This window comes from Heloderma suspectum, chromosome 7, assembly GCF_057233095.1.
Source record: "Heloderma suspectum isolate Gila_16-S chromosome 7, 16-S_ref, whole genome shotgun sequence".
In the NCBI taxonomy this organism is placed as follows: Eukaryota; Metazoa; Chordata; class Lepidosauria; order Squamata; family Helodermatidae; genus Heloderma; species Heloderma suspectum.
Window position 1 is genome coordinate 10,152,409 of NC_139464.1, and position 144,179 is coordinate 10,296,587.

General features: G+C 45.3%; 1 protein-coding gene across 3 annotated transcripts; it reads right to left on the reverse strand.

Moving 5' to 3' along the window:
- Positions 1 to 5,001: 5,001 nt before the first annotated feature.
- Positions 5,002 to 66,713, reverse strand: PRKCQ (protein kinase C theta). 3 transcript variants are annotated; one of them, XM_084809071.1, is made up of 19 exons: positions 66,372 to 66,713; positions 52,274 to 52,302; positions 50,745 to 50,870; positions 44,760 to 44,959; positions 42,428 to 42,488; positions 40,232 to 40,394; positions 30,303 to 30,334; positions 29,270 to 29,355; positions 26,794 to 26,923; positions 24,819 to 24,928; positions 23,286 to 23,403; positions 22,829 to 22,989; positions 20,577 to 20,750; positions 18,447 to 18,538; positions 13,096 to 13,158; positions 11,461 to 11,599; positions 7,710 to 7,898; positions 7,010 to 7,138; positions 5,002 to 5,749 (listed from the first exon to the last, which is right to left on the reverse strand). In XM_084809071.1, the coding sequence occupies exons 1-19, from the start codon at positions 66,650 to 66,652 to the stop codon at positions 5,594 to 5,596; spliced, it is 2,439 nt and encodes an 812-aa protein (XP_084665197.1). In that variant the 5' UTR covers positions 66,653 to 66,713; the 3' UTR covers positions 5,002 to 5,593. The 3 variants fall into 3 exon arrangements, with proteins under 3 accessions (XP_084665197.1, XP_084665199.1, XP_084665198.1); XM_084809073.1 differs by lacking the exon at positions 52,274 to 52,302 and having other exon boundaries at positions 66,372 to 66,476; XM_084809072.1 differs by lacking the exons at positions 52,274 to 52,302; positions 66,372 to 66,713 and adding an exon at positions 52,090 to 52,181.
- Positions 66,714 to 144,179: the final 77,466 nt, after the last annotated feature.

Genomic DNA, 144,179 nt, shown 5'->3' on the forward strand with positions numbered 1-144,179 from the left:
CTGGGATAGTGTGGGAGGGCTAAGGGGGAAGAAACAAGCCATGGCAAGGTGCAGAGTGCCTGATCATCTGTTGGGAGTAACATGGGTTAGCCTTCATGAGTTTGTCCAATACCGTTTTAAAGACATCCAAACCGGTGGCCATCACTGCATCTTGTGGAGGTGAATTCCATAGTTTAACTATGCGTTGTGTGAAGGAATCCTTCATTTTATTCATCCTGAATCTCCTGCCAATCAGCTTCATGGGATGACCCCTTTGGGTCCTAGTATTAGGAGAGAGGGAGAAAAATGTCTCCCTATCCACATTCTGCATACCCTGCATAATTTTGTACACCTCCATCATGTATCCTACTGCTCACCTGTGTTTAGACCTCAGCTACATCTCAGTCCTTTCTTCTGGAAACCACCCACTTGCTTGGTAATACTGCGCCTTTGACCATTGCCTGTTTCCTGACTACTCCTATCTTGAGTTGCTCTCTTGCGGGATCGATAGCTCTTATGCTTGACCTTTACCCATTTATTGGCTTGCCTTTGGCTTGTCCCTTAATTTGCCCTAATGCTGAGTAAGACCCAGGCAAAGCAAAACATCACTGCTGGTCTAGATGAACTAAAACAGACTCCACCCCTCTGAGCCAAATACGTGCCTCCATCTCTGTGCAGTTTGAAAAATGCATGGGGGAAATGTTGGGGGTGCCTCCCCTGGATCCCTGCTTTCAGAAGCAAACATGCCGAAAGCTAATGCTGAACCTAAGAACACACAACCCTGCATCATGGGTACTATGAGCATTCCCCCGAAACTCATTGGCACACATCTTCATAGGCAGCATTTTTATTAATCTGTACAAACCTCACAAAGATTTTTTTTAAAAAAATCCATATTAACAATTCTAATTAAACACTGCAACCCGGTGCAAGGAATGTGCACACACAGCTCTTTTATTGACCGAAGCAAAAACGACAGAACCAGGAGACCTGTTCAATTAGCATCACTGGGAATCCTTTATATATAGACAAGTAAAATGTCCATCATTATGATGGAGAAGGCCATTAGGACAGTGCGCCCATATGTTGCAAAGACCGGGGGGGCGGGGGGAGAATCTGTGCAATATGAATTTGAGTGCTGTGTCTGGGGCCCTTCGCAATGGAGACTGGGCAGGAGGGCCACCCAACGTTGACCACAGTAGAATAAGTTGGGTCAATATTGTCAGCCCCGTTGTGCGGAATGGGGTGAATGGGCTGAGAACTCATGTTTGCCTTAGGGCCGCTCGTGATATTTATGGATAAGGAAACACGGAACCAATTCCCTAGGGAGGTGGTGGGCTCTCCCACACTGGAGGCATTCAAGATGAAGCTGGACAGCCATCTGTCAGGCATGCTTTGACTTAGATTCCTGCATTGAGCAGGGGGTTGGACTCGATGGCCTTGTAGGCCCCTTCCAGCCCTAGTATTCTCTGATTCTATGAACATTTGAAGCAGGGATGAGCTCACATCTGGAGGACACCAGTTTGGGGAAGGCTGTATAAAACCGATCTGTAGATGTGCTCTGCCCATCTGCCTGGGACTTTGTGACCCACAGGTGGTGGGATTCCTTTGGGTTCCTGCAAATCCAAAGAGCAATGGATTTCTCCGTGCAGTGGGTTCACCCAGGCAGCTACATGCACAGCACAGCTATTTCACAAATATCCCATTGCACCGGTTTACCAGGCCCCAGTACTGTCAACTGGTGAATTCTGTTTTCAGTTGTACGGGATAAAGAGCTTATCCAACCAACAAGTGTAGATTATATCAGTTTCATACCACTTTAACCAGGCCTGGTGTCAGCACCCAACATGCTCTCACAAGGCCACCTGGCCTGATACCTGCCCTTGGCCTGCTGTACCTCTGAGTTGCCATTTTAAATTTCCCATAAGACCCATGATTTAACCACTTTCGGGGCATTCTGGGAAATCTGAAGTGGCCCCCCCTGTAGCTGCGGCTCCACTGTTGTAGAAGGGTGTCTATGGACTGAGAAGAGGGCCTTCTTGGAGGGCAATTTGACAAGGGCACCCTCAAATCTGGAGCTGGGCCTCAGTTTAACTGGCATGGCTCCTCCTGAAAGGAGCCCTGAAATGGTGTTTGGTGATGGGTACTGAGAATTCTCCGTTAGGCTGGAGACAAACAAAAGTCTTCAGAAGAGTCAGTCACTGGATAGAGCCAACAAGGCGGTAAGCATCAAGGATTAGATCCAGACTTAGATCAGAGCTGTTGAAATCTATGGGAGTTCAATTAGTCCTGACTAAAGCTCCACTGATTTCAGTAGCTCTACTCTGAGTATGACTAAATCTGGATCCAACGGCCAGATTGCATGTTACAGATCTGGCAAAAAGCCTTGCTGTTCTCTCCCCTCCCCCCAAAAGTGTGGTTAGTTGTACACTCCTGCACTGGAGAATGGAAGTGCACAGCCTACAGACATCTAAACAACATACATAGGCAAAAGATTCACAAAACAGCAGGGGAGTCATTTTGCTCCTTGTCACCATTCACAGCACAGACAATATCCAATAAGGGAACAACTGCATTCCATCTGCCAGCAGCAATCACAGTCTGGGGCATGAAGTGGATTTTCCCCTTGTACAAAATTATAGTGGTCTGAGTACCTGGGAAATGTGATATTTCTTGGAACTGAAGTGCAATGTCAGAAGATGGTTGGATATAGGAACATAAGAAGCTGCCTCCTACCCAGGTTAGAGTATTTGTCCATCTACAGCTGTGTTGTCTACTCTGAGGGCTTCAGCTACACAAGGCTGTTAATCTGCTGCATCTACTTTCAGTTTCATCTCAGAATTGAGAACTGAGCACTACACAAGGAGCGTTTCCTTTCCTGCTTGTCCCCTACATAACCTCTAGGTGGCAGCGTGGTGTAGCAGAATAGAGCAAATACACAAGAGGACATCATGCTTTCTTTTGCTGTCAGAAATAATACCCTATTTCCCCTGCTCTAAAAAAAAACTTGCAGAAAGTGCTGTTTACAAACAGAAGCAAAACTGGAGGGTCGTGATGTTGTATGAAGAACCCATAAACAACCATGAGTAGGGAATGATGAGTGCCTTGTGTAAAAAAGCTTTAACTGGTAGCGTCTTTACCAAGTCTTAAGCAGAGATCTTCATCATCACCTTAACAGGAGATGCCAGGGATTGAACCATGTGTGTGTGTATGTGTGCACACTCATGCGCCCATAAGAAATGAGAAACACTTTTAGGGCAATTAAAAACTGGTTGTCTGGAAAGGACAATTGCAAGGCAGGGCCAATGAGTCTCTTGTTTTGCAGTTGTGGCCTACCACAGGTCTCAGAAGATGGACTTTGGGCAGTCTTCCCCCACTACAATGCCTATCATTCACAATCATGCTGTCTGGAGATGGTGGGAGTTGTAGTCTAACACATCTGGAGGTCCCTGGCTTAGGGGCAACTGGGTTCGGGATTGAGATCTTATGCACAGGTCAGAAATCGCACAGGATCTTGTGTGACAGGCAAGATCTTGGGAGGGCAAGGAAGGTACACTGGGACTAATGGAAACATCAAGGATCTGCTAGAGGATGAGACCGGGTAACAGCCCCCCTGACTTTTGAGTGTTTCTCTTGGGACAGCCATGATTAAGTTAACTACAGTGGCTCGGATCCAACGAACAATGAGGGGAAGGATAAATCTTAATTGGCTTGCCCTTCTGCGACCTCTCGCACAAGTGCCAGTGGAAGACTTTTCACAGTGTGGCACCGCACTGCAATGTACCAGGGGTTGTGTTACAGGCTGAGAAACATGGTGAATAAGGAGCATTCGGGCTGTAGCATGTAAAAAAACCCCTCTAGTGGTCTTGAGAGGAGCTTGTGCAGTGTCAGTTCCAGGTTCTGGAGGTCCTTGGGGAAGATGCTCAAGATGTGATCTGGTTCACATTCTCCTTCTCAGCACTGCTGCTGGTGTCCAGTTACTGGGGCCCAGGGGGAGAGGAGATCACCGTCTCCCAAAGACAGAGACAAGACAAGGTCTGTCAAGGATCTTTGCTCCTGTTTGCTCTCTCACTACTTGCTCATTCAGAGAGGGAAGTTGAATAGGCAGCAAGAGCGAAGAGGAGATGCAGCTGGTCAAAGAGGGTCCAGGGATTGGCAGTGGCCCCTTACCAGAGGCAGCCCGTCCATATACGTGAACTAGGCTGCCGAGTTAAGTGAGGCACCAAATTCGAGAGGAAAAAATACAAATAATAATAATAAAAAACCAAATAAAATAACAAAGGGGCTTCTCCACACGGGGCTTATATTGTGTAATCAAGATTGGTTACTCACGGAAGTTTGCAGGTCCTTTACATGACATCATCAACCTCCAGGGCCCCTCCCATAGTTTATGACCTTTATCCCGCCACTGTAAAGTGCGGGGAAAGTCCAGTTCTTCTCTAGGAAGCGCTCATGAAGCATTTTACTTGCTGTGTATTTCCGTAATGGTGTTATAACAGCAGTGCCATCTAGTGGCTGTAAAATAAAACATGTAGAACTCACCAAGAAAGACAAACAGCCCATGTAAGGAGCCTAGCTTAATCCTGCAAAGAATCCGGAAGCAGAAGCCCTGGTAAGCTGTGGGATAAAAGGCCTGATGTGGTGAAGCCTGAAGATGTCATTATTTTAATTCCCATGCATGTACAGAGGGAGTATGACTGAGGCTGTGGAGGTGAGCGAGGGACCAACTGGGGATGGTGGGGCTAAATGAGCCCCCTCACCCGCTTTTTGGACCCGGTCCTCCTTCAGGCAACATGGGATATCCTTCTGCTCTGCTGCTGCTCCCAGTTGGAGGCAGGGAGTGGTATAGCCCCTTTCCCCTGAACAGCAGCTGCTTCCTTTGCCCTCCAAGGGCTGAGCCTAGGGACTGGGGGCAACTTGTTGGCCATGTCACCCCAAGAATGCAACCAGGACCCTTCTTCCAGGACTGTGCTCATCTCCTTTGTTGCTTTTATCAGACCCTCTGTGCTGATACAGTGTTTAGTTTAAAAAAAACATAACCCAACATTTTGGGCATTTTTTATTACAAATGATAATATTTTGGCTTCCGAAGATGCCAGGGGCCGGTGGGGTGGGGGAACTGCCTCTTCATTAAACAGAAAATAGGGGCAAAATGTTTCCCAGTTTGCCAAAAACCTCAGCCTAGATCTGCTCTTGGGGCTTAGGGGTGGGGGCATCTGTTACATGGTTCACCTAGGGTGCTTGTTGCTGGCAGGTAGTCTAGGGCCACCCCTGCCCCTTACTGGAGTGTGAGGTCCCAGCAAGGGCCCGACGATGCTGACCCAAGATAGCAGCCCTTAGTTTGTGTAAAGTCTTGCACAAAAATTTGTGCAAAAGGAAGAACTTCTCCAGATTTGTGTGCGTGCGTGCGTGCGTCACTATTCTCATGCAGTGTTCCTCCAGTAGGTTGGAAACAGCCCTTTGGGGAGTGGAAGAGGCTTTCCACTAGCAGAAGGACACCTTTGGATGCAAGCCACTGCCTCCAGCGGAAGAGGGGTGTGACTTCAATGGACTTGGGGACTGGCGGCACGGTTTTTGTAGCCCTCTCCGGATCTTCAAGTTCCTTCGGCGTTTCTCAGGATAGCAACTTGTCCATGATGGGGCTGGTAAAAGAGAAATTGCTGAACATGTTTTGGTCCATGCTGTTGATGAGGGTTCGGTCTCCAAGCGACAACCGGGGTTTCTCGTTCAGAAATTCCTTGTCGAAGTTGCTGCAGTCGCCTGGCGATTTCTTTCGGAGGGAGAGAGAAATTGGAGTAAGGAACAGGTAGGGAGCTCTACCAACAAGATCCTGGGTCCACAGGCTAGCCCAGCCTTCCCCAACTTGGTGCCCTCCAGATATGTTGGACTACAACTCCCATCATCTCCAGCCAGGATTTCTTTACCTCTAAACCAGGGGTGGGCAACGGGAGGCCCCCACCAGGCCCCCTGCCTCCACAGCACGGCCTCCGCTGTGGCTGCACTGCTGGATTTCCAGCAATTCTGAAGAGAAACAGGGTGTGTGAGGATCACACACCCTCTTTCCCTGCAGAATTGTGCTCCTCCTGGCGGGCTGGAAAGAGCATATGTCTGCTGGGAAATCATGTGCCCACTTCTACCTGCTTTGTTTCCCAGCAGGATTTTTGCCATCACTACCATTGGAGCACAGATGCTTGAAAGGGCAGACTTCTTTTTCTGACCATGGATCTCCCTCTCTGTGGGCGGAGAGGAAATTTGCTACATCCAATGGCCTCCTGGGACCTCCTCTCAGGAACCATTGGATTGCAGTCTAAACAGCAACAAGGGAGAGGGTCTTCTGGGTGGTGGCCTCCCAGTTATGGAATGATCTCCCTGATGAGGCCTGCCTGGTGCCAACATTGCTATCCTTTCAGTGCCAGGCCAAGACTTTTCTCTCTTCCTAGGCATTTGGCAGCATGTGATGAGTTTTAATCGATCCTGGATTCATTTTATGGCTTGGCTGATTGCTCAAAGTCATTTTCAGATATATGTTTTCTCTGTGTATGCTGTCTGTTGTATGTTTTTAAATTTTGCATATTGTGTTTTTAATGTTTTTAATCTTTGTAAACTGCCCAAAGAGCTTCAGCTATGGGGCGGTATAAAAATGTAAATAATAATACAACAACAACATTAATAATAATAATTGTTACATTTTCTTTTGCATTGTTTACTGCCCTGGGAACCCCAGTGGTTGAAGGTATGGTACATAAATGTAATAATTAATAAAAACAAACAAATTCATAAATATTCCCCTTCCTTGTGAAGGTGCTCCCAAACAGACGGAGTTCTATCTAACCCTGTTTTGAAGCATTTTGTGTTTTTAAGTCGTTCGAAGCATGGCTAAATATCAGTCAGCCTCGTCCTCAAGAAAGCTCAACACTCAGTGAAGGATTGTGTGGCAACATCGTCCTGATGTCCTGCCATTTGCTCTGTTAGCTTTGCAGAGGAGCAAAGAACGTGGAAAGGGAACAAAGTCAGGGTTAGTTCTTCTCACCACTCTGGGTTTGAAAGGCGGCTCTACGGCTCTTTCTTCCACTGCTTCCCAGTTGATTTCTTGGAAGAAGGCATGGTGGCGGATGCTCCCTTTGGCTCCCAGCCTCCTCTCTGGTTCTCTTACAAAAAGCTGGAAATCGACAGAAGGCTACATGAAACAGCATGCAGAGGTTCACAGCAGTGGTCCAATTCAATAAGGTATCTCATGCAGGGATCCCCAAGTTTTTGGGACCCGTGGGCACATTTGGGGATTTGAGGAACTGCTGTGAGCACTAGCACAAAGTGGCTCCCAGGGAAGATGTGGCTAGTCACATACTGGCTGTTGTGTGGGCCTGGCTAGCCAAAAGAGAGCTAAAGAGGAGGTGGAACTAGCAAGGCAAAGGGGAGAGGGGAGAGAAAAAGCAAGGCTAGAAGCTAGAAAAGGAGAGAAAGAAGACTGCCCTAACCTTTCCCATGGGTTTTCTTAAAACAATTTTTCTGAAGGGGACAGGGAGGGGAGAGTTTTATGGATGTCACTGGAGGTCCCCGTGGCTGCCACGTTGAGGACCCCTGATCTAACGTGTTCCCCCAACCTGGTGCCCTCCAGATGTTTTGGACTACAATTCCCACTAGCCCCCATGAATGTCGCCAATGGTCAGCTGTGGAGAAATAATCAGAAAGCGATGCTGCTCGAACCAATCCATCCCTGCCCTTGACCTCACCTTCACTAAGAGGTCCCTTGCATCCTTGTCCAGGCAGCGAGGATAGAACGGGCTGTCCATGCGGATCGACTGGAAGAGCTCCTCTTCGTTCTGGCCGTGGAAGGGAGACTGGCCAATCAACATCTCGTACAGAAGGACACCAAAGGACCACCAGTCAACAGACGTGTTGTATTTTTGCCCCAGCAGAATCTGTCGAGGAAAGAGGGTAGAGACATGAAGGAACGGGGAAGCTGAAACAGGAGAACCTGCCTTCTTATGCTGAGCCAGCCCATTGGTCCACCTAGCCCAGTATTTCCAGTTCTGATTGGAAGCAGTTTTCTATACAGAGGGCAGAGCTTAGTCCTGGGACCCTCTGCATGTGCTCTATGACTGCACTACAGCGTATCCTCGCGTTAAGTATAGCATGTAGCCCCTGCATGGTTGGCAAAAGGATCATGACCACCACTCACAACCTGTCCCTTGGTCCACACACAAGTTCACAGGCTGAGCGTGATGGTGACACATTCTTCCCTGCTCCTTTTTTTGAGTTCCCTGCAGGACAGAAACTACATGAAGGTTGTGCTTAAGGAGATTGCAGCTTGTAGCCACCAATATATGACTCATTCAGCAAATCCCTTTTCAAAGTCAGTAATGTGGCAAAGAGTTCCACAGGTGAATCATCTGGTTGCCTTTACTGATTGATTTATTTAGGAAAATGCCTGTCATGTTTTTTTAAAATGACTCAGATGTTTATACAGTTCTTAAAAAGAAAAGGTACTAAAAAAATAACAATAAAGCCAACATCTTATAAAAGTTTAATTAAAATAAATGCCCATTAATTAAATTAATCCATGAGAAGCTTTTTGGAATAAGGATGTCTGTTTCTGGCAACAACTAGAAAGGAAAGAATGGCCACTTCAAAGCCATCTCTTGAACCTCATTGAACATATTAACAGAATGCATTGATTTATAGCACCATTCCCCAACCTGGTGCCCTCCAGATGGGTTGGATTACAACTTCCACAATTGGCCATGTTGGTCATGGGGATGATGGGAGTTGTAGTCCAACCCATCTGGAAGGCACCAGGTAGGGGAAGATTATTTATACAGCTGCTGAGAGGTCCACAGATATGTCTGGACCCATATCACCCAACAATCTTGGCTCCGAAATGCCAAGGGAAGGCAGATAGATATTGGTCCAAGAAGGATTTCTCATCCATGAACCTGAAAAATGAATTTGGGAAAAGAACAAAATGTGCAAAATCCTGTGACTTAAACTGGCCCTGTTTTCATAACATACTACGAGTGCAGAATATTCCATTCCGCTGGGCTGCCTTAGAGGGAGAGGTGATTCTTGAGGCCCTCTGCCTCAGCTGGGCTGAGACAAACTGCCATTTAACCCTTCCCCAAATGGTCTTGGCTGCCTGAGAAGGAGAGGTAAGACAGTGAGGCCCGCTCCCACCAGCCCGGGTGGGTCAACTGTCATGTGACTCCTTCCCACAGCTGCCTCCATCAACGCTTGTTGCATTAGAGAGAGAGGTGAGAACTCCTCCGTTGGCCTGGCTGGGACCAAGGCCCCATCTACACAAGCCTTTTAATCCAGGGAGGCTGCGAGTTGAGGACATCCAGGACAGACGACACAGGTTGCCACTTTGCAGCCATCTGTGGTTTTCTCCTGGAAAATGCGGATTTCCAAGGAGGCGTTTTGCTGCGATATTTTTAGTTTGCTGCGGGTTTCCCTGCAGTTGCGAACCATCTGTCCCTTCCTCAAACTGACTTCGCATTTTGTAGTGGACATGTTGTAGGCAATGCATAGTGCTTGCGTCACTCTGTGATGTCCCTTTACTTCCCGTCCCTTTGCAGCTGTGCAGTTACAGAGGCACAGAGAGGTGTTTTTATCACAATTTTTCACATTTTTGCAGCTTTGTATCTTCGCAATGGTTGCTTTTGGACTCAGTGCCCAAGGGCCAGGGGGGAGGGTGTTCAGGGAGGACCAACATCGCTCCTGCCACCATTTTGGAGTGATGGGTAGGCACGTACCACTCACGCTTGTGAGTGCGAAGCATCACGAGAGTCTCAGGCTAGGGAACTGACAAACAGTTGGCGTGGAAATGAAGGAGCACAGAACACCCACTTTTTACCTAACGAGGGACGGACAGACACAACAGAGCCCCTAAAGTACAAAACAGCCACTGAAGCGTCGCGCTCCCATGCTTACAGGGCTGCGCGTTTAAGTATAATGGCAAAAAAAGGGCACGGCGGAGTCTGTTAGGGAAGCCTGCAGTAAATCGCGAGTGTATCCCAGCAGAAGCTAATTCGAAGCTGAAATGCTGCGCAGTTGCGACAGAGTGAAGGGTGAAAGTGGGGCCAAGTAGACGGGGCCCCAATGTCACTTGGCTCCTTCCCTCCCAGAACAGCCTCCATCAACACCCATTGCACTTGGCTGCATTACAGAGAGGGGAGACAGCGAGAACTCCGCCATCATCTTGGCTGGGGCCAACTGTCACATGATTCCTCCCTTCCCACAGCTGCCTCTATCAGTGAACATTCCACCTGGTCATTCTGTAGCCGTAAGAAAGGTTTGGTACCTGAAATTGCTTATGATCTTCTTCCTTCCCCATTCTCCCCCTGTACTCCTTTTGTATCATGTCCCTTAGATTGTAAACCACTATTATAAAATGTTAATCACCTGCAGTGCTTTGGCAGAAAGGCAGCATATAAAATGTAGTCAATAAATAATACTGAGTTTCCTTAAGTATACAGGAAAAGCGCCTCCAGTAACAGGCATCCATTTAAGGACATAAGGAGAATCCTTAAATCAAGTATTCTGTTTTGAAAACTTAAAGGAAATTTATTGTTCAGCAGTGCTGACAAAGAAATGAAAGAAACATATTACTTCCATATCATAGCTGGGATGTTTGGTAAAGATAATAGTTCATTGTTAAAGACCGATGAGCTTAAATTCCTTTCTTTATTAAGCATTACACGTACCTGCTCAAAAGGATGCATGTAAACATTAGGGACAAGAGCAGAGATTTCAGGATGAGAACATGTGTCCTCTTCTTCTCCTGTTGGGTCAGCTCAGAAAAGTCATATGGGGAAGCCATTTTACCCTTTTGTTTTTAAGCAAGGTGTGCTCCCAAAACAATTTTTAGGAAGTTTTCAAAATGCGTTTTCCTTGTTACAAACACATGGTATTTTTTGTATATGTTCTATGTTCTCATTCCATATCTTGTTAGCGTGTACAGATTGTTAAATATTTTGAAGTAAAAGGTGGAAAGAAAAGCCTGATCTCAGAGTAGTTCCTCTTAAAGAATTGTTGAGTGTTTATACTGCAGAATTTCTGAGAGTCTATATTGCAAGACAGAACACACAAATCCTTAGATGACACTTTGCACTGGGGAAATCAGTTAATTTAGGTCAGGGGTGGGCAACTTGTGGTCCTCTAGATGTTTTGGCCTACAACTCTGATCAGCCCTGGCCAGCATAGCTGATGGTTAAGGATTCTGATAAACAATGCCCTACAATTGTAGATCAAAATTATCCGGAGGGCCACAAATTGCCCACCAGGGCCAGCTACATACAGAAATCTAGGGCCAGCAACATACAGAAATCACATCTCAGAGAATCCCCAGGCAAAGCCAAGTTCATCACACTTCCAGCATCTGATATTGAAGGTGGGAATTCCTCTAGCTTCCTCTAGCTGTGGAGTTTCCATTGGCTATCATGACTAATAGCCAAGAGACATCGTGAGCAATAATGTCACACCTACCTCAGGTGCAATATAGTCGGGGGTTCCACAGAACGTGCTTGTCTTGGCATCCCCATACATGTTTTCTTTGCACATCCCAAAATCGGCAATCTTGATATGCCCTTCCTTGTCTAAGAGAACATTATCAAGCTTGAGGTCTCTGCAAGATAGGAGCAGGTTAGGTATCTTCTTTGAAAACGCTCTTCTCTTCAAACACAACATGTTACATAATCTATGGCAGCCTTTCCCCAATCTGGTGTCCTCCAGATGTCTTGGATGACAACTCCCGTGGCCAATGGCCATGCTGGCTGAGGGATGATGGGAGGTTTAGTCCAACACATCTGAAGGACACCAGGTTGGGGAAGTTTCATCTATGGGATATTGCCACATGTACTAGGTAGGGCCAATTCTCACATCATATTTGTGTAAATAACACTGCACTTCATAAAATCTGTGAATTTTGTCATTATTCTTTACAGCCCCGGCCGGGTTTTGAAGGGTCCTTGGGCAAGACACCCTCAATGGGCCCCCTTCCTTAGTGAATCTACCTTCTTACGCCATTGTCACGAGTTGCTATTGCTCCTCACTCTCTTTCTCATCATCGCTACCACTTGCTTGTTTGACAGGCAGAGAGCCAGGGAGCAAGGAGGCCCTGGCATCTCCTGCTCCTCTTTCTTACCACCACCTTTGTCTGGGCCAGAGTGAGAGGCAGGTGAAGAAGCACGTTGCAATGCAACTCCAGGGGGCTCACGTCACCAGGCACTGCGAAGAGCACACGCTTTCTCATAAGAGTCCGCTCCATTGCCGTCTTCTCCCTTGCCCTGGGCCAGCTACCTCACTGCTGTGTGTCGGCGTGCACCATTTTGATATCGCCCATGTGCTTCAAGCTGGAGGAAAGGGCTCAGAGGCTTATGGTCATCCAATGCAGAGTGGGAGGAGCAGCGGAGGTGATCTTCTCCTCCCTGATCTTCCTGCTCTGCATTTTTGCTGGATGGGCTTTTTTGCCCATCTAGCTGGGGCGCTTTGGAGAGGAAGGGAAGGAGGCTGGAGATGCCTGGGGATAGCTTGTATCCTGGCCTCTCCAGTCCCCTCCCCTCTCCGCCCACAGCAACGCCCGCTTTACCCCCTCTGAGTTTGCATTCCCGACCTTGGAGACGCAGCCGGCATGGTTCTTTCTGCACTGGCTGTGAGGGGGAGGGGGAGGTGGGTTGGAGCACGGATTCCTGGATCCATGGTCAGAGCACTGTCTCCGACTTCAGATCCAGGAATCTGAAATATCCTATGGCCCCTCAGATGCTCCTTTAATAAGTAAAGATGAAACAGACTTCATTGGTCTGGCTTCCCAAATGGACTGACAATTCTGCAATTATAATTCTGCAACTGCAGTGCTTTTCTGTAACTTTTGTACAGTCTGCTTATGAATATTAATGTGGATGTCCTAACCGTAATACATTGGATACATCCAGCATCTCAATGTTTATTTTGTTGTATGCATCTAGGTTATTCTCCACCCTTTTCTTTTGGGACAGACAGTCATTCCACCTTATAATTCTCAGAGAATTTCTGGCACTCTGATCCTATGCACATCTATTTGAAAATAAACCCCAGAAATTGGAATACACACACAAACTTTCTGGTTTAGAATGAAAGTCCTACCTGTATACAATTCCTTTGGAATGAAGGAATTGCAAGCCACAAATGATTTCAGCAGCATAGAACCTGAAAAAAAACAACCCAGAGACATTTATTTTCCACATTAAGAACATAAGAAGAGCCCTGTTGGATCAGAACACAGGTCTATCTAGTCCAGTATCCCACTCTTCTAGAAGCCCAGCCAGCATAGCCAATGGTCAGGATTGCTGGGAACTGTCATCCAAAATATCTGGAGGACCACAAGTTGCCCACCTCTGCTCTAACTGCTGCACCATACTGGAACAAGCCAAACGCAACTTGACAGTTGTCTATGGTGGGCCACTTGGAGCTCAATAATTATCCCAGTTTCGTAGCCTGCAAGCTTCAGGCAGAAAGAAGTCAATACACAGGTGGTGGGTTGCATTTGGCTTGCCAGGTCAGAAGGGTGTGCAAGCCAGTTTCTAATGATTATCACCCCTGGCCACCACTGTGAAGAAAACCCAAGAATAAAAATGCCAGTCTCTTAAAAAAATATTCCCTTTCTCTGGCTCAATAGAATTGAAAATAAGTTTTCCCTTTCTGGCTACTTATGCATCACCAAAAATAAGAGGACAAATGAGGTCACATCTACAAAATTATGCATGGTGTGGAGAATGTGGATAGGGAGACATCTTTCTCCCTTTCTCAAAATAGTAGAACCCAAGGTCATCCTATGAAGATGATTGGTGGGAGATTCAGGACAGATAAAAGGGAGGACTTCTCCATACAGTGCAGAGTTAAACTATGGAATTCGCTACCACAGGATGTAGTGATGGCCACCCATTTGGATGGCTTTGAAAGGGGGTTAGACAAATTCCTGGAGGAAAAGGCTATCAGTGGCTACTAGTCTTGAGGGCTATGTGCTACCTCCAGTACCAGAGGCAGTGAGCCTATGTACACCAGTTGCTGGCGAACATGGGTGGGAGGGTGCTGTTGTACTCCTGTCCTGCTTGTGGGCTCCTGGTCGACAGCTGGTTGGCCACTGTGCGAACAGAATGCTGGACTAGATGGACCCTTGGTCTGATGCAGCAGGGCTCTCCTGATGTACTTATGTTTGCATAAAACTCCTTCCAGCTCCAGTTGGGAGGAGTTTTATGCAAACTGCATTCCAGTGGTTGGTGGGGCTGAAAGCAAAGAGGGTGTGCCCAAAATATCCCCAGTGCAAGCATATTTCAGCTTAAAGCTACTAACTAAGCATTAGGAGAGGTATGCCAAATTTTAGGAATGCAAAAAAAACCCTGCAAAAGCCTGGAAACCAGCAAAGTGTTAGTGGTCAGGAGAAAGAAGTGTGGCCATCTGAGGAACTTTAGGGAGTATGGATTCAGACCCTAAGTGGGCCACATTTTGCCCATGGGGCAGGAGTTCGACAGCAGATTCAGTCCTAGTCAGCTGGGCTCTGGAAACTGTTTGCAATCACAAAGGCCAAGTCAAAGAACAATTGGGATGAAAATGAAGAAAATGCATGCCTCTGAGGATGTGCAGAGTTCCCTCACCAGTGAGAAACCATTGCCCATGTTGGGAATATTGCAACATCATCTGCAATTTACTGGAAGGGGGCAGTGTTGCAGTTAGTTAATTCATGAGAATTTTGACCACAGCTAGCCTCAGGATCCCTATAGCCTACAGGGTGGTTTTCTGCGATTTCTTCCTTTTGCTCCTCCCGTTCCCCCACCCCCCACCCCCTGCCCCAACCTCCACCATTGCTGGGAGCACATGTATTTGCTCTCTGACTCTTGCTGGTGTAATGGAACACAAACTGGACAGACCAAACTGTTTTGAAACTCTACGCTGTACCTGCATTGTACATTGTGCATGAGTAAAACTGTTTTCTTTCCTTCACTAAAAAAAGGTGTGGTCTCCTTTATTGTTCTAAAATACCCTGTGTGCGTGTGGGACTGGTGAGCGCTCAGTCTGTTTTGCCTTTTTGTTTTTTTCTCTGCTAGTTGCCTTTCTAGCAGGAGGCATCATTGCTAAATAATCTCATCAACCCCCACATCTGGAAGCCCCTTTTGCAGGTCAGCGGGGCATCGTTTCAGGAAGGCTGGAGTCCCATCAGATCTCTTTTTCGGAAGTCCAACTCCGGAATCACCAAACATGTGAGTCTCGACATCCAAAAGTCACCTTCGCTCACACTTCCCTCTCCCGGCAAGAATGAATAATTTATTTCAAGTAGCTCTTCAATCCAAACAAGTTTCTAAAGTGGTTTCAATATTGATTTTTTAAAAATCTCCGTGGTGGCACAAATATGTTTTTTATTTGCTCAGGTTTTCTATTTGTTTGAATTGTGGCTTGATAATTTTTCTTTTAATTCTCAGTTGGTGTTTGCTTTTTATTAGTCCCCCCCCTTTTAATTTTAAACATTCATGTGATTCATTCAGGTGAAGGGTTTGTGGTGGTGTTGGTGGGAGAGGGGTGTTGTTGTTTCCATCTTGTATTCCTGATAGTGACTCAGTGCTCTTGAAAGCAGTTCAACAGATATAATCATATTAATATTTATTTTCATTATGTAATATTAATATTTAATATTAATAATATTTTATATTTAACAATATTTAATATTAATATTAATAATATTTAATGTATGGATTTCCTCTCTGTGGAACTCCCTGCCTGTTGATATCAGGCAGGCACCAATGTTGTTTTGTTTTTGATGTCCACTGAAGACATTTCTTTTTAAACAAGTCTTCGCTGACCTACGAGCCACAGCATTATTGGCATACTCTGACTTTAAATATTTTAATTCTATATCCCCCTTTCTTTCTTTTATTGTCCACTGCTCTTTTTAGATATAGAGTGGCGTATACATCCTACAAATAAATAATAAATAAATAACTACAGAATATATAAAAAATGCCCTTCAAACAAACAAACAAACAAACAAAGGGCATGTATGTTTGAAACACAATAGTTCTAATATGGGATAGTCTTCTCATGGGACCACACTACCACTGAGTGGACTTGCAGGTTTCTTTGAAAACACCCCCAGGTCAAAAGACAACCTGTAAATGGAAAGTTAAAACACCAGGGAGAACGTGCTGGCTCCATACATGTGATCCTCTACATGAATTCTGAGGAGACTGACTGTACCATATCCTTAACTGTATATTTGAACAATCTTTTCAAACATTCCTGTATGGACAGTACCATACATGTTTGGTATGTTTGGCATGTTTGAACAATCTCTCTAGCTCTGTTCAGGGATTTGCTTGAATGCTTGAGGGCTTAAAGTGGGTAAAACATACCAGCCCCACCTCCCTTCCCTTGAATCTGCAAGGTCCGAACAGCAATCCCATAGAATCATATCATAGAATAGTAGGGTTGGAAGGGGCCTACAAGGCCATCGAGTCCAACCCCCGGCTCAATGCAGGAATCCAAGTCAGAGCATCCCTGACAGATGGCTGTCCAGCCTCGTCTTGAACGCCTCCAGTGTGGGAGAGCCCACCACCTCCCCAGGTAATTGGTTCCGTTGTCGTATTGCTCTAACAGTCAGGACGTTTTTCCTGATGTTCAGCCGGAATCTGGCTTGAACCCATTATTCCATATCCTGCACTCTGGGATGATCAAGAAGAGATGCTGATCTTCTCTCTGGGACAACCTTTCAAGTCCTTGAAGAGCGCTATCCTATCCCCCCTCAGTCTTCTCTTCTCAAGGCTAAACATGCCCAGTTCTTTCAGTCTCTCCTCATAGGGCTTTGTTTCCAGTCCCCTGATCATCTTTGTTGCCCTCCTCTGAACCCTCTCCAGTTTGTCTGCATCCTTCTTAAAATGTGGTGCCCAGAACTGGACACAAGACTCCAGATGAGGCCCAACCAGTGCTGAGTAGAGGGGAACTAGTACTTCCCGGGATTTGGAAGCTATGCTTCTATCATCAATGCAGCCCTCTTTGCAGTCACTTGAGCGCATGTAGAATTCTCCCTGGTCTGTGGTCACGTGGAGGGTCCTGTTCGTTGTTGTTGCTGTTGTTCAGTCGTGTCCGACTCTTCGTGACCCCATGGACCATAGCACGCCAGGCCTTCCTGTCCTGTGCTCTCTCCCGGAGTGTGCTCAAGTTCATATTCATTGCATTGGTGATGCTATCTAGCCATCTCATCCTCTGCCCTCCCCTTCTCCTTTTGCCTTCAGTTTTTCCCAGCATCAGGGTCTTTTCCAGAGAGTTTTCTCTTCACATTAGGTGGCCAAAATATTTCAGCTTCAGCTTCAGTATCTGTCCTCCCAATGAGCACTCAGGGTTGATTTCCTTTAGGATGGACTGATTTGACCTCCTTGCAGTCCAGGAGACTCGTAAGAGTCTTCTCCAGCACCACAGTTTGAAAGCATCAATTCTTCAGCGCTCAGCCTTCCTTATAGTCCAGCTCTCACAGCCATACATTACTACTGGGAAAACCATAGCTTTGATTAGATGGACCTTTGTCGGCAAGATGATGTCTTTGCTTCTTACTATGCTGTCTAGGTTTGCCATAGCTTTCTTCCCCAGGAGCAAGCATCTTTTAATTTCATGGCTACAGTCACCGTCTGCGGTGATCTTGGAGCCCAAGAAAATAAAATTTGTCACAGCTTCCATTTCTTCCCCTTCTATATGCCAGGAAGTGATGGGGCCAGATGCCATGATCTTTGTTTTTTGAATGTTGAGTTTCAAACCAGCTTTTGCACTCTCCACTTTCACCCTCAACAAGAGGCTCTTGAGATCCTCTTCGCTTTCTGCCATTAGGGTGGTATCGTCTGCGTATCTGAGGTTGTTGATCATTCTTCCGGCAATCTTAATTCCGACCTGTGATTCATCCAACCCAGTGTTTCTCATGATGTACTCTGCATATAAGTTAAATAAGCAGGGTGACAATATGCAGCCTTGTCGTACTCCTTTCCCAATTTTGAACCAATCGGTTGTTCCATGTCTGGTTCTTACTGTTGCTTCTTGACCCTCGTACAGGTTTCTCAGGAGACAGGTAAGGTGGTCTGGTACTCCCATCACTTTAAGAATTTGCCACAGTTTATTGTGATCCACACAATCAAAGGCTTTAGCGTAGTCAATGAAGCAGAAATAGACGTTTTTCTGGAATTCTCTTGCTTTCTCCATGATGCAGCGAATGTTGGCTATTTGATCTCTAGTTCCTCTGCCTCTTCGAAACCCAGCTTGTACTTCCAGTGGGTCCTGCTCAGGTTCAAGCAAATGTGAACAGAGCTCTCTTTCAGACCTTGCTGATTGAACACGGCAAGGTCTGAACTGGGGGTGGGGGCGGAGCCAGGGCGCATGGCCCAGTCGCTCCCACGCATTCAGGCAAATGCCTGAACCAGGTTTCTGTGTCCCCAGGAATGTGCAACAAAAAGACACCACCTTACCTTGCTCTGCCAATGTCAAACTTGTGACAGATCTGGATATGAAACATTAGGTCTCCACCGTTGAGATACTCCATTACAAAAAACAGGTTTTCCTAGTAAATGAAAAAAGGATGTTATATGCGATATTAAGTAATGAAACATCCTCTAGGCCTGTAGATAGTAGAAGACTAGAAATGGAATGTTGTCTCACCAGCTGCTTTCTTGCAAGGAAGCATAACGGATGAACATTGCTTCATGCTCAGAGTATTTATTGTACCCATTCTACAGATGGTGAACTGAGGCAGCCTCAATCATCCCTTTGACCCTCCCTCCATGCTTCAGGTGAGCAGCCTTTTAATTTTTTTTTTAAGTGTTGCTTGAACTTGTCATATACAATACTTTTGACATCTTTTTTTTAAGAGAACTATTTTGTGCGTGTGTGCAGACTTAACATAGCTACATTTATTTATTCATTCATTCATTCACTCACTCACTTCACTTCACTTCACTTCACTTCACTTCACTTCACTTCTATACCGCCCAATAGCCGAAGCTGTCTAAGGCCCTATCATTGCAAAATGTCTGGCTATACAGGGCCTTGACAGAGCTATTGTCAGGGTGGCTGTTATAATGCATGTGAACCACTTAGAACACAATGGACTTTGTATAAATGCTAAGGATAATTAGTAAGAAAATAAGAACATCAAGAGAGCCCTGCTGGATCAGACCAAGGGTCCATCTGGTCCAGCATTCTGTTCACACGGTGGCTAACCAGCTTCCCACAGGAAACCCACAGCCAGAACATGAGTTCAGCGGCACCCTTCTGCCCATGTTCCCCAGCAACTGGTCTACATAGGCATATTGCCTCTGATACTGGAGGTAGCACATAGCCTTCAGGACCAGTAACCATTGATAGTCTTCTCCTCCAGGAATTTGTCTAACCCCTTTTTAAAGCCATCCGAATTGGTGGCCAACACCAAATTGTTCGAGTAGACAAGAGATATGCATACTTGTATTGAACTAGCTCTTCGGTTAGACAGTAGGATATGGGGCTACCTTTAAAAACAATCCAGAAACTTCAGGTGGTATAAACTATGGCTGCTAGAGTAATAACTGCGATTGGACATTATCCTCTTCACCGGCACCCATTGTGGGCCCAATTCAAAGTCATGGTTTTAATTTTTTAAGGCTCTTCGTAGTTTGGCCGGCCTCTTCCCACATATAACTGGGAAACCTTGAGATATGTGAACTTTGAGATCGCCTTTGGAGGCCCTTCCCAAGCCCTTCACTTTCTGCATTCATTCTGCTTTCTCTGGCCACTTCTGCTTACAGGGGGCACTCAGTAGGGCTTTTTCTGTCTAAACATGTATAAGATTGGCCCCGAATCATAAACAGATAAACTTCTGGGTGAGCAGGCAAAAGTATATGACAACAGAGCAAAGAAGGCCAGGCTTCTAACACAATGAAACCACCACTACTACAAAACATACTGATCCTGCTATTCTTTTTATACACAGCAAACACAAGATAAAAGGAAACTCCTTTGGCTCCACCTGGCTGCTAGGCAACATTCCACCTGCTTGTCACCCTTGTTTGGAGCCAAGCCTCGCTGATGCATCCAGAAGTATTACTTCTGTACCCTTAATGACCCTTACTATTGTTCCTACTAATTGCATTTAAAACTCCAAGAACAAACGGACTCTTCTCTTGCATTTTTATTTGGGGTGATCTCCTGTTATCGCTATTCCAACACCCCCACCACTTGAGTAATGGCAGGAGGCCATGAAGGAAAGAGCCTTTAAACATTTTTTTAAAAGTGGCTGGGTGGGAAGATTTAAACCTCCCCTACCTGCACATGGTAGTCCCAGTCTGGATCTGCCCCCTCATGCACTTACAAAGAAGCAAATAAAAGGGCAAGGACCAGCTGCATGATACATATTTAACATAGCTTAGTGTGTACCATGTAGCATATAAAAATATCATCTCTTCCCACCCAGAGTTGTCAAAAGCCACTAAAATCTTCAAAATCCCACCTTCCATGGCATGAATCCCACTCTCAGAGTAAATAGGGTTGACATTTGCCAAAACCCGAAAGCAAGCATTCTCTCTCCTCCTAGGTGAACAACTGTGCGTGTGTGTGTGTGTGTTTACCTTGGTTTGGAATGTACAGAAGACGTGAGTGAGAAACGGGTGCTCCCAAGCCAGTGAGAGGACACGCTTTTCCACCATGGTACATTCGACGTCATCGTCCATCAGCACCACCTCCTTCTTCAATGCTTTCATGGCAAAAAACTGGTTGGTAGCCTTCAGCTCAGCAAGGAAGACCTGGAGCAAAAATGGTCACTGATAAGCAGGGCGTTGCAAAAACAGGTGATTCTTGCCAAGGTTAGCAAAGCCACATAGCAGAGTGCAGAACTTTGCATCCTAAGGATTTTAGATTGAAATCAAGGCTGGCCCTGTCATGAGGCAGAGTAAGGCAACTGCCTCAGGCGGCAGGTGCAGCAGTGGCAGCCTTCTGGCCATTTCTCCTAAGATTCTTGACCATTCCTCTCTTTTCGGGGACAGAGGTATGTGTTCCACAGCCTGTCCTGTACTCGCTAAACTAGCCTGCTGCCCTCAGGTGCAGGAGTGGGCATTGCCCTGTCACCAGAGTTGAAGGAAAATTAATTTGCCAGTCCAGTTTGCTTCTGTAGGTGGAATGTGGGGGACAGACGGGAACACCTTATATTTTGCCTCAGGCAGCAAAATGTTTTGGGATGGCCCTGACTGAAATATGTATGTGTGTGTGTGATTGTGTTATATGTATGCACATTTTAAACATCACATTTCTATTTCATCATCATCATCATTTTGCAAAGACAGATTTTAAAGTGAGTGAAATCTGCAAAGCCAGAGGAAGGTTCAGGAGAATGTTCAGTAGCTATGGGGGGTGGAACGTTAGTCCCTGCCATAGCCCAATGCCCCTCCCCATAACTAGAAAAATAGCAGAGGGGAAGCATAGTAAATTTTGCTAAGGTATATTTGCAGATTTGCAACTCAGCTTTTCTTAGTGCAGAATCTGAGACTGCTACAGGTTTAGGTTTTAGCCCAGAATACATCCAGCCTTCATGACCAGTTTTCTTTCAGGTTATGTTCAGAGCCATTTAACTCAGGGGTGTTGAACCGCTTTCAGCCCGAGGGCTGAATTCCGTTTCGGAGAAGCTGCTGGAGGGCTGCATTGCAATGGTGAGTGGCGCTAAAGGCAAAAGAGGTGGGGCTAAAATAAAACAAATCCCAGCACATTCTAGCTTAAAGCTCTTCCTGCCAGTAGCTAGGCCTTAGGAGAGGCATTTCAACCTTTTAGAATGGGGGAACAGTGCACAAAAGCTGAGAAACCACCAAACAATTGGTGGTTCCAGACCCCACCCCGACCTGAAAGGGGTGGGGCCAGGGGAATGGGGTGGGGCCATCTGGGAAACCTTGGAGGGCCAGATTTAGCCCCTAGGACTGAGATCTGCTGCCCTGATTTAACTGAAAGAGAGAAAACCTTCAATGCGCTCAAGTTCAATGCCAGCTGGAAAGAACCGTAGCTGAAAAACCCACCTCAATACTTTTAAATTTTCTGTTCTCCAACAGACATCCTGTGTGAAGTTGGGTTGATCACCAGCCATGATGCTTTTGCAGAACAGAAAATATATGGTTGCCAAATATTCTAAGGTGGGGCCTCTGATGATTAGTCTGGTAGTATGCAAAAACAGTGTCCATGTGTCTGTTCTGGAGGGTGAGCAGAGTTCTGCATTTGAACTCTTAAGCAGGAAAGGGCTGAAGAAGCTCAATGCTAAAACACATGATTTGCATGGTGGAAATCCCAGGTTCAATTCCTGGCATCTCCAGATAGGGCTAGGAAGGAATCTTGCCTGAAATCCTGGAGAGCTGCTACCAGTCAGTGCAGAAAATACTGAGCTAGATGGACCAATGGTCTGAGTTGGTGTAAGGCAGCTTCTTATGTTCCTATGAAGCCATGGAAATATTATCTGGCAATCTTCTTTGCTTCATGAAAAATGTATTAGAGGTAATTGGTCAGCCCCAAAGTGTACTGAAATGCATTAGATGTTATTTCTCTATCTGCTGCATGTGGAGCCACAGCTTTACTCTGATGTTCTGTAAGGAATATTCTGGCTAAAGGCAACGGAAAACCAACCTTGGTGACAGCCCTTAGAATAGCAGGGAAAGGGGGGAATACTGACAGCTGCCTTTTTATATTCTATGGTTAACACAAACCTGGTTTGCTGTTCTACTCTAGTAGTGGCTGCCAGGTTGTGTCGAATTCACACGTTGCTTGCATTATTTTATGTTCAATTTAAGTTGAGCTTTTTAAAAAGCACCAATATAATTTGCCTCCTGTTTCCCCTTTTACTACTTACCTTGCCAAAGCTTCCTTTCCCCAACATTTTGTGCAAGACAAAATCATCTATGGTTAATTTCGGCAGCTCTGGTTGGACGTCTTTCCTTGGTTCCAGTTCCACTGGAGATTCAGGACGTGTTATGTCTTCTGCCGGGGATTCCCAGGAAACTCCTTGAGGCTCTGAAGGGATTCCAGAGCATTATGTTAAAACATCCTCAGATCAAAACTGAAATAACTTCCCAGTACACTAAGAGGTCTCATCTTCTTGGTGCACCACATCTGAAATTGTAACCACGGGATAACGCAGTTTGGCTTGCTTATAGTCTAGGTACAATGTTCATCTCCTTTTGGAGGGATTTTCAGCATTTGGGAAGTAAATATTTAAAAAACAGTGACAAATATATAGTCCAGATGTGGCTTTCTGTTTGGAGAAGGCTGTTAAATAGGAAGGCTACTCCAATGATAAAACCTAGTACCTTTTTTCCCTGTTGGAGGCACTGGCACAGAAGGGGTAGATGATACATCTTTGTCAGGGAAGACTATTTCAACCGGTCCTTCTCTTAAGATCTGCTCTGTATCATGTAGGCTTCGAGCCTGGATCACAGTGAAAAATAAATAAATCAAATGGCATGTCGCCATAACATGCTTGTGGACTTCACACCTGTGTAGAATTTGGTACCAGGAACCAAATTTGAAAGATGGAGACTGGGTTCACACAACATGCTAACCCACTCAGTGGCTGAGTGTGGGTTGTTGTTGAACCATGGGTTGTTTGTTGAACCGTGGGTTAGCGTGTTGTCTGAACCCAGGACATTTTCCACAGGGTGGTTTGTTAACCATGCAGTTTGCCTTATTTTTCTTATTTTGCCTTATATTTACAAGCCACCTTGAGAACCCATGCGTAGTTGTTGGGTAGTTCAGTGTGGTTAACAAGCCATACTCCATGGTTAACAAGCCACCCTGAGGAAAGTGTCCTGGGTTCAGACAACATGGTAACTCACAGTTCAATAATCAACCCATGGTTCAACAACAATCCACAATCAAACACTGAGTTTGGGTTAGCGTGTTATGTGAACAGCCCCAAAGATTCTAAAAAAACACAAACCAACCAACAAACCAAGAATCAGCAGAGTAAGTTTCTCTGCTCCTTAAAACTGGGATTGTGTGGGGCTGAGCTAAAAAGAAACAGTTTTGTATTTGCCTTTGGAAAGATAACCTGAGTTTTGAAAGGTGGCTGGCAAAAGGCAGCTTCAGGGAGCTGTAGAGTGCTGCTGCTGTTTTTGTGGGACTGATACTATCCTAAAGACCAGCTTTGGGGAGCTGCAAAGATCTGTTCTTGCTTTCAGGGATCCATGCCATTTTTGCATTTATTTATATTGTTTACTGGACAGTTTTTTGTTTTTTAATTCAGTAACGAAATGCAAAACAATAATAGTAAAACAACAAAATAAAAGCAGTTAGCGGGTTGAGAGATGAGCTGGGGAAGAAGGAAGAAAAGATAAAATGGCAAAGCTGTGTTGGGGGGGTGTCAGAATACATTTGTCAGGAGATGAACGATACATGAAAAATAACATTTACACAAGACTTTGAAGTTCTCAAGTAAAAGTTTCTGTATGTGCTGTCCAAATCGTTCAACATGTATCCATACACTGGAGTCTGCAATAAGCAATACTTTCAAACAAAGAAAAGTGCTATCAAATCTTCAGTCCATTGATGCATGGAATGGGGTGACAATCTTTCCAGTGCTGTGGGATGCATCTTTTGGCCACCAAAAGGGCCTGAAGGAGCCAGCTTTGGTGGCCATGGGGGATTCATGCCATCTTAAACCTTATGTTGCCTGCTCCCACCCATGAGTCTCCAGTACTCTTTCTTTACAAGGAAACTGCCCTAGAAAACTCTCCCTGGAACGTCCTATCTCTTGTGGAAATGGCAATCACAAATCAATATATACACCTAGGTCTCTCTGCTGTTCGCCACAGAGGACCCATAGAATGATATTGCTCACCTACCTGCTGCCTGCTCTCGATCAGTGCCAGCGCCTCAGCCATGAGCTTCTGGTTTACGCCACAGAGGTTTGCCACTTTAGTTTGGCACTTGTGGTGAACGTTCATGGTGCAGGCTGCAAGGAAGACATTTCGTCAGGAGAGGAAATCCTATGCTCTGAATCTGCTTGCTTTGTGATGTCTCCGCATCATGCTACAGAGTTGTTCCAATATCTTTGTTCTAATATCTTTGTTTTAGATATTGTGGCACATAAATGCTTAAATCAGTAAAATAAACTGTCATTGGTTCTCAGGCAAACGACTTCCAGATGAAGAACACAGGAAAAAAACTAAAGGAGCCACCAAAGGATTTGTAGCTTCAGCTGCCAATCCAAATAGAGATGGGTGAATGTGTACATTTTGGTTCTTTTCCGTTTCTCCTTTTTCTGACCTTAAGTTCGGTTCAGCCAGATTCCACACCAGTGCACGAATTTTCTTTTTAAAAGTCTGTATGCATTTTTTTGTGCACACGTGTCCTAATATACATGTTCTTATGCACACTTTCCCCAAATGTATGCATTTCTATGTGTACTTGGTTAATGTATACATTTTTGCAAGATATTCTCCCAATATTAATGTGCTTCCCTGTTATTTTCACTATTTTGCACATTTTTGTGTGTGTGCTTTTCCATAGCATATGGATTTTTGTGCATCCTTCTCTCTGATGTGAGCATTTGTTGTGCATATTTTTTGTGAAGTGGGTGGGTGGGAGGGAGTGGAGAACCATGTGCTACATGCAGGAAAGTGCAAATTTTGGTACACATCTCTGTTCCGGTTCACTCATTGATTTGGCAGGTGAGAGAATCTGGTAAATCCATATACAAATTTCGACCCATCTCTAAATCCAGACTTCCCCATTTCCTCCATCACTTGATGGAAGCAGACATTTCAGACAGCAGGTGGAGCTGGGAGAGGTGTATACATGAGGGAGAAAAGGGACTTCAGTGTGCAGTTTATGGGTACTACTCACCACTCTCCAAAAGGGAAGAGGATGGAGATGGCTTGTCACACTAGCGCCAAACTAGACATGATGTTAGATGCGTCTCTGCATCTAAGATGCCAGTTTCTTTAAATGCACACATTAGCATCATTAGGGGTGAGTGGATGTGATAAAGGAGGGTAAGGGGAGGCATGATAGAGGTGCACAAAATGATGCATGGTGTGGAGAATGTGGACAGGGAGGCATTTTTCTCCCTCTCTCAAAATACTAGAACCCCAGTGACCACATCAGGGTCATCTCATGAAGCTAATTGGTGGGAGATTCAAGATGGATAAAAGAAAATACTTCTTCACACAGGGCATAGTCAAACTACAGAATTCACTTCCTCAAAACCTAGTGGTGGCCACCAATTTGGATGGCTTTAAAAAGGGGATAGATAAATACCTGGAGAAGAAGGCTATCGATGGCTACCAGCCCTGATGGCTATGTGCTGCCTCCTGTATCAGAGGCAGTAAGCCTATGTCCACCAGTTGCTGGGGAACATGAGCGGGAGGGTGCTGTTGCACTCATGCCCTGCTTGTGCGTTTCCCATGGCCACTGTGTGTCTGGACTAGATGGACCCTTAGTCTGATCCAGTATGGCTCTTCTTATGTTGTTATAATTGGATCGCAGCACAAGAGGTAGAATTTGACCCTTTCCTCCCCTGCTGTGGACTTGAAGGAAATCCCTCTTCTGAAACTAATAGTTGCCTGTGTTGGCGGTGGGGGGAATCTCCCATTGACATTAATGGGGGATTTCCTCTGAATGCAAGTAGTAGCTGTAAAGGGAGGAGTTTTGTGAAGGTTGCAGCAGCAGCCTTGGGGTTAAATTCCCCCTCCATGCCTGCTGTGAGCCTGATAATTATCATCCCCAGCCAGTAATGCTATTTGCATAAAAACAGAAGAAAATTTATCTGCATTTAACATTGTATGTGGTTTGGTCCTGTGAACATCAACAACTCACCGTCGCATTTCAAGCCCTGCCGGGCCAAGCCCCAGAGCAGCGTGCCGCAGTGATCACAGAACGTGGGGCTTTTATAATTGTAGACCTTAAACCGGTGGGGCATATCGATGTTAAACCTCTCCTTGTGGAACTGCAAGAAAGAGGAAAGGGTGTGCCATGTGTCTATTGCTGCGATGATGGTAGAAAACAAAGATACTCAAAACCTGAAGCTGTTATCAAAATCTTGTCCCATCTCTCTCTTCCCTTGTGCAAATCTAAACAATTCCACTGCAAATTACAGAAGGCATTTTATATTTTGCAGTCGCTGTAATCAAAAGTTGTGACTCATTTTTACAATCTACTGTCTTTACCTGGCTCACCTTTGCAACAAGCTTGGGAAGCATGTCACTACTGCATGGGCTGGCCTTGGCCAGGATTCCCGAGTTCACGTCCTTGCATTCCTCCCCCTTGCCATGAAGGTTCTTGGGTGACTGTGATCTCATCCCTCTCAGTGCAACCTACCTCACAAGGGGTTGTGAATATAAAAGGGGATAATGCCATGGAGGAAGTTTGAGATACTAATGAAGTAATCCAGGGGTGTTGAGGTTCAGGTCCATGAGCCAAATTCGGCCCACCTGAAGGCCTGATCCACTCCCGAGTTTCCTCGGATGTTCACTCCCCCTCCTTTCCCCAAACACCATCCATTTGGTGGTTTCCTGGCTTTTGTGCCTGCAGTTTTCCCCCATTCTAAAAGATTGAAATGCCACTCCTCAGGCCTAGTTACCACCTGTGAGAGCTTTAAGCTAAAATATGTTGGTAATTTTGGCATTTTGGCCTCACCTGTTTTGCCTGTGGCCCTGCCCCCACTGGAAGGTGGCCCCTGAGAGCTTCTCTAAAATTCAGTTGGACACCCCTGAGGTAAACAAATAGCAGAAGCCAAGGAATACAAATCCAACTATCCCATAAGTCTAGAGCTGTATGCAAATAGCCTCTCAACATTCTCCAGCCTATTTTTGGGCAGAGAAACTGGGGGGGGGGGGGACACGACAATTTCACTGAATTTCTCCTAGGGGTAGGGATGGCGGAGAATTCCACCACGGATCTTGGTCAGGCTGAATGCCAGTGTATTCAGCCCCCCGAAACCCGTGGCGGAACGAACCCCCCCACACGAAAGGTGTGTGAAACGGAGCACTCACCTGCTGCTGTTCACACTACTCTGCAAATGTACTCTGCATTCACTTCACCATTTTAGCCGTGATAGGCTATGTAAATACTTACATAGCTTATCACGGCTAACGCATTGATGCCATTTGCGCCCCTGCGGAGGCGGTGATAGGCTACGTAAATATTTACGTAGCCTATCACAGCAAAAAAAAAAAAGGAATGCAAATGGCGGTGGCTATGGCGGCCGCCATTTGCGTTCCCCCCCCCTTTTTTTTTTGCCATGATAGGCTACGTAAATATTTACGTAGTCTATCACGGCAAAAAAAAGGGACGCAAATGGCGGTGGCTACGGTGGCCGCCATTTGTGTCCCTGCACAGCCCAGCAGCAGCTGGATGTCACTGTGGGCTGCCCCAGCCGGCGGCTCCGCAGAGTCACCATGGAGTGGAGCTGGCTGTCAAGAATTTTGGGGGGAGGGACGGAGTGCCTCCCCCCCTCCCGCGGATGTACAAAATGAAACAGGTAAGTCGTTTCGTACATTCTACCTAGGGGAGGAGAAATTCTCCAACAGTTTCTCACAGATAGGGCTCACTATTGGCAGAGACTGTTGCACAGGTTCTTACTTTTTTCCTAACGGGTTTTGGTTTATTTCATTGCTCCTGCAAGTGGCAACAGCATCAACTATGTTGAGGCTTCCGCTTTTCTGGGGCAGAATTTTGAATTTCTTTTGGTGTTTGAGTTTACCTAATCACTGTGAGTTGGCTGAGGGTGCTGTGTGTGTTTTCTCTCTCTATTACACATCTTTCCATTGCTCTGCAGCCTCCCAGACACCTGCCATTCCTGAACTGAAAAAGCCCCAGGGGAGGAATTACCTCATGATGACTTCCTCATGATGGCTTTAACTGATGTGCGGGAAGCTGAGGAGGCTACAGGCTGCCACAGAGATCATTGTACAATGAATCTCTGTATACTCCATGGCCACCTAGTAAGTAAATTAAGCTCCATGGCCACCTCATAAGTAAAGTAAGCACAAGAACCCCAAACCCAGCTCATGAGAATTTCTCAGAAATTTCTTCTTCTTTGAATTTCTTTTTGAAAGTAATTTCTTTTCTATCAAACTGAATGAGAATGGTTGAAAAACATGTGGGAGAAAATTTCAGCACAGCACTAAATAAGCCACGCTACAATCCACTTCATACACCAGTGAACATGACTGCATACAAATGTTTTGTGCAGATTCCCTGGTTTTAATGTGGGAAGATGCTTTGAAATTCTTGCCCAACTGAGTGCGTAGCCATCTTGAACTGATTCACCACATTTCATTTAGATACATACCATGGTTTCTCTGCTGTTGACGGCTGAGCCTGTACACTTTGCTATTACTTTGTCAATGCACTTCTTGTGAATGGCAGCATTGCATTCTGGGAGGGGAGGGAGGAAGAGATGCGATTTAATCAAGTGTTGGAATATGACACCGAAATACCACAAAAAATAAGAGAAATATCATTATGCATCCTGAGTGGGCACAACTCTGAACAGGGGAGAAATCAGTGTAGGGCTCAACGGAGTCCTTTTCCTATCCTCAGTGGGGCTCTAATTGCAGGAACCACTGCACACAGGTCATTGCATATAACGGGAATCCACATATATTCATTCAGTGCTTTCATTTTGCCCCAGCACCAAGCTCAGAAAATATTTGTCCGAGCTAAAGCTCCTGAGGCTCAGACCTGGAGGTTCCGGAAGCTAAAGGGGAGTCTCCAACTGATCAGGAGGTCAAGCCTGAGAAGGTGAGGGAGGAGTCTATTGGAGTAGAGAATGACATCTGATGGGTCAGGGGTGTGGCTCGTAATTCAGGGGCGGAGCCTGATGGACATGGAAGGTGGCGCAAATAGTGAAACCTCTCATGCCAAGCAGGAAACATCTTGTCCCTTTGATTCTGGTATCTCACCCTGAGATTTTACAGTTTCTCTTAGAGATCCTGAGGAAAAGGCAAAATCCCTAAAATGACAGATCAAACTGTACCTCGTGCGGTATCCGCACAGCGAATTAACATGCTTACAACTTTTATTTTCCATTTTTTAGTAATGATTTTCACAAAACATATGCATAATCCAGCCAAGGATCAGCATTTTTAATTCCTACTGATGTCAGTGAGAGATAATTTGAGATGATGAGACTCTTGTAAGATCATAACTGAGAGCAGGATTATATTAAGTTTTTATACATGCTTCATTTCTATGGCCGGGTTTTGTTGCCGTTCTTTTTTCATTCTCACAATTTTCAGCATTACGTGCCAAAAATACTGCAATATCTATTACGTTAATAATCAAGAACACTATCATTAGTATAACATAATAAAGTCTCTTACGCCTGCACTGGTATCCTTGCTTGTTAAGACCCCTGGAGTAAAGATGGAGAAAGAAAAGTTAGTATAAAATAGAGTACAAATAATGCCCACCATGCCCTTGAGACACATGATTTTTAAAGACAAGAAAAACAAAGCAAAAATGAAGGTAGGATGCTGCATTCAGGCCCAGAGAGGTGATTTATTATTTAAGGCACAATCGTATACATATTTAGACAGAAGAAAAAGCTGGCTGGGGCATGCTGGGAGTTGTAGGGCTTTTTTTTCCTGAGATGATGTTAATGGGTGGTTCTTCTGACCAGATGGGAGGGCGCTCAACCTGTTCTGGAGGAGGTTGCACTCCCCTTGAAGGAGCAGGTTCATAGCTTGAGGGTTCTCCTTGAGCCATCTCTGTCACTTGAGGCTCAGGTGGCTTCACTGGCATGGAGTACCTTCTACCAGCTTCTGCTGGTGGCCTAACTGTGCCCCTATCTGGACAGGGACAATGTGGTTTCACTAATCTATGCAGCTGAATGCACACTTGGAAGAAGCCAATTATCTAGATCCATTTCAGTCAGGCTTCAGGCCTGGGCATGGGACAGAAATGGCCTTGGTCGCCTTGGTGGATGATATGAGGAGGGTTCTGGATAGGGGCAAATGCTCCTTCCTTGTTCTCCTCGACCTCTCAGCAGCTTTTGATACCGTTGACCACGGTATCCTCCTGGAGGGGTTGGGTATTGGAGACACCGTGTTACGGTAGTTCTGGTCCTTCCTCTCCGGCAGGTACCAGAGGGTAGTACTGGAAGAGGAGGTTTCGGATCCGTGGCCACTCACTTGTGGGGTGCCACAGGGTTCCATCCTCTCCTCGATGCTATTTAACATCTATGTGAAGCCACTGGGGGCTATCATCAGGAGGTTTGGGGTGCGGTGTCATGACACGCAGCTCTACCTCTCGTTCAAATCTTCACCAAGGTTGGCTGTAGAATCCCTGTCCAAGTGTCTGGAGATGGTGAGTGGCTGGATGGGGAGGAATAAGCTGAAGCTGAACTCTGACAAGACCAAGGTACTTTGGTGGGAGACAAGAGGAGGTTGGGGGATGTTGACCTGGTGTTGAATGGAGTATGGCTACCCTTGAAAGACCAGGTCTGCAGCTTGGGGGTCATCTTAGACTCCCAGCTGTCCATGGAGGCTCAGGTATCAGCTATGAGCCAGACAGTGCTGTACCAACTCCATCTGATACGGCAGCTGCGCCCCTTCCTTCCCAACCATCTGCTCCCATTGGTAGTACATGCCCTGGTCTCCTTTATTTAGACTCTTGTAATGCGCTGTATGTGGGGTTACCCTTGAAGATGGTTTGGAAGCTGCAGCTGGTACAGAACGCGGCGGCTCACCTGATTAAAGGCAGCCGCCGGCGAGATCTCATCACTCCAGTGCTGAAGGAACTGCACTGGTTACCCGTTGTTTTCCAGGCCAAATTCAAGGTGTTGGTTTTGACCTTTTAAACCCTTTATGGTTCCGGCCCAGCCTATCTCAAGGAGTGCCTCCAGCAACACCAGATAGGCTGCTCAACAAGATCAGCCTCGGGTGGCCTTCTCTCTGTCCCATCAGCCAGGACAGCTAGGCTGGTGAGGACGAGGGGTAGGGCCTTCTCTGTGGTGGCCCCCACTCTGTGGAACTCCCTCCCTAGGGAACTCCACCATGCCCCCTCTTTAATGAGCTTCCACCACACATTAAAAACGTGGTTGTTCAGGCAGACATGGATCACTGCCTTGTTCTGGCGAAGGGGCTTGCGTAACTCAGTGAAGCCATAAGCTATGCCGTGCAGGGCCACCCAAGACGGACAGGTCGTGGCAGAGAGTTCTGACAAACTGTGGTCCACTGGAGAAGGAAATGGCAACCCACTCCAGTATTCTTGCCAAGAAAACCCCATGGAACGTATCACAAGGCTAAAAGAGATGACGCCGGAAGATGAGCCCCTCAGGTCGGAAGGTGTCCAATATACTACTGGGGAAGAGCAGAGGGTATTTCCAAGTAGCGCCAGAAAGAGTGAAGCAGCTGGGCCAAAGCCAAAAGGACACTCAGCTGTGGATGTGTCTGGTGGTAAAAAGAAAGTCCGATGCTGTAAAGAACAATATTGTTTAGGAACCTGGAATGTCAGATCAATGAATCAAGGTAAGCTGGAGGTGGTCAAACATGAGATGGCAAGATTGAACATCGACATCTTGGGAATCAGCAAACTAAAATGGACAAGCATGGGCGAATTTAATCCAGGTGACCATCATATCTACTACTGTGGGCAAGAATCCCTTAGAAGAAATGGAGTAGCACTCATAGTCAATAAAAGGGTGGGAAAAGCAGTACTGCGGTACAATCTCAAAAATGATAGAATCTCAGTACGAATCCAAGGCAAACCATTCAACATCACAGTAATTTAAGTCTATGCCCCAACCACTGAGGCCAAAGAAGCTGAGGTTGATCGGTTCTATGAAGACCTACAACACCTTCTAGAACTAACACCAAAAAAAATGTCAATTTCATCATAGGGGATTGGAATGCTAAAGTAGGAAGTCAAGAAATCACCGGGATAACAGGCAGGCATGGCCTTGGTGTACAAAATGAAGCAGGACAAAGGCTAATAGAGTTTTGCCAAGAGAACACGCTGATCATAGCAAACACTCTTTTCCAACAGCACAAGAGGCGACTCTACACGTGGACATCACCAGATGGTCAATATGGAAATCAGATTGATTATGTCCTTTGCAGCCAAAGATGGAGAAGCTCCATACAGTCAGTCAAAACAAGACGTGGAGCTGACTGTGGCTCAGATCATGAGCTTCTTGTTGCAAAATTTCGGATTAAATTGAAGAACGTAGGGAAAACCACTAAACCATTCAGGTATGACCTAAATGGAGGTGAGGAATAGATTTCAGGGATTAGACCTGATAGACAGAGTGCCTGAGGAACTATGGACGGAGGTCCGTAACATCGTTCAGGAGGCAGCAACTAAATCCATTCCAAAGAAAAAGAAATGCAAGAAAGCCAAGTGGCTGTCTGATGAGGCTTTACAAGTCGCTGAGGAAAGAAGGGAAGCGAAAAGCAAGGGAGAAAGGGGAAGATATATCCAACTGAATGCAGAGTTCCAGAGAATAGCAAGGAGAGACAAGAAGGCCTTCTTAAATGAACAATGCAAAGAAATCGAGGAAAACAACAGAATGGGAAAGACTGGAGATCTTTTCAAGAAAATCGGAGATCTCAAGGGAACGTTTTGTGCAAAGACAGGCATGATAAAGGACAAAGAAGGCAGGGACCTAACAGAAGCAGATAAGATTAAGAAGAGGTGGAAAGAATACACAGAAGAACTATACAGGAAAGATCTGAATGTCCCGATAGCCATGCGGTCACTGAACTTGAGCTGGACATCCTTGAGAGTGAAGTCAAGTGGGCCTTAGGAAGCATTACTAACAACAAAGCTAGCGGAGATGACAGTATTCCAGCTGAGCTATTTAAAATACTAAAAGATGATGCTGTTAAAGTGCTGCACTCAATATGACAACAAATTTGGAACACTCAACAGTGGCCACAAGACTGGAAAAGGTCAGTTTACATTCCAGTTCCAAAGAAGGGCAACGCCAAAGAGTGTTCAAACTACCGCACAATTGCGCTCATTTCACATGCCAGCAAGGTGATGCTCAAAATCCTACAAGCTAGATTTCAGCAGTATGCGAACCGAGAACTACCAGAAGTACAAGCTGGGTTCCGAAGAGGCGGAGGAACTAGAGATCAAATCGCCAACATTCGTTGGATCATGGAGAAAGCAGGAGAATTCCAGAAAAACGTCTATTTCTGCTTCATTGACTACGCTAAAGCCTTTGATTGTGTGGATCACAACAAACTGTGGCAAATTCTTAAAGAGATGGGAGTACCAGACCACCTTACCTGTCTCCTGAGAAACCTGTATGAGGGTCAAGAAGCAACAGTAAGAACCAGACATGGAACAACCGATTGGTTCAAAATTGGGAAAGGAGTACGACAAGGCTGCATATTGTCGCCCTGCTTATTTAACTTATATGCAGAGTACATCATGAGAAACGCGGGGTTGGATGAATCACAGGTCGGAATTAAGATTGCCGGGAGAATTATCAACAACCTCAGATACGCAGATGATACTACCCTAATGGCAGAAAACGAAGAGGATCTCAAGAGCCTCTTGTTGAGGGTGAAAGAGGAGAGTGCAAAAGCTGGTTTGAAACTCAACATTAAAAAAATGAAGATCATGGCCTCTGTCCCTATCACAACCTGGCATATAGAAGGGGAAGAAATGGAAGCAGTGACAGATTTTATTTTCTTGGGCTCCAAGATCACCGCAGACGGTGACTGTAGCCATGAAATTAAAAGACGCTTGCTCCTGGGGAGGAAAGCTATGGCACACCTAGACAGCATAGTAAGAAGCAGAGACATTACCTTGCCGACAAAGGTCCGTCTAATCAAAGCTATGGTTTTCCCAGTAGTAATGTATGGCTGTGAGAGCTGGACTATAAGGAAGGCTGAGCGCCGAAGAATTGATGCTTTCCAACTGTGGTGCTGGAGAAGACTCTTACGAGTCCCCTGGACTGCAAGGAGGTCAAATCAGTCCATCCTAAAGGAAATCAACCCTGAGTGCTCATTGGAAGGACAGATACTGAAGCTGAAGCTGAAATATTTTGGCCACCTAATGAGAAGAGAAAAGTCTCTGGAAAAGACCCTGATGCTGGGAAAGACTGAAGGCAAAAGGAGAAGGGGAGGGCAGAGGATGAGATGGCTGGATAGCATCACCGATGCAATGAATATGGACTTGAGCACGTTCCGGGAGAGAGCGGAGGACAGGAAGGCCTGGCGTGCTATGGTCCATGGGGTCACGAAGAGTCGGACACAACTGAACGACTGAACAACAACAACAAGGGTAATTTTAGAAATATGATGTTTTTAATGTGAATTTTATTGTTTTAAACTGTTTTTATTGTTGTACATCGCCCAGAGTGGCTGGGTGACCAGCCATATGGGTGATTAATAAATTAAATAAATAAATAAATAAATAAATAAATAAATAAATAAATATGCTCTGGTAACCTCCAAGTTAGATTACTGCAATGCATGCTATGTGGGGCTGCCCTTGAAGTCTGTTCATAAGTGGCAGCTTGTGCAAAATGCAGCAGCCAGATTAATAACTGGGATCAGAAAGTCTGAGCATATAACATCAATTCTGATCCACTTGCATTGGCTGCCTGTATGTTTCCAAGCCCGATTCAAGGTGGTGGTTTTTAACCTATACAGCCTTACCTGGCTCGGGACTGCAATACCTGATGGGGTGCCTTCCCCGACCTGAACCTACCTGGATACTATGATCAACATCATCTGAGGCCTTCCTATGAGTTGTAGGACTTTTTTTATGTCTAAACATGCATAGGATTGTATAGTATTTATAGGCCACCCTGTAATAGCCATTCTCCAGTCAAGGGTGACAATTACAAGATTAAAATAAAATAAAGTAACAGGTTAAATGAATCACAATTACGCTAAAAGTACAATCAAATGCAACAAATAAACCACAACTATAGGGTCAAAAATGCCACTTTAAAAAGAACAAATGGTGCAGCATTAAATACATTAAAAAATAGAAAACAGAAGAATAAAAATGTCACAGTCAGCTGGCATTGCATGGTCACTGAGCATGCTCGGTCCACTGGCATGTTTAGGGGTTCCCTCCACAAAGATTTCTTCTACTTTTGCAAACCTTGGGATTTGGTCAAGCTCAGTGATGCCTTGCTCTTGTACGTGGGTAGTGCTGATTTGGCTACATAAGCAAAGGCACTTGCAGCCTGAGGGAAGGATGCTGGGAGCAGAAGTGCCATAGCTCAGCCATATAGCACGTGCTTTGCACAGAGAAGGTCTGAGATGCAGTATGCCTATGTACATCAGTTGCTGGGGAACATGGGCGGGAGGATGCTGTTGCACTCATGTCCTGCTTGCAGTTTCCTGGTCCACAGCTGGTTGGCCACGGTGTAAACAGAATGCTGGACTAGATGGACCTTTGGTCTGATCCAGGACGGCTCTTCTGTTGTTCTGATGTTCTCTGGCACATCCAGCTGAAAGGGTCAGGTCAGTGGAGGCTGGTAGCTCTGATGCCAGTGGGGAAGTAAATCCACTCCGGGTTTCAGTCAGAACCAGTCAGAACTCTAAAAGAGCTAACCAATGATCTTAAGGATGATCTTAAGGTCTGGGCAGGCACATATGGGAGGAGGTGATCCTTCAGATAACCTTCAGATAACCTGGCCCCAAGCTGTTCAGGGCTTTGAATGTTAATACCAGCCCTTTGAATTGGGCCCGGAAATGGACTGGCAGCCAGTGCAGCTTGAAAAGTACTGGCATACAATGAGCTCATTGGCCAGTCCCTGTTAACAATCTTGCTGCCCTATTTTGGACCAGCTGCAGTTTCCGGACTGTTTTCAAAGGTAGCCCCATGTAAAACGCATTGCAGTAATCCAGATAAGTTATCAGAGCATCTGTAGCTAGGCTATCTCTGTCCAGATAAGGGCGTAGTTGGTATACCAGCCTAAGCTGATAAAAAGTGCTCTGTGCCACTGAGTTCCCCTGTGCCTCAAGTGACAGTTCTGGGTCCAAGAGCACCCCAGAACTATGAACCTGATCCTTCAGAGGGGACTGCAACCCCCTCCAGAACAGGTTGAATATCCCCTAGCCAGGCAGACAAACCACCCACTAACAGTACCTCCATCTTGTCTGGATTGAGTTTCAGTAAATTGGCTCTCATCCAGTCCATTACTGTGCCCAGGAACTGATTCAGAGCAGCCACTGCCTCACCTGGGTTTGATGAGAAAGAGAGGTAGAGCTGGGTCCACATATTGATAGCACCTCAGCCCACACCTCTGGATAACTTCCCTCAGCGGTTTCAGGTAGATGTTGGACAGCATAGGGGATAAAATAGAGCCCCGTGGAACGACATGGCATAATTACTAAAGCACAGAGCAATAATCCCCCAGCACCACTTTCTGGAATTGGCCATCTAAGTAGGAGCAGAACCACTACAGTGCAGTGCCTCCAACTCCCAACCCAGACAACCTATCCAGAAGGATACCATGGTCAACGGTATCGAAAGCCACTGAGAGGTCCAGGAGAATCAACAGGGTCGCACTCCCCCTGTCCCTCTCCTGGCTGAGGTCATCCCACAGGGTGGCCAAGGCAGTTTCCATTCCAAAACCAGGCCTGAAGCCCGATTGAAATTGATATAGATAATCCATTTCATTCAAGAGTGCCTGGAGCTGTCCTGGAACCACCCGCTCAAGCACCTTGCCCAGGAAAGGGATGTTGGCCACTGGCCTATAATTGTTAACGTCCTCCGGGTCCAGGTTAGGCTTTTTCAGGAGTGGTCTGATTACTGCCTCTTTTAAAGAGGCCGGCACCACTCCCTCTCTCAAGGAGGAACTTACAACCTCTTGGACCCAGCCGGACATCCCCTCCTTGTTTGATGTAATAAGCCATGAAGGGCAAGGGTCAAGCACACAAGTAGTCGATCAGACTTGGCCAAGCACCTTGTCCGCATCTTCAGGCCTCAATAACTGAAACTCATCCAATAATATTGGACCAGGCTGTGCTCTGAATGCCTCTACCAATGGAACTGCATTAATTGTAGTGTCCAATTCATGATGAATCTGAGCGACTTTATCTTCAAAGTGCCGTGCAAACTCGTCACAGCGTGCAACCGAGGGCTCCACAGTCTCTCTCCCTGGCCCAGAATGTAACAGGCCGCACACCATTTGGAAAAGCTCTGCTGGACGACACTGAAGATGCAATGCTGGTGGAAAAGAACTCTCTTTTCCACCCTCACCGCCACAGAGTAGGCTCAATAATGAGCTCTAACCTGTGTTCTGTCTAGGGATGTCAGAGAATTCCGCCACGGATCTCGGTGAGGCCGAATGCCAGTGCATTTGGCCCCCCGAAATCCATGGCGGAACGAAGCCCCCAGCCCCCCCACCCCGCGAAAGGTGTGCGAAACAGAGCACTTACCTGCTGCCATTCGCTTCTTCATTATAGCCGTGATAGGCTACGTAAATAATTATGTAGCCTATCACGGCTAATGCAGGGATGCCATTTGCATCCCTGTGGAGGCCGTGATAGGCTACGTAAATATTTACATAGCCTATCACGGCAAAAAAAGGGAACGCAAATGGCGGCCGCCGTAGCCGCCGCCATTTGCGTTCCCTTTTTTTGCCGCGATAGGCTACATAAATATTTACGTAGCCTATCACGGCAAAAGATAGGGGCGCAAATGGCGTAGTGGCCGCCCTTTGTGCCCCTGTCTTTTGCCGTAATAGGCTACATAAATATTTACGTAGCCTATCACGGCAAAAAACAGGAACGCAAATGGTGGCCGCTGTAGCCGCCGCCAAGCCTGTGTCTGTTTACATGTGTTGGGCCAATGACATGTTGGGACAGCCCCATGGTTGTCATGGTGGCCATGAAGTCCTGAGCCGCCCCGGATATAGTGGCCTCGGCATGGAAGTTGAGATCCCCCAGGACCATCACCCTAGGGGTCCTCAACACCAAGGCCGAGGCCACCTCTGTCAGCTCAGGCAGGGAGTCTGATGGGTGGTGGGGTGGGTGGTACACCAGCAGAATCCCTAATCTGTCCCGGGTACCCAACGCAAGGTACAAACACTCAAGATCTGCACTCGAATGAGCAGGAAGCCTAGAGAGAGAGATTGAATTCCTATAGACCACGGCAACCCCCCGCCCTCCAACCCTCAAGTCGGTGTTAGTGCTGCACTGAGTACCCAGGAGGGCACAGCTGGGAGAGCGTGACCCCTCTCAGTTCCCCCACCCAGGTCTCAGTAATACATACCAGGTCAGCTCCCTCATCCACAATCAGATCACGGATGAAGACTAGATGGACCAATGGTCTGGCTCAGTATGAGGCTGTTTTATACGTTCACCAAACCTAACCTGTTTATGTAGGCTAGATCAAACTGTCACCAAAGGAAAGGAGAGGGTCTGTCGAAAGGAACCTTCATGTTCTCAGGCAGCATCACTCCCTCTATTTCTGGTGTTTGGAGGCAAGTGCCAATGCTTATTTAGCAAAACAGTACCATCCATGCAAAACAGGGTGGTATTGACAGGCTCAGCGAAACCCCATGGTTTGAAGAAGTACAAAAACCATATATTGGGAGGGGGGAGTTCTAAGTGGAGAGGGGGGAAATCCCCTCAGACAGGTTGACTGAGCATGCTCAGTGGTCAAGGAATGCTGACCAAATGTTGGGGGAGTGGGGAAATGGAAAAATAGATTGGAGGGGGAACGCAATGGAGTGACTGGAATCCCGAACATGGAACATTCCACACTGCAACATTTTGAGGTGCAGGTCTTCATCTTGACAATTCCCGTAGCCATGCCCCCAAAGAGAGTCCCAAAATATAGGCAGTTGTGTCAATCCATATCAACAAAACACTTCTAGCAGTTTTCATCTCCCCCAGGAGCAGGTTTTTAGTAAAGTTAGTAAGACTCAGGGCACAGGGAAAAAAAGTCCTGGAACTCCCAGCAGGGAGTTCTGCTGGGAGTTGTAGGATTTTTTTCTGTCTAAACATGCATAGGATCGCACCCTTAACTGCCCATTCAAGACCAAGCCATCCCCAAATGGCATGACAACAGGGAACAATGTATTGTTGCTGGGAAAATCTGTATTTCCCCAAATTACTATGAGGATTGCAGCGAAACGCAGAGGGAACAGGGAAGGCTGACGGGGGTGGTAGATGATGCCATGGTCCCAGCTAATCAAAATGTCCCAGGGCTTCGACCCTGTGGGCCCCAGCTTCACTACACCACTGAGGTTCATCTCAGCAAAGAAGGAACAGGATGCCTCTTCCTCCTACCAGGAGACTGCAGGCCAAGCAAAAAGTATATGTCATACCAGACAAACTCGTGGCAAACAGAACAGAACGTGGGCTGGGGGAAGAAAGTGGCAGTGAACTCGTGACATTTGACATTATGGATCTTGGCTTGCTTGATGGCTCCCCTGCGCTGATGCAGAGTGAAAAACCCTTCCTTTTCACAGTCGACAAACTCTGGATCATCTGGGTGTAGAGCAAAGAGAAAGGTTGTTTTTTAATGACGAAATCCTGTGGTCAGGCTAACAACTAAAATAACATGTTGCTACATCAGTGTGAACAGTTGTCAGCTTAAAAACACCCCCCCCCAAAAAAAAAAGAATAAAAATAGCAAGGCACACTTCCCAAAATGTCTCAGCACTACATTATACAAGCAGGGGAATCGTGGGGTGGTGCAGCTTTTTCTGGACTGTACCAGTACTGCCTGGTGGGGGCGGGAGTGGGGGATCATATATTTCAATGTCCTCCACATAGCAAAAGCTCCCTGGGGAAAAACTAACATGTCAGGAAGAACAAATCTTGCCTATATTTCTCCTTGAAGTGCAAGATTTCAATGTATAGGGCGCATTAAACATGAGACCACCACCTCCCCCAGTGTCTGACAGCTGCAGAATGCAATTCTTCCCATAGGGATTTTGGCTCCCAGTGAACTTCCATAGTTTCCCATGAAGACCCTCTCCAATGAAATAACCTTCTAGACCAGGGGTGGGGAATCTGGGACCCCCCAGATGTTGCTCGATTGTGACTTTATAGGTACAAAACACACACTTTGTGGTTAAAAAACCCTGGCCCCTGGGACACTAGAACATGGGTGCAGGGGAGGAACTCTTTGTGACACCATGACGGTGGCTGTGTCTGATCTGGAACTGGCGTGCAGTGCTTAAAGGGAGTCAGACATGCCGATTAGGGATGTCGGAGGATTCTGGCAGGGGGTCAGGCCCACTGAGCTTTGGGCAGCTCGGCCCCCCATACTCTAGCTCACTTGTACCTGGGCTGGCCCAGCAAGACTGGGTCAGGCCAACTCATGGACTTCCACCTCTGGCCAACCCCCTTGCACTCTCCTTGCTGATGCTGCTGACACCAGCAAGGAGAGAGAGAGGCGCGGTTCCTTGGCAGTGGCAGAGCTTCCATCCTGGCTCCCACCCTGCCACTGCCACTGCCACTGCCACTGCCACTGACCAACTGCCTCTCTCTGCCGGGGCTGGGGCTCTCCCCTCCTGGCTCCCACTCTGCCACTGCTGAGCACCCACTCCTCTCTCTGCTGGGCAACCAGCAATTGCTTGGTGGCAGTGGCGGGAACGTTTTTTGTTTCCATAGATAAATTTGTGCAAATTACCGCTGAAATTTGTGCAAATTTGCCCACAGAAACAAACAAACAAACGACCCCCCCAGATAAATTCCCAGATCTCTGGGAAGGCCCCCGGCTTGGCTCGCAAATGCAAGCCAACCTGGGGGTGGTGGGGAAATCTGGCAAGCCCCCAAAGGGCCGGATTTCCCCACAACGGCCATCCCTATATTAATTAGGGATGAGCAAACGCCTCCTGTTCTGTTCTGTTGTTTCTCCACAGACTGCTTCTATAAACTGTCTGCATTCTGGCTTAACTTGCAGAATTTCTAAAATGAATTTTAGAAGAGGGGTGCACAATCCATGGGCAATGGGCTCCATCTGGCTCTCGGCTGCTCCCGGTGCGGCCTGCAGAGCCATGGAGACTCCGCCCAGTTGCCCCTACAATCCAGCTGATTAAGTGGACTGTGGGGGGCAAAAACACTGTTCCAACGGTGCTAGTAGCAGTGCAGGGACAGCGATATTCCTGGAGATTGCTGGGTGATGGATGATGGGAATTGTAGGCTAAAACATCTGGAGGGCCACAAATTGCCCACCCCTGCGCTAGAGACAGTAAGAGATGTTCATGCACGTCTGAATTAGCTTGTCGGCCCTTCGGGTACTACAAAGCCCCATTAAAAAACGAAGAACATTACCTTTTATATAAATACCAATTGAAATTTCACCACTCCTTAATCCCAGTCAACAGGCTGCTCTTAGGGAACTTTAAGCTGCCATTTTAATCCTTTGAGACTCTGCTGTCTTTTTATTTGGTTGGTCTGGTTTTATTTCATGCGTTTTTAATATTGTCATGGTCTAACCTGAGCTTCCAGGGTGGGGTTGGGGAAGAGACGCTAAAAATAATTGAAAATAAAATAGCAATATTGCCACTTGCCAGTGGTTTCCAGGAAGTATTTTGCATTCATTAGCATTCTGCCTTGGGGCTTCAGTTCTAGCTAAAAAGAAAGAAAGAAAGAATTGACAAAGTTTTTTTTTTTTTAAATAAAGGAAGATTGGGTTATAATGTGACCAGACAGTGACCCTTTCTGAAAAGTCTTAATGGGGGAGTAAGCAACCTGATGCGCACCATATGACTGCAACTCCCATGATCCTTGATCATTGGCCATGCTGCCTGGGGATGATGACATTTGTAGTCCAAAACATAGGGAGGGCATTAGGTTGCCTAACCCTCCCTTAATGGAAGGATCTCACAAATCTTACTGACAATGCAAAGTAAAAATGAACGTTTTGGGGAGGAGTATTAATAGCATTCTAAGTTACCAGAAATGGCCTCCCTGACATGTTCTTTTGCATGCAATAATGTGCCTCAGGGAAGTTTAAAATGCAGGTGTAGGAATGCGAGATTTCACCCCTAGATCTGTGGCTGTAGATAAGTTTCCAAAATTCGATTTGGTGAGTGCAAAAGTAAGAAAAACCATACAGAGTCTTGCGATATCTTAAAGAGTAAGAAATGCATGATGGCAGACACTTTCACTGACTACAGCCTACTTAATCAGTTGCATCTGATGAAATGGACTCTACTCCACAAAAACGTATACCATAATAAATATGCCAGTCGTTACGCTGCCACAGGTGTTTTGTTGTTTTTCATGCAGCAGACTAACACGGTTACCCCTCTGGAAATTGTTACAAATGTAAAAAATTCAGGACATTACTGATCCCCAGAACATGTTCTTGCAACACGAACAACAGGATTTTTACACAAGTGTTTTTCAATAGCACCCTATGCAATTGCAATTGATCTGCACGGTTCACTATATTTCTTTCTTCATTAGGTTTTTGATTAAATTTTGGTGGGAAATTCCCCAGCGAGGCATCAAAGAATTCAAGCTCTCGTCACTTTTATTACTGCCAATTATTATGTCCTCCCAAAGGGAGTTTCTGTCGAAGTGAAGGCTCTTACAACAGAATCCTTCAGACTGGGCAAATGCACTATTCATTTATTGAAACCGGGTTTTTTCAATCTTGCAGGAGAAGGCATTGTAAATGTGCCGCATTGTGTGCTCTGATGATTGTGGACAGAGAGTCTCCACGTATTCCTTGCCCCAAAGCCTGCTTTTGCCACTTTGTGTACCTCATAATCTCAGTTGGATTTATTCCATGGCATCTATTACTATTACTGCTATTTATTTATTTATATTTATATACTTAATAAAATAAATAAATATTTAAAGCATTTATTTACATACCACCCTTCATAATATTTATGCCAGAGTGGCTTACTATCAAATTAAACCAAAACAACTATGGTTAGATATACAATAAAACAGTTAACATCAATAAGCAATTACCACAATTAAATATCCATTCAAACACAGCCCACACTTAAGCTATGGAATTCGCTAACACAAGGTGTAGTGATGGCCACCAACTTGGATGGCTTTCAAAGGTGATTAGGCATATTAATGGAGGAGAAAGCTACCAATGGCTACTAGTCCTGATGTCTATGTATTGCTTACCTCCAGCGTTAGAGGCAGTATGTCTATGTACATCAGTAACTGGTGAATACAAGCAGGACGGTGCTATTGTACTCATGTTCTGCTTGTGGATTTCCCACAGGCAGCTGATTGGCCACTGTACAAACAGAATGCTGGAGTAGATGGGTCCTTGGTCTGATCCAGCATGGTCCTTCTTATGTTCTTAGCAAAAGCTTCATTTCTAGCACTTACAGTACAGTATCCTTCCACTACTTAAAATACAACCCATTAGAATGCCCAAGAGACTCTTAGGGAGAGAGTTCTATAACTGGCTGCCACAGATGAGAAACCTGTTAAGAACAGAACAAGAACAATGCTGAATCAGACCAAAGGCAGATCTAGTCCAGCATTCTGTTCTTGTCATGACCAACCAGCTGCCTGTAGAAAGCCCACAAGAAGGACATGAGTGCAATAGCACCCTCCCACTCATGTTCCCTGCAATTGGTACTGAGAGCCATAGTGCCTCCAGAACTGGAGGCAATATATAGCCATCATGACTAGTAGCCACTGATAGTCTTCTCCTCCATGAAGAGCCACCTGCTTGATCTCCGATGGTGGTGGTGGCATTCAGAGACAGGCCTTGGTGGAAGACCCTAGAGTTCAAGCAGTTGAATATGAGAAGGCAGAACTTAAGGTGTCAGGGTCCCAAGTTGTGAGGGGCTTTGAAGGTCAAAACCTAATCAGCACCATGAAAAATGCAAGCAGGGGTTCAAAGGTTCTGGCACTAACCCAAATTTCTGTTTTCCCATTGTTCTTCTTGCACTTCTCTGCAACTGAGTTGAGTTCAATGGTCATTTCTGAGACCATCTCCGCACTCTTATCCTTCACGACGATGTGCATGACACGGCCCTTGCGGATGTGGGCATCAAATGTGCTGTTCCAGGGTGGGTACATAGTAGGCTTCTTCTGGATGTAAGCCTCACCATTATCTAGGATCAAAAGTATCTTTGTCTTTATTCATATAGCACCGCAAGGGAACATGGCACAGTGCAGAGTAACAACAGAAGGGGAATTCCCTGTCCCAAGGAGCATACAGTCTCTCTCTCTCTCTCTCTCTCTCATTAAAAGTAATTTTATCCATTTAAAATACTTTTAATATTTTTACCCTGCCTTTTCACAGTTTGTGGTCAGGGCAACTTATGAAACAAAATTTAAAACAGACTTCTTTTTTTTAAAGAAAAAAATAATGCATAGAAATCAGCACAATTAGACAACCCAACAGCCAAAAGCAGCAGCAGCAAAATAGGGAAAAGAAAATGGATCTTCACTGGGGACCTAAACTATAAAACTAGGGGCTCCACATGCACATTTCTGAGAAGTGTGCTCCAGAGATGGGGGGCCACCACAAACCCATATCAGACATTTTCAGCAAGCAAATGACACAAAGGCAGGCAGGTGCTCAAAGGGCACCGGTATTCCGGCGGCCTGTTTGGTCCCGGGCAGTCTTGAAAGGGCAAAGGGTTTATGTACTCCAGAGGGCTCATCAGCAACCAGAAGCCTTTCTTCTTATGTAGGAGCAGTCCTACCGGCTCCTGTTCTAGGGATAGTTGCAACGAGAGCAGGAGGCTTTAATAAAATATTAGAATCGCTCCCAAATAGTCTTCCTTCCAGTGGTGGCTGGCAGCTCCAATGTCAGTGGGGTAGTGAATCTGCTCCGGATTTCAGTCAGAACCAGTCACAACTCTAAAGGAGCTATCCAAGGTGCAACCTGGAGTGGATTCATAGCCCCACTGACATCCGAGCCACCAGCCTCCACTGCTTCCTCCTAAGCATGCTACAAAGAATGAAAAGTAGCCATGTGCTACTGCAAAACAGCCATAAAGCTGGTGTGCTGAACCTCAGATCTGCGGGCCAAATTTGGCCCAGTCTGGCCCTCTGGCGTTCCCCGAACGGCCATGCCCCATTCCTCCAACTGCCCATTGATTGCTGGTTTCCCAGCTTTTTTTTTTTTATTATTATTTAAAACATTTGTATCCCACCCTAGATCATTAAGATCTCAGGGTGGCGTACAGATAAAATCGATTTAAACAGTGCAAAACAATAAATAAACAGCTAAAAACATATTAAACCATTAAACAAGTGAATACCAATTAAAATCTAAAACAATAAAGCAGTTAAAACAGTGTGCTACTTTAGGGAATGCATTTAGCCTTTAAAGGCTTTGGTAAAAAGCCATGTTTTGACCGGGCACAAAAATGAAACCAGCGTACGTGCCAATCGGGCCTCCAAGCGGAGGGCATTCCACAACCGGAGTGCCACAGCAGAGAAGGCCCTCGCCTATGTCCCGCCACAGTGTATGTCTCACACTTTTGTGTGCTTCTTCCTCACTCGAAGAGGTTGCAATCGCCCTCCTAAGACTTACTTACCGGCAGTAAGAGCTTCAAACTAGAAATATGCAGGTATTCTTGCTCCCCCCCCCCCCCGCTTTGCCTTCAGCCTCTCCCATCACTGGAATGTGGCCCCTGAGAGCTGCTCAGAATCACTGTCATCCTGACCAGGCTTCAGCCTAAATAGAGTCCTCTCTCCGTATATGCTCTGTTGACTCTCCAAACACAACACTTTCCAGTGGTACCAGTTGCACACATCGGGCCTGTGGGCCAACAAGGGCCGAGAAATCAAACACACATCATCTGAAGGTGGATCAGGTCTCAGTGCAAAAGGAAAAAGAAGAAGGCCTCCACCTGGGATGGCTTTAAAAGGGGCTTGGGCAAATTCCTGGAGGAAAAGGCTATCAATGGCTACTAGGCTTGATGGCTCTGTGCTACCTCCAGTACCAGAGGCAGTGAGCCTAGGTGCACCAGTTGCTGGGGAGCATGGGTGGGAGGGTGCTGTTGTGCTCTTGTCCTGCTTGTGGGTTCCTGGTCGACAGCTGGTTGGCCACTGCGTGAACAGAATGCTGGACTAGATGGACCCTTGGCCTGATCCAGCAGGGCTCTTCTGATGTTCTGAAGATCTATCCCGGGGAAAGAGTGGGAAAGTCAGAGGCGCATGTTGAGATCAAATATAGGACCATGAAAACTGTTTCATGGGAGGCGCGGTAATGGGAAGGGGTGTACCTCAGCAACATGTTTTGCATGCAGAAGTTCCCAGTATCTCCAGGTAGGGTTCGCATAGAATCCTGCCTGAAACCCTGGAGAGCCACTGCTGCCAGTCAGTGTTGACAGATATCAGGCTAGATGACGCAATGGTCTGACCCAGTATGAGGCAGCTTCTTATGTTCCTTTGGTCATGACTATTCAAACGTGGATAGAATCTATGCACAAATGCAGATGAATGTGCCAAGATCAGGGCTGAAACTAATGTGCATGATCCTGACCCTGCCACCTCCACCTGGAATTCATCCTGGATAGTTTGCCATGTGAAGAGTGCTAAGAATATAAGAGGAGCCCGGCTGGATCAGTCCAAAGGGCCATCTAGTTCCACTGTCCTCTTTCCCACAGCCCTCTCCTCCTTGCTCCCCAGCTCACTGTCCCTGAGTCTGGAGGGCCCACTGAGTTATCCATTGCTAATTGCCATCGGTTGACTTTTTCTCCTCTCCATGAATGTGTCTAGTCCTCTTCCAAAGGTAGCAGCTTCCACCACATGTTGTGGACATGCATTCTGTACATTAAATGATGTGATGTGTGAGAAGAGCTCGAGGCAGTGTTTGGCCTGCTCAGGAGTGGGCTAAAAGTGGGGAGGGGACATGGACATGCACGCAAGCCATGCCCCCAGAATTCCTGCTCCTGCCTGCTCAGTTCCTGCCCTTTCCATGTTGAGGGGGATGATCTGAAGGGGACTTCTACTTGCGTTTGCTTGAATGTGAGTAGAAACCTCCCTGCAATCGGGAATGCTGTGCAGGGACATTAGGGAACATAGGAAGATGCCTTATACAGTGAGCCTTTCTACATGAGGCATTTATTGTGCTCTCCTGATTCCTCGCTCATTGTAGTTTATGGGTCCTTTACATGATGTCGTCATCCTCCAAGGCGTCTCTCATGCTTTGCAACCATTTTAGCAGGATTTTTTTTCACACGAGGAAAGGCTGGTATTATTTGTGAATGGCAAGATAAAGCCTAGTGTATCTGCGCAATTCCTCTGTACCACAGTGCCACCTAGTGCTTGTGTAATGGTACATAAGGAAAGGAAGAGAAAGAAAACCCCTGGGGAAAAACACATGTAAAGGAGTTGATCGTAATCCTGCAGAGAATCCGGAAACAGAAGCCTCGGTGAAGTGGCGGGTTAAAAGCCTTGTGCAGAAAAGTCCTGAGTCAGATCATGCATCCATCTAGCCCAGTATTGTCGACGCTGACTGGTAGGAATGGCTCTCCAGGGTTTCAGGCAGAATTCCTTTCTAGTCTTACCTGGAGAGGCTGGAGACTGAACCTAGGACCTTCTGCATACAAAGCGGGTGCTCTGCCACTGAGCTATGGGGGCAAGGCTTGCATGCGCACCCACTTCCTCTCCCCACTTTTAGCCCAGGCTAAACATCTGCAACGGGCTAAGAAGTATCTGTTTTCGAGAGCATTCCTTTTCACTGCTTCACTCTCCACAACAGCAAGATGATTCCCTAAAGGTTCTTAAATGGCTGGCGCTTTGCCCAACAAGACATTATGGAACGCGCGCGCGCGTGTATGTGTGTGTGTGTGTGTGTGTGAAGTGTATTAAATTCCCTGACCTTTCTCTGCATGATCAAATGTTTCTCTGCATTAACAGGGCTTATTTTTTTAGTTGGCCAGCACTCTTGGGTTGCATCCTTATTATCTGTGCTTTTAACATAACAATAGCACTTAAAAACGCGCATAACAAATGTACTTTCTTGAGCCTAGAACCATTGCTTAAGTCACCCTCCCTGACCCTGGTATCCTCCAGATGTGTTGAACTACACCTCCCATTACCCCCAGCCAGCATGGCCAGTGGGAGGTGTAGTCCAACACATCTGGAGGATGCCAGGTTGGGCAAGGATGATTCAAGTGAAAAGGTGCACTTTGGAAAGTAAGAATGCCTAGCAGTCCAGTTCAACAGAATTTATTTCTGCGGTTTACAAAAATGAAATACAAACATTAGAAAACATAATGCAAACAAGGCAACTTCTTTATGTTTTGAAGAGTGTGCCAGTGTGTAGCAGTGGTTAGAGTGTTGGACTGCAACTTGGGAGATCTGAGTTCCAGTCTCCACTTCGGCCATGAAGCTCACTAGGTGACTTTGGGCCAGTCACTGACTCTCAGCCTAACCGACCTCAGAGGGTTGTTGTGAGGATAATGTGGAGAGGAGGAAGGTCATGTACACCACCTTGGGTTCTTTGGAGGAAAGGCGGGATATACATGCAACAAATAAATAACATGTACATTTGTTGTGATGAGCTCTGGAGTGGACAAGCCCTAAGTGATCTTCCCAACCCTAAAATTGTAAGACTCCCTAATGCAGCCATATGTGAAAACAAGAACAACAATTTTGCCCAAACTAGGCACTTAAAACCTAGCTGATTTTATCTGCATTATTTTTAAAAAGTGAAAATCCGCATGGGCAGGCAGACTGTGAGCTGGTAAGGAAGAAGGGTGGATGGAGGGAAGCTGCCTGGTCCCTTTCTTTGGGTCATTTTCCAGCTCAAAAACAAATCATCCACCTCCAGCTGATGTTTCACCTTCAGGAGGAAAGATAAAGGAATCCTGAATTGTTCCCCCATGGGTGAAAAAGCTGTTTGGGGAGGATGATTTTCAGCTGAAAAATGACCAGAGCGAAAAGGGTTAAATAACCTCTCTTTTTCTGACCTTCCTCTGCCCTGACTCAGAGACCAGACTGATCTTGGCGTAAAAATCAAACTGCTTGGGGAAAAACTCAGAAGGGAGATTGGGATCGACTGGTAGAACTCTGGGTGATTTGCAGTAGATCTGCAGGGATTCCTGATCACAAACACCAAAATGATTCTCTCTGCTGAAATGAGGAAAGCAGGGGGCAGGGGAGACCAGGGGTGCTTCCAGATAAGGCTTTTATCGTGCCCTCACCCTGACTCATTCATGGACTGTTTGGAAGGGGAGTCCAGATGCCATCATCTACTCATACCCTATCCATGTTTTCCCACCACTTTTTCTGTCTTTCTTCTTACCCCAGAAAACCCGTTAAGGAAGAAAAGATAGAATAGCTGCACAATGCTTTCTAATTGGTGGTGCTAGGAGCCCTCTGTCTGGAAGGACCCTATATTATAGCTGCTTGGATCAGATCAGTGGTCCATCTGTCTGAACTTGGAAGCTAAGCAGGGTCAGCCCTGGTTAGAACTTGGATGGGGGACCGCCTGGGAATCAGGCTTCCTGCACTGAGCAGCGGGTTGGACTTGATGGTCTTGTAGGCCCCTTCCAACCCTATGATTCTATCCCTATATTGTTCTATCCCTAATGCTGGGAGAGAAAAAAAAAGCTTGCGAAGGACTGTGAGCTCCATTCAGTTCTAGTGCTTGAAACAAATTCTTGGGCTCCGAATTCTTTCATTCTGCACGTATCTCTTTTGCACCATGTTTCCAGATGGTGAATCTTGGGGTTGTAGTAAAAACAATAAAGTAAATCGCGCAAGTCCGAGGTCTGCCCACCCTGGGTGTAACGTGTTGTTTGAAACTCACTCGGCATAAAATTGGGACTGCTGCTGGCAAAATCAGTGGGACCTAAAGCTCATAACTTTGACTGGTTTGCAACCCGAGACACAGAAGCGCATGCATGCCTCAACACAACAGCACATGCTCACCTGACTCCACAGCTTCCTTGACCATCACAGCGCAATACGGATCAATCACGTCTCCTTGGGAAGGCAGGTAGGGGCCGCTGTCATAGTTGGACAATCCAATCCGAAGGAAGGGAGACATGGCGGGATCTGCATTGACCAGAGAGGAGAGGTTTATTGCATAGCTGCTAAAAATGGCCTTGGACTTTTTGACGTTATTATCACCCGCAGTAAGTGCAAGCATTTAATGCAGAAGGCACTTATCCATCTGAACAGCACTTCCCCTTCTCTGTTCCCCAACCAGCGGAGTTAGCGAAAGTTTGCCACGCAGCTGTATGCTGCGTAGCAGCATGGCTTGATCTGTCAGCTCAGCTGCATCGCCGGAGGCTCCTGCAATAGCCTGACGACAGCTGGGAATAACGTCTGATTGGCTTTGCTCAACGAAAGCACCGTCCTGCTGCAAAAAAGCTAGAGATGAGACATTGGATGCCGCTTCTGCAGGAGGGGAAAGCATTTGCTTGGTGAACCCTAAAAATGGGTTCACACAAAGTCCTGAGCTGCCCCTGCCCTCAAACGGGAATGACGAGAAAAGGAGAGCCACATGCCGTTTACAAAACGACACTGGGAGCCTGCATGGTTCAACATGATGCTGTCAAGTGTTAAATGTGGTATTTATATGCTGGATGAAAATGAAACCAGCCAGCTAGTTGAATCTTAGGCAAATGACCCTCAGCAGAAGAAAACACCACCACCACCCAGTAAGAAAAGATCAGCTAACCTTTTCATCTTTTGCAGCTAAACTGATAAGGGTGAAGGCCAATGCAAGATTTTTAGAGCGGTCGGGCTGATCTGGAATCACCTGCATTTAACCTGAATGTACCTTTCCTGTCCAGTCTGGGGAGAAAAAAAAGTTCTGCAAATTTGAAGCAGGTTGGGGAAAGCTATTCTATCCTATCCCCGGAATAGTTTTGCACTTAAAACAAAAATATTCCCCTTTCTTTTAAAGGGATGAACAAATGAATAGATCCCATCTGAATGGATGGATATTTTTTTTTTTGAGCGTCTTCTCTTCCTTCATTTTCTTCTGCTGCCTCTTTCCTGCTTAAAAAAAAAAAAAAGCCTCTAGGCAGGGTTCTGCTGTTTTTACTGATGGAACCATTTCATGTGGTATCTTGACATATTTTCTTTTAAGCGCTTAAAATAGAACAAAGAATATTCTCCATCATTATTGTTTATACGGTGCCATCTGTAAACATGATGCACAATGAATGCGATGCCACAGAGGAGGCAACAGAGGAAGGGAAGAAGGTAAATGGAGACAGGAGGGATAAACTGGGGAAAGATATGCATATATTTCAGTTTTGCATACCCAGCCAACACGCACTGAATAGTTTGTGACCGCTTTAGTTTGTGGGCTGGGGTTGGTGCCAGCCTCTTGATGCTTACACCCCAAAAAACCCCTGGGCCTTTATGCAAATGTGCTTTTGCTAGTGTTGCCAACTTTTCAACCAGTCCTTGTTCCTGTGTCTTTCACAGATGCTCGCTTCGCAAACCTGAGTAAGTGATGACATTTCTCGGCGAGCTGTAAAAAAAGAGAAAAGCTTCACCTCCTGATTTCTACAAATCAAGTTTGTGGTTAAAAGCACATGAGCAGACCAAGCAGTGCCTTTTCTGGTCATTTGGCAATCACACCCCTAATGCCCCCACTCCTCAGCAACCTCTATATCCTTCTTACCCCGCCCCCCCCAGACCCTTCTACCTTACTTATTTTTAAAAAAACTTTTTTTATTTTTAAAGGTTTCTTTTTTTAACTTTTGGTAAAACAGGAAAGAACATCTCTATTACAAAATCAAGACAATCCTAGCAGTGACCCCCCATTTAACACTTGCTTCATATACTGTAGTATATGAAGTAGTATTTATTTACTTGTAGTAAATTATTTATTTACCTTATTTACCTGTAGTATTTATTTACTTACTTCTGTTCTGCAAGGAAACACAACTGAAGTTCCTATAGCCACAAAATCTAACCACCAAGGGAGTGCAGTACCATTTCGCAAGCACTTCCTGCCCTAATCTATCCAAGAGTCAAAAGCTCTAAGCCAGTTAAGTTAAAACATTTGAAAGCTGATGTTTTAGTTCAAGTGAAAACATGTGAAAGTTAAACATTTTATAAACGACAATAGGATTGGCCAGGGATAGCAAACTAGAAGGATAGAGAACACCAATCATACTGGACGAATCTGTCAGTTTCACTTTCTCCGATATTTGATTTTTTTAAAAAAACACACACATCTCAATGTCTTTTCTTTCTGTTTATGAAGAAATGGGTGAATTTTGGTAAGTTCTTATCAAAAGATGAACTAAACAAAATGATCACCTGTTGGCACCAGCCAAATCAATAGGTATGCTATTCCCAGCATGGAGAGGTGCATGTTGTACTTGCCTGCCAGGGCCAGGTAGCTGTTAAAGATTAGGCGCCTATCAGAAAAAAAAGAAGTGGCAGGAATCCTATTCAGCACTAACATGGCTGAATACACAGGGATTCAACCTCAGACCTTTAGGAGTTCAGCACTCAACACCCTTTACCTGGATGGACAAATCTGTCCATTTTGTTTTCTCCCAAATTCACTTAAAAAAATATCTCAGGCGCTTTCCATCCTGTTTATGAAGACAATTTTGGAAAGTTCTCACATACCCCCCCCCCCCCCGAATGAAATTCTGACCCATCCTTAGCTGGAACAGGACAAAATAAGGCTGCCAACTTTAATTTAAATTTAATTTTTTTGAAGTTATTTTTTTTCTGTGCATAAATCATTGACAACAGTGCCAGTTACGTAGACAAAGAACAACCATATTTAATTCCCCTGTGCATTTCGAGCACCAGTGATCACTTTCTGGCAACTGTCATTTCATTTTCCCACAGTGTATCAGACATTGTGTAGTTCTGCAACATTGTAAGGGAAAATGGTGACTGCCAGCAGCTCTGGGATTCCCCCCTAGAAAGCCCTGGAATGGTGGAGAGATCTATACCATCCATTACTTTTCTCAACAAGAAAATTCACATGAGCAAATGTGGATCAGATCCATCCTTGCAAGTTTATCATTATATATGATGGGGATAAATCATGATGGGGATAATCCTTGCAAGTTTATAATTATATATGATGGGGATAAATCAGGCGTGTCAGTCGCACATTGAAGTGGAGAAATAGGCTAAGAATGCAAGTAATAAAGGAGGAATTCAAATACTGAGGAAATACCTGGCAGCGCTTTTTGGTCCAGGGTTGGCTCTGGGCTCAACCCTGGAGCACAAAACTGCCCCTGATCAGGTGCAGAGTGCATTTTACCTATGCCGCTGATTAACTACAGAGAGTTCTCCCACCTACTATGAGAGATTAGCGGAAAGGTCTTCTGGATCAGGTGGATGGCATTTCCAAATAGACTTCTGAGCCGTGATGCCACTTTTTGGAGAAATTAAGAGCTGTTCGTGCCAGCATTTTCCACCTGTGAATTCAGCTAGTCCTGAAAAAAAGCTGTCCATCTGCTAATTAAAAGACAGCATTCGTGAGGGCCAAAAGTATCTGATAGCGCACAGGAGTCTCCTGTTCCCTCATTAGCATTCTATGTTGCTTACTTAGCATCTGCCGAAAGACCCTGTGGGCAGGCCTCACCTTCAGAAACGCTGCCTTCACAAAAAGGCCATCGTTTCAACGTGCCCAGTTCTCTAATCATAACATGTTTTCCCAGAGCCTATTACAGCATCATTTCTCATGTGAAGGTGAAGTATGGGGGACTTCTGTCCTTTTTAGCATCTCTGTTTATTGATAATGTTACAGGTGAGGATTTGTTTTGGGACAAATGAATTCTTGCATTGAAGGAGGCCCATTCACTTTGCTTTTCTTTCATTCCAAAACAAAGACTGAAATGAACAAATGGAGGTAAATGGGGCCCAGACAGGCCTCCCATTAATGACAGTTGGGGGTTGGGTGCTGGTGGTTGTCTTATTCTGGTGTTTGCAGCCACCATTTTTTTCCTTTCCCTTTCCTCTTCTCTCTCCCCCCCCCCTTTTTGCAGAATCTTCCAGAATGATCAATGGCTGGGGCATTCTAGGAAAGAAAACCACGTAGAGGGGCCAATTATGAATTGACAAAAAGAAAAAAAGAGAAAGAAAAATGGAGATGCATCATTGAAAAAAAGAGGACAAAAGAGGGAATTGGTTTGCATAAAATTATGTATTTGCTAATTTGTATGTATTCATCCAAATTTAGAAATAATTATTGTAATTTGAATGGAAATGTAGTAATCTCAATACAGTTTGGAAGATGGTCACCAGGGGACCTCTGTGCCTGCCTGCTTGGTCTGTTGTTTTGTGGTTCTTTATCTTTAAACTGGACTCAAACTGGACAGCCCTTCAAATAGAGGACACCTTCAAATACAGGATAGTCCTTTGGCAGCCCTCCAAATAGAAGGCTGTCCTTTTAAAAAGAGGACACATGGCCACCCTAAAACCATGGCCACCAGGACCAGCTGCTGAGCTCAGTGCTGCTGTCCAGACTGCCTAAATTTGTCAAAGAAAAAGAAAGAAAGACAATGAATGGGCCAAATGTAACCTCATCAAAGGAAGAAGGTGTGGTGTGTCCAGTTCTGGGAGCCCCACTTCAAAGAGGATGCAGACAAATCAGAGTGTATTCAGGGGAGGGCAATGAATGCGGTCAGCGCTATGGAGAGCAAGTCCTATGAGGAAAGGGTGAAGGGACCGGGTGCGCTTAGGCTGCAGAAGGGAAGATTGAGGTGGGACATGATAGCACTCATCAAATTTCTAAAGGATTGTCACAAAGAAGAGGGCAAAGACTTGGGTTGCCTTTACACTAAAGAAAACCCCAGCAGTCCTTCCATTTTGGAGCCTTTCTGCATTTATCACTGTCCCAGACAGCGACCACGTGATTGCTGAGAGGGGAAGCTTTTAATTTTCGGTGATCCACAGACCTCAGTCAAACAGCGCCATCTCATGGCTCTTTCAATCACATTACAATATGAGTTTAAAAAATGGCTCATTAGTTCCGGATCTATTTGAGATGGAAAAACCCAGGAAATACCTCTGGATGTGCCCTGGAGGTTAACGGCATCATGAAAAGGACCCACAAACATTCGTGAGTGAGCAATCTCAATGGCAGGATAAAAGCTCTGTGTGAAAGAGCCCTCTTTCTCTGCTGCCTGGGAGGGCAGGACCTAAGACCTAACGGGTTTAAGTTACAGGAGGGTAGACTTCAGCTGAACATTAGGAGAAATGTCTTGATGGTATGAGCAGTTCAACTATGGAACCAGTTATCTAGGGAGTAGGGTGGGGGTCCCTTCCTAACTGGAGTTCATCAAGCAGTGGCTGGACAGCCATCCACTGGAGATGCTTCAACTCTGGATTTCCTGCATCGAGCAGGGTGTGTGTGGACTAGATGGCCTCCAACAGCCCCTTCCGACCCTATGTGTGTGTGTTTTTACTGAACTGACAATGAAACAAACCAGTCCTTTAATGCCAAAATAGATGGTGTTATACAAGAACGACATCAGCATCAGCACAGAGATAATTCTTGCATGATCCTAGTTATAAATATACAGGTTAAGCAGGCGGTGCTCCTTGAGACTGCATCATGGCAGCCAGCTCCAGATACTCAGACTCTGTTTCTCTTTCTCAGTACAGATTCAAACTGCAAGGCTTTCTGTCCTCCTCGACACACTGTTGTTGTTTTTTTTTAGCACCACCCCTTACAGGAAGATATGACCTACATTTAGTTTCTAGGAGGAGAATCAAGTGACAGTCAATGCCCATGAAACACCTTTTGTTATCTAGATATACAAAAGTGCAGAGAGAGCAGTTCCTAGCGCTCTGAAAATAGGAGCCTACATATGAGTATGACCACAGGAAACTGCCATATACTGAGGCATACCGTTGGTCCATCTAGCCCAGTATTCTCGATATTGACTGGAAGTGGCTCTCCAGGGTTTCAGACAAGAGTCTTTGGCAGCCCCCCCCCCCCGAGATGTCAGGGGTTGAATTTGGGGCCTTCTGCATTACTGCAAAGCATGTGCCCTACCACCGAGTTCAGCACATGGCAAAGTTGGATATTAAATTCCTGCTGATAAATAATCAGCCAGCATTTTCGAACTGGTTTCTCTCTGTTATTGCTGAATGAGGTTTACAGAATTTAGTTTGCCCATCTGCCTGATCAGACACGCATACCGCTACTTGAAAAGTTGCTAGACAGAAGGACTTTTTTTAAAAAAGACAAAGAATCCGAACAAAGGAATGCCGCTTTTTGCTGTTTCCAGAGGGGTAGCCGGCCTGTTGCAGCAAAACCCATCTCTCGTGGCTTGTTGAAGACTAACAAAATTATTCTGGCATAGGCTTTCATGGATATGGAATGAAGTGGATGAAATGAACAGTGTCCGTGGCCCTGTTTCCATGACAATGGAAGGAGAAGGGAGGAGTGGCTCACCCGCATTTTTGGAGGAGCTGCTTCTGGTCCGGGCAGGGCTCCACGAAGGTGTACATCGCACCAGTGGCTCCACATAACTTACTTCCACGTAGGGTGGGGGTTGGAGAGAACGTCATCTGAGTGGCAGGGGCTGCTCAGTCAATAAGAGAGGCTTCCCCCCTCCCCAGGCTCCATAAGGAAGGTGCGAAGTAGTTACTTCCCCTTGTGCAACTTTGTAAGACAAGCCTTCCAACAAGCCCCAAGCCTCACTGAACACAGTGGGTGTTACTTCTGAGTAAACACACCTATGCTTGTACTGGGAAAGGGCAGGGGGAGAACACAGGGATGGGAAACCAGCCCCCTTTCTAACTAAACCGATAATGCGCAGGATCTCTGTAACGAAGCTGTGAATTAGTTACTTCCTAAGGCAATAAAGCAAACAACGGAGGATCGGAGCCTCGAGATCGCACTTAACCGCACTTAGGGAATTGGGCTTTAAACTGTGCCATTTCAATTGAGGGGGATTGCTGTAAGTACTGATGTGGGCACTCAGAGGGCAAGCCTCATTCAGCACAATGGGAGTTACTTCTGAGAAGACATTAATGGGCTTGTTGTGGGAAAGAGAACAGTAAACACAAAGACAGAAACCAGCCCCCATTTTAACCCGTAGGATCTCTGTTCAGGGGAGAAGCCTCATTCACCACAATGGGAATTACTTCTGAGTAGACACTAATTGGTTTGTGCAGGGGTGGGAAACACAACAGAAACCCCCCTTGACTGGGGTCAGGGTGAAAGGCCCACACCCCTGGGCAGGGCTAGCATACCCGAAGTCAATGCGGGGGTTGGGGCACACAGCAACTATACCAGGGAGAACCCGACTTGAGGAAAAGTATCGGGCTTTAAACAGTCTCAGGAAATCTGGTTCTTCTCTGATAAGCTCTGGGGTGGCTACTGGATGGCTACAACATCGTGTATCCCCAACGACCTCCATATGTAGCCAGCTCAGAGTAAATGGCTTGTGGAAACTGGAAATATATTAGGCTTGAAGGGTGTAATCCTATGCATGTTTAGGCAGAACAAATGACCCGCAACCCCCAGCATTCCCCAGCCAGCCATGCTTTTTCTGTCTTTCTGTGTTCATTTTGTTCATCATTTAGAAGGTTTCCCATTCCCCTGTAATATTTTGGCTCCTTAGTATGGGAGAATATAACCATTTTTTCCACTGATCCTTGAATGGGTATTTTTTTCATAGTAAAAGGGGGAGTGAGAAACATGTTTAAACACAGAGGAGGGAGATTGGGAAATTATGATTGCAGGGTCACAGAAAAGTTTCAGAAGCACCACATTGTAAGAACATAAAGCAATTTCTCAACTGCTTAGCCAGAAGTTACATCCATGGTAGCCATAGGCACTGCAAGCCCAGGCACTCAATGGAACTTACTTCGGAGTAGACACATACAGGATTGTACTGTTAAGATGCAATCCTATACACATTCACCTGGGAGTAAGTCCCACTGAACCCAATGGGACTTACGTCTGAGTAGACATGCGTAGGAATGCACTGCTGGTGCATTTTCAGGTTTTAAAACAAATCCAGTTAAAGGATGGTCTTTTAAAAAAAAATAAAAATTGCAGTCTGACATGCAGAAATCGAATAGCTGAAGCTTTTCTGAGCAGGGGAATAAAGCGATAGGAAAAGCTTCACCTGCCTGATTTATTTATGGCAGGCCATTGTTAAAAGCACAAGAACAGGGCTAGTAGAAGAAAGTGGCACCTTATTCAGTTGCCATTCAGAATTTATTTTAAAACTAAAAAAATAAAAATAAAAATCCAGTCTGAGCTTGTAGAGTGGCCATGTGTCCTCTTTTACAAAGGACCATCCTCTATTTGAAAGCATCTTCTATTTGAAAGGCTCTCTTGTCCAATTCCTGGTCACAGTTTTCCACGCTATGGTGAGATGCGGTGCATTTTTTAAAAAATTATAGTAATGATTTCTAATTTTGAACCTATACATATAAATCAGCACACGCACATTTTATGCAAATCATGCCCCTCTTTTGTCCACTTTTTTGAGGTGATGCATTTCCTCTCTTCTGGCGATTCCTAAGAGGGCACCCTTGCAAGGGCATTTCCAAGCAAATTGAAAACAACATCACACAAGGAAAAATCCAGCGAAATTGAATTGCAACCAAAGCCCCCTTCAAGAGCGAAAGGGGCAGATGGGCTGGAGTGCTGGCCGCAAATCTGATATTGTGTGCTCCCCAGCGGTCTTTTCTGGGTGTCTCTGGACAGAGGGCTCGTACCACTACCAATTAGAGGTCCTAGTGCAGCTATTCATTCTTTTTCTCCTTAATGGATTTTCTATGCTAAGAAAAAGGATGGAAGAAGCAGTGGGGAAACACTGGAGAGTTATGAGTAGAAGAAGATGAGTTTTAATTGATCCTGGATTTGTTTTACGCTTTGGCTGATTCTTCAGAGTTGTTTTTAGATATATGTTGTCTCTGTGTATACTGTATCTATGTTTTTTATGTTTTTAAATGTTGCACACTGTATTTTTAAAAAAATGTTTTTAACCTTTGTAAAGTGCCCAGAGACCTTCGGCTATGGGGCGGTATAGAAATGTAATGATAAATAAGTAATGACGAAAAGGAGGACTTCTTCACACAGAGTATAATTAAACTATGGAATCCGTTTCCACAAGATGTCGTGATGGCCACCCATTTGGATGACTTTAAAAGGGGATAGCACAAATCCCCCCCCCACCTTCTCATAGAATAGGAGGGTTGGAAGGGGCCTACAAGGCCATCAAGTCCAACCCCCTGCTCAATGCAGGAATCCAAGTCAGAGCATCCCTAACAGATGGCTGTCCAGCCTCGTCTTGATGCCTCCAGTGTGGGAGAGCCCACCACCTCCCTACGTAATTGGTTCCATTGTCATATTGCTCTAACAGTCAGGAGGTTTTTCCTGATGTTCAGCCGGAATCTGGCTTCCTGTAACTTGAGCCCATTATTCCGTGTCCTGCACTCTGGGATGATGGAGAAGAGATCCTGGCCTTCCTCTCTGTGACAACCTTTCAAGTACTTGAAGAGTGCTATCCTATCTCCCCTCAGTCTTCTCTTCTCAAGGCTAAACATGCCCAGTTCTTTCAGTCTCTCTTCATAGGGCTTTGTTTCCAGTCTCCTGATCATCTTTGTTGCCCTCCTCTGAACCCTCTCCAGTTTGTCTGCATCCTTCTTAAAAGTGTGGTGCCCAGAACTGGACACAGTACTCCAGATGAGGCCTAACCAGTGCTGAGTTGAGGGGAACTAGTACCTCCCAGGATTTGGAAGCTATGCTTCTATTAATGCAGCCCAGAATGGCATTTGCCTTTTTTGCAGCCACATCACATTGTTGGCTCATATTCAGCTTGTGATCGACAACAATTCCAAGATCCTTCTCGCTTGTAGTGTTGTTGAGCCAACAACAATGGTGTTCTCACCACCATTATTACTGGCTGCTATTGCTCCTCACCCTTCTTCTCATCACTGCCACCGCTTGCTTGCTTGAGAGCCAGAGAGCCAGGGAGCAAGTAGGCCATGGCATCTCCTGCTCCTCCTTCTCATCACCACCGTTGTCTGAGCCAGAGTGAGGAGCAACTGCAGAGGGCTGTTGCCAGTGGGCCCCTGCTGGGGTGTGTGTCCTTGGCAAGATCCGAGCCATATCTACCCTTGATGCCAGCCCTGGCACCCTCCTGCCCATGTTCCCCAGCAACTGGTGTACAGAGGCATACTGCCTCTGATACTGGAGGTAGCATATAGCTCTCAGGACTAGTAGCCATTGACAGCCCTCTCCTCCGTGAAAAAGGTAAGTATGGGGAGACATGATAGAGGTGGACAAAATTATGCATAGTGTAGAGAAAGTGCATAGAGGGACCTCTCCCATAATACTAGAACCCAAAGGGGTCATCCCATGAAGCTGAATGGTGGGAGATTCAGGACAGATAAAAGAAAGGACTTCTTCACGCAGTGCATACGTAAACTGTGGAATTCGCTACCCCTAGATGTAATGATGGCCACCACCTTGGATGGCTTTAAAAGGGGATTGGACAAATTCGTTCACTGTGAGCGTTAAGAAACCCGAACTGTTGGGACAGAGTTTTGTTCCTTTAAGGCTGCAATCCTATACCCACACAGCTACTCCTATACCCATTGAACTCCATGCGACTTACGTCCCAGTAGACATGCATAGGATAGTGCCGTAAGAGAAGTTACTGCCTGTTGCAGTGAGAGTCAAAGTGGGAGTTCCACCTCCAGAAAAGAAAAGAAAAAATCCGAGGAAATTTAAGTGAAGCAAAAATAATTTCAGCAAGACTATCAACATTTCTTGGAGCTTGGTTCTGCAATTACCCAGTCATGCCCATGAAGAAGAAACAGGGTCATTTTACCCATAGCTCCATTGTATTCCTACACTTTTCAGGAACAAGAGTCTGAAATATTGAGAGTCTATTTGTCTGTTCTTGTTGTTTCATTCAAACAGATCTATTTCCTGGAACGTCTGACCCTGGCACGTTATGTTTCCTGCCCCAACCACACGCTCGGCATGTCACTACACTGTCACACTTACAACTAAAGGGGAAAGGCAGGCGGTAGGCCTAAGAGGAAGAGGTGCTTTTATACCCATGCTGGTATTATCTCCCCTCAAAATTTGAAACAGAAGCCCCCCCCTCCGCCCCAATTACCTTAACACCTGGCCCTGCTGAATCAGCACTATGCCCAACAAATATTTATTATTTATTTACAAGATCTATCTACTGCTCTACATCCAATAAAATACCTGAGCAGTGAACAATAAACAGGCGGGAATCATTATCATCCTCATCAAAATACAGAATTAAAACTTTTAAAATGAGTCTGTGCCAATAAAACTGTGGCTGGTTAGTCAGGGAAGGCTTGCTGAAATAAAAATGGTTTTAGCAGGCGCCAAAAACAAAACAGTGTTTGTGCCTGCCTTGACATCAACTGGCAAGGAGTTCCATAGAGAGAGAGGTGATACACTGAGGGTACAATCCTATGCTTGTTTAGGCAGAAAGAAGTCCTACAACTCAATGCTGGGTGTTGTAGGACTTCTTTCTGTCTAAACATGCATAGGATTGCACCTTAGAAGCTCTACTCTGAATGACTGCAAAAGGACTGCAGGTCCATGTGGAACTACCAGGAGTGCCTCATCTGATGACCAGGCAGGCCGGGAAGGGAGAAGGCACTCTCTCAGTTATGTTCTTTATTGGAAGGGTTAACACGTCATCTTTCCACTCGGAAACTGAACATTCAAGGTGTCATACAGCAATATTTAAATGGATTTTAAGCACGTTTTTTTTAAAAAAAACAAGACAGCACAATGATAAAACAACAACCCCCAAACACAATGGAAAACAGACGTATAATCAGGTTGCACTCACAAATGCCTTTTGAAATAAACAGACAAATGAACAATTTTCAGCTGGCAGCAAAAAGCATAAAGCAAGGGGCAGGGCGCGGAACGGATCTCATGAGGGAAGGCGTTCTGCAACATTTGTGCTGCAAGGCCCTGGCCCACACCCAAAGATGATAGGAAGTCAAAAATTATTTTTGATACCCATCAATCTTATATTGTTCCTTTTGAAGGGGAATGTGGGACGTATTATTCAGGGACTCTGAAATTCAGTTTGTGCACCCAGCATATGCTCTGTGATTGGGAGAACTGTGCAGGTGGTAAGGAACATAGAGAAAGTCAGAAAGGTGGCTGCAAAATCCTGTCTCTTGCATGTCCCAAACCTATAATTTATGCAGTTTGCAACATCCAAGCTTTCTTCAGGCCCTCCCACATTAGTGAATGCATGAGGGGGTAGGGGGAGGTGCCCACTTGCCACACCCCTGCTGCCACACCTTATGGCCACACTGACAGTAATAGTGTGAAGGGAGCCCTATACATGGATCCACACTCTATGTTAGTCATGCTTTAGTCCCATTGGAATCAATGGGACGTAGCTTGGTCATGACTAACTTCTCCCATTGATTTCAGTGGGACTAAAGCATGACTAGCTTATTCTAGATCTAACCCCATAGGCCTCTTCCACGGCAGTGGGAGTCCTAGCCAATCAGGGAGTCCTAGCCAATCAGGGTTCCACAGGCAGCCTGTACACATATATTTGTATGCATGTAGGCCTCTTCAAACTATCACTGAGTATGTGGCTGCCAGGATATGTGACTAGCAAACATTATTCTGCCACATCATTCATGCATTCACTAACACATAAGCAATCACATCATTGGGGCCACATCTAGTTTGCCTCTCAGGTTTAACAAGAAAGAAAGAAGAGCAGGACATCCTTCAATGCCTTCAGTGAGCAGAGAGGAAGAAGGACATCCCAAACTTTGAGGTACCCCTCTACAATGTGGCCTCTGGTGGGTCCCCGGCCAGAGACTTACCAGGCCACAGGAGTGAGCAGCTGTGAGCCACCATTTTAAATTTCCCACAATGTTCTAGAGCAATACTACATCAAGAGCACTGTGGGAAATGTTTGAATGGCATCTCACAGACCCAGGGCAGGTGTCAGTTCCAGTGGGCCCTTGACATCTACCCAACAATGCCAGGTACTGACGCTGAGCTTGGCGAGGAGTATATGCTTGGGAGTTAGGTCTTCCGCATGCAGGCTCTGCTCTCCAAGAAATGCTCAGAGTATTTTTTTTTATGCTTTCAATAGGATGGGCTCCATATATCACACAATCAGCTCAATTCCACATCTCACAGAAACCCTTTCCCTGCATGCTTCTTAGAGTTATATATCCCAAACTTTGAAACAAACTCAGAAGTTTGCTACACAACTTCTCACAATAGTGAACACACACACACACTCACACAGAAGCATCACTCACAATGATGTTCCCAGAGACCGATGCAAAGCTTGCCAGCCATGCCACATGGCGCATGTCTGCATCGTCATTCTCTCACATGTCGCAACAATGCCATTCCCTCATACACATTCCTCTCCCACAGCCGACTTCCTCCTGCAGATGTCTGTTCCAGAATATAATGCTTCCCCAATTACCTTTCTGTGATAGCTTCCCTCTGATGTTTACACATCTGCATCTTTCTGCCTGTTGAGCAGCCAGCACCCTTGCACAGACACAACAAGTTACACAATGCTATCTCTGATATCAAGCTTTCCCTGCTCCCCGCCATGAATACAGAGAACCGTAGGCCATCTACTCCACTGCCCTGCTCAATGCAGGAAAGCTAGAGTTGAAGCATCTCCCACAGAGGGCTGTACAGGCTCCGCTTGAAGACCTGTAGTGAGGGAGAGCTCCCCCCGCCCCTTTCCTAACGGGTCCCATCAGCAAACTCTTCCTGGTATCTGAAGAGTGCTGTTGAGCCTTCTTCACCCTTCAGTCTTCTCTTCTCCAGGCTAAACATACCCAGTTGCTTCAACTTTTCCTCAGAGAATTTGCCCTGACCATTTTTCTTGACCTCCTCTGAACCCGTTCCAATTTGCCTCTCTCTTTCTTAAAGTGTGGTGAGGTGGTTAGAATGTGCTAGTCCCCACTCAGGCCATGAAGCTCACTGGGTGACTTCTGGCCAGTCACTGAGTCTCAGCCTAACCTACCTCACAGCTTTGTTGTGAGGATAAAAGGGAGAAGGAGGAGGAGGACAATGTGAGCCACCCTGTGTTCCTCGCAAGAGGAAAAAGGGTGGGATGTAAACATCATCATCATCAAGTACGGCACAGTTCTGAAGCCACTAGGCAGGCCAGTTACTTGACATATGATGAGGGGAATTTCACTGCGCTCACCACTGAAGGCTGGACCAAGACACTTTGTTGCCTGAGGCAGAGCAGCAAATGGCTCCTTTGCTTGCTCGCCGCCCTCCGCCGGTCAAGCTTCATATTCCCCCAAACCAGCCAAAGCCAGACTTTTTGCAACCTGGGGCAAAAAGTCCCACAAGCGCCCTTCCCTGGTAGTAAAAATACAGCAATAATAAGTGACTAGAAATGTGTTCCCCTTGTATACCACCCCAAAGCAGTTGCTTGAAATGTGTTCCCCTTGTATACCACCCCAAAGCAGTTGCTTGAGGCAGCTGCCTCACTCTGCCTAACAGAAGGGCTGGCCATGCCACCGACCCCGATCGGAAAACTGGGAAGGAGAAAAGTCGTTAAATACTCCTCACTGTTTGACAGGCTATAAGACACTAGCTGGCTTACTGATGGTTACATGAGCATCATAGTAAATTACACCTTTGGTAAATGTTAATCTGTACCCAACCACATTTTCTCCTTCTAACCCACACACTCATTGCTTCCTCACAGCATTGGCACCAACTGAAGGTCCCCAGATTTCATGTCAGGTATGGCTTCTGAGTAGGGTTGCCAACTTACCAAACCAAAAGCGACACCCCAGTCTGATCTGCTCCTGTATCTTTTGTTTGATGGAGGTTTGCTCCCTAGAAATCAGCAGGAAAAGCTTTTCATGGCGAGGAGCTGAATGTGATCACTTGCTCCTCGTGGTGGATGAAACTGCTGTTAAAGGGACAGCAGTGGGGGCCAGTTCAAAAGTTGGCCACCCTGCTTCTGAGCCTTTAAGCAAGAGGGAATGTTTGACAAGATGCAGAAGCTCTCTGGGCAGTTCACAACAGCTTGCGTTGACATTGAGGCCCTGGGATAGGAGGAGCTCCTGTAGAAACAGGAGCTCCATGCCATAGCAGAGCTGACCCCAGGAACAGTGGACAAAAAACAAGCTGTCAACAAAACTGGTTGGTCAACTGATGAGGAAAATACTGGCTTCTGTGCCCTTCACAGAGCTGTACGCTCTGCAGAAGTCACACTTTTCCTGGTGAAGAGCTCAGCCCTTTCTCGTTGCTGCAGATCCAACGGCTGTTACAGAAAGAGGTACAAGAGCTGTTCAGCAGTTGGCAACCCTGGTGCAGATTACCGGCAAAAGTAGTCTCCAAAAAAGAAGTTCTTTCCCCATATCTACTGCTAAGTTTAGAGTACCAGCAAAACATTACAAGAGTTCCAAAGCTGGGAGGGAAAATGTGCAGTCCATTTTCACAGATCAGGAGTCCCAGCGGCAATGAGCTGGGCTCAGCCAGTTGTCTGCGATTGTCACTTCGGATCCCTCCAGGTGAAGCTGCCATGCCCCCCAACCCCCTGCCCAATTTGCCCCCCTTACCTGCTCTCCAGGCTGAGGCCTCCCTCTGCCTCTTGCCCCGTCTGTTTCAACCCGAGCGCTCTCAAGGCACCCGAGCTCAGATTGTGGCTGCTGCAGCTGCTGCTCTCAGTCAGCCAGCCAGCCAGCCAGCCAGCCAACCACCCACACACCCACCAACACCGCCTCCTGCCTCCGCCGGGGACAGCGATGGAACTTAAGATGTTGCAAAGAGCTGGCTTGCTCCCTGCTGGCAGAGCGCCAGCGTGGACAGGGCTCCCCTCTCCAGCCATTGCAGAGCTCATTGGCAGTAGGGGAAATGAGCCCCCTTCCTCTCCCTGGACCACAACCGCTGCCCCCAACTTCCCCATAGTTCCACTCTCAAGATCACTTGAGGATGTGTAGACACAGGCTGAGAACAGAAATAGACCTTTTGAGGCAGTTGTAAAAGTAGAATGATGGGAGAATTGTTGCCCATAGTGTATTATCAACTTTACCCCTGGGCAGACTTCCTGTTTTACACACATACTTCAACGCTACCACAATTCAAAAGTAAAAGAAGCAGAACGTAAGTCTCTCTCTCTCTCTCTCTCTCTCTCTCTCTCTCTCTCCCCCTTCCTTCCTTCCTTCCTTCCTTCCTTCCTTCCTTCTTTCTTTCTTTCTTTCTTTCTTTCTTTCTTTCTTTCTTTCTTTCTTTCTTTGCTTCCTCCACCTTTCCAAGAATCTGCAGCCCCCTCTAAGGCATCTCCAAGGCACTGAAGAGTAATTAAAACACACACACACCAATACTAGAAAAAAAGGCAAACCACAGAGAGAAAGGCAGTACAACAGCTTCAAAGAGAGAACATTCTCAGCAGATAGCAGCAGGTTCAAAACTGGATGATTATTTATTTATTTATTTGTCTCATTTATATCCCGCCTTTTTTCCTCTTGCAAGGAACCCAAGGCGGCTTACATTATCCTCCTCCTCTCCATTTTATCCTCACAACAGCCCTGTGAGGTAGGTTGGGCTGAGAGTCTGTGACTGGCCCAAAGTCACCCAGTGAGCTTCCATGGCTGAGTGGGGACTAGAACCCGGATCTCCCGGCTCCCAGTCCAACACTCTAGCCACTACACCACACTGGCTCTCATTAGTGGCACAATCCTCTGCATCTTTACTCAGAGGTAAACCCCACTGAATTCAGTGGCACTTACTTCCAGGGAAGTGTGTATAGAATTGCTGCCTAAAGAAGTTAAAATGTTAAAAGATCTGGGCAATCTTTTTTTAAGTAGTCATCCTACTGTTCCTATAGGTCATGGCCGGGGAACCTCAGGCTTGGGCTCCCAATCTGGCCCCGTGCAGGTCCCCAGTGTGCAGCTGCTGTAAAAAAAGTAGGGATGTCAGAGAATTTCTCCACGAATCTCGGGGAGGCCGAATGCCAGCGCATTCGGCCCCCCGAAATCGGTGGCGAAATGGTCTGCCCCCCCGCCCCCCCCCCCCCCGTACGGGACTTACCTGGGGCGAATCTCCCTGGGGGCGGCAGCTCCGGCGGCGGTTCGGTGGCAGCGGCGGCCGGTCTTCTGACCGGCTGCCGCCGCTGCCATTTCCAGTAAAAAAACCAAACAAACCAAAAAACCGTGATAGGCTACGTAAAGATTTACGTAGCCTATCGCGGCTAGGTTTTAAAAAAATACCGTGATAGGCTACGTAAATGTTTACGTAGCCTATCATGGCTGAGTAAAAAAACAAACAAACAACCGTGTGTACGCAAATGGCGGCGCCCATGGGCGCCGCCATTTGCATTCCTTATTTTGGCACGTGTAGTCTACGTATAAACATTTACGTAGACTATGGCGAAAATAAGGGGAACGCAAACAGCGTAGACGCTACGCTATTTGCGTTCCCCTTATTTTCGCCGTAGTCTACGTAAATGTTTATACGTAGACTACACGTGCCAAAATAAGGAACGCAAATGGCGGCGCCCATGGGCACCGCCATTTGCGTACGCGTGTTTGTTTGTTTTTTTAAACTTAGCCGTGATAGGCTATGTAAACATTTACATAGCCTATCACGGCTGACTGCAGGGACGCAAACGGTGGCGGCTATGGCCGCTGCCATCTGCATTCCCGGCCGGCCGGGATTCGTGGTGGGAGGGACGGGGCGCCTCCCACCCAGCCAGAATTTCGGGGGGGAGGGATGGGGCACCTCCCCCCCCAGCCAGAATTTCGGGGGGGAGGGACGGGGCGCCTCCCCCCCAGCCAGAATTTCGGGGGGAGGGATGGGGCGCCTCCCCCCCACCTCGAATCAGCTTTCGGGAACAGTTAAGTGACTTTCGTACATCCCTAAAAAAAAGGCAAACTCCATGTTAGGCATAATTAGAAAAGGAACTGAGAATAAAGCTGCCAACATCATACTGCCTTTATACAGGTCTATGGTGTGACCACACTTGGAATACTGTGTACAGTTCTGGTCACTACACCTAAAGATATTGTAGAGCTGGAAAAAGTGCAGAAAAGTGCAACTAAAATGATCAAGGGGCTGGAGCATCTCCCCTATGAGAGAAGGTTATGACAGCTGGGATTGTTTAGCTTGGAAAAAAGGGGGGCAAGGGGAGACATGATAGAGGTGTACAAAATTATGCATGATGTGGAGAATGTGGATAGGGAGACATTTTTTCCCTCTCTCATAATACTAGAACCCAATGGGGTCATCCCATGAAGCTGATTGGTGGAAGAGTCAGGACAGATAAAAGGAAGGACTTCTTCACACAGCACATAGTTAGGCTATGGAACTCACTTCCACAAGATGTAGTGATGGGCACCCATTTGGATGGCTTTAAAAGGGGGTTAGACAAATTCCTAGAGGGAAAGGCTATCAGTGGCTATTAGTTCTGATGGCTGCGTGCTGCCTTCAGTGCCAGAGGCACCAGTACACCAGTTGCTGGGGAACATGGGTGGGAGGGTGCTGTTGCGCTCATGTCCTGCTTGTTGGTTCTTGGTCGACAGCTGGTTGGTCACTGTGTGAACAGAATGCTGGACTAGATGGACCCTTGGTCTGATCCAGCAGGGCTCTTCTTGTGTTCTTATGTTCTTGGTTTGGCAGCTTTCCCCCCAGTCTAAAAGGCTGCAGTGCCTCCCCTAAGGCTTAGTGCCTGGCTGTAAAAACTTTAAGCTACAGCAGGCTGGTATTCTTTGTATTTTTGGCTCCGCCCCTTTTGTCTTTGGCCCTGCCCACCACTGGAATGCAGCCCCTGAGAGCTTATCCGAAATGGAATTTGGCCCTTGGGCTGAAAGAAGTTCCCCACCCAGGCTGTAGGTAATCCTATATAGCACCAGTGAAGAGCTTTCCAGGCATGGGCCACCACAACTGAAGAAGCTGGTTCTGTACCTTCCCATCACCCTAATCTCTGATATCAGGGGTACCTGGAAAAAGGCTTAAGGTAATGATCCTAATCAGGGGTGGGGAACCTGCCGCCCTACAGATGTTGTTCGACCCCAACTCCCATCTTTCCTGAACTTTGGCCATGCCGGCTGGGACTCATGGGTGTTCAAGTCCAACAAGATATGGAAGGTGGCAGGTTCCCCTCCCTTGAAAAAGGGATGTACAAATTTTGTTAAATCCTTTCCACCTGTGTTCTGTGGGTTGTCAGGCGTCTTTCGTTCTGGCATCCACTCATTGACAGAATTGTGTGGGTTTTTTTTACCAGAATGTCGTTCTACGCTAATTCATATTTTGCACTAATTCGTATTTATGCTAATGCACACAATGTGAATTAGTGCCAATGTGTATTGATTTGCGCATTTGTGCATTTGCACAAGTGCACATTAGCGCTAATGCACACGTGTGCTAATGCGCATTGGCTCTCATGAGAATTAGCACAAATCCTCCCCCAAAGTGAAAAACTGGTGCGGAAGACCATGGAATCCATGTGACTCAGAAAAAGACAGTCTGGTGTGAAATCCACAGCTCGGATTAATAGAAATCTGAACTGATTGGATTCTGTTGTGAATTTCCCCAACTTCCCTATCTTGAATCATAACAATTTGAAAGGTTCATGTGTCCTTTGGGTACCCAGGTCCCTAGCCTTGGGGGGCTTTAAAGAATGATGGAATCACTGAGTTGGAGGGGGTCTTGTAGGCCACGTTCCCCCCCACACACTCCACTCCTGCTTGCTACGAAAACAATCTTTTTGCAGTAGAACAGACTTGAGTTGGTTGTACCTAAAGAAGGTTTGAAACGTGATGGGTTCAATAAACACATTTCTGTGCTCCCAGAGGCTTCATTGCCTTCTTTCCCAGTCCTTCAGGTGAATGCATGGAGGTCAGGAATAGTGGGCATGATCTTGTTTCCATCCCCCTTTGTTTCCAGGCACACTGAGGTCATCAGAGGGCATGCTCCTGGTGGTTCTGTATGGACCTATGGCTCAATTGGAGTCCACCTGGAGAAGAGCCTTCAGTGTGGTGGCTCCTGTCCTATGGAACTCCCTGCCTCTTGAGGTCAGGCAGGCACCAACACTGTGTTGTTTTCACCACCTCCTGGAAGCATCTTTATTTCCAAGGTGCCTTCCTTGACTGACCAGCCACCGTTTCTAATGGTATTCGGTTTTTAAAAATAACAAGTTCTCAATATGGTGTTTTATTCTTTTATCTTTCTATCTTTTATTGTTCACTGCTCTGGAGACTGTTTAGATGTGGAAAAGTATATCAGTGCTATAAATAAGTAAGTAAATAAATAAAAACGATGAGCACTCCAACTGCGGATTGCATCATAAATATCTAGGTCAGATTGTTTCCATTACTTTAATTATTCACATGCAGGATTCATTAATTCCTAATGATGATCATATTGCCCTGTTATCTTATGCAGCAATTTCAGCATTCAGATTGGACCACAGCACTACCGCTCTCTCTGACGCGCAAGCTGCGAGTGCCATTGCTTATGTAGCTAAAATGGCACAACCCACACGTGAGAGAGGTATCAGCAGGCTTGGGGGAACCTCAAGATCTGCAGAAGTAGAACTCATTTTTAGGGGGAAACCCCAAAGGGAGGTGAAACATCCCAATGAGGACTGAACATACTCAGTGGCTATAGGATGCTGACTGGAATCCTGAACAGCAGCACTTCACGCTGTAACGTTATGTTGCAGTTCCCACTTGCGTGTTATATTTCTAGAAAACAGTTGAACCTTATTAGTTGTTTATTTTATTTTGCTACATTTATATCCTGCCTTTCCCCCAAGGAGCCCAAGGCAGCGTACACGACCCTCCTCTTCCTCTCCATTTTATCCTCGCAACAACCCTGTGAGGTGGGTTAGGCTGAGAGTCAGTGACTGTCCCAAAGTCACCCAGTGAGCTTCATGGCCGAGTGGGGACTTGAACCCGGATCTCCCAAGTCCCAGTCATCCAACACTCTAACCACTGCACCACATTGGCTCTGTTAATTAGTAAATAACTTCAAGAGATCAAAGGAAGAAGGCTGGGCCAAGTCATGTCATGACTTGGTGGTCCCTCAAAATCTACCCCTTGATATTTTCACTGCTCCTGGAGGCAAATTAAGTTGAGAGACTGGATATATATGGGCTGGATAATAATTAGGACATAGAGCTGATCAAACTATCAGTTCTTTCCTCAATGGTACCGTTTGTTTAAAATAGATCATGAAAGTGCCCAATATCTGCACACTCTCACTTTTGCTTCATTGAGAAGTTCATTTGCAGAAGTATATTTTCAGACCATGCCTACAACATTCCTGGATGGAAGATATAGGCAGGTTCTAAGAAATCTGTCTCTGTATCTGGGGTCTGGGAGAGGTAGAGGACATCTCACATTATTTATTGCACTGCTCTTTGTATCAAAATCCTAGGGAGAGGTTCTTGGGGCAGATTTTGGCATCTTTGCAGAATAAGAGCATCCATATGATTTACTGGTTACTGTCAGATTGTGAATCTCATGTTACATATAAAACATATTTGTTTGCTAAGGGTGCGAAACATTTGTGCAGTCACTTTCAGCAATATTGCAGTTGATAGTGCAGGCAATATGTTAATTTGGGTCATGTTTGATATTCTCTTATTGCATGAAGTTTTAAGTTATATTGTTTGGAATGGCTATTAGTCAATATACAATTCAATGTTTGACTGGGTATTATTATTGCTCTCCCTTCTTGCTTTCTCCATAACCCTTTCCCCTAGGGATGACTGAATCTTGTCTGTTTTGCTTCCTGTGTAACATTTGCATTTTTTAATGACAAGTTTATTCCGTCCCATTTCCACATCCGTTTGCAAAAGGTTTTCCTCCCAAAAGTCCTCACAAAAATTTGCATGCATTTTTGTACACAATTACCCCAACATACACTTTTTTTTTTTTGCAAGCACTTTCCCATAATATATGCCTTTTTGTACACAGTTTTCCCCAACATACACATTTTTGTATGCGTGTTTGGATCAGAGAACCCGTAGCAGAAGATAATGGCATTCTGGCTGGCGTGTTAGTTCAGGAAGTGCAAGTTAGGTCAATTTGTTTTAAAATGAGAACCAAATTAATTTTGCCCCCATCCTTACTTTTCTGCCCCAAATATATTTGTGACAACAAAAGCAGGACTGATCAATCCATTCTACTTTCACAACACTAAGAGCAATCTCTGTCCATAAAAAAAAACTTTTCTAAGTATTATGGACAGCACTCCTATGAAATGAACAATTCCAAAAAGGAAGGAAGGAAGGAAGGAAGGAAGGAAGGAAGGAAGGAAGGAAGGATGAACTGGGAGTTCCTTGTAATACTTTAAAAAAACAAAAAACAAAAAAAACAGATCAGCAGCACTAGTGGTTCCAGAGGAAACCTTTTCTAGTGATCCTAGTATGATTTTGGTCTATGCACCCTAAAGCAGATTCTTTTGAAACACACAGTGCTGCTCTGGGTGCAGGATATGGGAAACAGGTGGAGGTGGGGATCGCTACGCATTGAGGTATACAGAAAAGAACAGGGCTCCTGTCTGTTGAATCATAGTAAAGGAAAGTAGCATGAGATCCTTGCCCAGTTCACACGTTTTCCCTTCACTGTGTCTTGTGACTCTCAGGATTGCCATGCTGATCTTTGCACTTGGGGTTTTACTAGAAGTGTAGTAGCAAATTCAGAAGTGCAGGGTCCCTTTGTGACAGTCACAGCAACTCCTCCTCATAGCCACACCCTCTCGTAAGACTACACAACCTTGTAAGATATACAGCCTTCAACTGGGATCCAAAAACAGTGCAGCTAAGAGTAAGGCAGGGGGATTTCAGTTGGACGACTGAGAAAAAATGCAGGGGTGTTAAAATCTTTTTCACTCACTCACTCACTCACTCAAACACAAACATTTTAGGTTTTCAAAATATGATACTCTATGGAAGCTTCACCCTCTCAACTCAGCCCTCATGGACAGATCCCTTCTAATTTAAACAGCCCCTTTGCACACTCCCTTAGCACCCCAATACTACCCATTAGCCTTCTCTAAGCCCCTTCATTATATCTCCCCCCTCTCCCTCCAACGGAAACATTCACACACCCAGCTGGTTTGAATTACACCCCCCCCCCCAGTGGTGTAGTGGTAAATTTGGAAATGCAGGAGCTCATTGTGACAGTCTCCAAGGGCAGTCCAAAAATTTCAGGCAGCTGTGTCAATCCATATCAACAAACCAGTTCTAGGAGTTTTCATCACCACCAGGAGCACATGTTTGATAAAGCGAAGAGGTCTTAATGGCCCATTCCAGACCAAGTCATCCCAAAGACTTTGCATTCCAACATGGAACAATATATTGTTGCTTGGAAAATTCATTCCCGCCAAAGCTACAGTGAGGATCGCAGCCAAGCTCAAAGGGAACAGGGAATTCTGAGGGGGGTGACAGATGACATCAGTGTCCCTGCTCATGAAAAAGTGCCTGGGCTGCGTCCCTGCGAGCCCTGCCTCCACGACACCACTAGGTCTTACAAATTAGGGATAATGAGAGACAAACCAAAAGTCACAAAAAAGAAATGCAGAGCAACAGAGGAGTGCTGGTCGAGGTAATATCCTAAAATAGGAAATCCGAGCCACAACAACAATATGACATTTTTTAGTGTGGACTGAGACAAGAACGATTATGCAATCAGAATGATGGGAAGAGAATAAGAAGCAGAGGGTAAGGATGGGGGAGAATTTTTTTTAGTTTGCATTTTAATGTGAACTTACCTAATGTTGCACTTTTGAATCACTCTGTGAACTGAAACTCAGTTATCCTTTGAAACTGAGCCTTCTACAAATTTTGCAATGGAGTTCTCCAATCAAAAATGCATACAAAAATGCATATATTAGGGAAAACAATGTTAAAAATGCATTATGTTAGAAACATTGCTTGCCAAAAAATGTGTATGTTAGGCAAAAATGCATGCATTAGAAGAAATGTACACAAAAATGCATATGAATTTTCATGTGAACTTTAAAAAAAATCTCAAAGTTCAGGATGAACCGAATTTAAGACTGGAGAAATTCTCAAAGGTTGAGATAAACTGAATTTAAGACTGGAAAAACAAGGGTGATCAAAACTGACAGATTTAGCCATCCCTAGCAGAGGGCTGCATTTGGCGATGGGTCAGGGGAACAGTGAGACCAGGGATGCTGCTAGGTTCTTAAAAGGACCAGGGAACAGGCCGATAACACAACTTTGAGCACACACACACACACATCCAAGACTAAGTGCACCTCATATATGCATGTGTGTGCGCGTGCGGGCGCGCACGTGTGGTGTGTGCGTGTGGTATGCTTGCGTAAATGTATAGATTATATACATACACACATAAGAAGTGTGCACTGACCTCCCCTCCCTTCAACTCAGACCCGATTCAGCATTTTGGAAAACATCCCACTTCTGCTCTGGCCAATTTCTAGTCAGACCATTTCAGCTCAGCACCAAACCTGAGTCAAGGTTTGGAAAAAATGAGTCTTTATGCTTCCTATTGACGACCATGGGAAATTAGAAAAAAACTGTACCCTCTTGGTCAGAACTGGATGATAATTTCAGGCATATTAGCCTCCTAGAAGGGGATTACACCTGCCCAATGCCAGAAAAATAGATGCAGGCTTTATATTTTGATTTTCTTTTAAAGGGAACTGCCAATAACATTTTTATTACTTGGAAGAATTGGATAAAAATTTTGGGATTCATTGCCCCATTAGAGGAGATCATGTCTGCCAAATTTCAGAATGATAGCCACACAGGTTTCTGTGCATTTTCCTTGTGGACCATTGTTCTGAAAATTACAGACAGCCTAGAGGTGTCCCTAAGTAAGAAACCAGCAAAGTTTCAGAAGGATAGGTACAACAGTTCATGTGGAAGGGGAGTTCTCCAATTTTGAGGAGGAAGGGACTTCCCTTCCCCCCTTCCCCAGTAGTGTTTGGATAAATGTGTATGAAAATGCACAGGTCATTAGAAGTATCCCCCAGGCAAGAAACCTGCAAAGTTTCTGAAGGATATATACAAGCATGCAAATTTAGAATGACTAGAATTTATTTACATTTTAACAATGTTAGCAGGGGAACATGGGTGGGAAGGTGCTATTGCACTCCTGTCCTGCTTGTGGGTTTCCTATGGGCATCTGGTTGGCCACTGTGTGAACAGAATGCTGGACTAGATGGACCTTGGTCTGATGCAGCACGGCTCTTCTTATGTTCTTAGATACACAGTGCCTCTGAGCATATGCAGAATGCTTTTCTTTTACCACTGAGCACTTACATTCTTCCCCTACCAATTCTATTCTCCTCCATGCAACCATCCCTCCTCATCCTACCATCTTCCAGCAACTGTTCATAAAAACAGATGTCTTGTTTTGTGCAACTCTCCTCTACCTCCTCCTTGTTATGCACAAGCTCTCATTGTATCTTCCTCCCCATAACTTCATTTGTGCCAAGACTTCATTGGGATTCAGCCAATGAGTCTGTTTTCAAAACTAGGGCTAAGTTATGGAGAAACTCCGAGCATGTACTAAGTGCCTTTCCCTCACCACTGAAGCTAGAGTTCATGCAAAATTAAAACACACACACAAATGACAAAACATGCACAGGACTGAGCTGAAAGGGTAGTCAGTTCATTAGATGGAAGTGGGTAGGCACTGTATTAAGCCCGCAGTACCATGCTCTCAACTCAGGACTCATTTCTGAATAAAAACGCAGAGCATCAAGGTGCAAACCTCTCTGCAAAAGTAACTTGTGCTGGAATCCTATGCACAGTTTCCAAACCTCATTAAACATAATGGGGCTTCTGAGTAGGCATAATAGGCTTATATAAATGAGCAGTATTTATCTCCCCTCCACTTAAAAAAACAAACCAAAACCTCCTATTTTTATTAAAGTTTTTTGTTCATAGGAACATAGGAAGCTGCCTTATACTGAGTCAGACCCTGGGTCCATCTAGAGCAGAATTGTTGACACTGACTGGCAGCAGCGGCTCTCCAGATTTTCAGGCAGGATTCTTTCCTAGCCCTACCTGGAGATGCTGGGGATTGAACTTGGGACCTTTTTCATCCCAAGCATGTGCTCTGCCACTGAGCTGCAGCCCTTCCTATTGCTGGATAATGGCAACTGACAAAGAAAACAGCCCCAGATTTGTTTCTCTGCAACCACTTTTCTCAAAGACTTGAGTGAGAAGGAGAAAAATCAACCCTCTTGTCTGTTTGTATAAAGTCAAATACAGTTCAGAACTTCTCTTGCCCACTGAAGAGAATTCTCTTTAAGAATTTCCCAAGATATGCTCTGGGTGGAATAAAGAAGAGAAAGAAAGAAAAGGATAGGGGAGGGGAGGGGAGGGAAGGGAAGGAGAAGACTGGTGATCCGAAATGTGGGGTGGAGGTGGGTAGAGAGAATTCCCTAAGCCAAGTGGCTCCTTTCAGAGAGGTAGTACTTCGGAGGAATTTAGGAGTCTGTGGAGGGTTTGTAAGGATTGCATGCACTTAAATTAACTTTATGAGGAGAGGTAGCTGAGGGCTTTTTCTAGCTTTCTTTTAAGACTGTAGAATCTGTTTAAAAGCCTCAGCAGTTCCATAGTCCTAACCCTCCTTTTGGAATAATTTGAGTCCTACAGCTGTTTAGGAGAAATTAAAGTGGAGGGGGAGAAAGAAGTTTGTGGAGGCTGATTGGATCCTTTGCTGTACTGAAGCTACTAAACTTCTGCAGAAGCCAAAGGTTCCAGTTTGGGGAACAAAAATCAGATGCTGTGTGAAATACCAGTATTTCATATGGAGCTCTTTCTTCCCTTCCTTCTCTCTCTTCAAAATTTCATTGCAAGCAAGCTTCCAACAGTGGGCATGTAAGAGCAGAAAAGTAGGGGGAGAGAGGTTTTTGCACCTCAGAACAAACAAACGAACAAACAAAACAAACAAACAAAACACCCTACACCAGAGACTAGGGATAGTGACCTCCTAATAGCCATCTTAAACACCTTCTGATTAAAATCTCTAATCCCCTGTGTGGCTTGACAGTTTTTACTTTTTGTTTTAGTCTTTGAGAAAAGGAAATTTACTCAGGGCTAGCACAAAAGCCACTAGACCTAACTGTCTGGAATTTGGCAGGTTCAGTCAGCTCCATAGGGGCTGCCAGATCACCAAATTCCATGCATGTATGTGGAAGCACACAAAAAATATAGCTCTTTGCTTCGACAGATTTTCTTGAAAATAGTACATTTTACCTGTAACTAGCACAAACACCACAGGACCGAACTTCCTGAAATTCGGCAGATTTCCTCCATGGGGGCTACCAGGCCTCCAAAGTTCATGTATTTATCTTACAAACTTAAAAAGTTATGGCAGTTTCTGTTTTTCAATGCAAGTCAATGGGAAAATGTAAAAAAAAAAAAGGCTATTAGGACAGCTCAAAAGATCCAGGGCACAGCTCAAAAAAAATCCAGGGCCCATGCCCAGGTGGCCTATAACTAACAACGCCCCTGGCTGAGACCCAGACAGACACATACACACAGCATTTGCCCCCACTCAAACAGCCACTCACACTCTTCTCCTCACATCTCTGTATGTGGGGATGGTGCTCCCCGGACCACAGGCTGAGATCCCATTACACCTCCCCCTTTGCTGCTGCCCAGCTGATTGGCACTTTTTCCAGTACCAATCAGCTGGGCAACGGGGTGGGTAAGTACATGGTTTAGCTGGGGAAGGAGAAATATGTGGACAGTCAACCCCTTCTACCTCCCTTCCTGCTTGATTTGCACTCCCATCAGCCCTCCAATCAGCTATTTGCTAGGCTGTCCAGAGAGCAACTTAGCTGGGAACAAGATATCATCCCCACACACCTCTGTCCCCATCCCAATAGTGCTTTGGTCAGCTCACAAGACATCTGGAGAGAGCGAGAGAGCATGATTTTGCTGGGGAAGAAGACACATGGAAAGGGTCATTCTTGTACAACTCCTCCACCTCACAATCCTGCTCCCCCCAGCCCACTCAACAGCTGAACTATGGGCTTCTGGGGGAGAATTCAGGAGTTTGGGCACCCACAGTGGGCTTCAGTCAAGGCCTCCAAGGGCCTTGCACACCTGTGATGTATGGCAGTTTATACTATGCTGGTTTTGTGGCTTTAATGTTTATTTATTATTATATTGATTGGTGAGCTGGTTGCAGGGTGGGGAATGGAATGTTCAGTTTCTCAGGGAACTAATCAGTTTGCACTCCAGTTTCTGTGGGGGAAAGGACAGTTGTCAGTTTGGCTTATATTAAAACCTCACATACAGACTGCCTGAGGACTGGGAAGAGGTTCAAAGACATATTTTAAGGCGCAAGGAGCCCAGAGATAGGGGGGCTGAAGGAAGCATACAAGGCAGGCAATGGAGCACCTTTATCTTCTCCTATACTTCCTCTTCTGCACACACACCCAGCATGTAGGCAAAAACAGCATGTCAGGGAGCCACCTAGGCTGAATACTTCTTCCTGACATGCTAGATTTCTACATTCAGGGAATATTTGTTCTTTTTAATTTCTTGGGGGAGCATTTGAGTATAGGAGAGCCTTTCCACTTGATTCCCCTGAATTGTATAAACCGGCCCAGAGCATCTTGCCAATTAGCAGTTTAATGTGACTAATTATTCATTAGTCTCAAGCTATTAAATAATGGCCAGGTGCTCAGTTATGCCATCCAAGTGCTGAGTGTGCGTGTGCGAAGGGAACTTTCACGGAACGTTGTTGTTTAATGAGGAGATAATTGATAACAGTGCCCTTAGAGATAAGAGGACGTCCTTCTCTGTAAGCTGATGTGGCTTCCCTTGGCAGGCTGTTCAAACATCATGTTGTCACTGTAGATTTAAGAAAGGGCAATTTGTCACCACATTTCAGTGACTGCTAATTTTATTTTAGCAATTATTTAACTGCTGCCATTTAAAGTGGATTCAGTGATCCCAGACATGTAAAAGAGCAGTGTATGGAAACATTCGGTCGGAATGGGAGAATGTCTCCTCTCTTCTGTTCCTATATTGTTCCTCTGGTTGGCTCTGCTCTGCATCCCACTTCTCCGGAATGCCAGGGAAAATGTCTCAAAACAATTCTGGAATTGTCACATGTGCAGTTAGCCTTAGCGGTCAGTTCCTTCTGGGCATGTTGCACATGTTTGCATTGCAACTGAGAAGCTCAGCCATGTTGGCTTTCTGCATGTACTTGTTATGTGGGGATGGTCCATTTTAGCACCTTGGCTAAAGTATCCATGTTGTTCCAGAAGGCTGTTTGAGCAAAAGACTCATTGCAGTCAGGAACAATGAGATCTAGATTTGTTTATTTTTATTTATTTACAATATTTGTATACTGCTCCACATCCAAAGATCTTGGAGCGGTGAACAGCAGACAGGATAAAATAATAAAAACACCATGTTAAAATAATTAATATCTTAAAAAAAGAAACAAAGTTCTGACAAACCAAGTTTGGCAGCATGTGAGCTATTGTCACCTAATGATCCCAATGTAATCAAAGTTTAAAGCATCAGTTTCCTTCACTGCTTTTACAGTGTTTTCAACCCCCTCTCATCCTCTTGAATGTGCTCAAAACAGCTGGACCAAATGCTTTGGCCCAGGACTAGATAAAAATCTTAAATAAACAACCTTGATGTGACTATAGGTACAATCGCATCAAGATTCTTTTGGTGCAGAGTTGAACTCGATGCACATGTTCAAATGTGTACATGTTGATAAAACGTTGCCAAAAGGGGGGCAGGGAGAAAGAAGAAGCAAATTGGATGCGACTGTACATGCCATTGTAAAAATATTCTTTTGGTGTGAAGTTTTGTCACTATGCAGAAATAAAAGTGCGCATCAATAAAACACTACACAAAAGGAATCTGGGTGCAATCATATCAAGAGTACCTTCTTGCACATTGATGAAGCAGGGAGTGGGGAATGACATGAATTAGATCCTTTTCACTGGAGATTGAATCTGAGGCCTTTTGCATGTACAACAGATGCTCTACCAAATATTATGTTGTTAAACAAGGAAAAATTTACTTGTTTCATAACACTAGACTTATGTCCTCAGAGCTCAAAACACAGCCTTCCATAACTTGGTGCCCTTCAGCTGTTTTGGACTACAACTTTGGACTACTGTTTTAAATTGTTTTGTAAATTTTTTAAAAATTATGTTGTATAATTTATTTTTTCAGGTTTGAATCTGTTATAAACTGCCCAGACAGCTTTGGCTATTGGGTGGTACAGAAATGTTAATCATCATCATCATCATCTCCCAGCATTCCTGACCATTGGTCATGCTGGCTGAGGCTGATGGGAGTTGAAGTACAAAACATCTGGGGGGCACCAGGTTGGGGAGGGCTGTCATGACATACGTTAGTTCAGGACTACTTACAACAACCCTGTAAGGTAAACCACGATCCCTATATTGCAGAAGGGTGATGGAGGTGGCTGAGGCTGAGAGATAATAGCATTCCTCAGACTATCTTGCATGTTCATGGCTGAAATGTGTGATTTGCACTAGGGACGTCTTGACTCTTAGCCACTATATTGCAGCTCACACAAAAGATGGCTCCCACAAAAAGCTCAGGATGGTTCACTTAAATCGCTCCATCAGGAAGCTTTCCTACTCAAATGTCACTGAAATGAATGGGAGCTGCACAGGATTGCTAGGCATTGAAAAGAATTGGGCCCTTGGCCCATAGGCCATATAGTTTGCATATGTTGATTTATACCTATGTGTGCAAATACAGAAATAATTGCTAGGATTTAAATTTCACAGGAGGCAAGGCCAGCTAAGTAATTTCTTGTCTGAATAATCTCAAATTAAATATATTATTCAATTAATTTGCACCCTGCCCCACCTCATTCTAAACCAATGGAAAACATTTTTTTCTAAGCTAATTGCCATGCAGGGAGAGTTTGTGTGTGTATGTGTGTGTCTTGCAGCATACGGGGAAGGGGATTTAACTCTTCCTTCCCCAGCTGCAATCTTCCTTGAACCCCCCCCCCCCCCCGGCAAGGCAATTAAGCTAAGCAACAGCATTAAAAACGCCTCTTCAATTGGGCATGTATAGACACCCAGAGCTCTGGGAAATAGGCCTGGGCCCCTAAGAAATTGATTCAGGGCTGGAGCCCCATGCGGTCCTGGTCTGACAACACTCCTGGAGCTGTGAAACATAAAAACATAAGAAAAATCCTGCTGGATTAGACCGAAGTGAGCGGCCATCACCACACCTCGAAGCAGTGAAGCTGTGCTCCTGAGCAGCTTCTGTTCATTTGGAATGGGCCTTTTGAACCAGGGGGTTATGTTCTTAGCCACAGTTTGAACTGTGATATTCATGTGTGGGTGTGCTGTTGTTGCTTCAGCTATCCATTTCAGCTATGTCCTAGCGAAAAATGCCAAGCTCCAAGCAACTTGAATGGGATCCCCTCTAAGTAGATGGCTGACCGGTAAAGTTCAAGTACATTATCATTATTCGGTTGTTGTGCTTCTTTCCCCCGTTGCACTCGATGTTTTCAAAGGGTTTCACTACAGATGAAGGAGATCCTTTGTGAAATGTGCATAAATGAAAGGAAGGGCCCTTTACGCTACAAATGGCACGAGCAGCTTCTATGTTCTAACAAGTGTCTTTTGCTGCGGAAGGAGGGTTTGGACGGCTTCTGTAATCAAGGAGTGGGTGGAATACAATGATAAGAAATAGATGTACGAATGTGTGTGTTTTCTAAAGAAAAAGAATAATCAAGCTGATCTAAGGCATTTTCAGCCCTCAATGCCTTTCTTGCTCTTCTTTTCCATAATTTCCATCAGGGGGTTGTGCATTTCCTACAACCTAGCCACAGTTAAAAATAAAAGTGGGCTTAGCGCCATGCTATTTTTGTTTCTGAGCCCAATCCCAGTGGGTAAGTGTGGGTCGTGCTGCCAACCAAATTGCTCTTGACAGTTTAGGAATGGCATAGTCTCATTAAGGAAAGATGTGAGCTGGATGCCAAGGGTTCGATGTATTACTGGCTAAAGGCCCATCACATTTGACTGGTGGGGAATGGGTTAAGGATAGAAAGTTCAGATCCTTCCTACAAGCTTCTGACACACACTTGTCACCCACACTCCCCATAATACCATCCCTCGCTGAGGTCATTGCACTAAGGAAGAGCAATGTCTGTGGTTTTCCTCCCCCACCCCACAGTTTGTCTTGTTTCCCAAGGTATGTTTTTTCTCAGCTGAACTTGAGCTGGGGGAGGGCGGGGGGAAGAGCTTGTGGGGAGAAGACACAGGGAAGGTTGAGTTTCTCTCATATGCATGTCTCTTTTGTTCTAAAATTGGTCTCCCTGTCTTCTTTCTTTCTTTCTTTCTTTCTTTCTTTTTCTAGCTCATCTTTCTTCCATCCTGGAACTCTGGAGGACCATAGGCAGGGCTGGCCCTAAGATGAATAGCTCCCTGGGCAAAGAGTGCCTTGGATGCCAATCCCCACCCCCGGTCAGTTTTGCAGGGCCACCCAGAGGGTTTATGGGGCCTGGTGCAGGTGTGATGTTGGGGGCCCTGCTGCTGTCCCCTACAAGGACCCATGCATACGTCTACACATGCAAGAATTATTGCATGCACAGTATGAGAATTTTCACCGGCAGCTGCTCCTTGCCCCGGGATCGAGCAGAATGATAGATGTGCTTCATCTTTTCTTACATGAGGATAAGGGATCAGGTTGTGCTTCTCCTGAGTACCTCTTCCAAATTCCAAACCCCTTTTGGCAGAGCTTCTTTCTGCTTCTGGGGCTCAGTCTCACAGGTCTTGCCTGTGGCTGGTCTTCACTACTCACTCAGGAAGGATTCTTCCCTTACAGCCTGGCCTCACACCACTCCTACACCTTTCCCTGTGGTAACTGCCACAGAAAATTACTCTGCAGTAGCACCTTGCCTGGAAATCGTCAGTGGCATTCACTCCCTCCCTCCTTGAACTCTTTCCCTGACGGGCCTGGAGTTCTTTCTGTGACAAGAACAGGCCACCAGCTCTGCCACAGGATCCCTCCTGAAAGCCTTCCCTGTTCTTTCTCTCTGTACAATAGACTCTGTATCCAGGGCCACTGGGCCTGGGCCAATCATAAGCCTGCCTGACCAATGTTATATCTATTGCCACCTAGACGTAAAGATTTTACCTTACCGTGATGTTTTAGACTCCCTTCCAGCCTCCCAACGATACATTTACAGCCTGCTTAAGCCTCAAATTAGCAACTATTCTGTTTCATACACAACTGTGGTAAAATAGGATGACGATGAGGGCCAATAAACTGAAGCTAAATCCTGACAAGATGGAAGCTCTATGGATTGGTGCTTCCCGAGTCCGGGAATTGGGTAAGCGACCTGTCCTAGACAGGTGCGTAGCTTAGGAGTACACCTAGACTCATCCCTGTCATTGGAGCTCCAGATGGACTCTGGCCTGGAGTACTTGGGGCTAGCTTCGGCTGATCCACCAGCTACGGTCTTTCCTGGACAGGGATAACTTAGCCCCAGTAGTACATACACTGGTAACTTCCCGATTAGACTACTGCAATGCACTTTACGTGGGGCTGCCCTTGAAGACGACTCGGAAGTTGCAGCTAGTGCAAAGCAGCTAGACTGCTGACTGGAACATCTTATAAAAAACATACAACACCAGTATTAAAGGGATTGCACTGGCTGCCAATATGCTTCCGGTCGGAATTCAAGGTTTTGGTGATGACATTTAAAGCCCTAAGCGGCTTGGGACTTTGATATTTGAGGGAGTGCCTCTCCCTATATATGCCTACCCAAGGACTGAGATCTGTTGGAGGGGCCCTCCTCTGCGTCTCACCAGTGAGAGGCATACACTATGGTAGGGTGTGGGAGAGGGCCTTCTCTGCTGTGGCACTCTGGTTGTGGGATCGATTGAGGCCTTAGAGTCCCGATTGGCGCAGACATTGGTCTCATTTCGGCATCAAGTAAAAACAAAGCTTTTTACCAAAGTGTTTGAGGGCTAAAAGCATTCCCTAAAGCAGCACACTATTTTAACTGTTTTGTTTTAGATTTTAATTGGTATTAGCTTGTTCATGGTTTGATATGTTTTTAGCTGTTTAATTATGTATTCTATTATACTGTTTAAATTGATTTTATCCATACGCCGTCCTGAGATCTTAATGATATAAGGCAGGATACAAATATTATAAATAAATAAATAAATAAATAAATAACTTCATCATGGCCAGGGAGAAGTCCCATTATGTCACAATTATATGTTGAGATTCAGTTCCATTTTACACTCTGATTTCCTCTTTTTATGAAAACTTTAAACGAAATGCCAAGAATTCTGGTGAGTAATGTGGCAGGGGCAGGCCGGGGCCCAATGGAATACACAGAAACTGAGTTGGAGGGGTGCGGGTGGCCTTGCTTTGTGGGGGTGTGGGCCAAATCGAAAAAAAAAAGGTTACAGACATTGCTGTTTGCCACCCTAGCCCACTGCAGGCAGAACTTTAAAAACACACACACAACCACTCAGCTCAGCTTGGTGCCCCCTTCAGCTTGGCGTCTTCAGCGACCACCCAGGTCACCCACCCCTAAGGCCGGCTCTGACCATAGGAAGCTGCCTAATTCCAAGTCACTCCACTGGTCCAACTATCTCACTATTGTCTACACAAGGGGAGGGGAACCAACTCGGCTCCTTTACCCTGGGGAGCAGAAACACCCACAGTAGGAACCACGGGTAGTGCAGATTTGAAATACTTCAGTGCTGAACTAGGAAGCTGCCTTATACTGAATCAGACCATTTGTCCATCTAGTCCAGTGTTGTCTACACTGATTGGCAGCAGCTCTCCAGAGCTTCAGGCTGGGGCCTTTCCCAGCTGTACCCAGAAAAGTCCATGATTAAACCTGGGACTTTTTTTTTGCCTGCAAAACATGTGCATTGCCATAGCTGAGCTAGGCCCATCCTAAACTCAAGGTGACATACATAAGATACCCAGAAGGCCACCTGTCCTGGCACTGGGCAGGCCCAGAGATGCTTAGCTTCAGCAAGGTCAATACATCATGAGCCTCCGGACCATGCTCTGGAGCCATGATTAGGGCAGAAATGCACTGACCTGCCACCAGTGCATTTACTTTGGCCCACAAACCTAGGGCAAAATCTTCCTAGGCAAGGAATCAGAGCAGACAGACTGGAGTAGAAATGTTGGCCTCTATTTGATGTGTTTTTGTGTGGGTCTTCTGAGGCAGGGGAGAAGCGATGCTCTCCTCCCACCCTCGCACCAAACCCAAGGCATGTGTGGGTGTGTGGTTAGAAGATCTTGCTCGCAGTGCTTTTGCTCAGGTTCCTAAGAACTCTCTCACGTGAGTTATAGTCTTCATTTGTCACAAGGCGATAGCAATCCAGTGAGGTTTTAGAAAGAAAGGAAACTCACAGCACCTATGCTGCTGAACAACACTCAGTTACACCAGAAGCCAAGGGACTTCATAGAATCACAGCTGTTTAGAGATGGAAGGGACCTTCAGTTGGTGTGGGTAGTTGACTGTGTTCTATATTCTCAGAGTGTGGAGACTGTGGAAAAGAAGGGCCAATCTACATTGCGTCTGCTATCGCATTGAATTCGGTAGACTGGTGAGGTAAATGCCATCGCATTAAAACGTGATTATCCACACTCACCCTGTTTCCCCGTTGCAGCACTTCATCGAATGCGCAAGCATGATTCACACTCAAGCGCTGTGCTGTTTTCCTGCTCTTAAAGACGGCAGCTCTCATTGGAGGAGCAGAAACTCTTCATGTTTCTGCTGATTCCCTGCCCACCATCCCACTCTTCCTCTATCCATGTGTGTGTGTAGGGATTGCATGAGCATCCTGTTGGGACTCAAAGCCCTGTGATAATTTACCACCCTGCTCCCCCCACACACACACACCAGTTCCCTCAGCAAGAAGAGGGGAAGAAGGCAGCGCTTCTTGTCCTCCCCCGATCATTGCTACAGCGGCAGTGACACAGGAGAGGCTGGTAGTTTTCGGCATGTTTTCTTGGCCTTAGGGAAAACAACCAGCTTGTCCCTTCCCACCGCTGCTGTAGCAGGTGGGGGTGGAGGGAAGAAGGAGGCACCTATCTTCTTCTCCCCCCCCCACCTGCTAGAGGCCAGGGCGAGAGGCTGGGGGCTGTCTGCTGATGCTTTTTCCCCTGTGCCAGCCCTTGACAGCCGGCATGAGAAAGAGGTACAGTGGTGGCAGCACCCAGCACTCGTGTCTTGGGGGGGACTGCTAGCTTCTTTGAAGCTTTGAAGCTTTGCATCTTCGAAGACTGCCCTGTGTTTGTCCCCTGCTCCTGAGATGACGTTAAAATTGTCCACGGACATTTTTATCGATGTTAGTCCATGGACACTGAGGACTGTCTGCCTGGATATGTGTGTGTTTTCCATGCAGCGAGCATGGATGGGACTGTGAAAACATTTACGCTTGCCTGGGCTTGCTTGGGCAAGTCTGCGGAGCAATTGGGCTGGAGAAGCTATGATTCTTTGAAGATTCACTTCTTTGAAGATTTGAAGATCTGAAGCTTTGAAGATAACACCTTAATTTAAAAAAATAAGTCGAAGTGGGGGATTGAGGGGGGTAAAACTTAGTCTCATTTGAAGGGATAGAACAACCCCCTGCTCAATGCAGGAAGCCTGATTCCCAGGTGGTCTCCCATCCACACACTGATCGGGACCGACCCTGCTGAGCTTCCAAGATCAGACAAGTACGTGCACATCCAGCCCTTTGCTTGTTGCTGAGGAAACGGGGAGTGCTGAGAAACGTATGCAAACAGTAGCTGGAAGACGAGATGGGGCCATCGAGAGCTGTGATTGGACAAGAGGGAAATACAAACACCGCCGTATATCGACAGACGTGGGAGGGGACTACAACCAGATACGATAATGAACATGGAAAATCAGAGCACATTAAGGGGAAATACTGGGATATCAGGGTACTGAAAGTGGTAGCACAGAAGTGGGAAATTCTGTTTCCAATTCGAGGCGGGTACTGCGTAGTGTGAAAACAGGCGGTGAAACCTCATTGAAAGTGAAAAAAAAATGTAAATGTAGATTGGCCTGAAGTAGCAACACACAAGGCATTTTTGTTGTTTGTACTCTATTCACGTTCATTGTTGAAAGACTCATTTGGTTTGGTATTCATTCATTCATTCATTCATTCAAATTTCATTCGTTTTTGGTACTGTTTCATTTTACCTCCATTTATGAATTTTTGGCTATGTATTTTTGTCTATTAAAGTAATTTGTAATCCACTTTATGTCCTGGAAAAGTGGACTATAACTAAATAAAAACAGCTCCATGGGACAGGCATGAGAAGTAACCGTAATATGTTGGCCTCCTCCGTGTGATCTTCTGGGTTAAGAACATGGTGCTATAGGAGTGTGGGTGGCGTGGCAACAGTCTCCTGTAATGTAAGAACCAGTGCTGTACCAGTGCTCACTGGTCTGTCTGTTTATAGTAGGGATGTACGAGCAATTAATTTCAGTTCGTTTTTGATCAGGATTTACCCAGTTCACACCTTCTGCACCAAATATGGACCAGGATACAATGTACGTCTGAAGTCCGTACACATTTGAAAAAGGTGCAGGGAATTTCCATCTAAAGTAAAGTTCCATTTTACTTTAGAAAAATGTACAAAAATACATTTTAATCAGTGGGAGAAGAATGCATACATGGAATGTATACAATGGGAGAAGAATGCAGAAGGTTGATCCATCTTCATCTATAAACTACGTATGTGTGAATAGGAATGTACGGACTGTGTGAAATACGCTCCGTCTGTGTTTTGCAAATTGTTTTGCAATTCTTTTTGCAATTCCTTACCTTTTGTTCCATCGTCGGCTCACAGACGGATGCAATTTCCCCCCCACCTGTCATGTGGAAAAATACGCAAACAATTACGTAAGCGGTTTCATAAGAATTTACATAATTTAGGGCACAATTCTATCTAGATAGGCAGCTGCCTCCGAACTCGGAGGCAACCGCCTATCCAAAGCAGGGCAGGAGAAGCATGGAGGGGATTGTTCCCTCCGCACGTGTTCTGCCCTGCTTTTTCTGCTAGACAGCCAATTGTGGCTGTCTAGCCGCAGGAGCATGGAGAGGGGAAAGAGGCTGCTGTACGTTGGTTATATCATACAGGCAGCCACAAACTCCCTGCCCGGGAATGCCCCCAGCCACGCCCCGTTCTGGCCCCTCCACGCTCCTCTTGCGAGCGTGGAAGATGGGGCTGTTCTGCGCTGCCTCGGAGGCAGCGTGGAAGTGGGGAGAGGTCAGTTTTCCAGGAACTGACCTTGGGGCACAGGCTCTGAGGTTGGTTGCCAGAAAACAGCATAACCTAGTCTAACCACTGTCTAGCCACAGTGGCCGTAGGATTGCTCCCTTACCTTAGTACATAAAATTTGGCATATTGTCCCCCATTCCATTCCATTTTTCCTCAGCAGAAACTTGCATATTTTCCTATGAATAAATATGCATAAATTTTGGGAAAGTAAAAAAAAAATAAATCTGAAAGTCCATGGACTCTGCGTGGCCTGAGGGGGTCGCTCCGCAACGGATTCTGCAGGTCAGATTCTTGGAATTCCAAGCTCATTTTGGTCCATCTCAAATTTCTCCAGCATCTCTATGTGTGAATCAGCAAAACTCGAGCTAGCCAATGTTCTCCAAATTCCAACTTGAAGCTCATTCCAACTCTGGTCTGATTCAGATTGCGAGCTTTGTATTTTCCCCTTTTCCATGTGTATTTTCGTGTGCATTTTTCCAAATGTATAGGAAATACACATAGAGAAGAAAAACCCCCAAAACTTTCAATCTGATAGACAGTCGAGTTGGAATGAGCTTTAAGATGGAATTCGGAGAACTTCAACAAGCTCAGGTTTTGCTGATTCGCACCAAATTTATAGCTGAAGATCAATCAAGCTTCTGTTAAATTATATTTCATATTTTATTTTCAAATGTAGGCTAGGCACTTCTGTAGTTAATAATCCAAATCTTTGCCATGCAAGAGGTCAAAGCCTCAATAGAAGAATGCCAAGAGTAGCTGTCTCTCTCCATTAGTAATTTCCTCCATGAATTGCTATCAGAAGAACATTTTTCTTCTTGATCAAAAACCCAAAAAACAAAACCCAGGTAGCCTTCAGAGGCTTCTTGTGAAGTTTGCTGTTAGTTTCTGTAAATGTCTAAATCCCCAGACTTTTGAGGCTTAGCTGTGGTGAATCCACATGAGAGTGTGAATACGGTCAGTTCAAAGTGGGAGTTTACGTCTGGATCAGCCAGTTTTTATATGAATTGTACTTGGAAATGACAAGAATGGCTGTTTCCAATATAGGCAGTGTTCTCACTCCTTTCTTTTTTATGGAGTAATATTTTGTGCCTTTAACAGCTGCACAAGATGTGGAAAGGTGAAGCTTAAACCACGCTGCTATGCTCAGGTGTGGTGGAAGATGCTATCCCATGGGCAGAATTGAAGTAGAATTAATCTGGCACAGGGCTGGCCCAAGACATTTTGCTGCCAGAGGCAAAGAACAAGATGGCATCCCCTCCATTCCTCATACAGAAGTTGACTGGCAGCCGAATATTACTTTAGCACTGGTAGTGGAATAGCATCTTCCACCACACCTGAGGACGCAGGCTATTTTACGGGGTGCAGGGCAGGCCTTATGCCACACACAGCTCTGTCCTCCAAGAAAGGGGAATGGGTAGGGTGGGGCTCTGGAGGAACGGTGGGGGGGCTACCACCACCGCTTTTCAGCATCTGCTGTCTGAGGCAGTGGCCTCACTATGCTTAATGGTAGATCGGCAGTCCAGTCACCGCCATGGAATGGGGGAGAGAACACCTCTTGTCCTTCACGTGAGGCAGCAAAAAGTCCTGCAATAACATATGGAAGGGAATGGTGGACCATGGACAGTCTGTTGTCCCTCATAACCCAGAGAAAGGTGGGGTGGGGTACCTTTACATATTTACCTGAAAGTAAACCCAATTGAACTCAGCGGGGCTTATTTCTGAGTAGACATGGATAGGTTTGTGCTGTTAACCTTGCTTCAAAAAGCCAAAATATCTCATAAATGTTTTTTTCAGATTACTACCCTGGCTTTCTTCCACATTAAACATTGAAGTTCATGCCTGACCAGTGGCCCCTAATGAGATCCCAGAGGTTAAAAAAAACACCCCATTATTTTAAAATACACCCAAATTGGCAAAGAAATGTTATTCTGTCTCATGACTTTACTGGCCTGAGCCAAGGTGGCAAGTGACCAACGTTGTTCTTGTGGCTGTTAAAAGAAGGTGGATTGACTCAGCAAATACAGTCCAGGGTGACAGGAGATGATTAAGGTTGTGGCTGTGGCAAAATCCATTCACTGTAATCACAGTGAAGTATATGGAGGCTTTCCTAAGTCAAAGCAACAGATAAATAAAACAAATTGTGTATTTTCTTCCCTTCAACTAGAATTGCCAGCTCTAGGAATGGAAAAACTCATTGCAAGCACATTGTGTACACACTATACTGCTGTTTGACAGAAGAGGGCAGCAGAACCGAGTGTCTCTTCCTCATGCTCTTTCAAACACAACAGTTGTCTGACTCAATTTCTTTTACTATAAGAAACTAAGAACCATTTTGCCAAATTGTGTCAAAAAACGTCCATATAGCCAAGCACTCTTTCCCCGAGATGCTTCTGGGAAGTTCACAAAGGGCATGGGAAAACTCCTATTCTTTGGCCCTAAATCTGGTATTAGAATGGTACACCACTTCTGAACTTAGACGTCTGACAGTCTACCAGTGTGTTGATTTCATCTGCTGTGTGTTGTCTTCATTTACTCAGAAACAGCCTGTCCTGCCTTGTTTTAAAAGCCAAGAAGATGTTTGCATGTTCTTTATGAAAGGCGCAATCCTATGCAAGTTTCGACAGAAAAAAGGCCTACAGCCCCCAGCATGCCCCAGCCAGCTATCCTACTTTTCTTTCTTTTTTATGAAGGCTGAAGGCAGCTCACAACAAATTTAAAACGTTTTTAAATCTCTTTTTTATTATTTCCTTTCATTTGCAGCATACATTATTTAACACAAAAACTATAATCAAGTTGGATATAAAGGGAAGCAATCAATCTGTTAAAAGTAAACTAAAGAAAGGGAGGGAAATTTTATAACATCTGAAAGCAATGATTTAGCAAAAGATTAAGCTTGAGAAATTCAGTGAACCATCACCAATTTTTCTGAGCAGTATCCCATTTCTGCCTTTTCTTCTTTACTGTAATATGGTTGGTAAGTTTTGCCATAGCAACAAACTCCCACAATGTATTCTTTTAAATTAGGTATCTCTGAACATTTCCAGTACTTAGCATAACAACATCAATTTACATTCTCTCCCTCCCTCTCCCTCTCCCTCTCTCACACACACACACACATGTGCACGCGACTGTCTATAACTGGCCCAAAGTCACCCAGTGAGCTTTTATGGCCACGTGGGGACTAGAACCCAGATCTCCAGGCTCCCAGTCCAACACTCCCACCACTACAGCACACTGGCTCTCCAGTTTTAGCATGGCTTCTCCAAAAGGCAAAAGGCGGGACAAAATGAAGTCAGTGGTTTACTAGGGTTGGGTACCAGAAGATGGGGGACTGATAAATAGGGACTTTTGGAGTGTGCAACAACCTGTCCATTCCTGATGGATATACTGAGATTCCTGCCTTTTAGCCACCGTTTCCCAGTTCTGGTCTAGTAACGGGAAGCAGCTTGATGCATGCTCTGCATTCCTCTTTGGAGATGGCTTGTAATTAAATTCTATTGTTTCATTCAAATCGAACATGACGCTTCCCATTTGTAAGCAGAACCACTGCAGCTGCCAGGAACAATATTGGATAAACATGCCCTTAGGAGATCAAAAAATGTCAGGCTTTGCAATTAATGGGGAGGGGAAGGGGAGAGATGGGCACTTCTCAGCCACCCTTTCTTGGCAGCTACGGGCAGATTTCAGGTCCAAGGCAGCATCAATTGCTTGGCTCCTATTTCTTGGTCTTATGGGGCACCATTTCGACCTGGGGCATGCATGGCAAAACTCCGCATGCTTTGCTGGGGAGTGGGGTGGGCAGGGATGTGGAAAAATGTTCCCAGTTCTTAATGAAAAGTTGAAAAGTTTAATTTGGGATGGCCAGATGCAGGCAGAGCATCTGTACCTTTCACGGCAGAAATTCTTGGAATTCTTGCCCATTCATGATAATTTTCCTCCTCTGCACCAGGGGTGATCAGAAGATTTACTGTAGACAGGCAAGGATTTCTGACTCCCAGTTGTTTAACAATAGCTCTCATTTGCTTAACAATAGCAGAAGCAAAAGGACTTCCTTCCCCCCCTATCCTGCCCTTAATTATCCTGCCGAAATTAAGAAAACTTGGGGTAACCAGGAGTGGGATTTTGTGCGTGGAAAGACTTGTGAGCTCAGTTCAGTTCTGATTCTTAGCACACGATTCCTGGGCTCAGAATGCTTAGCTCTAAATGTTAAGTCTTTTCCACCCAGTACATTTGCACCCAGTACATTTAACTCTAAAATATACTTTTACATTTTTTTTTTGCACCCAGCTGTGGCTGGTGGATCTTGAGGTTCTTGTATAAAAACCAACAAGATCCTCCAAGCCTGAAGTCTGCCCTCCTTGGCTCTACACAACCATTAAAGGTGCCTGCAAAGTCCGGTCCTCCATTGCATGTGGTCACTCTCACTAAATTGGCTGCTCAGTGTGAGAGGTGTGGTGTATATTCATGCATGTGGCTCTTAATGAGGCATCCTGTGGAAAGAAACCTCCCTGTCCCAGTAGTGGTCACAGCTCCCCCAAAGCATCTTCAAAGAGCTGTAATTTATTGTACTATGTTGTGGCATATTTGGGGTTTCATGGCTCCTGTACCCCCTTCATGGATCACTGCCTTGTTGTGGCGAAGGGGCTTGCGTAACTCAGTGAAGCCATAAGCTATGCCGTGCAGGGCCACCCAAGACGGACAGGTCATGGCAGAGAGTTCTGACAAAATGTACACCATCCTGTACACCATCCTGATAACCCAGGAGGAAGGACAGGTTAAAAATACTTTTAATCAATAATAAATAGCCATTTGGGGGCATAAATAGGTTGCTCGTAAGGTCAGAGGTGGTTTGGCATGATAAAGGGTGCATGCATTCACATCTACCAGCTCAAACAACAACAGCTTACATTAGGGATATACGGATTTTGTAAAATCTGTTCCGTCTGCCTTTCGTGGATTCTCAGCTGCCTTTTGTTCCATCGTCCACTCATTGGAGGAATTGGATTTTCCCCAGTTTCCTGAATTTGCACAAATCTGCACTTGGGCAAATTCACACTTGTGCAAATCCTCCCCTGGCGTTTTCATGCTTTAGCTTATGGGGGAAATGCACTTTTTTGGCGGGTGTTTTTATTTTATGCATTTTTCTGTGGCTAAATTTGTGTAAGATTCTGGAAAGTTAAAAAAAAAAAACAGTCCTCAAGTCTACAAAATCTGTGCAACTTGGGAAAAGCTGGTCTGCTGTTGAATCTGTGGGTCAGATCCATAGAAATCTTAACTTTCATCCTGTTGCAGATTTCTCCAACATCCCTGGCATACATCAGCAGCAATAACGGCTGCAATCCTATACCCACTTACCTGGGAGTAAGCCCTGTTGAACACAATGGGACTTGCATGTACAGGATTACACTGAAAGTCCTTCATTTGGGAAGTGTAAACCAGAGTTGTTTATTCCCCATTACGTTGTTCCAAAACAGAAGTACTTTAATGTTGGAGTAAACTACTGCTATTTGTGAGGCTAGGTGTGAATGTATCAGCTGCCTGGGCACTAAAGTCATCTGCAAAGGCTGTCCTCCGTTACCTCCACCATTTGAGGTGAAGCTGGTGGCACTGGCAACCAGGAAGAGGGTCTTTTCATTTGGGGCATCCTGTTTGTGGAACTCTCCCCCCCGCCCCGTCCTGCCACTGAGGTGGCTCGCCTGGTGTTCATGCTGTTCTTGTTTTGGCACCAGGAGAAGACATTAAAAAAAATATTTAAAATAGTTTTATCTGATGCTGCTTCTGATGGTATTTGACCTTTTGATATGTTTCACTGTAACATTGTAAACTGCCCTGGACACTTTTTTGTAAAAGGGAGATTATAAACATCTGTTGATTAATTGGTTAATTAATGCACCCACCGTGGTAGAGCGTGTACTTTGGAAGGAAAAGGTCCTTGAAAGCTATGGTAATAACATCAATACAACAGTCAATACAATAAAACAAAAACCACCACCACCAAAACCAAAACCCCAACAGCTGCAGCTGTTAAAAACAACATCATTTCCAACAGCAAAGATTACGATATCAGCTCTACAAAAAAACCCAAAAACAAAACCCCACCATTCACTCAGAAACGAAACTGGAAATGTTAATTGCGCATTTTGAAATCTTGCTAAATGTGTGTGCAGCATTTCATTTAGTCCTATTGAGGAACCTTGTTGAAGATTTATGATGCCATTGGTCTCTCAGCTCTTACTAGTACTAGTACTGGGGTTGGACTCGATGGTCTCATAGGCCCCTTCCAACCCTACTATTCTATGATTCTATGATAGTACTGGTACTAGTTTACTACAGCAGTAACATCAGTAGTAGAAGACATCCGTGATCTTTGAACTGCCAGACCGGTGGAGACAGTAAACTACGCATTATCTGCATCTTCTGTGTTAAAGTACTTTACTGCTGCTCTGCGTGTGTGTGGAGAAAGGGATGGCGAGGAGAGGAATGCATTTTTGCACGTGGCAGCCATTCACTTCTCTGGGAAAAATAAAAGGGTGTACACAAGGCATGGCAGCTAAACTCAGCCTTTCTCCTTGGGATTCCTGTGTCTGGAATGCGAAGGAGGTCTCTCCACTTCCCTCTTAAAATGTTTCTCAGATTGCAGTCCATTAACCTTGACCCATAGAACTGAATGGGAACTGCGATCAAGCCAGCTTCTCTTTGCACAACTTTGCCCTGAACACCTATCTTGCCTTCATCATGTTCATGTGATGGAACCTTTGTTAATCAGAGTTGGAACTTGCTTTTTAATCATCATCTATATACATGGCACTTTACAAAGAACAGATGTGACAGGTCCCTGCCCTGAGGGGCTTACAATCGAGAATAGACATTCGGAAACAACGGAGGAATGTGGAGGAAGGAGTATGCATTTATTTCAATTACATGTACTTACAACAGGGAATAGTGTGATGTGTATTAAGTTTCCATGAGGGCAAGTAGCTTGAAGGACCAACAAAGAAAAGATCATGGACTGTGGCTGCTATCTGGATGAGGGAGCAGCAATTCCAGAGGAAACAGGAGCAGGAAGTAGGGGTGGGATAATGAAAATAAATGAGATTTGGAGAGAAAGGACTGGGGAGGGGGGTGGCACAATATTTGAAACAATATAGAGAAAGAACCTCTGTGTGTGTCCCATGGCGGCTTTAGCTGTTGTTAAACCCCATCTAACTGGGATCAGAATCCACCTTGCTTGATGGTGCTGTCCTTAAAAATTAAACTGCATCCACCAGTGTTGCACTGAAACAGACCTCCTCGTCAAATGTTCCCCAGCTCCAAAATATTCCCCCTGGGGAAGGCATTATTAAGTGCACCGAAGCTTTTTGTACCTTCCATGCCCATATTATGTGACTCAGGGTTATACGTGTGTTTTAATGCCCTCTTCTTCAAGCTTGCTGCAGTTCATCTGGACGTCCTTGTCAGGGCCGCCATAAATATAACTCTCTCAGTTGTACTTTAGAAGCCGAATGAGCTGAGTGATCTTGGCTGTAACATTCAAGAAAACAGGAGTCGACAAAATTAAACCTGGAGAGGACTTTAGCATCAGACAGAGATACACTGTTACAGTCAGCTGGAAAGATACGTGAGGAAAACTGAGAAGTGCTGTTGGGACATAAGATGTTTTATGGATGCTGAAAGGTTGACCTTAGATATTATAGGACACAGGATCATTGTTCTCTTGTTTCCCCCTCCGTTGCGCCCCCCCCCCCCATACACACACATTAAAGGAAAAGCATCCCACCTGGAAACTAACCTAAACAAGGAGAAACCTGGGAAGCATAAATTTAAATTCCAGATGAAAAACAGAGAGATAATATCTGTCCTTTCTACTTGAAACCCCTTCATCCTCAAGCATTTTTGATGCTCAAGGTCTCTTTGTGCTCAAGCAACTCACCTTCATGCTCAAGCATTTTTGGTAGAAAGAAACTTTTAAGCAGAGGTTGAAAATGTTGCCCAGTGGAATCTTAAGCCAGATGCATACAGAATATGAGACAAGTGGCTTACAGCAGGAAAGGAACCAGGAATTGGAACATCCAATTTTGCTTAACCAATGGACTGCCGTTTTGGAGTCTGTATCGGACATGTCAATGGATCTTTGGTTACACCTTATTCAGCAAAAGCTCTTGTTTCAGGTCCATTGGACACCACAACATCTTTTTAGTAAAGGCTTGTCAAATTCTGCTAATTGTTGGAAGTGTAATGCAGTCAATGCTTCTTTTATTCATATGTTTTGGAAATGGCTGCCTGCTTTTGGGAGGAAGTTACTGTACAGATACATTTTGTATTGGAAAGCTCTTTAATATTTACTGATGTAAATGTTCTTTTAAACTACTTACCTGCTTCTTGGAATGTAACACATGGTCAGCATGAATGGATTTTTCGTGCCCTTTTGGTTGCTAAAAGACTGATACTACGATATTGGAAGGATAAAAGCTCACTGCCTATAACACAATGGACTGAAGATTTCACAACACTAGCGACATTTGAAAGAGTGGTATATAGGCGTAACTTGCAAATTGACTTATACACGGATATTTGGTCTGCTTTTTCTGAAGTTTATGTGTAAACTTTTTTCTCCCTGTTTCCCCCCTCGGATATTGTAACATTAGAAACTGAGGATTTTGAACATGTTATTGTATTTTTATTTTTTTTTTATTTATTTTTTTTAGGTTTTGTAACATTTTCCGTTTGTTTTGTTTTGTAAAAATTCATAATAAAAGTTAATTAAAAAAAATAAAGCCAGATGCATACAGTTTAAAGTACTGTTCAGATGACTGAGCATGTCAGGGCTGGCCCTAGACATTTTGCCACCTGAGATGAGGAACAAGATGGCTCCCCCTCCCCTCCCATGTTGTATTGACCTGGCTGTGGGCTGCTAAGGTTTGGAGGTGCCGAGATAATGATAAGCCAGATCCAGGTTTGCTTACAAGGAGACTTTATTGAGTACTTACAGCACCCAGGCATACCCAATGGTTGGATCAGACAGCTTCTCTGAACCCAGAGCCATGGGGTAAAATGGGTTTTCAGCAGTGAGGCAGCATGACAGAAGCAAGCATTAATTAGCGTTCATTTGCTACTTTCCCAGCATAGGCTAACAGTACTTGTTCAGAGGGAAAACAATCAGAACTTTCCCAGCATAGACACCTGTAGCTTAGCATAAACATAGCCTCACTTCTCAGGCACATCCTAGGCCCTGATAAGATACTAGCCTTCATTAGCAGGGAATGTGCTGAGGTCACGCTATTGACCTTTGACTCATCTTACATGCTCAGAGGCCCACTAGCAAGGAAATTGCACTTATAATGAACCTAAAGAGAGCACTATGGATCTCTAGGCCCCTCTAAAATTACAGGTGACTTGGTTACACTCCTGGGGCCATTACACATGTACAAAACCCAACTAGACTGGCAGATGAATCTGTCTTTGACACTGACTGATGATGGGACAACGTCTTCCACTGCTCCTGAAGGCAGCAGGTTAGCTTAGAAGGCACAGGGCAGCCTGCTTGGCACTCAGTTCTCTCCTCCAGCACTTTGCTGCTGCCTCCCAGCATAGCACTGAACATTTATCCATAAACATGGCCGTAAAGGAGAAACTTCACAAATCCTCTCAAAATTCTTTTAATATTCCTTGAAATTCTCACAGTGTTTATATTGTTTGTACAATCTCCTCTCTTTCAGGCAGAGAGATAAACGGCTTCACGATGCTGCTGCCATTCCTGCTGTACCTCTCTGCATGTTTCCTAATGCGAGTAACTGGTGAGGTGGGACAGAATTTTGACTGTTGCCTTGAGTTCTTCTTGGGCAATGGGCTCCCTGACGAGGCCCTGACCCCACAGAACCATGCAGCCCTGAACAGACAAGGCTAAGCAGGATGGCTCAGTGGTCTGAGTCAGTATAAGGCAGATTCCGATGGCCCTAATCAGGGCTGGCCCAAGTCATTTTGCTGCCTGAGGCAAAGATCAAGGTGGCGCCCTGTCCCGTTCCATGTACCAAAGCCGACTGGACTGTTTCTTCGACACTGACAATGGAACAGCATCCTTCGCTGCACCTAAAGGCAGCAGGTTAGCTTAGAGGGCACAGGGCAGGCTGCTTGGCTCTTAGCTCTGTCCTCCAGCATCTTGCTGCCGCCTCCCAGCATCTGCCGCCTGAGGCGACTGCCTCACTCTGCCTAATGGCAGGGCATTAGCTGACATTTGGTTGCGGCTGTAGGAGTTGCAACCTTTTAATGGATGCAAGCGCTGTGCCTCGCTGAGTTGCATGGCCAGCAGAAAGCCAACAAATCAAACTTCACCCAACATGCAGTTGCTGTGATGGGGAAACCTGTTGTTTGTCCACCTCTCTGGCGCCTGTTAAAAGCACTGAACATTTATCCATAAACATGGCCTCAAAGGAGAAACTTCACAAATCCTCTCAAAATTCTTTTAATATTCCTTGAAATTCTCACATGACCAGGAATCTCTTAAATTTCACTTCAGGCAAATTTCAGCAGGAATTTGTTTAACAAGTGTAATTTCCGCTCTCCTTCCATAGGTGGTCAACGTATCATTGCATGAACGGGGATAGATTTTTATTGATTTTAAAATTTAAACCAGCCCATGCTCTCTCTGCAAGATTATCATTGGAAGCACTTTCTCTATTATTTGTTTTGATGAAAAGGCGCTTACAACAATGCGACAAGCCTCTTCTTTTCTTTTTCTTCATCCTGTCTGGAAAAACGACGACAGCAGCAGCATTTTAATCCGTTACAGCTCTTCTATTCATTTTTCTCCTCACCATGGAAATGGGGTTATTTATTTAAAGCAACACATAACACGATCCTTTTAAATACAGCATTGTACGCTCACCATTCCCACCCCCCTTCGGCCTTTTGCTAAAAGGGCACACATTACTTCTTGGTTTGGTTTTCCAATTCGTTAGTCTGCCTCCTGCCTCTCAGGGGGAAAACTATTAAAACTCACATACAAATGGTTGCCTTGGAAACCAGCGATCTAATCCTGTAAGATCTTCAGCACCCTGAACTTCTAGTGATTTTGGTGTTGCACAGGTAAAGCTGCTCACCTTCATCCTCCTCCTCATGAGTGTGTGCGTGTGTGTGTGTGTGTGTGTGTGTGTGAGAGAGAGAGAGAGAGAGAGAAAGAGAGAGAAAGAGAGAGAAAGAGAAAGAGAAAGAGAAGAGAGAATTCTGTAACAAGGATTTCTGGTTCTTCTAACAAGGATTTCTGGTTCAAAATTAATTATACAATAGCAAGATATAAATAGGTGTTTTTTTAAAGTGGTGGCTTTTAATTTCTTGTCACCTGCCTCACATCGCATATATATGAAATAATCAGTGTTGCTTCTCAATGGCCACTTACTTGGTTACCTGAAAAAAACAACAACATTCAGCTGACCATTAAAGAACACCGAACCTTTTTTCATTGACAGGGAGATATTCTAGACATGTGGCCTTCCAGATATTTTGGCCTGCAACTCCCATCAGCCCTAGCTGATGATAGGAGTTGTAGGCCAATACATCTGGAGGGACACAAGTTGCCCACCCCTACTGTAGATGGCACTGGAACACTCTGAGATGGGAGTGTCCGGGACATCCAACCCTCTGGTAGGCTCCTGCCAGCTGGGTGAAAGGGAGGGGGCGTGGCGTTCACCATTCTTCCTCCCGTGTTTTTGTTCTTAAAAGCAATTTCACTCTCATTGTGAGAAATGGGAGGGAATGAATTCAGACCAGCTCCAGGGGTGGTCTAAATGTCCAACTTGGTTGGGGCGTGGCCAAAAGTTGGGCAGGCTTTGGATCCTGGAGATCCAGAGGTTCACTGACGCCACGCCCCCAATCCTCTCCCGCTTCCCCATCTCTGATCTCGGAGAGGTGAGGGGTATGGATCTTTCACGAGGGGCTGGAAAGGAGGATGTCTGGAGGTAATATTTTATTTGATTAAGGGCACAATCCAATGCAGTTCAGTTCTCATCCTCCAGGATTGGAGCGCTATCTCTGATCTCAGGGGGAGATTTTCAGTCTATCCTGCGTCCCTGGGGATGGTGTCCCGAGGACCATAAGATTGCAGCTATTAAGGCATCCATTGCTAACTTAGGCAATGTGCAGGCCTGTGGGTTTCTCAGCACTTTTATATGCATGTTTGTGGACTTTTTCAATATGCATTTTATATGCATATAAAATTTATATAAATTATATTGATATTTTTACATTTATAATTAATGTTTATATTTATATAAATATTTATTTATATATTTATATTAGATTTATAATTTATTTTTATATCTATAATTTCTATAAATTATATTTATATTTTATATGCATATCTAAAATTTATATGCATTTTTATATGCATGTGGACTTGTTTGTGGAATTATTTGCAAGACATTAAATGTGTAAGTACTTATATTAATTAACTTTTATTGTAAAATTTCAACAAAGGAAAGCAAAGAAGAAAGAAAGAAAAAACAGTTCAAATGAGACTGCATTTGCGGGTGGTGTCTATACACCACCCGTTCAAATGTTGAAAGCGTTTTAAGGTCTTCAGTCCATTTGCATTATAGGAGGTGAGCGTTTATCCTTCCAAAGTTGTAATAGCAGTCTTGTAGCTGTCAGATGTGTAAATAAGCACAATGGTCTACAGGAGCTATGGAGATCAGAAGAAATGGAACCGATTGTTTCCTGCTGTCAAGTTCCTTGGTCTTCTCCGTTCGCAATCACACACTCCAAGGCATCAGGCTTCAGGCTCACTACTTTATTAGTTAGCTACCAGGTTCTTTACAAATGCAAATCCTTAGAGACTCTCAGGCTACAAAGGAAAATAGCTACTCCACACAATTATAAATATTAATAGAGGAGCTAAATGGGAATCAGAGACATTGCTGGCAGTTTGAATAAGAACTTGCTGGCCAGAATGATTTAGGGGGGATGTCCCTCCCTTACAGTTGTGCCCTCCTACATAGGCTATCATGCATACTGGGTGGAACATCTGAGCTCTGCCTCTAACTTTTCCCGCTTCGCTCTGCACAGGACTCTAGCATCCTTCAGGTCACACCCCGCATTCTCCTCCTCCCCGAGATCTGGGTTCCCATGGGGGAGGGGGGGGGGCTTCAGGTCAAGACATCTTTGAATCTGTGAGCCAAGTTCCTGCGAAGAACGCCTATCCATATCTGAGCTCACTAGGGAGGAAACCTCCTCCAGTTCTGGTTGTTCCCATTCCGAGTCTGAGCTGCTAACTATCTCCACATGCTCAGAATAATTCCTGACACCTATATTAAAATGAGTTGGGATTTCTTCATTTGGAGATTTCTTTGACCATTCCACATCTTCTCCTGTACAAGCCTGCTCACATTCTGATATCATCAAGAGAGGCCCTTCTCACTTGCCTGTCACCAAGTGTGCTTTGGCTGGTGTGTACAAAGGGGAGGGCCCTCTCAGTGGTGGCCCCACACCTCTGGAATCACCTTCTACTGGGAGTTCATTAGGCCCCTTCTTTCCAGGTCTTCAGGAATGCTCTGAAGACCACCTGTTTTTACTGGCCTTCCTATAATGTCTTGGCTGCTGGCTTTATTGGTAAGTTCTGTTTGTTTATTTATTTATTTACTTCATTTCTATGCCGCCTAATAGCTGAAGCTCTCTGGGCAGTTCACAAAAATTAAAACCACAAAGTGCAACATAAAACAATATAAAATATGAAACTTTAAAACTACAGTATAAAAGCGCAACCAGAATAAAACCTAGCAGCATTTTATTGATTTTTATTGGCAATCTCTGTTTCTTTATGGATTTTTACTGATTATATTCTTACTGAAAATCACACTTTGTATGGTTTTGTATCTTGTACATTACCTTGAGAAGGTTCTACCCTTAAAGGCAGCCTAAACATAATTTTAAATATATGAAATAAATAAAGTTCTAGCCCTTTCTCCAGGCACAGAATCAAGTGTTGGCTGAAGTGAGACAAGAGCTGTCTCATTTTTTAACATCAGGGTGCCCCATTACAAAAGAGAGAGCATATTTTATCAGTTTCACGAGAATTGTGAGCTTCATATTGTTCCAAGGCCTTCTTCTAGAATCCCAAATCTTTCCCCTTAATCATTAGCAATGAGGAATCATTCTACATTGCAGCATGGAAAACAAATCACCCGTCCCACAAAAGCTCTGTATGTACGAAGATGCTCTTCTTTGAGCCAAGCGGCACCCAGTTCCTTTACCTTTCATTTTAATTGTTTCCAAGGTAACCGCAACATTACACTGGTGGGTTCATTACTGCAAAGTCACACAATCTACAGGGTGCTCCAGAATTTTCCTGCAGAGCAAATCCGGTTGCTTTAGTTTGTGTTCTGCGAGGCTTTCATTAAACCAAGAAGCAGGATAAAAACGGAAGAAGAGCCCAGCTGGATTAGACCAAAGCACCATCTAATCTGGTATCCTGCATTTTTAATAGAGCTGTGTGCAAATGGTGAATTTCTCCACCTGACTTGTGGGCAGAGAAATTTAGGAGACAATTTCACCAAATTTCTCCAGGGGGAGGAGAAATTCTCAACAGTTTCTCCCAGGCGGGGCTCCCCATTGGCAAGGCTTGTAGCACAGCGTCTTTCTTTTTGGGTAAGGGTTTTGGGGGTTTTCATGCTGCAACAGCATCAACTGTCTTGGCAGGCTGGCCCCCAGTTTGCATCCGCCACAATGCAAGTATGAGGGGAGAGGAGTGTGAGTCTAGCTCCAGGGATGAGGTGAAGCTAGTGCTCTGCCAAAAACTGTCCTCCAATTTCCTGAAAGTTTTCTCCCCCCATGAAAGAGGCTTGCTCTTGCTCTGCTTCATTCAGGATGTTTTATCATGTATTTTTGTGGTGTTTTTGAGCTTCCCTAATCACAGCCAGCCTCCCAGGCGGCCTGCACTTCCTGATCTGAAAAAGTCCTGTGGGAGGAATTACCTCATGGTGCCTTAAACTGGGCTTTAATTGAAGTGTAGGAAGCTGGGGAGGCTACAGGCTGCCAGAGAGATGACTGCACAATGAAAAGCAGGACACCTGTGCTCACTCCCCAGCCACCTCCTAAGTAAGGGAAGCCCAAGAAACCCAAACCCCACCCATGAGAATTTCTCTGAAATTTCTTCACCACTGAATTCCTTTTCTAAAGCAATTTCTCTTCTATCAAATTGAATGAGAATGGTCGAAAAACACGAGGGAGAAATTTTCGGCACAGCACTAATTTTTAATCATGGCCAGCCAAATACCTCTGGAAAGCCCACCAGTGGGCAGGAAGGCAATATCATTTCCCTGATATCTCTCCCTAGCAACTGGTCATTCAGTGGCAAATGCTGCCTCTGAACATGGGGGTTCCATTAAGCCAGGGGTGCTCAACCTCAGGCCATTGGGCCAAAACCTGGCCCATGTGGGGTCCCAATCCGGCCCTCCCTATACTAAGCCATCATGACTAATAGCCAAAGATGGGCCAACCCTGCTCCACGAATATGTCTAATTCCCTTTTAAAGCCACTTTTATGAAATCTTGGGCAGTTGAGTGGGGTACCGCAGGGCTCAGTCCTGGGCCCAGTGCTTTTCAACATTTTTATTAATGCCTTGGAGGAGGGGGTGCAGGGAATGCTGATCAAATTTGCAGATGACACAAAATTGGGCGGGATAGCTAATACTTTGGAAGACAGAAACAGAATTCAAAGTGATCTTGATAGACTGGAGCGCTGGGCAGAAAGCAACAGAATGAAATTTCATAGGGATAAATGCCAGGTTCTGCATCTAGGAAAAAGAAACCAAATGCACAGTTACAAGATGCGGGATACATGGCTCAACAACACTACAAGCGAGAAGGATCTTGGAATTGTTGTCGATCACAAGCTGAATATGAGCCAATGTGGCTGCAAACAAGGCAAATGCTATTTTGGGCTGCATTAATAGAAGCATAGCTTCCAACTCCCTGGAAGTACTACTTCCCCTCTACTCAGCATCTGGAGTACTGTGTCCAGTTCTGGGCACTGCACTTTAAGAAGGATGCAGACAAGCTGGAGAGGGTTCAGAAGAGGGCAACAAAGATTATTAGGGGACTGGAAACAAAGCCCTATGAAGAGAGACTGAAAGAACTGGGCATGTTTAGCCTTGAGAAGAGAAGACTGGGGGGGAATAGGATAGCGCTGTTCAAATACTTGAAAGGTTGTCACAGAGAGGAAGGCCAGGATCTCTTCTTGATCATCCCAGAGTGCAGGACACAGAATAATGGGCTCAAGTTACAGGAAGCCAGATTCCGGCTGAACATCAGGAGAAATCTTCTGATTGTTAGAGCAATACGACAATGGAACCCATTCCCTAGGGAGGTGGTGGGCTCTCCCACACTGGAGGCCTTCAAGACGAGGCTAGACAGACATCTGTCAGGGATGCTGTGACTTGGATTCCTGCACTGAGCAGCGGGTTGGACCCAATGGTCTTGTAGGCCCCTTCCAACTGTACTATTCTATGATTCTACTTCATTTATTGAATTGCCATCCTGCCTTTTGATTCAGAGGGAGGCAACTTACAGAAGAACAATGGCAGTTGGATCTTCTGTTGCCTGGAGGTTTTGTTTCCTAGCTGTGTGCCCTGTAATTCCTTCTCCTAAGGCAGGGGTGGACAATTTGTGGCCCTCCAGACGTTTTGGCCTACAACTCCCATCAGCCCTAGCCAGCCTAGCCTATAGTGAGGGCTGATGGAAGTTGGAGGCCAAACATCTAGAGGCCCACAAGTTGGCCGCCCTGGCCTCTAAGACTTCAGAACTTTTTTCTGTCCAAGAGCAGAGAGGGAGAAACACAAGGCAGCAACTGTGCCTCAGGTGAGTGGGTTGACTGCTTTTGCACATCCCTACCCCAAACTGGAATTTTGCATCATCCCTCATTTCCATACATCTTGTTAGGTAAGGTATTTCACCGTTAGAAAAAGCTTCTCCTGAAAATCGCACAATTACACATGCCGTATGTATGCCCCAAGTTCCTAGCTGTGTGCCCTAGATACCTAGAAGGTGGTTTTGTTGTTGGTGTTGTTTTTACTGGACACAGTTTCAAATTTTTCTCTACAGCCATGAGGGCGAGATACTTGATTTAAAACAAAAGAAAACAGGGGAACTTGGATTCTCAGATTGCCAACTTCTTTGCCCTATACAGTCATGGCCAGAAATATTGGAACAAGGATAACTGTTTTGGCAGTTGGCCTCTGCACACCACCACACTGAAGTTGAAAGGAAACACACCCAGATGGGAGCGAAGTCAGGACTTTCAGCTGTAATTCAAGGGGTTTGACAAAAGTGGGGCACTACCCATTCAGGAAGGACAGCCAGTGGCATACACACACACCCATCATTGGTGGTGACGCATAAGTAATGGAACAAATGGCTGACAAACAACTGCATGGCCAGGTGTGGCCTGTTTCCTGGGTACCCCATGACCAGTCAAGCAGATAAAAGGCCTGGAGGTGGTTCTGAGTGTTACATTTGCATTTTCACTGGAACTCCCAACATGAGGTCCAAAAAGGTGTCCATGCGAGTGAAGGAGGCCATCATTAGGCTGAGGAAACAAAATAAACCTATCAGAGAGATAGCAAAAACAGTGGGAATGGCCAATACAACAGTTTGGAACATCCTAAAAAAGAAGGAATTAACTGGCAAGCTCAGCAACAGCAAAAGGCCTGGCAGACCACAGAAGACAACTAAATTCTGCTCATGGTGAAGAGGAACCCTTTCACAACATCTAGCCAGATCAAGAACGCTCTTGCAGAGGTAGGCATGTCATTGTCAACATCTACAGGCTTTATGAATGTAAATACAGAGGCTTCACAACAAGGGGCAAGCCAGTGGTAACGTTCAAGAACCGAAAGGCCAGATTAGCCTTTGCCAGCAAACACCTAAAAAAGCCTGCCCAGTTCTGGAATAAGATTCTTTGGACTGATGAAACCAAGATTAACTTGTACCAGAATGATGGGAAGAGAAAAGTATGGAGAAGGAAAGGAACAGCTCATGATCCAAAGCATACCACATCATCTGTCAAACGTGGTGGAGGCAGTGTTATGGCATGGGCATGTATGGCTGCTAATGGAACGGGGTCACTGATGTTTATTGATGACCTGACTGCTGATCAAAGCAGCAGGATGAATTCTGAAGTGTATAGGGCTAGACTTTCTGCTCAGATTCAGCCGAATGCTGCCAAACTGATAGGACGCTGCTTCATATTGCAGATGGATAATGACCCAAAACATGCAGCAACAGCTACCCAAGAGTTTCTCAAGGCAAAGAAGTGGGATGTTCTTCAATGGCCAAGTCAGTCACCTGATCTCAACCCAATAGAGCATGCTTTTCACTTACTGAAGACTGAAGGCAAAAAGACCCACAAACAAGCAGCAGGTGAAGGCAGCTGCAGTTAAGGCCTGGCAAAGCATCTCGAGGGAGGAAACTCAACATTTGGTCATGTCCATGGGTTCCAGACTTCAGGCAGTCATTGACTGCAAAGGATTTTCATCCAGGTATTAAAGGCAATCCTTAAGTTTGAAATGATGTTGGTTTGTTCCATTACTTATGAGCCACCAATGATGGGTGTGTGTGTATGCCACTGGCTGTACTTCCCGAATTGTTAGTGCCCCACTTTTGTCAAACCCCTTGAATTACAGCTGGAAGTCCTGACTTCGCTCCCATCTGGGTGTGTGCCCTGACTGTATCTGCACAATAAATGCATGCCTCCCACACAAAGCCCTGCAATCTGTGGAAGCCAATGGGATTAATCTGTACCATATGGTTGATCTCCTCCATCTGATCTCTTTTATTGGATTGTAGTGTTTTAATGATGGCTTCAGAACCTGTTGAGGTCTTCTGGCAGCGGAGTCCAGAGCCTTCTGCTATTCCCTTCATTGTTTCCTTTCTACGGATGATTGTTCAGTGATGTTCAGCTTCCATTGCTCTGGAGGTGTTACTATAGCTGCTCTTGTCCTTATCCCTCATTTCACGAAACCCTGTCAGCTTGAAGAATTATCCAACCCATCAAAAGTCTAGAAAGCAGCTAAACCCAAATGTGCTCTGGTACAGAGAGAGCTTTGTTTTGCTGTCCAAAACCAATGAACAAATCATGAAAGCCTGGGATTTGTGTTCACCAAATGTGGAAGGGATGGAGCTAGAATAATTGAAAATTAGAACAGTAGACGCACAAAAAGTGTCCACAGAGCTGTATCATCCTATTAGGCACTGCTGTAACAAGAGAGGCTCTTATAATCCTGCCGGGTCTGGGAGAGACTCAAAAGCAAGCACAGTCTGAAATTCTGCCTGAGGCTGCTGTAATTCTGTTCTTCTCAGTTGAGTCTCTCCCTACCTGTCAAAGTGCTTGCTCAGTGCTTCCGCCTGGGGATGTTCCTGTTCTCTTTCACCTGCCTTTGTGAGATTTCACCAGGTTCTGTTCTTGGCCCACTGCTATTCTCTCTTTTCATGCTATCTTTGGGTAACCTCCTCAAATCCCACAACTTTCAGTCCCACCTAAAATGTACTGCCCCACATCACTGGCAAAACAGTAGGCTAACACCAAGCTAAACATGACCATTTTCAACCTCTGATGTGGCGCACGGCCAACATTTGGTGGCAAAACACCGATTGTCCTGCTGCTGCTACTGCAGTGGACATAGCAGGGGTGCAACTCTGGGGGGGGGGTGTCCCAGGGATTGTAAATTGGCCCCATGATCCCCCAGCGTTGCCCAAATCTGCTTTATACCGACTGGTGTTCAAGGCAGCTAATGACCCTGGGGAAGGTAACGGCAACCCACCCCAGTATTCTTGCCGTGAAAACTAAGTGGATCAGTACAACCAGAGATATGTCACTTTACCATCGGAAGATGGGACTCCCAGGTCGGAAGATGGTCAAAATGCTACTGGGGAGGAACAGAGGATAAGTTCAACTAGCCCCAGATGTGATGACGCAGCTAGCTCAAAGCCGAAAGGTAGCTATCAGCCGATAGTGCTGGTGGTGAACGACAAATCCAATGTTCTAAAGATCAACACACCATAGGAACCTGGAATGTAAGATCTATGAGCCAGGGCAAATTGGTGCCAAAGGTGGAGGACATCTATGCAGTTGGTAAAAACAAGACCTGGAGCTGATTGTAGTTCAGATCATGAACTTCTTATTGCACAATTTAGAATCAGACTGAAGAGAATAGGGAAGACCCACAGATCAGTTAGATATGAGCTCACTAATATTCCTAATGAATATGCAGTGGAGGTGAAGAATAGATTTAAGGGACTAGATTTAGTAGATAGGGTCCCGGAAGAACTATGGACAGAAGTTTGCAACATTGTTCAGGAGGCGGCAACAAAAAACATCCGAAAGAAAAAGAAAACCAAGAAGGCAAGATGGCTGTCTGCTGAGACTCAGGAAGTAGCTCAAGAAAGAAGGAAAGCAAAAGGCAACAGTGAAAGGGGGAGATATGACCAATTAAATGCAAAATTCCAGAGGTTAGCCAGAAGAGATAAGGAATTATTTTTAAACAAGCAATGCGCAGAAGTGGAAGAAGATAATAGTATAGGAAGGACAAGAGACCTCTTCCAGAAAATTAGAAACATCAGAGGTAAATTCTGGGCAAAAATGGGTATGATCAAAAACAAAGATGCAGAAGCAGAAGAGATCAAGAAAAGGTGGCAAGAATATACGGAAGATCTGTATAGGAAGGATAATAATATCGGGGAGAGATTTGATGGTGTGGTCAGTGAGTTAGAGCCAGACATCCTGAAGAGTGAAGTTGAATGGGCCTTAAGAAGCATTGCTAATAACAAGGCAGCAGGAGATGACGGTATCCCAGCTGAACTGTTTAAAATCTTGCAAGATGATGCTGTCAAAGTGATGCATGCCACATGCCAACAAATTTGGAAAACACAAGAATGGCCATCAGATTGGAAAAAATCAACTTATATCCCCATACCAAAAAGGGAAACACTAAAGAATGTTCAAACTATTGAACAGTGGCACTTATTTCACATGCCAGTAAGGTAATGCTCAAGATCTTGCAAGGTAGACTCCAGCAATTCATGGAACAAGAATTGCCAGATGTACAAGCCGGGTTTAGAAAAGGCAAAGGAACTAGAGACCAAATTGCCAATATCCGCTGGATAACGGAGAAAGCCAGGGAGTTTCAGAAAAACATCTATTTCTGTTTTATTGACTATTCTAAAGCCTTTGACTGTGTGGATCATAACAAATTGTGGCAAGTTCTTGGTGGGATGGGGATATCAAGTCATCTTGTCTGCCTCCTGAGGAATCTGTATAACGACCAAGTAGTAACGGTAAGAACAGACGGACTGGTTTAAGATTGGGAAAGGAGTACGGCAGGGTTGTATACTCTCACCTACCTATTCAACCTGTACGCAGAACACATCATGTGAAATAAAGCCTCATTCACTTGACGGAATGATATTAAAGGTAAAACTGAAGTACTTTGGCCACATCATGAGAAGACAGGATACCCTGGAGAAGATGCTGATGCTAGGGAAAGTGGAAGGCCAAAGGAAGAAGGGCCGACCAAGGGCCAGATGGATGGATGATATTCTGGAGGTGACGGACTCGACCTTGGGGGAGCTGGGGGTGGCGACGGCCGACAGGAAGCTCTGGTGTGGGCTGGTCCATGAAGTAACGATGAGTCGGAAGTGACTGAATGAATAAACAACAACAACAAATGACAGTAAAAGGCAAAAAAGAGCACCCAGAAAACAAAGTCAAAACAATAGCCAGTTAAACAAACTGGAACATTTGTGGCTGGGGCATGCTGGGAGTTGTAGTCCAACATATCTGGAGGCTGCCAGGTTTGGGGAAGGCTGCTTTACAGTGTCTGTAACAGTCAGCCAATGAGGCTAAAGACCTGTTATGAATAAATACATATTTGCCTGCTAGCAGGAAATCATCTGAGAAGAGACGAGGTGAGCCTCCCGTGGCAAGGAGTTCCAGAGTCTTGGAGCTGCCACAGGGAAGACCCTCAATAGGTTCCTGCCAAATACATTTCAAACCCTGGCAGGACAGAAAGAAGGGGCACTCTCAAAGATCTCAAAACTCTGGCAGTCCTGTAAGGGAGGATTGGATATGGTCTTCCAGGTAACCTGGTCCCAAGTCATATTAGGCCTTATAAGTCATGACCAGCACTAACAATTGTGCCAGGAAATGGACCAGTAGCCACTGAAGCTGTTGTAATATGGGAGTCACATGCTTCCTATAACTGGCCCTGGGGCTAAACTACACACTGCATAGTTTGTTTATTTCTTTTTATTTAACGTTATTTTGGGGCCACCTTTATGGGTAAGGCCCAATGTTTGGTGCCAGTGGAAGTTGTCTCTTTCTTTAGCCTTCTTTTGTGGGAATTTAGGGAAAAATGAGCAGCTGGGTGGGAAGGTTTAATGCTCCCCTATCCAAATTGGGCCCCTGCATGCTTACCTGAATGTAAAAAGAAAAGAAAAGAAAAGCTAAGGATCAAATATTTAATGCAGCATTTCGTTTAGGTTCTGGTCAGTAGTCTGTCTACAGAATTCTGGAGTTTTTGAACACTCTTCAAAGGCAGCCCCATGTAGACCATATTGCAGTAGTCCAGTCCAGTCCAGTAGTACCTTTCACTCCATCCACACACATTTCCAAGCACCTGTCTGATATTTCCACCTGGTGTCTAAAATTCTATTTGTCCAAGACTGCACATATTTCTTTGAAAGCCTTTCTTTCTTTGTATGCGCTCTCTCTCTCTCTCTGTTGACACCACTATCCATCTTGCCATCTGGGTACAAATCCCTGGCTTTTTTGCCCCCTATATTCAACCCACTGCCAAATCATATCATCTTTTCCTGTCCAGCATTGCATTTCCTCTTTATTCTCCTTGCTGGCCTTTAGTGTTATTATACCTCAGCTTTATACAGAACTCTGCAACCAGAAAAACGATCCATATCTCCTGTTCATTAGGTCATGCCTATATTCTTGCCAGAATTATTGTTCTGTTATTTATTTATTCATTCTCTTTCTTCCTTTCTTCCTAGCTCTCACTTTGGTTTCCTCTTCTGTTACAATGTGGACTGTGTGCTCCTTGGGCAAAGAATTGCAGTTTTATCAGGTTTCTCCATGGTACTGCATGAAAGCTTTGGTCCTGTGTACTAATCCTTTTATTGGCTCTTGTGTCTTTCTGTGAATCTCTGCAAAAGTAGCCACAGCATGGTTTCTGTGTCCCTAATTGGGTCCTGGCTACTGCAGTAATCTGAGTACAAAATCATCGCTGCGTATCCATACAGCAAACAGATTTATGTTTTTTATTGTTTATCTGTTAGCCCATAGCTATTCCAGCAATTTAATGAAATGGAAAAAAATGCACAGCACACCAGATAGTTATTGGCTGGAGGGACCACATTAAAATTCTGGGAGCTCAGGCGTTGTTTACTATTCCCTGCTTCCAAGAATTCAGCATGTGGTCTCTTTGAGAGCTCAGCCATTTGAGACCAAAAAGACATTAGTTTTATCCTCAAATCTTTTGTTCTGTAAAAACGGCAATGCAGTTGAGCTGACTGAGTCCGGACGTGCCAGAATGTCAGTTGTCTGCTGTCCAAAGGTCTGCATAACACCAATCGGGGCGTAAAGGTAAATGGGAATGAGGTGCTTTTACAGCAATGATAGTTGATCTGGGTCGGTCTAGGACTAGAAGGGTTTTCACAGGTGTCATGGTCCCAGGTGTCATGGCACCACTGGCATTGTCCTCAGAGGAGGAGCCAGAACTTTCAGAGCCAGTTGGCCCCTTGGGAGACCCTGGCACTAACCAAGGTGGTCTGGGCCGCTCAACAGTGATGCCTTCGAATCTGACTCCTAGAGAGCTCAGCTTCTGAGGCAAATGCTGAGCCATGACTTAGCTTCCGAGAACACCGGCCCCTTAAGATCCATGATAGGATGGTGGCCAGGTGAAGGAGTGCCAGCATACTGAAGAGGACTCTCATGAGTCAGGCTTTCCTCATGAGGAGGACATCTGACGAGCCTCTAATGTGATGCACCTGAGCCCTGGGTGGGGCTGTAGTAGCTCTAGCTTTATCAGCTCTCATTGGTAACTTGAAAGCTGCTAGAAACAGTGCTGCTGTTTGCTCCAATTCTGTTATCTTGCCTCCTATGACTTGACCTGTGATTGATGCTATGTGCTACTGACCCTTGGGCTGTTTCTTGACCCTGCTTCTGGACTGAGTAGCGTACCTGACTGATTTACTGTGCTTGACTTCTTGCTTGTTACCTTGACCACTCCTGCTGTTGCATGATCCTTGTTGATTGCCTGCCTGCCTGCCTGCCTGCCTGCCTGCCTGTGTTCTGACTTCTGACTGGATTTTGACCATTCCTGCCTTAGGAATTGGACTGAAACCTGTGGGCTTGACTGTTTGATTGCCAAACTGACTACTCTGTTGTATACCTCCCTGTATTTGCTTGCCAGGAGCCAGTCTAAAGCAGCACAGTCAGCTTCCCATGAGTGCAGCATTCAGTTCAACTAGGGCAACATAGTTGGGGAGGGGGAAATCAGGGATGTTCCAGTCCCTTTCCTTGTATATTTAATATTCATTTTTTGACAGTGTAAGTCCATAAACCTGGGAAGTTCAGTGACAGCGCACCTGCTTTGCATGCAGAAGGTCCCAGGTTCAATCTGTGGCATCTCCAGGTAGGGCTGGAAAAACTCCTGCCTGAAAACCTGGGGAGCCATTGCCAGTCAGTGTAGATAATACTGAGCTAGATAGATCGATGGTTTGAACTGAGATAAGGTGGCCCCCTATGCTCATATTCCTATTTAGGGAGCAAATGGGGAAAATGTATAGGCAGCATTCTACTCAACTGCCCAGTAAGAAGTAAACCCACACCCAGTGTGTTGTGTTCTAGCCAATGCATGCAAAGATAACTGGGGGGACTGGCATGCCCTTGAGTTAGTGATGCCCTGGGGTTAGTGATGTCACTGGTTCCAGCCAATCAGCTTCTGTTTCAGGCACAAGGAACAGGCAGATAACTGCTACTTAATTAAATTATTTGAATATATGGAGGGAGCAATCCTATGGCTGCTAGACAGAGGCTAGATGGCCATAAGATATCTGGGTTTCCGGGAACTGACCTCAGAGCCCGACGTCCCCACACTTCCGCACTGCCTCTGAGGCAGTGTAGAATAGCCCCATGCTCCGTGCTCTCAAGAGGAGCATGGAGCGACTGAAAAGGGGCATTCTGGGGGACGTTCTGGGGTGGGCAGAAATGCCTGTATGACACATCCAGTGTGTTGTACAGCAGCCTCCTCCCCCGCTCAGCCCTCCCCTGGCTAGACAGCCACAATCTGCTGTCTAGCTGAAAACGCAGGGCAGGAGAAGCGTGGAGGGAACAATCCCCTCCGTGCTTCTGCTACCCTGCATTGGATAGGCGGTTGCCTCCATGTTCGGAGGTGGCCGCCTATCTGAATAGGATTGCGCCCTAAGGGTGCAATCCTATGCATGTTTGGACAGAAAAAAGTCCTACAACTCCCAGCATTCCCTGGCCAGTCCTATGCTAGGACTTTTTCTGTCTAAACATGCATGGGATTGCGCCCCCCAAACACTTTAATTTAAAGCAGCTTGGATTTCATTTTATTTTACTTTTTTGCTGAAAAAAACATTCTAGCTGCATGCCTGTTTTTTCTTCTTCCCATGTACATAATGGAATTAAGAGCAGTCAAATCTAAAAACTGACCTCCCCGGGTGTGAATTGGATAGAAACACCACAGTTTGGAGATTACTGGCATCTCAAAAGAATAAGCAGTCACTGGGCTGCATCTGGAATCAACTCAGGTATAATTCGAATTACAGTGAAAAGGATCATAGCTTGCTTGCATTTTATTTAGATTCCATTTCTACGCTTGACTGACAATTTGACAAACTGAGAGCAAGCTAGATTTGACAGTTGTTACAGAGTTTGCCATTGCATTGTTTATCTCTTTTTAACAAATAACCAATATTGGGGTGGGGGGGAAGCAAGCCGGATTTGGATTATGGTATGGGGAGAGGGGGGCTTTAACCTTCAGCCCCTGCTATGGTCCTGATCAGAATCAGCTCCTTGTGCCTGGTATTTGCAATGGGAGGAAATCTCCCATTGGTGCTGTTCTTACATTCTTAAAAATGATTATGATCATGGTGATGTACCTATTTTATGGATATGTTTCAAGCGGAAACCTATGGAATTTGCTACCACAGGATGTAGTGATGGCCACCCATTTGGGGGTTAGACAGATTCCTGGAGGAGAAGGCTATCAATGGCTACTAGTCCTGATGGCTCTATGCTACCTCCAGTATCTGAGGCAGTGAGCCTATGTACACCGGTTGCTGGGGAACATGGGTGGGAGGGTGCTGTTGCACTTGTGTCCTGCTTGTGGTTTCCTGGTCAGCAGCTGGTTGGCCACTATGTGAACACAATGCTGGACGAGATGGAACCTTGGTTTGATCCAGCATGGCTCTTCTCGTGTTCTTAAATCTAGATAATTGTTCTGGACTAGAAGACTTACTGGGATCCATGTCAAAAAATATTTAGCATGCATCATTAAATGTACCACTGTATAATGGTAACCCCACAGGCAGGGTTGTAGGTCTAACTCTGCTAACAGTCTGTTCTTCCTTCAAGGAGTGCAGAGCATCCCTATGACATCTCCCACCCAGCCCACTAAAGATGCAAACAGACTTACATAATCTAAACGATGAGCCTGCTGTTGACACCCATCACATTTTGTTCAGATGTGCCATCTTATCTCCCAGACTGAGCTTGCTGGGATGGGGGAACCAGCTCCTTATGATTGCAACGGAAGCTGCTAATGCACAGCACTGATTGGTTGGAGCCAGTAACATCTCTAACCCACCTCCCTGCTCCTTCCTGGATCTGTTTTTCAACCTTATAAAAATGGATTCTGCTTTCTTTAAAAAAAAAAAAAGACAGGGGAAGAATGTACATTGCATGGAATAAAGGTAGGCTAAAAACATTTTTGAGGCAGATAGCCCACCTGAATGTTGTTGGTGGGGAGGTAAGTCTGAGGAGTAAATAAATCAGCCCTCAAATTAGTGGCACATATATATGTTCTTTTCACAGCAAAGACAGGCAGAAGTTTGACACACTCTGGTGGAGGAAAACCACAGCATATCCTCTTTTAAGGAATGTCTTTGTATGTACCCTACAGAGTTGGGCCTGCTCAGGGTTAGCAGCAGAACTACATCACTGGCTTTTGGAAGGATATGGAAGCAATACACTACCACAAGGGCATCAGAGAGGACCCTTGCATGTGTTAATAAAATGTGTTACAGTACAATCTAATATGCCGAATCTGTACTGTTAGGGAAAAAGGGTGAGAAGGACAATCCATCATTCTAGCCTCACAGTAAAGGGCTACATTAGATCACTGAAGATAGATGACTGGATAGTACCATAATTACAAAAATCCTTTTATTAAGTAGTGTGGTTCATTGTAATTCATTATACTGCTTTATTATAAACTATCCAATATTGTTCTAGAAGATTTATAGGCTCTTTTGAATATTGCAACTCCTTCCGTGGTTCCTCTTGATTTGTTTTCACCTAGAAAGAAAAATTCAATTTTTAAAAAAAAAAATCTGCACAAGCCAAATATAAAGACGAGGCAAAGAAAGGAAGGGAGATGGAGGGAGGGAGGGAGAGAAAGAGAAGGAGGGAAAAACATTGCATTCAGGCTGCAATCCTGTACACACTTGCCTGGGAATAAGTTGCACTGAATTCCTTGAGTTGACATGCCTAGAATTGCACTGTTAGGTTCATAGAGGACATTGGTCATGAAGAGTAAATAGATCTTCAATATGTAGAGGCAGTATGGGTCTGACTACCAAATACTGGGGACAAACAACAGGGGAAAAGCATCACCTCCATGTCTTACTTATGAACTTCCGGAGGCATCTGGGTAGCCACAGTTAGAAAAAGAATGTTGGACTAAATGGACCTTCAGCAAGGCAGCACTTAGGTTTTGAACCTCTTTCTAGCTACTCAGGTTCAGGCTGAACAGAACGTCTTTCTTGCATATAAGACTACTGCTGCATCCCTTGGGCTGACCATCAACAGAGATAAAACGTGAGTGTCTTTGGGAAGGCAATGACTGTTGGTTGAAAATTGCCAAGGAATGGTGGAAACTGAAGATTCTGATTATGTTGTTGGTAGTGTTTATTTCATTTATAAAAAAAATAAATAAAAATAGATTAAAAAAAAAGAAAATTGCCAGGGAATGGGTGTAATGAGGCTATATACACTGCCTCTGGTGTGCTATGATTTTATGCCAGACCGGCGAGCGATGGGGTCGCGATGACGACAAGTCACACAATAATGCGCTTCAAGTGGATGAATGGCAACGTTCGTTGACGCCTCGCCAAGTCTTCCATTTCCCCATCACTCACTTGCATGACAGTTGCTCCCTGTGAGTGCCACAGAAATGGCAGGCTTTTTGTTCCAGCTCTAGCTGTTAATTTAAAACAAAGGGTAGCACTTGGATTCTTATGGAGTCTAACACCCTAATGGCTATGATTGCAGCCATTCTTGCCCGGTGATGGACAGCTTGATTCCTTTTGTTTACTGGCCCTCGACTTTGGGAGGAATCTTAGTTTGAGCACACTTTTTTTTTTTTTTTTTAAGAGAATGTGGCTTACCATGGGGTCCTCGTGACCCAATGGAGGCTGGGAGCTCTGATGCCAGTGGGGCGGTGAATCCACCCCAGGTTTCAGTCAGAACTCTAAAGGAGCACTCCAAAGTGCGCACCTTGGAGAGCTCCTTTAGAGTTCTGACTGGCTCTGACTGAAACCTGGGGTGGATTCACCGCCCCACTGGCATTGGAGCTACCAGCCTCCACTGTTGTAACCCCCTTACCATTGCTGCTATGCCCCAGGATTCCTTATAGCCTAGAGCAGTGGCGTAGGCTTCCTTGAATAGACAGGTAGTGAGTGGGTGCTGAGCCTTTGAGATAATCTGGCCCACTTTGATGCTGGTCAGACTGTCTGTCTCTCTAGTCCAGTATTGTCTATTCCAGGGATAGGTGACCTGGTGCCAGTGGAGGCTGGTGGCTCCGATGTCAGTGGGGTAGTGAATCAGCTCCAGGTTTCTGCTAGAACTCTAAAGGAGCTATGCAAGGTGCAGTGCACCTTGAATAGCTCGTTTAGAGTTCTGACTGAAACCCGGATCGAATTCAGTACCCCACTGACATCGGAGCCACCAACCTCCATTGCCTGGTGCCCTCCAGATGCTTTAGATGACAATTCCCATAATCCCTGGCCATGCTGGCTGGGGCTGATGGGAGTTGTAGTCCCAGGGCACCAGGTTGCTTACTGATGGTCTACAATGACTGCCAGTGGCTTTCCAATGTCTTGGGCAAATAAAAGCTTCTCCATCACCTGCTCTGACTGGGACCCTTTTAAATAGAGCCATCAGAGATTGGACCTGGGATCTTCTGCATGCAAAACACATGCTCTGCCTATGGTGCTATGACCCCCGCCCTTTGACCTTCCATTTTGTAGCAGAGAGCACCAATGAAGATGAAGTACAGGCTGTTTCCTCAGGGGTAGGACAGTCAGGACCATATTCAGAGCCCTCTTGACTAGAGGACACAGCCCTGCCATCATCCTCTGACTTGGAGGATGAGTCCCTGGCAGAACCTCCTAGAACTTTAGGACTGCAAAATCAGGCAAGAGCCCTTTAACAGTCCAGGTGGTCCCTCCCAGAAGGGCGGAGATGAGCATGCTACAGATCTTGTCTGCCTCCATAAGGCTTCAGTTGGCTTTAGTGCCCTGCAGAGACAACATCCTCCTAGTGTTGTAGTAAGTGAGAGCTCCAGCTAGCAGGATCCCCTTGGAGCTACCTAAGGTTCTGTTTTCATCTGCCCTCTGCTTAAGAGGGCTTCTGCCTTGACGTGGCCTGTTGTGTCTTTACTTCTCTACCTCAACTGAACTATATCTACCTAACCTGAGCTTGCCTGCTGTAACTTGACTCTGCTTACTAGACTGGACATTTCCTGTCTGTCCTGATCTGACTCCATCAGAAAAGAACATAAGAAGAGCTCTGCTGGATCAGACTGATGGTTCATCTCAACCAGCATTCTGTTCGCACATAATTATTTTAATAATCCTAAGAACGTACAAAGATCCACCTTGTCCAGCATTCTGTTCACACAGTGGCCAACCAGCTGCCCACAGAAAACCTACAAGCAGGACATGAGTGCAACAGCATTGTCCCACCCATGTTCCACAGAAACTGGCATACATAGGCACACTGCTTCTGATACTAGAGGTAGCATAGAGGCATCAGGACTAGTAGTCATTGATAGCCTTATCATAGAATCATAGAATAGTAGAGTTGGAAGGGGCCTACAAGGCCATCGAGTCCAACTCCCTGCTCAATGCAGGAATCCCAAGTCAGAGCATCGCTGACAGGTGGCTGTCCAGCCTCGTCTTGAACGCCTCCAGTGTGGGAGAGCCCACCACCTCCTTAGGTCATGGGTTCCATTGTCGTATTGCCCTAACAATCAGGAAGTTTTTCCTGATGTTCAGCTGGAATCTGGCTTCCTGTAACCTGAGCCTATTATCCTTCATGAGTTTGTTCAATCCCCTTCTAAAGCCATCCAAATTCATGACCATCACTACATCTTGTAGTAGCAAATTCCATAGTTTAACTGCGCTGTGTGAAGAAGTCCTTCCTTGGATCTGTCCTGAATCTCCCACCAATCAGATTAATGGGATGACCCCGTGTATTATGAGAGAGGGAGAAAAATGTCTCTCTATACATTTTGGGACATTGAAAGCTTCCATGCTTGGTTTTGAATAAACTACAGTTTCCTGTTATTTGTCCTGAATGGTACCATCTTCCCCTGTGAGCCTTAAGTAACCACAGAATGGGACACTTAGCTATGGATCCTCTCTACTGAGTTACAGTCTCTCCTTCTTTGCTGGCCATGGGGGCACCCCTTTTCTCCAGGCTTCAAGGGAGGCGCTCTTAGTCAGGCTTCCCCTATGTCTTTGGACCACCTCATAGGAAGTTGCTTTTATACCAGTCTTAAAACTATAATAGCCCAGCAATGTCAACTCGAACAGGCTGGTTTTCGGGGAAGCCTTGTGCTGAGCTGAAAGTTCATTACAGCAAGATTTTGTCTTGGAAATGGGGGGGGGTAGTTGTGGGGGGAAAGGTTTCACACTTGTTTCACAGTGGCTCTCTTTTCAGTGGCTGGAGGCCTCTAGTTCTTTTTTCTTTTCTCCCCCCCCCCCGTGGACTTTTCTACACAAGGCATTTATCATGTGCTCATCATTCCCTACTCATGGTTGTTTATGGGTTCTTTAGACAATGTCGTGACCTTCAAGTTTCACTTATGTGTCTAACCAGCACTTTCCGCCAGTTTTTTTAGAGCAGAGAAAATGCAGCATTTAATAGTGAACAGGAAAGGAAGTGTGATTTCCTCGTGTGTATTTGTTCCATTCTGTTATACCACAGTGCCACCTAGAGGTTATGAAGTGGAAAAGCAGGAAAGGAAACACTGATCATGTAATACTCGGATCTCAATTCTATGATGAAACTTAAAGTAGATACAGTGGATTAACAGCTGATTAATACCTTGGATAGCTCTTTTAGAGTTTTGACCCATTCTGACTGAAATCTGGAGTGGATTGCCCGCCCCACTGACATCGGAGCCTCCAGCCTTCACTGGCAGAAGCCCTCCCAAGCTGGCATACAGCAAAAAAACATGTAAAACTGGTATGATATTAAGAGTGATCAAAACACAATAAAAACACCAATAAAAACAGCCATTAAAAAACCAAAACCAGAAATAAAACCAGCAACAACAGTAATCATATTAGGAGAAGGCCAGAGTAAGATAATATGTTTTCAAGGCCTTCTTAAAAGCCTGCAGTGATGGAGCATGGTGGACCCCGGATGGCAACTTATTTTAGAGGTGTGGGGCCACTGCAGAGAAGGCCCTCTGATGTGTGGTCACCCACCTAACGGCTCTTGCAGATGGGCAAGTGAAAAAGGCCTCTCTTTCTGGTCTTAAAGTTTGGGCAGGCTGATATAGTTGTAAGAAATCCTTCTAGTAATTTAGTCCCAAACCATTTACGGCTTTAAAGGTCAAAACCAGCACTTTAAATCAGGCTCAGAAACACATTGGTAACCAGTGCAGCTGATGCAGTATAGGGGTTATATGGTCAAATCACCTCACCCCCATCAACACCCGGGAAGCCACATTCTGCATCAACTGAAATTTCTGAACTGTCTTCAAAGGCTGCCCCACATACAGTACATTACAGTAGTCTCCCTCCCTTGGCTCCACCTTTTTCCTCCAACCTCTGATTGCTTGGTGCTTTCCTGGCTTTTATTTATTTATTTATTTATTTATTTATTTATTTTAAACATTTGTATCCCACCCGATATCATTAAGATCTCAGGGCGGCATACAGATAAAACCAATTTAAATAGTATAAAACGATAAATAATTTATGTAGCTAAAAACATATTCAACGAGCTAATACCAATTAAAATCTCAAACAATAAAACAGTTAAAATAGTGTGCTACTTTGGGGAATGCATTCAGCCCTCAAAGGCTTTGGTAAAAAGCCATGTTTTGACTTGGTGCTGAAATTAAACCAGTGTCTGCAGCAATCGGGCCTCCAAGGGGATGGTATTCTGCATCCGGGGTGCTACAGCAGAGAAGGCCCTCTCCCACATCCCACTGTAGTGTATGTCTCACACTGGCGGGACACAGAGGAGGGCCCCTCCAACAGATCTTAGTCCTCGGGCAGGCATATATAGTGGGAGGCACTCCCTGAAATATCGAGCTCCCAAGCCACTTAGGGCTTTAAATGTCATTACCAGAACCTTGAATTCTGACCGGAAGCGTATTAGCAGCCAGTGAAACTCCTTGTGTGCAGTTTTCCCCGACCTCCATTCTAAATTGTTGAAATTTAATAAGCTTCTCCTAAGGCTTAGTTTCTGACACGAAGAGTTTAAAGCTAAAATATGCTGCTGTTTGGGGTATTTTAGCCTCCACACCCTTTTGCCTTCAGCCCGCCCATCATTGGAACACAGCTGTAATGAGTTTGTTGGTGAGCAATAAAGTGGACTTCATAGCATTCCTATATGCTGTTGGTAGACACGTAGAGACCTGTGTAGTTTAGCCTAACCAGCAGCTTTAGAGCAAATTAAGTAGGCCTTTCACACAGGCCAGCAATGTACAGCTTTCACCTTGAAGCTGTTGTGGCCAGCTGTATGTCCTCATGAAGTGAAAGAGAGAAGGGTGTTCTTCTTCTCTTCTCTTGAGAAGCAAAACAGATTTTCCCCTGCTTCTTCAGAGAAGAGGGAGAGGTGTTACCTGTCAGCTCATGACCTAGGGGAGAGACATCTAGCATGCAAGCTTATAAAATCCAACCCACAGGCTTTGTCCTTTGGTCTCGCTCCAAGGGGGAATATGCATGATACCAGCTTGGAGAACCTTTGCTGGTCCTAGGAGAATGACTTCTAGTCTATCTTGGGGACTCAGACAGAAATCTTTAATGTGGAGCAGTATATAAATATTGTAAATAAAATAATAAAATAAATATCAGCTGGGACAGCTTCATTGGCTGATGAGAGGTGTGAGCTTTCTTTGTATATTTATTCTGCATCCATTTTCTATCAATAAACTGTCATCCTTTTTCACAAGGGGTTTTGTTTCATCTTGGTAAACCAAAAGAATCTATTTTGACTGGGCCCTGACAGAATCAGGACCCCAGATCAATACAACGGCCCATGAGAGCTTCTCCTAAACTGAATTTATCTCTTAGGCCTGGGTTAACCAATGTCCCCTCTGTGGCTGTTATTCATAAAACTAAACCCCAGCTCTAATGTGGTTCTGCACAACATGTTTACCATCATGCCCAGTTTGACCCTAAGACTGATTTTTTTTTTAAAAAAATAGGACATTGTTGCACATACCACACAATCCTATTCCTGTGAAGAAGATGCAACCTTAAAGAGAAGCATGACCATCTTTACCTTTGTTTCCCAATTCACTGCCTTTCCTGTACTCAGACGTGGATTAAGTTGGAACTGGCTATGCAACTGCAACTGCTCTGGATGAAGGAACCTTATTTTACTGATTCATTGTATTTTATAATTATCAATTGCAAATTATATTGCACAAAATATACATAAATATATATTCACAATTCCAAGAATGGGAAAACATACATTAAAAAAAATGGCAAATAGGCTAGGTTATATTCTCTATTTATCCATGGAATTGGCCATGTCCATCTTATTAAAGTAAATAGAAAATAAAAAGAATGGATATATATTCTTGTTGTTCAGTCGTTAAGTCATGTCCTACTCTTCGTGACCCCATGGACCATAGCACGCCAGGCCTTCCTGTCCTCCGCTCTCTCCTGGAGTGTGCTCAAGTTCATGGATATATATTACTTTCTAATTATTAGCACAATTAATGCATACAATCCATTTTTCTACAAAACTGTGTGTGCTGCTTCCTTCTTGCATCTTAATTTTCATAAACAAGCAATTCAGCATTTTTTGCTAAGCCAGCCAAAGGAGATTTTTTTTTTGTTCTTTCATTTGGATGCGATGCGTATCCTTGCAGCTTTTAAAAGATATGCAACTGTTTCTACATCATCTGGTGAAACCAAGCCCTTGTAACTGAACAAGGTTCAGATGATGATTTTTAGATTAAACGGCAACTCATAGTCTGTAATCTCCTCTACTGTTATCGAAACATTTCCCAGAACTGCATAATCCTTCAACTTTCCCAGAAAAGATGGTAAATACCAGAGAGGAGGTCGACTCACTGAGGGAGGGGGCCAATTCAGGGTGTATTGCCAGGGGGCCCCCAGAAACCTGGTGTCAGTGCTGATTCTGAAGGTTATAAATTCTTTTTAACTGTTGTGGGGTTAAATATCTAAACTGTAGCTTACATAAACTCTTTCTAAGAGATACATTAGCCAGACTCTTCACATTATTCCTCCAAATCCATGCCCATTTCTCACTAGTAACTACTTCACAGGGATGGTGGAGAAATCTGCCACGGACTCCAATGAGGTCGGATTCTTTGGAATCCGGCCCCGTGGAGTCCGTGGCGGAACGGACTACCCCCCCAAAAAATCCTCCCTGGGACGGAACCTACCTGATGGCGTCTGGTCCGGGTCATCGTCTTTGTTCCGCTGCTGGGCTGCGGAACAAAATGGCGTCTGGCTTAGGGGATGCCATTTGCGTCCCTGCTTTTTTGCCATGATAGGCTATGTAAATATTTACATAGCCAATCACGGCCAACGGCAGGGATGCAAATGGTGTCCCCTACACTGGACGCCATTTGCGTCCACAGACTGGCCATGGCTGGAAGTCCGGCAGCGTGCGGGGAGGATTCTGGGGGGAGGACCGGATCGCCTCCCCCCACCTGTGGCTGCCCCAGACCAGAACGGGGTAAGTACTTCGTACACCCCTACTATTTCACACAGATTTCCTGCCCATTTGATGAGGGATGTAGCTCTTTTCTACACACGGCCATTGATCGGCTGTTAATTGGCTGTTAATCTGCTGTATCTACTTTTGGTTTCATTGCAGAATTGAGATCCAAGCACTACATGAAGAGGATTCCCTTTCCTGATTTTCTGCTACATAACCTCTAAGTGGCACTGTGGCATAGCAGAATAGTGGAAATATAAGTGAAAGAAGTGGTTTATTTCATTTTTACAACTAAATACCACATTTATCCTACTCTAAAAAAACCTCACCAAAAGTACTCTTTAGACACAGAAGTGAAACTGGAGGGTCACGATGTTGTCTAAAGAACCTGTAAACAACTGTGAGTAGGGAATGTCGAGTGCACGATAAATGCCTCATGTAGAAAAGCCCAATGACTACAATTTTGTCAATGTCTCCAGTTCAGGGATCAGTGAAACTTTGTAAATATGGATCAGGACGTAATTTGGCGAAGGCAGAACGTCTGATAAAAGCACCTGATTGAACGAACAGTACCTGATTTTACAAGAAGGGACAGATAATACTCTTTAAAAGAAGGGCATCCTTTAAAATAAGGTATTTCTGCCAACTATACTCCCCAAGCTGATTTCACCACTTCAAATGGTCAAACGGTCCTATTGAGAACACACCCTCCATGACACAAAGCCTTATAATTCTAGGGATGTACGAAAGTGACTTACCTTTTCGCGGATTCTGTTCATGGGGGGGAGGCTTTAGACTAGCGGGGGGGAGGCGTTAGACTGATGTAGACTAAGATGGTGAAAAATAAGGAACGCAAATGGCGGTGGCTGTAGCCGCCGCCATTTGCGTACGCGTTTTTTTTTTTTAAAACCCAGACGTGATAGGCTATGTAAGTCTTTACATAGCCTATCACGTCTATGGGGGGGAGAAGACACAGACTTCAAATGGCGGTGGCGGCAGCCGGTCGGAAGACCTGCTGCCGCCGCCCCCACCACTGAAGCCGCTGCCGGAGCTGCCGCCGTCGGGATCATCCGCCCCAAGTAGGTCTCATCCCGGGGGGGATCCACGGAGGGCAGGGGGTGGCAGGCAGTTCCGCGATGGATTTCGGGGGGCCGAATGCACCGGCTTTCGGCCTCACCGAGATCTCTCGCGGAATTCTCTGACATCCCTATATAATTCTACCTCCAAACAGGAACCCACAATGAACTAGCAGGATTTCAACCCAAAGTAAAGTAGTCAGTACAGAACCGCAAACAAGGCAAATTCCTATGTATCCTTCTGCTTCTATTTGGAAGTTCCTGATTTGAATGTTCCTGATTCATGAAGCCAATTACAGTAATGGCTCCTTGTCTGCGCAATGGCTGGGAGCCTGCTGGGAGAAACAATTCCACCCACCAACTGCTGGAGCACCCTGAGCCCATTGCTGTTGGCAGTACATGCCCTGCAGGGCTGGTGTCAAGGGTAGGCATAGTTGGGCCCCGATGAGGGCCCACACCCTAGCAGGGGGCCCCTGAGAAGAGCCCCCTGGACTTCCTCCTGTTCTTCACCATTGCAACCTGTTTGTTCCCCTTCCTCTTGCTTTGGCAGAGACAACGGTGGTGGTGAGAAGCCTGCTTGCTCCCTGGCTCTCTGCCTGGCAAACAAGCAAGTGGGAGTGATGATGAGAAAGAGGGTGAGGACTTCCGGTTGGAACCAATGTCACCCTCGCAGCATCCCGCGGAGTCTCTGCGGGACGGTATCTCAAACAGCTTTTTAAAAGGTTGAAAAACCTTTTCATCTCCCCCCTGGAATTAAAAGGGGGGGCAAGGCAGCATCTGGATAACATCTTGGAGAAAAGTACTCCCCATGAGGCAGTGGGAGGGCTGGATTCCAGGATTATCTTCCCAGAGCTTAACCATTGCAAAAAACTATGCTGAAACTCCTATTTAATAGGAGAAAACAGGGCTGACGTGTTCCATTGTAATTTATGGATTAAGAAATATCAACAACACCTGAGGGATGGTTTAAGAATATCAACAATATTTGAGAATATTTGAGGACCTGCAAGATTTGTTTGAAGAGAAACATGGCTACACCGAGGAGAAGAAAGGGGATTGCATCACCACCCACTCCTCCCATACCTCCTTTGCCAAAAGCTCCGAGAGAACAGAAGATATAGGGGAATTATTTACTTTGATAAAAACTTTATCTTCGCAATTTGCGGAGCAAGCCAAGAGGTTGGATTTAATCCAAAATTCCATCACCACCCTGCAAAGAGCTGTGGATTTAATTAACCCTTCCTGGCAAAAAATGGAGATGAAAGTTAACGAACTACAAGATAGGCTGACAACGAATGAAATTACGACACAAGCTCTTTTCAAAAATATCTCTGCCAGAATTTCCCAACTGGAGGCCTTCATGCGCAGATCCAGTGTACATATTATTGGAATTAAAAATCTGCCTAGTGATGTAAATTTGCCTACCTTTGTGGACAAGCTTTTGCATGAGATACTCCCTGTGCCATCTGATTATTTACTTGATATTGAGCAGGCATTTCATGTGCCTAATGCTAAAGGGACTGAACATACGATTATCGTCCAATTTGCAAGAGTCTCCACAAAGAATTATATCCTGCATTTGGCAAGAGAAGGTGGAAGTCTTTTTTGGAAGAAAGATAAAGTTATGTTGTTTCCAGATTACATCAGAGAGGTGGCGAATAAAAGAAGGCAATTCATCAAGGCAAAGAATATGGCAAAACAAATGGACTTCCAATATTATTTAAAATATCCTGCTACATTTTGCATTGTTGTTTCTGAAGGTCAGATGAAGAAGTTCCTAAGTCATGAAATGGCGGAGGCATGGCTCAATGTAAAAATCCGTGAGATTTCTGTTCCAGCCCCATGAACTGGAATTTTTAAATAAGCTTTGTTAGCTGTTTATGTTTACTCTACATGATTCAGGCTAGGCCAGAAGATATCTAATTATTCATATATTCATTTACTTTCTTTCATTTTTCTTCTCTTTTGTATTTTTCTTTAAATTCTCTTTTTCCAAAATAGATACGATATGCTGTATTTAAATATATTCTTTGAGGGTGTGTTGTGCACACTCATTTATATTGTTCAGTCGTTCAGTCGTGTCCGACTCTTCGTGACCCCATGGACCATAGCACGCCAGGCCTTCCTGTCCTGCGCTCTCTCCCGGAGCGTGCTCAAGTTCATATTCATTGCATCCGTGATGCTATCTAGCCATCTCATCCTCTGCCGTCCCCTTCTCCTTTTGCCTTCAGTCTTTCCCAGCATCAGGGTCTTTTCCAGGGAGTTTTCTCTTCGCATTAGGTGGCCAAAATATTGGAGCTTCAGCTTCATTATCTGTCCTTCCAATGAGCACTCAGGGTTGATTTCCTTTAGGATGGACTGATTTGACCTCCTTGCAGTCCAGGGGACTCGTAAGAGTCTTCTCCAGCACCACAGTTCGAAAGCATCAATTCTTCGGCGCTCAGCCTTCCTTATAGTCCAGCTCTCACAGCCATACATTACTACTGGGAAAACCATAGCTTTGATTAGACGGACCTTTGTCGGCAAGGTGATGTCTCTGCTTCTTACTATGCTGTCTAGGTTGGCCATAGCTTTCCTCCCAAGGAGCAAGCGTCTTTTAATTTCATGGCTACAGTCACCGTCTGTGGTGATCTTGGAGCCCAAGAAAATAAAATCTGTCACTGCTTCCATTTCTTCCCCTTCTATATGCCAGGAAGTGATAGGGCCAGATGACATGATCTTCGTTTTTTTAATGTTGAGTTTCAAACCAGCTTTTGCACTCTCCTCTTTCACCCTCAACAAGAGGCTCTTGAGATCCTCTTCGCTTTCTGCCATTAGGGTGGTATCGTCTGCATATCGGAGGTTGTTGATAATTCTCCCGGCAATCTTAATTCCGACCTCTGATTCATCCAACCCAGCATTTCTCATGATGTACTCTGCATATAAGTTAAATAAGCAGGGTGACAATATGCAGCCTTGTCGTACTCCTTTCCCAATTTTGAACCAATCGGTTGTTCCATGTCTGGTTCTTACTGTTGCTTCTTGACCCTCGTACAGGTTTCTCAGCAGACAGGTAAGGTGGTCTGGTACTCCCATCACTTTCAGAATTTGCCACAGTTTGTTGTGATCCACACAATCAAAGGCTTTAGCGTAGTCAATGAAGCAGAAATAGACGTTTTTCTGGAATTCTCTTGCTTTCTCCATGATGCAGCGAATGTTGGCGATTTGATCTCTAGTTCCTCTGCCTCTTCGAAACCCAGCTTGTACTTCCGGTAGTTCTCGGTTCGCATACTGCTGAAGCCTAGCTTGTAGGATTTTGAGCATCACCTTGCTGGCATGTGAAATGAGCGCAATGGTGCGGTAGTTTGAACACTCTTTGGCGTTGCCCTTCTTTGGAATTGGAATGTAAACTGACCTTTTCCAGTCTTGTGGCCACTGTTGAGTGTTCCAGATTTGTTGGCATATTGAATGCAGCACTTTAACAGCATCATCTTTTAGGATTTTAAATAGCTCGGCTGGAATACTGTCATCTCCGCTAGCTTTGTTGTTACTAATGCTTCCTAAGGCCCACTTGACTTCACTCTCTAGGATGTCCGGCTCAAGTTCAGTGACCGCACTATCATGGCTATCAGGGACATCCAGATCTTTCCTGTATAGTTCTTCTGTGTATTCTTGCCACCTCTTCTTAATCTCATCTGCTTCTGTTAGGTCCCTGCCTTCTTTGTCCTTTATCATGCCCGTCTTTGCACAAAACGTTCCCTTGAGATCTCCAATTTTCTTGAAGAGATCTCTAGTCTTTCCCATTCTGTTGTTTTCCTCGATTTCTTTGCATTGTTCATTTAAGGCGGCCTTCTTGTCTCTCCTTGCTATTCTCTGGAACTCTGCATTCAGTTGGGTATATCTTCCCCTTTCTCCCTTGCTTTTCGCTTCCCTTCTTTCGTGAGCTACTTGTAAAGCCTCATCAGACAGCCACTTGGCTTTCTTGCATTTCTTTTTCTTTGGGACGGATTTCGTTGCTGCCTCCTGAACAATGTTACGGACCTCCATCCATAGTTCCTCAGGCACTCTGTCTATCAGGTCTAATCCCTGAAATCTATTCCTCACCTCCACTGTATATTCATCAGGGATATGATTTAGGTCATACCTGAACGGTTTAGTGGTTTTCCCGACGTTCTTCAATTTAAGCCGAAATTTTGCAAGAAGCAGCTCATGATCTGAGCCACAGTCAGCTCCAGGTCTTGTTTTTACTGACTGTATGGAGCTTCTCCATCTTTGGCTGCAAAGGACATAATCAATCTGATTTCGATATTGACCATCTGGTGACGTCCATGTGTAGAGTCGCCTCTTGTGCTGTTGGAAAAGAGTGTTTGCTATGATCAGCGTGTTCTCTTGGCAAAACTCTATTAGCTTTTGTCCTGCTTCATTTTGTACACCAAGGCCATGCCTGCCTGTTATCCCGGTGATTTCTTGACTTCCTACTTTAGCATTCCAATCCCCTATGATGAAGAGGACATCTTTTTTTGGTGTTAGTTCTAGAAGGTGTTGTAGGTCTTCATAGAACCGATCAACCTCAGCTTCTTCGGCCTCAGTGGTTGGGGCATAGACTTGAATTACTGTGATGTTGAATGGTTTGCCTTGGATTCGTACTGAGATCATTCTATCATTTTTAAGATTGTACCCCAGTACTGCTTTTCCCACCCTTCTGTTGACTATGAGTGCTACTCCATTTCTTCTAAGGGATTCTTGCCCACAATAGTAGATATGATGGTCACCTGAATTAAATTCGCCCATGCTTGTCCATTTGAGTTCGCTGATTCCCAAGATGTCGATGTTCAATCTTGCCATCTCATGTTTGACCACCTCCAGCTTACCTTGATTCATTGATCTGACATTCCATGTTCCTAAACAATATTGTTCTTTACAGCATCGGATTTTCTTTTCACCACCAGACACATCCACAGCTGAGTGTCCTTTCGGGTTTGGCCCAGCCGCTTCACTCTTTCTGGCGCTACTTGGAAATACCCTCTGCTCTTCCCCAGTAGCATATTGGACACCTTCCGACCTGAGGGGCTCATCTTCCGGCGTCATCTCTTTTAGCCTTGTGATACATTCCATGGGGTTATCTTGGCAAGAATACTGGAGTGGGTTGCCATTTCCTTCTCCAGTGGACCACATTTTGTCAGAACTCTCTGCCATGACCCGTCCGTCTTGGGTGGCCCTGCACGGCATAGCTTATGGCTTCACTGAGTTACGCAAGCCCCTTCGCCACAACAAGGCAGTGATCCATGAAGGGGACTCATTTATATATCTAGTATAAAATATATCACTGATTGTTGTAAGGTTGTTTTTAAGCTTTATTATTATATAACATTATGATTTCATCTTTTGTAATCACTATTATTATTATTATCATTACTATAAGATTACTCAGTAAGATTTTTGGTTGGTTGAATTGTTAAGCTTTATTATTACTATTATATTTTAACGTAATATATGGCTAAGTTATATGGCAATATATGGTTACTGGGAATGAATTGTAGGCCTGGCTTTCTTGTTATAAGATTGATGATATGATATTGAAATGTAAGGTTGATTATTAAATTGTAATATTGCTAGTGATATAGGTATAGTTTTTGAATAGAATGGCATCTGAAGCCCTTGGGTATTGGAGTTTAAATTTAACCCTTTAAAAGAGGAGAGGGAAGAAGAAAAAGGAAAAAGGAAAATTTAACCCTTTAAAAGAGGAGAGGGAAGAAGAAAAAGGAAAAAGGAAAATTTATTCCCCCCCCCCTTTTCCTTTCCTTTCCTTTCCTTTCCTTTCCTTTCCTTTCCTTTCTTTTCTTTTTCTTTTAGTTATTGTTGTGTCCTCATAAGAATATTGCATTGTTGGGAAACTAGTTATTGATCAGGTTGTTGGTATTGTATATTTCATTTATAAAGACAAAATAAATAAAAAGTATTTTTTAAAAAAGAGAGAGAAAGAGGATGAGGAGCAATAGCAGCCAGTGACAACGGTGGTGAGAAGGTGGACTCACTGAGGGAGGGAGCTTGTTGAGGGTGTCTTGCCCAAGGGCCATCAGAAACCTCAAGGTGGCACTGGTGCATGGCATACTTTACCTCCCTTTCATGCATCCTCCCAAATCACTGAAATCGCCCTGCCCCAACTCCAAAGCATGCCCCCCCTCCCATAAAAAGGCCAGAGAAGCGGGTTGGCATTTTGGCTTAGCCCTGCTTTATTTCCTCTTTCTGCGTGGAAGTGACAGTTCCAATGTCTTGGTGGCAATAGCTGTCTGAAATCCTTTGCAACCCCCCCCCCCTTTTAAAGGATCTTCTTCTTTGGCGGATCTTTTCTGCAGTGGCAGGTTGACCACATGCAATAGCACACTGTTTTTACTGGCATTTGCAAGGTAAAGCTTGAAGGGGGGTTTAAACAGGAGTTTTCAAATGCTGTATTGAGTCCATCAATGCCTTTGGGACAAAATGTCATTTCTGTGTAAGAAGGTTTGCATTTCCATGTACAGAGAGGCCTTAATTCTCACTGGCTTAGAAATATTCAGGCAGAAAGGGCGGGGGGGGGGGAGAGGAGCTGTACTACTTCCCTGTGATAGTTGCCTGCTTCAAACATGTGTCATCTTCTTATCACTTCACAGCAGCTGGGAAACCGCATAGAACCACCACACAGAGCAATTGTGAGTGACAGTCCATTAAGTACACATGCCTCAAACCTTAAATAACAGATCATTCGGCTGAGTAAATGAGAGAGAGGGAGAGAGCACATTCATTCAAATGCAGATGGCACAACGTTTACTGCAGTACACGGAAGTCATGGCTTAACTAGTTAATTTAACAGCACAAAAATGAACGCAGGTCAGTAAGATAAAGACTGTCCCTTTAGTTATTGGCTATATTGCTCAGAGTTAGCTTAGCCCTGGAGACATGCCCTATTTATGTCACTAGTCCTGAGTGAATACTGTTGATTTGAAGCAGGTAACTCTGAGGGCCTTACAAGAACAAAATTCAGAGCCAGTAAAATAAAATACCTCTGCCAGGACCATCCAGTGGTCAAAATGCCATCTGTGAGTTTTTGAGTTACACAGCATTCCTCTTCAGTCAAGATGTTTACAAATATTTTGAAGGGGGGACAGGTATGTCAGTAGAATCATAGAGCTGGAAGGGAGCTTGGAGATCAACTAGTCCAACCCTCTGCTCACTACAGGATCGGCACAGCAGGGTGCAACTATAGCATCCCTGCCAGGAGACCAGCCAGCCTTTGCTTAAATTCCTCCAGTGAAGGAGAGCCCACCACCTCTGGGGGCAATTGAACAGCTCTTACTACTAGGCAGTGGAGGCTAGTGCCTCCAATGCCAGTGGGGCGGTGAATCCACTCCAGGTGTCAGTCAGAACCAGTCAGAACTGGTTCTGACTGAAACCTGGAGTGGATTTATTGCCCCACTGACATCGGAGCCACCAGCCTCCACTGCTACTAAGAAGTTGTCTTCTGTTTAGTTTGGTCATGAAATGGTGATCAGGGCAGAGAAGCGAGAGCACAGATGCACGTTTTGCGGAATAGCGAGTAATTTTTGTGAACTACCCAGAGAGCTTTGGCTATTGGGCAGTACAGAAATGAAAATGATGATGATGATTTCAGAAGGCAAATGGGTTCATGGGAATTTGACATCAGTGCCACACTGGCATGGCCAATCCAAAAGTGCCAGCAGGAGATGGCCTCGATTCAAAGGTGACAGAGACTGCTCGCAAGCAAGGAAAAAGAATGAGAAGCCATGAGCATGGAAAGGGACACAGGAAGTGGGTGTGGCTTGAACAGAGTTCCCCTCTCCTCAGCACTGGTTAGGCCTCATCTGGAGTACAGCGTCCAGTTCTGGGCACCGCACTTTAAGAAGGACGCAGACAAGCTGGAGAGGGTTCAGAGGAAGGCAACAAAGATGATCAGGGGACTGGAAACAAAGCCCTGTGAGGAGAGCCTGAAGGAACTGGGCATGTTTAGCCTTGAGAAGAGAAGACCGAGGGGAGACAGGATAGTGCTCTTCAAGGACTTGAAAGGTTGCCACAGAGAGGAAGGCCAGGATCTCTTCTCGATCATCCCAGAGTGCAGGACACGGAATAATGGGCTCACGTTACAGGAAGCCAGATTCCGGCTGAACACCAGGAAAAACTTCCTGACCGTTCGAGCAATACGACAATGGAAACTTGGGAGGTGGTGGACTCTCCCACACTGGAGGCATTCAAGACGAGGCTGGACAGCCATCTGTCAGGGATGCTCTGACTTAGATTCCAGCATTGAGCAGGGGGTTGGACTCAGTGGTCTTGTAGACCACTTCCAACCCTACTGTTCTATGATTCTATAATCCTCATAATTCCCAGCCGGCACATCTAATGTGTTGGTATGGGAGTTACCATCCAACACATCAGGGGGGTGGGAGGGCAAGTTGGGGAAGGCTGAAACTAAGCTTAATTTGGATTTTGGTGCAGAACCAGAAGTGTGGGGTGAATGGGGATGTATGAGAAATTCATTGTGTTTTGATCAGGATTTTACTCACTTCACGCTTTAAGGACTTGAATGCAAACTCAGATGCAACCTGCATTCAATAGCATGGGTATCTTTGAGAATTGCGCATGAAACCAAATCTACTTTTGATAACTGCGTATAAACACACCGTCATCAATGGGAGAAGGATGCATGCCTTTCAAAGATGCACACAAGTGATGTAGACGTTTGGAAAAGTGTGCATGAAAAGTGTGCAGAGATTTCCATGCAAAAAGGAAACACAAAGCTCACAGTCTCTGATATGGACATGACTGGGAATGAGCTTTGAGGTGGAATTTGGAGAACTCCCAATGAGCTTGAGTTTTGCTTGCATGCACATCCCTAGGAGCGAAACACCCCCCCTCCAGTTTGAAAGTGCCTTTTTGTGAAGGGCTTTGTGTATCTCTCTCACCATCTCCATGCATAGTGCATTGTGGACGGTACTGCTACAGAAACCTCATCTGTCACTTATAATTCCTCAGGGCCACAATTCTGTCCAGAATATGGTCCCTTCCTCCCAACAAACCACTCTTTAATTACATCTGGGTTTAAAAAAAAAGAAAAAAAGAAGACAGATTGGGAATTAGGCCTTGCCATCTTGGAGCTAGGCAAGTAGTGCCTAGACCAGGACTGGGCAACTGTGGTCCTCCAGATGTTTTGCCCTACATCATTGGCTAACCTGGCTAAGGCTGATGGGAGCTGAAGGCCAAAACATCCGGAGGACTACAACTTTTCTACCCCTGGCCTAGACTGTACCACGGCAGATTGCAGGTGGGGGCTCTCATGATTGTTCCATTGTCCCTCAGTCACCACACCTAGAAAAGTAGAATGTCAGGGAGAACACAATGCAGGTGTGCTTATCCCATGCGGGGCAGCTGTATCCATGCAGAAAAGCTATTGTTCTGTGGAGCATCCCTTATTGTCTCCTTATATATTTATTTATTTATTCATTTCATTTCTATACTGCCCAATAGCCAAAGCTCTCTATATTAGAGCAGCCTTCTCCAACCAGTAGCCATGTTGGCTAGGGATGATGGAAGTGGCAGCCTGATACATCTGGAGGGTACTAGGCTGTGGAAAGCTGTAGCAGAGAGAGAGGTTAACAGCTTTGGTTTTCTGGGTTTTCCCCACAGGTTATTCTAGCCAGGACTTTGACTGGGCGGATTACCAGAAGCAATGCGGAGCAGAAGCGGCTCCTCAGTTCTGTTTCAGAAATGTAAGATCCGCTTTTCCTTCCCTTCCGTTATGTTCTTTGCTGTTGGCATTGCCAGTCCCACGCTTCATTGCATCTTGGTTTAACTTCCCTTGTTGGGCCCTGGAGAACCGGCACTGCTTTCATGCTGAAAAAAAGGGAAGTGTGATGTAAATAGATTTATATGTGTATATGTGGCAATCCCATCTGTGCATCTGAGTCCCTCTTTGGGGGGAAACACATCCAGAGGAAAAAACAGCTCAACAGAAAGCAGCCCTAAGTAAGCAGAAGGTTTATTTCTGATAAATACTTAAGGCCTTAAGGCCTCATGAAACATTCCCCTAACCACATATAGTGGTGTGTTTGCACTACTCCCCTGCAAGCATGCATATCCTAAATTCAGATCAGGACCATGACACTTTTAGAGAGCTTCAAGCTTCTCCAACCAATTTCCATCCCAAAACTGGAATCAAGTGATGCTTTTTAAAGCCTTTTTTTAGCCCCCCCGCCCCATGGAGGTGGATGTTCAGGGCAAAAATGGGTGGGCAAGGAGCTTAAACTCCCCTCTCCTGAAGCGCCACGGTCCTGATCTGAATCAGGGCTGCGTGTGCTTGCGGGAGAGTAGAGAAATCAGTCCTGCATAGCGCCACTATGCATGATTCAGCGAACATGTAGTTTTGCCCTTACTGAGTCAGTCTACTCCAGGGTGGGCACCCTGGACCTAATTTCAAAAGCCCTCTGTATGGGATCTGTTCAAGTGTGATCTGTCCTTCCCCTGGCAGTCTGCTGGGTGGGAAGAAAGAGGGAGAGGAAGAAAAGGGGTTGCAGAAAGAGAAAAGGAGTGGACCACCCACTTGGGGACTGGCCCCACTCACCGTGGCGCCCGACACATTGCCCGCATGGGCATGTGGCCCATGACAGAAAGACCATTGCCCACCCCTGGTCTACTCTGATGGGCAGCAGCTAGAGCAGGACTGGGGGATGTGTGGCCCCCCAGATATTGCTGGACTGTAACTCCCATCAGCCCGGGCCAGCATAGCCAATGGTGAGGGATGATAGGAATCGCAGTCCAACAGCATTTGGAGGCCCACACCTTCCCCATCCCCGAGTCGGGGAGAAGTCCTAAGAACATCAGAAGAGCCCTGCTGGATCAGACCAGGGGTCCATCTAGTCCAGCATTCTGCTCACACAGTGGCCAGCCAGCTGTAGACCAGGAACCCACAAGCAGGACAGGAGTGGAACAGCACCCTCCCGCCCATGTTCCCCTGCAACTGGTGTACACAGGCTCACTGCCTCTGGCGCTGGAGGTAGCACAGAGCCATCAGGACTAGTAGCCATCGATAGCCTTCTCCTCCATGAATTTGTCCAGTAGTGGTAGGCGGCAGTAATGCACCCGAAACTCTCCCCACGACCTGAGTTCGATCCCAGCGGAAGCTGGTTTTCAGGTACCCGGCTCAGGTCCACTCAGCCCTCCATCCTTCTGAGGTCGTAAAATTAGTACCCAGCTTGCTGGGGGAAAGGTAGTTAGGACTGGGGAAGGCAATGGCAAACCACCCCACTATACAGTCTGCCAGGAAAACGCTGAGGAAAAACGGCATCCCTCTAGGGGTCAGTAATGACTCGGTGCTTGCACAACAGGAACCTTTCCTTTTTTCCTTTTAAAGCATCCACTGGTGTCATTGCCCCGTCCCCTCACCTATTTTACTTTTCTCCGTTCCGTGCCTCTCTCAGCATGGGGAAAGGGACTTGGCTGGCACTGCACAAAGCCACCCAACTGGTGCTGGAAAGAGTTCCAGAATTGTTGTTGTTGTTCAGTCGTTCAGTCGTGTCCGACTCTTCGTGACCCCATGGACCATAGCACGCCAGGACTTCCTGTCCTCTGCTCTCTCCCCGAGTGTGCTCAGGTTCATATTCATTGCATCGGTGATGCTATCTAGCCATCTCATCCTCTGCCGTCCCCTTCTCCTTCTGCCTTCAATCTTTCCTAGCATCAGGGTCTTTTCCAGTGACTTTTCTCTTCGCATTAGGTGGCCAAAATATTTGAGCTTCAGCTTCAGTATCTGTCCTTCCAATGAGCACTCAGGGTTGATTTCCTTTAGGATGGACTGATTTGACCTCCTTGCAGTCCAGGGGACTCGTAAGAGTCTTCTCCAGCACCACAGTTTGAAAGCATCAATTCTTTGGCTCTCAGCCTTCCTTATAGTCCAGCTCTCACAGCCATATGTTACTTCTGGGAAAACCATAGCTTTGATTATATGGACCTTAGTCGGCAAGGTAATGTCTCTGCTTCTGACTATGCTGTCTAGGTTTGACATAGCTTTCCTCCCAAGGATCAAGCATCTTTTAATTTTTGGCTACAGTCACCGTCTGCGGTAATCTTGGAGCCCAAGAAAATAAAAACTGTCACTGCTTCCATTTCTTCCCCTTCTATATGCCAGGAAGGGATGGGGCCAGATGCCATGATCTTCGTTTTTTTAATGTTTAGTTTCAAACCAGCTTTTGCACTCTCCACTTTCACCCTCAACAAGAGGCTCTTTAGATCCTCTTCCCTTTCTGCCATTAGGGTGGTACCGTCTGCGTATCTGAGGTTGTTGATCATTCTCCCGGCAATCTTAATTCCGACCTGTGATTCATCCAACCTGGTGTTTCTCATGATGTACTCTGCATATAAGTTAAATAAGCAGGGCGACAATATACAGCCTTGTTGTACTCCTTTCCCAATTTTGAACCAATCAGTTGTTCCATGTCTGGTTCTTACTGTTGCGTCTTGGCCCTCGTACAGGTTTCTCAGGGGACAGGTAAGGTGGTCTGGTACTCCCATCTCTTTAAGAATTTGCCACAGTTTGTTGTGATCCACACAATCAAAGGCTTTAGCATAGTCAATGAAACAGAAATAGACGTTTTTCTGGAATTCTCTTGCTTTCTCCATGATCCAGCGAATGTTGGCGATTTGATCTCTAGTTCCTCTGCCTCTTTGAAACCCAGCTTGTACTTCTGGTAGTTCTCGGTTCACATACTGCTGAAGCCTAGCTTGTAGGATTTTGAGCATCACCTTGCTGGCATGTGAAATGAGCGCAATTGTGCGGTAGTTTGAACACTCTTTGGCGTTGCCCTTCTTTGGAATTGGAATGTAAACTGACCTTTTTCAGTCTTGTGGCCACTGTTGTGTGTTCCAAATTTGTTGGCATATTGGGTGCAGCACTTTAACAGCATCATCTTTTAGGATTTTCAATAGCTCAGCTGGAATACTGTCATCTCCTCTAGCTTTGTTGTTAGTAATGCTTCCTAAGGCCCACTTGACTTCACTCTCTAGGATGTCCAGCTCAAGTTCAGTGACCGCACTATCATGGCTATCAGGGACATTCAGATCTTTCCTGTATAGAATCATATAGAATCATAGAATAGTAGGGTTGGAAGGGGCCTACAAGGCCATCGAGTCCAACCCCCTGCTCAATGCAGGAATCCAAGTCAGAGCAGCCCTGACAGATGGCTGTCCAGCCTCGTCTTGAATGCCTCCAGTGTGGGAGAGCCCACCACCTCCCTAGGGAATTGGTTCCATTGTTGTATTGCTCTAACAGTCAGGAAGTTTTTCTTGATGTTCAGCCAGAATCTGGCTTCCTGTAACTTGAGCCCATTATTCCGTGTCCTGCACTCTGGGATGAACAAGAAGAGATCCTGGCCTTCTTCTCTGTGACAACCTTCCAAGGACTTGAAGAGCGCTCTCATATCTCCCCTCAGTCTTCTCTTCTCAAGGCTAAACATGCCCAGTTCTTTCAGTCTCTCTTCATAGGGCTTTGTTTCCAGTCCTCTGATCATCTTTGTTGCGCTCCTCTGAACCCCCTCCAGTTTGTCTGCTTCCTTCTTAAAGTGTGGTGCCCAGAACTGGACACAGTACTCCAGATGAGGCCTAAACAGTGCTGAGTAGAGGGGAACTAGTACTTCCCGGGATTTCGAAGCTATGCTTCTATTAATGCAGCCCAAAATAGCATTTGCCTTGTTTGCAGCCACATCACATTGTTGGCTCATATTCAGCTTGTGATCGACAACAATTCCAAGATCCTTCTCGCTTGTAGTGTTGTTGAGCCACATATCCCCCATCTTGTAACTGTGCCTTTGGTTTCTTTTTCCTAGGTGCAGAACTTGGCATTTATCCCTATGAAATGTCATTCTGTTGTTTTCTTCCCAGCGCTCCAGTCTATCCAGATCACTTTGAATTTTGTTTCTGTCTTCCAAAGTATTAGCTGTCCCGCCCAATTTTGTGCCATCTGCAAATTTGATCAGCATTCCCTGCACCTCCTCCTCCAAGTCATTAATACAAATGTTGAAGAGCACTGGGCCCAGGACTGAGCCCTGCAGTACCCCACTCGTTACCTCTCCCCAGTTTGAGAAGGTCCCATTGATCAGCACTCTTTGAGTCCGATTCTGTAGCCAACTGTGGATCCACCGGATCGTTGTTTCATCTAGCCCACTTTGAGCTAGTTTGCTCATCAGGATATCATGGGGCACTTTGCTGAAAGCTTTGCTGAAGTCGAGGTATATGATGTCTACAGCATTCCCACGGTCTACAAGGGAGGTTACCTCATCAAAAAATGAGATCAGATTTGTCTGGCAGGACTTGTTTTTGACAAATCCATGTTGGCTTCGAGTAATCATGGCATTGTTTTCAAGGTGCTTCCAGATGGATTGCTTTATCATCTGTTCCAGAATTTTCCCAGGGATTGATGTCAGACTGACTGGTCTGTAGTTCCCAAGTTTCTCCCTTTTACCCTTTTTGAAGATAGGGACAACGTTAGCCCTCCTCCAGTCATCTGGCACTTCCCCCGTCCTCCATGATTTCTCAAAGAGAATAGCCAGTGGTTCTGAGAGTTCTTCTGCCGGTTCCTTTATTACTCTAGGATGCAGTTCATCTGGCCCTGGAGATTTGAACTCATTCAAAGTAATTAGGTGTTCCTTGACCATATGCCTATCAATCTCAAGCTGCAATCCTGCCCCTTCAGCCTGTACTTCGCCTTTGCCAGGGGGGTCATAGACCCTCTTTTGGGAGAAGACTGAGCCAAAGTAGGAATTGAGCACTTCTGCCTTTTCTTTGTCATCTGTTATCATTTTGCCATCCTTATTTAATAGCTGAACAACCATTTCTTTCCTCTGCCTTTTACTATGCACGTAGCTGAAGAAAGCCTTTTTGTTGTTTTTAGCATCCCTCACTAACCTCAGCTCGTTCTCAGCTTTAGCCTTCCTGACGCCATCCCTGCAATTCTGTGCTACCTGCCTGTACTCTTCCTTTGTTACTTGGCCTTCTTTCCACTTCCTATATGTGTCCTTTTTTGTTTTCAGGTCATCCCTAAGCTTTTTGTGAAGCCACATTGGCTTCTTCTGTTGTCTTCCACCTTTTCTTCTTGTTGGAATTGTTTGTGATTGTGTCTTGAGAATTTCCTTTTTTAAAAGCTCCCACCCATCTTGGACTACTTTTCTCGTTAGCGTCGCTTGCCATGGGACCTTACTGATCATTGTTCTGAGTTTATTAAAATCAGCTTTCCTAAAATCCAGGGTACGCGTTTGACTATACTCGGCTCTTGCTTCCCTTAGAACCAAGAACTCAAGTGCAACATGGTCGTTTTCCCCCAGAGTTCTTGTAACTGCTACTTCACCCACTAAGTCATCTCTGTTGGTTAGGATCAAGTCAAGGATAGCCGATCCTCTAGTTCCTTCCTCTACTTTCTGTAGGAGAAAGTTATCTGCCACACAAGTCAGGAATTTCCTGGAGGGGCCATGTTTTACAGAATTTGTCTCCCAACAAATATCGGGGAAATTGAAGTCCCCCATTACTACTACATCATGCTTCCTTAAAACATTGGCTATTTGCTTTTCAAAAGTTTCATCCTCGTCTTCTCCTTGGTTGGGTGGCCGGTAGGAGACTCCGACCACCAGGTTCCTTTTATTCTTTGCTCCATTTATTTTGATCCAGATGCTCTCGATGGGGCTACCAAGCTCATCCTCCTGTATTTCTGTGCAGAGATATGTATTTTTCACATACAGTGCAACCCCACCTCCCCTTCTGTTCCTCCTGTTCTTTTTGAACAAGTTATATCCTTCAATTGCTGTATTCCAGTCATGACAGTCATCTCACCAAGTCTCAGTTATACCTATCAAGTCATAATTTCCCACCTGTATTAAGAGTTCAAGTTCGTTCTGTTTGTTTCCCATACTCTGGGCATTAGTATATAGACATCGAAGACCATGTGCTTCATAGTCTGGCTTTCTTCCTACATGTGTCTGAAGACTATTATTGGGCACTATCAGAGCTGTTCTCTCCATTGCAGTGCATGCACCTACGTCCATTGTTACCTCCAACATTACATCTCCCTTCCCCGTAGGATTCAGTTTAATGCCCTCCTGATGAAGTTCTTCATCCTGTGGCCAAACACATTCTTCCCATCCTTTGTGAGGTGCAACCCATTCCTTGCCAAAAGCCCATCTTCCAGGAAGTATAGCCCATGGTCCCAGAATCCAAATTCCCTCTGCTCTTCCCCAGTAGTATATTGGACACCTTCCGACCTGAGGGGCTCATCTTCCGGCGTCATCTGTTTTAGCCTTGTGATACGTTCCATGGGGTTTTCTTGGCAAGAATACTGGAGTGGGTTGCCATTTCCTTCTCCAGTGGACCACATTTTGTCAGAACTCTCTGCCATGACCTGTCTGTCTTGGGTGGCCCTGCACGGCATAGCTTATGGCTTCACTGAGTTACGCAAGCCCCTTCGTCACAACAAGGCAGTGATCCATGAAATTCCAGAATTACACAGTCACTTTCCACCTGTTGTCCCACTACTTTAACTTCTTGCACGTCTATGTGCGCCAGTGTACACAATGGGGTTCCTGTACGCATAAGAGTATCGCCATTCCCTCCTCAAAGCCCCATCTTTGCTGTGAAGCCTTTGGGATGACCCCCGAGTCCCTTTAAGGCTACACCTGAATGTGTGTAACTGAAATAAATGCATCTGCTCCCCCTGTTTACCCTGCTTCTGTTTCCCTCCCAAATGTGTCCCCTGTTTTGGATTTTAGATTGTAAGCTCCTTGAAGCAGGAACCTCTTCTCTTAGGGCGTAATCCTATGCATTTTTAGACAGCAAAACGGCCTACAACTCCCAGCATGCCCCAGCTAGCCAGCTGGGAGTTGTTGGCCTTTTTGCTGTCTAAACATGCATAGGATTGCGCCTTTATAAAGCATGCTGCACATTAAGAGCACGAAATAAAGTTGCTGCTGCTGCTGCTGTTATTATTGCACATTCTGACAGGAGGGAATGCAAAAGCCTTTCCCCCTTTTGTTTTAATTTATATTTTATATTTGTTTAGCCAAATTTTTGGTTCTGGATTAATGCAGTTTGGTTCTCCACAATTTTCCCATTAATCATCAGCCTGAGATCCTTGGCAAATCAGCCCCCGCTAGCCCGCACTTCTTAAGCAGCCCTATGTGATGATGAATGTCCATTACAGAGCTGAAACTGCTGCAGAAATTGCTGCCCTCTCAGAGCTGAATGGCATCTCTTAGCTGGCATGCAACAGCATGCAGTAACAGCTGACTTTGCATTATTCATTTAAACATGTTTTATTCCACCTCCCCTTCCATTTGAGGTTGTTCAACAATTGCCATTAAATTAATGCTCTTAAAACAACAAGGGGGTATGCTAATTTTACTCGAGAAGCATTGAATAGGTGGCAAAAGCCAAACAATCAACAGCTGGTATCGAATTTTATGTTCAAAATTAAAATGTTAGAATTTGAGATTCTGCCTCAAATTTCGATTTGTTGATTATATATTTATCTGCAAAACCGGCTTTCACTGTGATCTCCGTACCCCTTGCATCTTTCTACATGCATCTTTTGTAATTAGCAATTTTTTGGATAGAGATGAACACTGGATTGGATTGAAATCCAGCTGAATTGGATTTCCAATGAAATCAATGCAATAAGTTAGTCATGACTTAAGTTAAGTCCATTGATTTCAATGGGAACTAAGAACAATTACTTTTGTCTGGATTCGGGCTGGACAAATCTGTCAATTTCAGTTTCTCTCAGTCCCTCATTTTTCCAGTTGTAAATTCATTCTGTCCTGTTTCCACACCAGTTTGCAATTTTTATTTTTAAAAACCCACACAAAAATCTATATGCATTTTCATGCACATCTTTCCTAATATGCAAATTTTTGTATGCATTTTTTGCAAGCGTTTTCCCTTAATATAATGCAATTTTGTTTGGCAGTTGTCCTATGAAGGTATTCATTTCTGGGCACATTTTCTCCAAATGTCCACATTTTGCACCCATTTTTTGATCTGATAACTGCATCACAAAATTCTGAGTAGATCACATATGGAAGAATACCCATGCCGATTCACATATTGATTCAAAAAGTGCTAATTCGGTACATTCTTATCAAAATGCAAACCAAAGAAATTCTTCTCCATGCCTAGTCAGGATCCAATTCTGTTGTTTTTAAGAGAGTTCAAAGTGTCTCATGAGACAGCCATCACTGGTGCACACACATTTCTCTTGTCCCGCTGTCCTCTCTGGTCAAATTTATTTATTTATTTGTTTGTTTGTTTGTTTGTTTATTTATAACATTTCTATCCCACCCTATGTCATTAAGTTCTCAGGGCGGCATACCGATAAAATCAATTTAAGCATTATTTAAAAAATAATAATTTAAACACCTAAAAATGTATTAAACTATTAAACATGCTAAAACCAGTTAAAATCTAAAATAATAAACAGTTAAAACAATGTTCTAGCGAATGCATTTAGCCCTCAAAGACTTTGGTAAAAAGCCATGTTTTTACCCCGTGCTGAAACGAGACCAATGTCTGTG

Coding starts and splice junctions, on each gene's coding strand:
- PRKCQ (XM_084809071.1), bottom strand. CDS start 66,652: ATGAGCTCTGCAATGGCTGGAGAGGGGAGCCCTGTCCACGCTGGCGCT. Junction 26,924..29,269: donor TCAACAGCAGAGAAACCATG/GTATGTATCTAA, acceptor TCTTTCTTGCAG/TTCCACAAGGAGAGGTTTAA. Junction 7,899..11,460: donor CCGACTATATTGCACCTGAG/GTAGGTGTGACA, acceptor TTTCCTCGACAG/ATTCTGCTGGGGCAAAAATA.